The 133543-nt window shown below is 49.1% G+C and overlaps 1 protein-coding gene across 2 annotated transcripts; it reads right to left on the bottom strand.

Annotated features, from left to right (window-relative positions):
* Positions 1-49311: 49311 nt before the first annotated feature.
* Kcnj12 (potassium inwardly rectifying channel subfamily J member 12) lies at positions 49312-95918 on the bottom strand. 2 transcript variants are annotated; one of them, XM_051167377.1, is made up of 2 exons: positions 95705-95918; positions 49312-50836 (listed from the first exon to the last, which is right to left on the bottom strand). In XM_051167377.1, the coding sequence occupies exon 2, from the start codon at positions 50778-50780 to the stop codon at positions 49494-49496; it is 1287 nt and encodes a 428-aa protein (XP_051023334.1). In that variant the 5' UTR covers positions 50781-50836; positions 95705-95918; the 3' UTR covers positions 49312-49493. The 2 variants fall into 2 exon arrangements, with proteins under 2 accessions (XP_051023334.1, XP_051023335.1); XM_051167378.1 differs by lacking the exon at positions 95705-95918 and adding an exon at positions 85980-86173.
* Positions 95919-133543: the final 37625 nt, after the last annotated feature.

Raw genomic sequence — 133543 nt, 5'->3', positions numbered from 1 at the left:
CTAACACACTCTTCTCACACCTAAACCCTGCCTTCCCACCCGGCCTCTGGGACAAGGTCCGGAGAGACACCCCTGCTGGCAATCCTCCAAACGCCCTACCTCACCCCTGCTCCACACATGGCTGCTGCTCTGAGGAGAGGAAGCGCTACCCGCCGCCCCCCCCCCCTCCTCCCAGGAGAGGAGAGGCCAAGGCGGTGCTCCACAGGCTCTCTAAGCCTCAGCCTTGCTTCCCATGAAAATCAGGGGCATTGGATGCTGTGGTCTGACGGGACCGCCCCTCCCTCCTGGGTGTTTCACTCTGATGCTGCTGTTCTGCACCTGGGGTGACCACCAGCCAAGGGCAATGTCACCTGGTGTCCTCTTTTCCACCACCCTTCCTCTCGAAAGGGGTTTGGGTTTCACATACAGCAGCTAGGGCCCAAAAATAGTGTGTGGCCACTTGCTGGTACCAAAAAGGAAGTGAGAGAGATGTGCTTCCTCCCCTCCGGTGGAAAAGGCCTCTTTTGCAGTGACTTCTGCTTGTTCCCCACAGCCTTGCTGACCTGTGGGAGACAAAGGCTTCCCTCATCAGGGAGGCAGGTGCACAGCAGGATTCTCTCTATACCGCATTATTTCTGAGAGCCGCCACAGGGGACATGCTATGTAAGGACAGTCCCCTCAAACCTGACAAATCCATACCAATCTACTTTATCTGCCTTGCTTGAAACACTATATTGCTGCGGGGGTGGGGGGGCAGACTTGAATCAAATGCAAGGACTGTTAAGTAGGTAGATTGTTACCGTGTCTTACATTACTGAGGAGTTCTAAGTCCCCCCCACGGACCCTAATGTCCGGGATAAGAGTCTCAGAAACTGATATCATTTAGTTGATTTTATGGGTCCTTTAAAATCTCATGTGGTTTAATAAAAGTTGAAGACCATCCAGCTCCCCCGCGGGAGCCCGAGGTCAGGTCACTCGTCTCCTGGGGCTACGACAGAAATAGCCGCTGCTTTTATTGAGATGCTCAGCCTGAAGGAAAAGGGACAAGGATCTGTTCTAGCCCCACATATATTCGGGACATCACAGGATGAAGCTGGAAAAGTCAGGGTGGCATGTTTCGGTTTCACTGTGAATTCCAGGAACAGCAAAGCCCTGGGAGCCATACACCCGTAAGATGAAGGCAGTTATCCACTGTGGTGAGGCTGCTGCCTGGGGCAGAAGTCATCTCAGAGGAGCAAGCTAGCTAGCTCAAGTGACAGAGATTACAACAGCTTCCGAACTACCCTGTAGGACAAAGACTGAGCCCATTATCACCAAAGCCATACCTCAACCAAGACTATTTAATTATGCATAACTTTTTAATGTATACGACTATTTTCCTGCATGTATGTATGTGTGCACTTGTGTGCTCAGTGCCCGTAGAGGCCAGAAGACAGCATCAGATCCCTTGGAACCAAAGCTACCGAGAATTATGAGCTGCCATATGGGTGCTGTAATCGAATCCAAGTCCTCTGGAAGAGCAGCAAGCGCTCTTTTTACTGAGCCATCGCTCCAGTCTCTAATTATACATAATTGATTATTCATAATAATCCTATCCCAGCTCCTCCTTGGTTTCAGCCTAAAGCTCATGTCAGTACTTGGAAGACAAATTTGGGGTGACTGGGCCCATTTATCTGCTCCCCCTTCCCACAGTGTTGACTGAGTCCTTTTCTGCTTTACACTGTTGCTCAGCTCTTTAGTTGGTGTACTGAGATGGGCGGCTAAGCTGAGCCAGTTGCAGCTGCTAAAATATGTTTTTGCCCCCAACCTCCAGGTGCCCTAGAAGAAGCACTTCGGGAAGCAATGCCAGCCACAGGCAGCATTACAGATGGTCTAACTAGTTTAGACCTGATCAAAACATTTTCTTCCTAACGCCTCAGGGAGGAAACACTTAGTGAACACAGAAAATCAGAACCAAAGTGTTCCAGCTGCTTCAGCCATGTCTTATTATGAAGAGTATCTTCTACTGGTGGAAAAAAAATTAAGTATCTATTTGCATGTACTGGCAGAATCACTATTAAGAATGTACCGACGGAGCTGGAGAGATGCCTCAATGGTTAAGAGCCCTGGCTGCTCTTCCAGAGGCCCTGAGTTCAATTCCCAGTAGCCACGTGGTGGCTCACAACCATCTATAGTGGGATCTGGATCTGGTGGCCCCATCTGGTGTGGCAGGCAGAACACTGTATCTGTAATAAATAAATAAATATTGAAGAAGAAGAAGAAGAAGAAGGAGAAGGAGAAGGAGAAGGAGAAGGAGAAGAAGAAGAAGAAGAAGGAGAAGAAGAAGGTACCACATGGAAGAGATTCGGGGGACCCGGTGATTAAGCTGGGGCATTCCTTTTGAGTGAGCCAGGTTTACAAATGAGTCAGTGTCTCTATGAACTGTACACATGGGACACATGAATACTGAGTATTGGGTTGACTCTAAAACAGAGCATTTTCATAGGAGATGGTACCTCTCAGTGCCGTCTTCAGCCATTGCTCTATCTGGCCTCTGAGGACTGGATTGCATGCCATGGAATCGGAGACAAGTGCGTTTGAACCAAAGCAGAGATGTACCAGTGTAGGCAGAAGGCTTACTAGCCCTGCTGACGATGCCTGTCGCTTCACTGCTTATTCTTACCTCTGGTAAATGCACTGTCTGCCCACACATCACTGGCCTAAACGCCATGGCACTATATGGGCCTGCTCAGGGGGAGGAGGGGGATTAAAGGAGCATTAAATGGGTGAAAATATTCTACAACATTCCCTGGCCAGCTTGGCTTGGTTTGGTCTTTAAGTCAGGGTCTTATGGAACCCAGGCAGGCCCAAGTAGCCAAGTAGCCAAGTAGCCAAGGCTGACTTTGAACTGCTGATGTCTCCTGCCTTTGCTTTCCAAGTATTAGGATTGCAACTGTGTGCCTTCATGCCTGGGAACATTGATTTTTTTGTTGTTGTTGTTGTTTTTGTTTTTTTCATCAATCGCTCTGTCTTTTTTTAAAAAAGATTTATTTATTTATTTACTATCTATACTGTGCTCTGCCTGCATGTACACCTGCAGGCCAGAAGAGGGCATCAGATCATATTATAGGATGGTTGTGAGCCACCATGTGGTTCTGGGAATTGAACTCAGGACCTCTGAAAGAGCAGCCAGTGCTCTTAACCTCTGAGCCATCTCTCCAGCCCTCTTCAATCTCTTTTCTAGAGACTAACTCCACAAATGCTGTCTGCATTTTGTAAAAGCCACCCGCTCTCCTCAACCACCATGGTTACTCTTTGGCTACGGTTTCTGTAGGTGACGCACGCCTTTAATCCCAGCACTCAGGAGGCAGAGGCAAGTGGATCGCTGTGAGTTCAAGGCCACCTTGGTCTACAAAGTAAGTCCAGGACAGCCAAGGCTATACAGAGAAACCCTTTCTTGAAAAAAACAAAACAAAACAAAAACAAAACAACAACAATAACAACAACAAAAAGGTCAAAAGTTAAAGTAGAAATTAACCGGCCATCACAATCAGACTGTTCAGATTCTGATCTTGCTAACTTGTAACATATTTCTTGGTACTGTTGCTTTAGTTTGTTATTGTTTGAGAATTTTATACATGCATGCAACGTGTTCTAGTCAAGCCCATGTCCTCTGCTTTAATCCTCTCCCTGACTTTCCCCAGAGGACCAGCTACTCATGGCAAGCCTCTCCAGAGCCACACCCCGAAGAAAAGTCACACTCCTTCCTAGCAGTCATCAGCTGCCAGTGGCTCCTCAGACAGGGGTGAGACTTCGTGAGCCCCTCCCCACCCATGCTGGGATCTGGGCTGGCTTCATCCCATGCCGGTCTTCTGCAAGCAGTCCCAGCCCCTGCCCGTTCACGTGAGCAACTGCTCTGCCACGTTCAGAAGATACTGCAGACACCCAGTGCCTCTGGCTCTAATAATCTCTCTGCTGCAGACTCTGAGATGATCCCTTGCCCTTGCAGGTGTGCATGTATGTGTGTGCACACATGTGTGCATGAGAGAGCGAGAGAGACAGAGTCCGTTTTAGAGCTGAGCCCTCCATAATCTTTTATTCTCTGCACATTGACCAGATGTGGGTCTCTGTACCAATCACCATCTATTGTAACAAACAAACAAACAAATGCGTCTCTGATTAAAAAGTAAGACATGAACTAATCTGTGGCATAAATATAAAAATTAGGAGACAGTTTATTACTTTGTTCATTTAGCAGAATAATAGTATTAGTTTCTCCCCTGGGGACCATGACCTAACCAGCTATGTGGTTTGGATCCAGTTAACAGTACCACACGTGAGTTCTGTCTTGTGGAGTGGGCCTTAAATCCAATCAAAAAGTGGGTGGTTACTTTCATGACGTTTGTGTTATGATGGCACCAACGGGCGTTCCTTGCCAAGCCAGCCATTATTGGCGCTCACAGAGTTCACAGCGGAGTAAGATTGGTGTTTATTAGCCCAGCACATAATGACCCCTGGTATCTTGTCCCAAATAGGCAAATTCAAAGAGGTACATGATACTATAAATGTCACTGCTCAATGCCAGACATGGTGGCACACACCTTTAGTCCCAGCACTCAGGAGGCAGAGGTGGGTGGATTTCTGTGAGCTTGAGGCTAGCCTGGTCTATAGAGGGAGTTCCAGAACAGCTAAGGCTACATAGCGAAACCCTATCTGGAAAAACCAGAATAATAATAATAATAATAAAAATAATAATAGTAGTAGTAACAATATAAATGAATTCCCATCCCCTTTTAAGGAGTGATTCTTTAAGAATTTGCCCCCTATATCTGTCTTTCCTTGAAACATATTTTATTTAATGAATCTTTTTTAATATATATATCTATTCTGTTCTGTTCTGGTAAATACTTCTTCTCTCATGCCTTTAGCTTGCTGAGTTGTTCTTGGCACATCTTGATGCCCCATGGAAACCTTGACTCCCTCGGCTCTCCCTGGGGCTCACATTCCCCTCATACACTTTCTGCAGGAACTTCACCTAGCAAACCAGGAATAATAAATAGCCATGCCTGCTCCCTCAGAGAGCATCCTTCTCCGTCGTGAGGTGGCAAATGGGGACCTCGGCACAGTCAAGTACGTGTCCCTTTCCCATGTCTGACCTGCCTCAACTACAACCCAAAGTAGAGTAGTTTGGTCAGTATTTTCCACCTTCATTAAGGATGTCAACAAACAAACAAACAAACAAACAAACAAACAAACCCACTGCGGCTTTTGGCCTAACATGGAAAATAACTATATCATGCGAACCACCTGCTGCACACACAAGAAATCTGGTCCTTAGCACACAGCTGGGCCGATGAAACCCAGACTCGTAGCCGGCTTCACACCAAGACTGTCTGATTGTCCATTCCAGGCAATGACAGACGGCTGTAGCCAAGCCCATTAACTATGATTGATTATGGGAGCTAACACAGGAGCCCCTGAGAACCCTGCCCTCTTGTGTTACAGTAGCTGAAAGCATGCGCAAGTATCTCAAGTAGACCCAGGGAGTGTCGGGAAGGCTGAACCACGCTAACTGTATTACACAATTGCCCTCTCAGTGCTGACACTACGCAAAAACTTTGAAACTAGACCAAGGTCCCCAGAATCCTTCGCCAACTTTATGGCGCACAGCCTTCAAGGTCTTCAGAAAATAAGAGCCGCAAGTGTGAGACTGGAACAAAGCTCCGTACTTGATTCTAACGAGTGCCTGCCCAGTCCCTGACTAGCTCAGGAAATCCTCGAGTGCCCTCTAGTGGCGATCTGGTTAAGTGTAAGCGTACAAGAGTATTCAACCGAGGCTGTCGCAGCAAAGGGTGACCACTAACGCGGCCCTGTACAAAAATCCTAAATTTACATGAAATATTAGGAGATTGAAATTTGGGTATTTTTGAAGGGGGTATTGTAGCACAACTGCATAGTTGGCAGGTATGAACTTTGTAGATGACAACATCTTGTTATGACGTCAAAAGGTTAGACAAGCTTGGAAGAAACACACCCAGCCTCAGGTTGAAGGCCTTTGCTGCTATTGCTGCTGTCAGCCAGGACTTCCCAGGCGGGAGTGCTCAAAGCCAGCAGGCTACAACACTAACCTGGGGCAAATTTCTAATCATCAAAATGAGCCCCCAGTAGGGGGCGAAATGCCCTTCTCTTGTTCCTGAAGGAAGGTCAGCCTTTTGCCCAGGACCTCACTGTTAGGATAAACCTTGAACAAACTGCCAGACCCTGACCAAGCCCCTATGTTGAAACTCCAGCCCTTTCCCTCTGTGAAAGTGAAGCCTGGATTGCGCTGGCGACCCCAAGATGTTGGAGATGTCAAAGCTGTGGGCTGTCTGTTCAGGAAAAACAGGAACGTTGGGTAGAGAGCCCCAGAGAGAGAAGTATGTTTCAGGCAGGAAAGTGGGGTGGGCAGAGCCATCCAAGGCCTTTACATTGACCATGGACCTGTAGGATTTGTTGTTTGCTGTGCTGGGTTGTCCAGCTTTAGTCCAGTAGGACACTATGTCCCCATTTCTCCCTTTTAAAATGTCAATGGGTACTTGTGCAATTGTAGGTTGGAAGTATGTAATTTGCTTTTTGACTTGACTGAGGGTTACAAATAAAAGATTGCCTGGAGTCTCAGATAAGTTTTGGATTTTTATTTTATTTTTCATTTCATTTATTTTGGTTTTTTGGGGGGTTGGGTATTTTGTTTTGTTTTGTTTGTTTGTTTTTGAGACAGGGTTTCTCTATGTTATCTTGGCTGTCCTGGACTCACTTTGTAGACCAGGCTGGCCTTGAACTCACAGTGATCTGCCTGCCTCTGCCTCCCAAGTTCTGGGATTAAAAGTGTGCGCCACTATGCCTGGCTTAATTATCATTTTAAAAAAATGCCCCACAGATATTGCCATGGCCAATATGATCTAGTAAATTCCTCAGTTGAGGTGCCTACTCCCCAGGTGTCTCTATGTGTCCAGGTAACAGCTGAGGCCACGGCAGTGGGTTGACCAAAACTAAGGACGCATGCAAATATTTTATGAGAACTCACCGGTTAGAAGCTCATTTCAATATATAACTTTGAAAAAAGTTTGAGGAGAATTACCCTTCAAGGCAGACAGTGCTGCTCCCAGAAGACATGATTTACTAAACAAAGATCACAGTACCAGGCGTGGGATCCCTAGAGGGCCCCAGAGTTCTCTGCAATTACACGCTGTCCTTAGCTTCCACCACGACTGCATCCGAAGCCTTTTGCTCTTTGGCCGTGGGATATAAAGAAAGTAATCTCAAACTACCCAGGAGATTGCCTCACTCTTGGCAGTTTTTATGGTACTGGAAGTTACTTTGGAGACTACTGAGGGGAAAAGACATCACTGGTCTTACCCAGCACTGGGCAATGATGCTCTAACCCTGACCTGCTAGGCAAGATTTCTACACTTGTGCAATAGTGGCATAGCTGTGGCGGCATAACTGACAACATCCTGATTGGACTTGAGGCCTGCTCCACAGGAGGGGCCCTCGCACCCGGTACAGAGTAAGCCTGATCAAAAGTCTATGTCTGGGGAGGTCACGGGCCCTAGTGTGTAACCCACTGTTGTTGTTTTTGTTTTGTTAAGTGATTATGTTGTCAAATTGTCTTCTAAATTATTTCTGTTTATACCTCATATACCTGGGATTTGGTTTTTGTTGTTGTTGTTTGTTTGTTTGTTTGTTTGTTTTGTTTTTTGTTTTTTTGTTTTGGGCTTTTCAAGACAGGGTTTCTCTGTGTAGCCTTGGCTGTTCTGGACTCACTTTGTAGACCAGGCTGGCCTCGAACTCCCAGGGATCCACCTGCCTCTGCTTCCTGAGTGCTGGGATTAAAGGCGTGTGCCACCATGCCCGGCTTCTGGGATGTTTTTAACTTTGGTAAGAGAAGTTTCTTTTCATAGTGGGCTGCACTCAGTACAAAGAATTAGGACAAAATGTTAAGTGACTTTGAGTACCTCACTCTAAATTGAATACCTGTAACACACACACATTCACACATGCACACACACATTCACACACACGCACGCACACACTCACACGCGCGCGCATACACACACACACTCACACACCTGCCAAGGTTCAGGGGTCATCAAAAAAAGGAGGAAAGCATGTCTAAGTGAGGATGGTAGAAGGGATGCTGTGAGACGCTGTCTCCTGGACATGACTCGGCTGTTGCACTCATGAACTCACACAGCTGTACAAGACCTGCACAAGATCAAGCCAGCTAAAATGCTAGCACGAATCGGGGAGGGGCTCTCAACGTCTTACACCTTACTGAAGAGCTACCTGCAGCTGATAGCCACTAGGGGAAACAATCTCTGTCCCTCACTCTCCCTTTCCCTCTCTCCCTCCCTCTCCCTCCCTCCCTCTCCCTCCCTCTCCCACTCCCTCCCTCTCCCTCTCCCGCTCCCTCTCAGATCTTACTGAGTATATTCCTGACTGGTTTGTAATTCACTTTGAGGATCAGATTGGACTTGAACTCACAAAGGTCTGCCTGCCTCTACCTCCCAAGTGCTAGGATTAAAGGTGTCTGTCACCACACCTGGTAGGAGAATCATTCTTTTTTTTTTTTTTTTAAGGGAGAGATTTTTTAAGAAGATTTATTTATTTATTATGTATACAATGTTCTGCCTGCATATAACACCTACTGTTATATTTATATTTATAATTATAGCAGTAAGATAAGGTAGAAGGTATCAGATGCCAGATATTGTTATACAGAATTTAGTAAGTGAGTATGGGGGGAGAAGAAAAGAGAGAAAGGGTACCCCAGAGAAAGACAGGGGACAGGAAGAAGAAGAAGAAGAAGAAGAGAGAGAAAAGAATGGTAAGAGGGAGGTGGTGGAGAGAAAATAAGAGGGTAGAGCAGGTAGAGGGAGGAGAGACCATGAGGAGGGTCTGTCTTTTATATTGCCCTGGGCAGGGCCACGCCCCTGTGGCAGGTAAGCAATGACATCACAAGCGGGGGGACTGATGCAGAATGCTAACACCTACAACCCAGAAGAGGGCACCAGATCTCATTCTAGATGCTTGTGAGCCAGCATGCAGTTGCTGGGACTTGAACTCAGGACCTTTAGAGGAAGAGCAGCCAGTGCTGTCACCCTCTTCAAATTGGCTCCAGGCCTTTGAGCTGACCGTGGGTCACTCTAACACCTCTCCTGCAGCATCTGTCTGGCTTTGGGGTATACCTTACTCACAATCCTTCAGTTCAGCTGTATGAATGTTGTTTACTAAAAATATAGTTAAAAGGATATAGAGAATACGGATTTACTTTATCTGTCAAAAACGGCTTCATATCATGCGCACTTCCTGCTTTATGTTTATATGACAGTGAGCTCCAACCGAAGACCCCTATAGACAGCTGTGCATCTGAGGAAATCTGGGTCTGCCAGCCTTTCTACCCTCCAGAGAGAGCCTGCACCAGAAAACCAACCCTTCCAGAGCTGTATGGACTACATTTCTGCTGACTATAAATTACCCATTCCCAAAGACGCTGGCTGTTATAGTGGTACAGATATGGCTAAGGCAAGCCTTCATCTTCTGTTCACTGTGGCTGGGATTTCGGGCCGTTAGGGTGCCATCCGTGTTTCATGCAGAATGCTTCGGGAGTGGAAATGCTGACTTGGGTACAGTGAAGGGCGCGCTGTGCACCAAGGTCTAGCTAGAGTCGATAGGTGGAAGGTGAGAGGTCACAGCAACCATCACCTGCGCCTGCAGCAGAAGAAACTGTGGCCACTCCACACGACCTCGAACACTCCTTCAAGTCGCTGTGTTTGTTTCAGGTAAGGTTTGCCAGAAGAAAACTAGAAGGAGCTGGCTTAAACCAGGCAAAATAAGACTTACTCTTCTAGGCGCCCTAAGAGTGAAATTTGTCCATTATAATCTCATTATAAAGCTGAGAGCTCCTTCCAAGTTTGTCTCCTCTGCTAGTGTACACTACAGTGTCTGCAGAAGTGTGCTCTACCCCAGTGTAAGCCCCAGTCACGCAGGATCATCTCCATAGCCCTGGACTCCGGTGATGGCCCCTTTGCGGATTACCCCAGTGCTCTCCATACTTGCTGGAGGTTTTAAACTTTTTTTTTTTTTAAGTATTCACTTCACATCCTAGGTACAGCCTCCTTCTTCCTCTCCTCCTGGTCCCACCCTTCCTCTCTGCTTTCCCTTTTCCCTCCTCCCCTACTCCTCAGGGGAGGGGAGGGGAGGGGAGCCCCCACCAACCCACACACTCCAGCATAGCAAGTCGCATCAGGACTGAGCACATCCTCTTTCCCTGTGGCCTAGTGAGGTAGCCCTGTCAGGGAGATGTGATCAAAAAGCAGGCAGCAGAGTCCAGAGTCCATGTCCGAGTCAGGCCCGACCCCCCCCCGACCCCCGTTCCCCTCACTAGGGGACCTGTATGAGGACCAAGCTGCCCATCAGTTCTGTACCTTAATCTTAATACGTTGTCTGGGGACACCATCACCGGGCAGTGTATGCTCCACACTAATGGATGAGACAAACCTGGGCGGGAAACCCAGATTTATAATGAGATTATAGTGGACAAATTTTACTCTAGGACACCAACAAGAGTGACTCAGGACTGGCTGCCATGATGAACTACAGCCTGTCAGGATGGCGGGCAAAATGGGGCAGCTGGCACGGCCAGCTCATGGCTGGCCCCATCTGGCTTTGACTGTGGAAGAGGCTTGTTTTTATCCTCTGGTGTTTTAGCTGCTGATGTATGGGGGTTGTGTGTGCATGTTCAGTGAGAGAACTGCGGCGTCCTGAAGTCGCCTGGCCACCTCCTGGGCGACTCGGGCACTTTCTGCCTTTTCAGAGGCTTAATGGAGGGGTCACATCTCACACGCTGAGCGCTTGTTATGCTTGGACTCAGCTTGGGGATCTGAAAGAGACTGGGAAGGGAAATCGGCCAGGAAACAATGGGGCTACAATGTGACTGACCAAAGAGGTGGGAAGATTGGCGGCAGCACCTGGGATTCAAGCAAAGAAAATCCAGCGCCCATCAGTCTTGGAACGAGGCCAGGCTCCAAGGCCAGTTCCCTCTATTCTGCTATAGTCTAAGCGTGATCTGCTCTTGCAATGGCCAGTCTCTTCTCTCACCCTTCCCTTCCTCATCCTCTGACAACTGCTCTCTGCCACATCCTTGGCCAGTCCCTAAAACTTCCAAGCCGTCGGCTCAGGGCTCAGGTGGAAAGCGTAGATCCATCCTTACCGTCAAATGCCATTAAGGAGAAGGTAAAGAGCTGAGTGGGGCTCCCCTGGGTCCAGAGCCACAGTGCCTATCACGGGGGCCATTGGGAAGAGGCCAAACAATAAATGAAGCTGATGTAAAGTTGGTATTTCCACCTCCAGAAGCATTCTGCACGGAACATTCATGGCACCCCAGGGTACATGAAATCACAGCAGCAGTACGCTAACAACAAATGCTTGTCTTGGTCCATTTGTGCTGCCACAACAAAATCTATGCAACTGAGTCATTTATTTACAGCAGAAATGTAATCCTCACAGCTCTTAAGTGTGGACTGTCCAAGATCAAGGCTCCGCAGGTTTTGTTTTCTGGTGTGGGCTGCTTTCTCTAGTGGGGAGAAATGCTGTGTCTCCACATGGTTAAGGAAGGCTAGGAGAGTTGCACCCCAACATTCAAGCCCTTCACTAAGGTCACAGGAGGAGACCTTATGACCTAATCGCCACTCACAATGCAATCTGTGAAATCCTGTCTCATCCACAACCCCTGAACCCAACCCATGACAGTCTGCTCAGCCCAGCTGTGGGATAGTACACACAAGCTTTGCTGGTTAGGTTTTGTTTGTTTGTTTGTTTATTTTGGGAAGAGGAAATCTCAACTGAGAAAATGCCTCCCGCTATACTGGCACGTGTATACTGGCACGTTTTCTTTATTCCTGATGGATGTGGGAGGGACCAGGCCTTTGTGAGTTGTATCATTCCTGGGCTCGTGGTCCTAGGCATGTAAGAAATCAGGCAGAGCAAGCTACTAGGCAGGATTCCCCTGTGGCCTCTGCTCTAGTGTCTGTCTCCAGGTTACCGCCTGGAGTTCTTGCCTGCCTTCTCTTGATGGTGTAGGACGATACAAGCCAAATAAACCCTTTCTTGCCTAAGTCACCTTTGGTCATGGTGTTTTGTCACAGCAATAGAAAATGAAAGTAAGACACACACTCACATGGCTCATGCAGTGGCCAGCATGTGCATGTGGGTACATGAGGCTAACAACCCACCGCCAGGCTGGTCACATTCTATTGGCCTCCTGTGCAGAAGAAATGCCTCAGAGCCTGCAGTATGTCATCACAGGGGAGTTTTGTGCTCGCCTTTATAGCCTCCTAGGCGCTGTGCTACCCTGGGAAGACACAGCTTCTTCCTGATCCCCAGACTTTCATCTCTAGCTCCTCAGTTAGTGAGAAAAATCACCAGGGAAGAAGGTTAGCCACTAGGCAGGTGTTTTTAAGGACAAGCTTCTATGCATTCGGAGACGGCGTTGCTGCCCTTTTTTGTTTCAAATATCTTCTATTTGTTCTTTAATCAGTCATGGCTAGAAACGTGTCTGAAGCCCATCCATCCCAAATTCTCCTCATTGTCCCCAACACCTCCCAACAGGTCCCCTCCCCACCTTCATGATCCCCCCTTCTTTTTGTCGAACCCCACAATGCCTGCTTGGGATTTTGACTAATCTTGCTAGCTTGATCTCAACCAGGTCTCAAGTAGCTACCCATGAGTTCATGAGCACAAAGACCATGTCCTGGCCAGAGACAGAATTCTCCAGCACCCTTCCTCATCCCCCCAGCTCTTACAGTCTTTCTGCTCCTTCTCCTGCAATATGTGGACGCTGATGCAGTTGTGCCACTTAAAGCTGAGCACTCACAGTCACATGTCCTCAGCCCTCTGACAGCCACACGTCTCTCCGCATTGACTGCTGCCCACGGCAGAAGGAGGCTTCTCTGGCCAAAGCTGAGAGCATCCCTAATCTATGAGTGCAAACATAAATATTTAGAAGGCAAATGGACACATCTACTTAGCAGAATCACACTGAAAGGCTCTACCCTACGGCCTATAACCTCCCAAATGGTAGAGCTTCGCCAGGTTTACAATACCAGGCAGGAAGTCCTTCCTGTGAAGCGGGCCTCAAAGACAATAGTGCAGTGGTTGGTGGCCCCCATAACTGTCAGGCTATCATTGCATCACCGGGCACATTTTGCCAGACAGGTCAGTACTGTAGCATTCAAGGTTCACTATTGGTCGGTGTCGCTGCTGCTTTTTCTCCACCAGAAGCCTACATAGCTTCTCCTAGCCATATGAAAACTACACAGCAAGGAAAAAAGTTTGATATCTGTATGATCTGCAACTAGAGTGTGTTGTGTCTTCAGCAATAAAGGTCCTACCACCCACCTATTTTGGGAAGCCAACAACACTGGCAGTAGCTTGTATTGTTTTGGGGGCCTCTGCGGCCTCTCCATACCTGGCATGACATTTTTCAGTTAATAACCCATATTTTCTCCGAGAAGCACTGCCCACCCATGCAGGCTACCTTTGGCCAAGCTCCTACTAGAAAGTTTCTATTATGCAATACCATAAAGGGTTTTATACATTCCTGGTTTTGCTTAAACCACTGCTCTACCCCATCATGGCCCTTATCTGTCTGTCCAAATCCCCATTTAAGATTTAAACCCCTATAATGCCACACCCCCAATTTCACAGCATATGCGTTCTATACCCTCACCTCAAAGGCCTCTTTTTCCATCTCTCTTATGGCTCCTTTCTAATTTTTTTTTTTAAGATTTGTTTCTTTATTATGTATACCGTGCACATCAGATCATATTACAGACGCTTGTGAGCCACCATGTGGTTGCTGGGAATTGAACTCAGGACCTCTGGAAGAGTAGTCAGTGCTCTTAACCACTGAGCCATCTCTCCAGCCCCTTCTAATTTCTAATCTCTACAGATACTCTAAGTTAAAAGGGCGGGGGTTGGGGGGGGGGAAACCAAAACCTTGAAGCTAGGATTTACATATGCGAGGGAACCCGAGGCACTTGCTCTTCTGGGACTGGCTTACCTCACTTTTCAGTCTCATTCATTTTTCCTGCAAATTATTCAATTTCACTTTTCTTTACAGCTGAATAAAATTCTATCGTACATATGTGCCACAATTCTCATTATCCATTCATCTGTTGGTAGATGTCTGGGCTGATTCCCTTCCCTTGTTATTCTGAGTAGAGCAGCCATGAGTACGGATTTGCCAGCGTCACTGTGGGAAGATGTGAAGTCTTCTCTGAGTGTATGCCCAGCATGGGTGTAGCTGAGGTGTGTAATAGTTCTATTTTTAGCTTTCTGAGAAGCTTTCACTCTGATTTCCATGGGAGCTGCATCAACTTACCCTGCCACCAAGACAAACACACCCCCCACTCCTTGGCCCCCCCCCCCAATTCTCCTACACCCTCACTAGCATGTGTTATTATTCGTCTTGTGGTGCCTGGGGTGAGACAGAATCTCAAAGTAGTTTCAATTTGCATTTCCCTGATGGCTAATGATGTTGAACACATTTTAAAAACATTAGCCATTTGCATTTCTTCTTTTGAGAATTCTCTATTCAGTTTCATGGTCTATTTTTTTTTAAAAACTGGGCTGTATTCTTGATGTTTAATTTCTTGAGTTGTTTGTATATTCTAGATATTAATCCTCTGGGGGATGTATAGATAGCAAAGATTTTTTTTTTCTCGCATTCTGTTGGTTGCTTCTTTATTCCACTGAGTTTTCTTGTCATGGGGTCCAATTTGTTGGTTATTGGCTTATTTCCTGAACCATCAGAATCTATTCACGAAGTCCATACCTGTGGCTGGATCCTGCAGTGCTCTCCCTATACTACCTCTAACAGTTTCAGAGTTCTAGATCTTACATTTGGTCCATTTATTGTTTATTTTTATGAAGGGTGAGAGCTACGTGTTTAGTTCCATTGCTCTAATTGTACCTATCTAGTTTTTCCAACACCGTTTAGTGAAGATGCTATCTTCACTCTACTGTGTATTTTCAGCATCTTCATACAAAATAATGTGGCTACAGTTGTGTGGCCACGTATTTGGGTCTGCTATTCTATCCTACCGACCTTTGAGTTTGGTTTTGTACCAAATACCTTGCCATTTGTATAACTGCACCTCTGCAGAGTAATGGGAAATCAGATATATTGATACCTCCAGCGACATTTGTTCTGCTCAGGATCCTCATTATCTTGTCCTTCCATATGAATTTTAAGACCGTTTTTTAATTTCTGTGAGGAATATCACTGGTATTTTGATTGGGATTGCATTTAGTGAAGTAGCCACTTTCAAACTATTGATTTTTTTAACCCATGACCATGGAAAACCTTCTTACTTTTGGTGTACCCCTCAGTTGCTTTCCTCAGTGTTTTACGGTTTTCATTGTAGAGGTCTTTCACGCCCTTGTTTAGGCTAGTTCAATGTCTTATTGACATTATTGTGAATGGGAGGCTTCCTCGGTCTTCTTTCCAGTTTATTTATAATTGATATGTTTGATTTTTGTGTTAACTTTGTGTCCTGACACTTTGATGAAAATGTTTATCAGCTCCAAGAGTTTTCTTCTAGAGTCTTCAGGGTCTTTTCTTTCGCCCGCAAACAGAGTTAGCTTGACTCCCTCTTTTCCTATTCTTCTCTTGTCTTACTGCTCGAGCTAAGACCAGAACTTTAAGTTCTGGATTGATTAAAAGTAGAGATAATGGACACACCCATGTCTTGCTCCTGATTTTAGTGGAAGTGATTTGATGGGGTTTTTTTTTCCATTTAATATAATGCAGGCTGTGCACTTATCTTAGATAGCTTTTATTATGGTGAAATATATTACTCCTAGCCTGTGTTTCTTCAGGCCTTTTATCATGAAGGGATGTTGCATTTTGTAAATAGGCCTTTCTGCATCTATTGGGATGACCCTGTGATATGATGTGATTTATGTCCCTGAGTTCATTTGTGCACTGTATAACATTCGCTCATTTACAATGTGCTACTGAATTCAGTTTATAAACATTTTGTTCAGAATATTTTAGTCTAATTCATCAGGGAAACTGGTCTGTACTTTTCTTTTGTTGCTTCATCTTTATTTGACTTTAGTATCAGTGTACACTAGCTTCATGAAGAATTTGGTAATTTTTCTATTTTATGGAATCGTTTGAAAAGCATAGGCTTAATTCTTCTTTGAATTTCTAGTAAAAATCGCCAGTGAATCCCTCAGGACCTGGAATTTTTTAGCTAGGAGATTTTTGGTTTTGGTTTTGTTTTTTGAGACAGTGTTTCTCTGTGTAGCCTTGGCTGTCCTGGCCTCACTTTGTAGACCAGGCTGGCCTCAAACTCACAGCGATCCACCTGCCTCTGCCTCCCAAGTGCTGGGATTAAAGCTGTGTGCCACCACCACCTGGCTTTTCTCTGACTTCTTAATGTAAGCACTTGGAGCTATAAACTTACCTTCTGGGACTGCTTTCATTGTATCCCACAGGTTTGAGTATATTCATTTTCATTTGTTCTTATTAATTTTTTTCATTACATTCTTCATGTCTTCAAGGTGCCATTCATTATTCAGTATTGTGTTCTTTAATCTCCATGTGTGCTGTAGGGTTCCTTTGCTCCTGAATTATAGTCTTACTCCATTTAACATGGGCTACAAGGAATCATGATCCATTGTATCAGGTGGGTTACAAGGAACTGTGATCCATTGTATCAGGTGGGCTACAAGGAATTACGCCAAATTTACATTAATGTCCAAACTTGCTTTGTATTCTAATATATGATCTATTTTGGAGAAAGCTCTATGGGTTGCTTAAAAAAAAAAGTATATTCTGCAGGTATTGGATAAAATGTTCTGTTGATGGCTGTTAAGCCCACTTCATCTACGATGTCATTTAATATTCTAATATTTCCCTTGTTTTGTTTTTTTGGCTGTTGTTTTCGGGTTTGTTTTGTTTTGTTTTGTTTTTTGAGACAAGGTCTCTTTGTGTGTAGCCTTGGCTGTCCTGGACTCGCTTTGTAGACCAGGCTGGCCTCGAACTCACATCGACCCTGCCTGCCTCTGCCTCCCGAGTGCTGGGATTAAAGGTGTGCGCCACCACGCCCGGCTTGATGTATTGTTTTCTTAATCAATACTTAATCAACATTTAATCAAATCTTTTGGTTTGAAGTTGGCAGTTGCTGTCTTTCAAAACTTGAAATTCTTATCGTCAGGTCTCCTGGCTGTTAAAGTTTCAGTTGACTGGTCCGCTGTTGCTCTGATGGACCCACCATGGCATGCCTTGGTGTTTCGGCCATGCTACTGGCAATGCACTTTCTTTGTTGTGTACACTTAGGGTTTTAACAGTAATAGGATCAAGGAAGTTCTTTACTGGACTGTCTGCTTGGTCTTAAAATGCCTTCTTCTCTGGATCGGCATCTCTAGTCCTAATTCTGGAGATTTCTCTGTTATTGATTCTGCTTTTAAATGTCTCTATTCCTTTAAAACTATATTGTCTTCTTTTTCTGTGCCTGGAACCCACAGGTCTTTTCAGCACCCTAGAATCCCCACTAATCTACTCATGTTTGTTAATTCTGCATCCTTGTTTCATTGCCTAGTTCCCCCACCTTGTTTTCAATCCCAGACTTTCTGTCCTTGCCTCAGTCAATCTATGCTGAGACTTTCACAGTTTTGTATTTGCCTATGTTTTTCATTTCTTGCAGTTTCAGATTATTTTTCTTCAATATTTTGATCCTTGTTTAATTCCTCTTTCAAATCTTGCATTATGCTCCTTCATTCACTGTTCCCTGCATGGGCTCTCAGTCAGGAGCTTGTTTTCGCTTTTTCATTTTTTTAAAATATATTTGCAATCATTCTTTTGAGTTTTTTATCTCCGATTTCATCTAACTCACTTTCACTAGAAGCCATTGCTATAGAATTACTAGATTTTGGAGGCATTATATTACCTTGTTTATTGTTGCTGTTTCTTATATTGTTGCATTAGAGTTTAAGAATCATGTGTTATTTCTTTGCTTGGATCATTTTTGATTAGCTCTATTCTTTTCTTTGAAGTATTTGCAGGGTTAGTGTGGGGCTTGCATGTGCAGTTCAGCGACTGTTTCCTCAGTCCAGGAACACAGAGTGCCTGTGCAGAGTCTGTATCGCTCCCTGAGTCGGATCGTGACTATGAGATCAACCACAGCTGCTTGACACAGCTATGCAGGTGTCACACGAGCCATTTCATAGCAATGGACTCTTTGATTTCAATAACTTTTGAAGGACAAACAATCTAGGACAGTGTGGAGTGTCCTCAGATTTTAGTTAATAAGATTAGAAATAGGAGGGAAGTGTGGTGGATGAAGATAAGGATTAAATATTAGATTGAGTTGAGGAAAAAAACCTGGTAGGCGGATAAAATAGCTTGGAGAGGAAACCTGGGATACGGTTAGGGTTCACGGAGTTTAGGAATTGTTATTTAAAAAGTAAAATAAAGAGGGAATAAGTATAAGAGAGATAAGAAAAGACACAGGCATAAGAGGGGAGCACATGAACAAGCTGTGGCTGGGGAACAGTAAAGAATTCTGGTGTGTGGTGATTTGGGTTTTGTTTTGATTTGATTTTACTTAATTTCAAGTTTTAATAACAGTATTTATAAAATGAAAAAAAAAGAGAGAATGTCTCATGGAAAACTGGGTGAAGAAACATAAGCCACGATCCTAAAACTTGCTGAGCAGTGTACAATGAAAGTAAAACCATCAAAGCTGGGTGGTGGTGGCGCACACCTTTAATTCCAGCACTTGGGAAGCAGAGGCAGGTTGGATCTCTGTGTGTCTACAGGGTGAGCTCCAGGATAGCCAGGACTACACAGAGAAGCCCTGTCTTGAGGGAGAGGGAGAGAGAGAGAGAGAAAGAGAGGGGAGGAGGGGGAAGAGTGGAGGCTAATTAACAGGAAATAAGAAATAAAAAGAATTATAAAGAAAATTGCTGGCACTGCTCTGCAAAGTTGGAAGGTGAAGTTCTGGATCCCTCTGGCTCTCTCTGGCAGCCTCGGTGTTCTTGGGGCTCTGGTGTGGGAAAGGGAGGCTCCAGAGCATTTCCTGGTAGTTCTCTGAGACCCTGGCAGTCTCTCACAGTCTCTTCAGGTACTGCAGGCTTGGGCAGCACTTCCTTTTTTGCTGCTGTCCTTTTCCACATAATTGTCACTGTACATCATAGCCAAAACCACAGTTCATATCTTAAATGGAATAAGTTTATTCTGGAGCCATTTTGAGCTAGTGGTCCACGTGACTGTGTGAGTGTCACCAGTAAAACCCCTACCTTCTTTTGGAGGAGGGGGTTTGGAGACAGGGTTTCACTGTGTAATGTAGACCAGGCTGGCCTCAAACTCACAGAGATCCGTCTGCCTCTGCCTTGGCCTGGTTGTAGGAAATAGTCGGTCCTTGGGAAAGGCTTGAAATGACTCCTCTAATGAGTCCTAGAATGCATCGCTGTTACTAGGGACTAGGATCTAGCCTGGGTGCTTCCTGATTTTTGGCCTCTTATGCAAAGAATTGAAAATAAGTGCTCATGCGGATCTGCAACAGTAGCAAGATGACTCTGCTCTGAGCAAACTGATAATACAGATTAGAGAAGAGTACACCATGGAGACTGCCAGCAAGCCACGGCAGTGAGGGCACTCAAGGGCCCCGTTATTGTTTGAGATGTTCTCTTATGGAGTTCAAGAAAGTGGGGAGTTTGTTGCCAGAGGTGTCATGAGGGTTGATCTCTATGTTGACTACTACAGGGTTGGATTATATGAATTCTTGGTCACTGCACATGTCCCTTCCCATAAAGCATCTGCTTTTAATCACTCCTACTCCTCCTGCACTTTCTCTTCCTCCTTCTTGTGCTCCTCCTTGTGCTCCTCCTCCTCCTGCTCCTTCTTCTGTCCCTTCTCCTGCTCCTCCTCCTTGTGCTCCTCCTCCTCCTGCTCCTTCTTCTGTCCCTTCTCCTGCTCCTCCTCCTTGTGCTCCTCCTCCTCCTGCTCCTTCTTCTGTCCCTTCTCCTGCTCCTCCTCCTTGTGCTCCTCCTCCTCCTGCTCCTTCTTCCTCCTCCTGCTCCTCCTTCTCCTCCTGTACCCTGTTAGACATGGGCATAAGATGGTAAATAGGAATTCCTCCTCAAAGTTTGCACTGACCACACAATTTTGTCTCCTGCACACACACCAAAACCAATTCGGGCTGGATCTACCTTTCTGTAATTTGCACCATAATACGTTAAGAATATATGAATAGATTGCTGGATATAGTAACACAGGTCTTTAATCCCAGCACTTGGGATGCAGAGGTGGATCTCTGTGAGTTCAAGGCCAGCCTGGCCTACATAGTGAGTTCTAGGACAGCCAAGGCTGCATAGTGAGACTCTGAGAAAAAACAAAGGCGAAGAGGAGCAGGAGGAAGAGCAGGAGGAAGAGCAAGAGGAGGAGCAGTGAGAGGAGGAGCAGCAGGAGGAGGAGGAGCACAAGGAGGAGGAGAAAGAGGAGCAGGAAGAGGAAGAGAAGAAAAAGGTTGTCCCCAAGGGAAGGAGAGACTCGCCTTGCTGCTCAGAGATGGTATGTGAGACGCTCAGGGCATGTGGGGGCCCAAGGCTGAAAAGTTCAGAGAGGGGCATGTGTGCATTGTGCACATAAATAAAGGAGTAGGTTGCCGAGCATATTATTAGAGGAACTAGAATATGTACATAGCCCAAACCATGCAGAGTCCCAGGTTGCTAAACTTGGCTGTTCTTGCTTGCTTCATCACTATTAAATTAGAAATCTCTTATCTTAGTGTCAAAATCTTTTCTAGATATCAATTCCAGTTAATTTTATCTGTAACCTGGGAAGTGAAAAATATTTTAAGTAATTTAAAATTATATAAATGTATTTATAGTTTATATAATAATATATGGACTCTCATGTTGCAGTATGCGAAAGAATAAAGTCATGTATACTTTAAACTTTAGCTCCTCCTCCTCCAGGGTCTAGCCAGGTCAGTCTGCCAGGCCCTCCCCTCTGCTCACCTTCCCTGAGCTAGTATGCCAACCCCTGCCTGCCTGGCAACAAACCTCTAGGTGTCCACCAGGACTCATCCTGCCTGCCTCTGAATGCTAGGCCCTTCCCACACCATATCCAACCTCTCCACGCACCCAGATCTACCCTCACACTCCTGCCTTAGACCAGGACGCACAGCCTGCACACCAGAACTGTCCTTTCTGCCCTCCTGACTCACTCCACTTGAGCCATTTCCAACTGATAGGCCCAACCCACCATCACTCTCTGTCTTCTGTCCCAACCTTCTCTGCCCATATGGGACACAGAACTAACAAAAAGAGGCCCACATGCTCAGATCACATTGCAAAAATACAAACAATATGAAAGTTCAAGCCAGTGTGTCTCCCTTCCAAAATCTACCAGTCTTGTAGAAATGTTTGCAATGAGAAGTACCAAGATGGACCCAGGACAGAGGATTCAAAAAAGATAACCATGACCTTCACCAAGGAAGTAAAAGGGTTTTTAAATCACACACACACACACACACACACACACACACACACACACACACACACACCAGCTCAATGAATAGTAGAGAAAGAACCCAAGAAGATCAAACACCTGAGCAATGCCCAAGAAGACACAGGCGCAAGTCTGATGGAAATCAGAAAGACAATGCAAGATGGAAGGGCAGAACTCAATAAAGAGACAGAAACACTGAAGAAGAATGCCATTTACCTGAAGATGGAATTGGAAAGCCTGGTGGTTCAACCAGAAAACTCAAAGGAAAGCCTTACAAGTAGAATGCAACAGCAAAAGATAGAAGATTAGGACTCAAAGGTAAAGCAGAGGATCTAGACCAAATAATCAAGGAATATGAAAGAAAAAAAAACATTAGAGCACAGTAAAAGTATACACAGGAACTGTGGGATACCATGAAGACTAAACCTTCTACTATGGGCAGAGGTGAGGAAGAAGAACTCCAAGTCAGACCAGATCTTCAACAAGATCATAGAAGAAGTGTTTTAGTTTGAATGATAATGGCCCCCATAGGCATGAATTCTTGATATCCGGTTGGTAGGACCGTTTTGGAAAGGATTAGGAGGCATGTATGGCCTTGTTGGAGGAGATGTACACTAGTTATGGACTTTCAAGAAATCCATGCTGGGACTGGTGAGGTGGCTCAGTGGTTAAGAGCATTGGCTGTTCTTCCAGAAGAACTCAGCTTCATTTTCAGCATCCGTTTGGCAGTTTATAACCGTCTATAAGCCCAGTCACGTTGAATCCAGTCCCCCTCTCTTCTGGCCTCCACGGGCTCCAGGAATGCTTGTGGCTTACAGCCAGCCATCCAAAGTACCCATCCACACTAGATAAATGTATTAAAAAGCCTGTACCATTCTCTCTCATGGACCAGAATTAAGCTCTCAGCTACTCCTCCAGCACCATGCCTACCTGCTGCCACTCCCCTCGCCATGATGGGCATGTACTCTAACCTTCTGGAACCCTCAAATTAAATGCTTTTTTTTTTTTTCTATAAGTTGCCTTGGTGGTGGTGTCTTATCAGAGCAATTAAAATAGGCAACTAAGTCACTGTCTGGGAAAGATACACCCACACAGATACAAGAAGCATACAGAATATTAAATAGACAAGACCAGAAAGGAAAATCCCTATGGCACATCACAGTTAAAATACTAAGTACGCCGGGCGGTGGTGGCACACGCCTTTAATCCCAGCACTCGGGAGGCAGAGGCAGGTGGATCGCTGTGAGTTCGAGGCCAGCCTGGTCTACAGAGTGAGTCCAGGACAGTCAAGGATACACAGAGAAACCTTGTCTCGAGAAAACAACAAGAAATTAAGTATATGGAAAAAAGGAAAGTGTATTCACAGCTGCAAGAGGGGGAAACATAGGTGACATATAAAGAGAGCTCATCAGAATGACAGCTGATTTCTCAATAGAAACTTTGAAATCCAGGGGAACCTGGAGCAATGCAGTACCAGTCCTAAAAGACTATGACAGCAAAGCTAGACTAATATACCCAGCAAAAATATCCACTACAATTGAAGCAGAAATAAAAACTTTTCACAATATAAACCGCCTTAAATTTTTTTTCATATCTAAGCTAGACAGTGGTGGCGCATGCCTTTGATCCCGGCACTTGGTAGGCAGAGGCAGGAGGATCTCTGAGTCTGAGGCTAGCCTGGTCTACAAAGCAAGTTCCAAGACAGCCAGGGGCTACATATAGAAACCCTGTCTTGAAACGAACAAAATAAACAATTTATATCCAACAAACTAAACCTAAAGAAAATACAGGAAGCAATATTTCAAGCTGAGGAGTGGAGTGAGCATAGCCAAGAGACTATTTAAAAAGAAATACAAAGTCATAATTACTTAAACACAGAAGTGCCATGGAGAACGCAAACATCACAGTGACTACAATTAATTAACACACACATCCCAGTAACAGCTTTATATACTAATGGCTTACATTAGTAGATTCCATTCCATTGATTTTCCATTCAAAAGACACAGGCTGACTGAGTGGATTAAGAAACAAAATCCACACCCCTCACCGAGGAAGCTTCTCTTTGAAAAGACTAAGCCCATTACAGAAGCCTACAACCAATCAAACTGCACAGTTGTAGAACCCAGTCCTAATGGACAGATCTACAAAGCATTCAGGCACCTAAGGCTCAGGGAATGTTGGAAAGAGGGGGCGAAAAGATAGGAAGAGCCAGAGGATCACAGTTTGCCACGGGATTGAGTCTTCTAGCAATGTAAAAGCTACATCCAGAAAAATCTCACCAACAGCACTGCCCAAACAGGAGCCAAGCAAGGACAACACTAGATGTGCTAATGAGGACCCAGAAATGTCCAGACAGCTTCAACCCTACCCAAAGAACCGCAGGCAACCGAGGAACGCTGAGAGCTGAGGAAACAGTCTTCCTCAGGGAAGAGCACACCAATTGGTCATCTAATACCAAATGGTCAGCCCTGAAGACATATACACACAAATAACATCACAGGTTATATTCAGAAATATGCCTACATATACATATATGCATATTACAACAATTGATGAAAAAAAGCCATGAATTTGAAAGAGAGCAAAGAAGGGGTGTATGGGAAGGCTTAGAGGAAGGAAAAGAAAGAGAGAAATGATTTAACTATGTTATACACTCAAAAAATAAAAGAAATATTTCCCAAAAACAATTAAATAAAACTTTAGCTCAAGACAAAGATATTAAAAAAAAAAAAAAGACAAAGATATTATTCAGATATTACAGAAAGACAACTGTGCAGATAACAATTCTTTAAAAAGTTAAAAGGAAGGCCTGGAGAGATGGCTCAGAGGTGAAGAACACTGCCTGCTCTTCCAGAGGTCCTGAGTTCAATTCCCAGCAACCACATGGTGGTTCACAACCATCTATACTGAGGTCTAGTGCCCTCTTCTGGCCTGCAGGTGTACATGCAGGCAGAGCACTGTATACATAATAAATAAATAAATCTTTAAAAAAAAAAAAAAAGACAAAAATTAGGCTTATAAATGCTAAAGATTAGTCATAGACAGATAACAAATAAGACAAGGTCAAAGACACTTTGCAGTAGGGTATTGTATGAATGGCTGATACTTCAAGTGATGATGCAAACTCACATTGAGAATTTCTTCACAAGAAAAACTGCAACCCTAGGAATGAACCAAGCACCTCAGCACTGAGCACGCACAGCTCTTCTCATCTCAGCCTGGGCTAACAGACTCATCTCTTCAAAACGCACTAGCAAATAATAATAATCGGATTATGTATAAATGGCAAGATACTAAAATACAACTTGAAGTAACTTTTTTTGTGTAATTTTCTAAAATTCCCCATTAACCAGACAGTGGTAACACTTTAAAAACCAGTATCTCATTTCAATTTATATAAGCATTACAGAAAACTTAGAAGGCTGGAGAGATGGCTCAGAGGTTAAGAACACTGTTCTTCCAATTCCCAGCAACCACCATCTATAGTGAGATCTGGCGCCCTCTTCTGGTGTGCAGGCAAAACACTGTATATGTAATGAGTAAATAAATCTTTAAAAAAAAGAAAGAAAAGAGAAGAAGAGAAGAAACTTAGAAAGTGCTCCATTAGCATATTTTTGTTGTTGTTTTGGTTTGGTTTGGTTTGGTGTTGAGACAGGGTTTTTCTGTGTGTGCCTGCCTGTCCTAGAACTCACTCTCTGTAGATGAGGCTGGCCTTGAACTCACAGGGATCAGCCTGCCTCTGCTTCCTGAATACTGGGACTAAAGGTGTGCGTCACCACCACCCAGCTTTCGTTAGCATGTTTTAAAATTGTGTATTTCTGTGTAGGTGTGTGCCTGCTTGTACGTGCAGCATGGGCACGCGTGCACTCTTGGAGGAGATCATCAGATCTCCTGAAGCTAAAGTTACAGAATTGTAGTGAGCCATCGTGTGGGTGCTGGCAACAGAGCCTGGGGCTTCTCCAAGAGCGGCCAGTACTGAGCCTACTTTTCAGGCCCATGAACGTTATTTAGACATAGAAGTTTACACGGGCTAACATGTTAGTAATAATATAATACCCTTCTACAGAAATTTCTACTTAAGATGTTAAAAAGCAATTCATAATTTTATCTTAGCAAAACAGAACTTGTATATTATTTATTTATTTATTTATTTATTGTGTGTATAATGTTGCATCTGCATGTACACCTGCGCACCAGAAGAGGGCACCAGACCTCATTCTAGATGGTTGTGAGCCACCATGTGGTTGCTGGGAATTGAACTCAGGACCTCTGGAAGTGCAGCCAGTGCTCTTAACCTCTGAGCCATCTCTCCAGCCCCTGAACTTGTATATCTTAATAACTGTTTCATAAGCTTAGTGTTAATGAAATAAGCACAGATGATACAACTAAATCTGTGAGGTTTTAATTTATAGTTTTCATATATACACAGTTCAACACTAATGGCTTCCTAAATTACCGTTATGATTCTGTTGTTTAGTGTTATACTTTCTTAAATAATTTTAGATTTATTTTATGTTATGTGTATATGTTTTGGGTGCTTCTATATCTGTGTACCACCTTTGTGCCCAGCATCTATGGAGGAAGAGGACCTCCCGAATGCCCTGGAATTGGAGTTTCAGGAGGCCGTGAGCCGCCATGTGAACACGGAGATTTAAACCCAAGTCCTCTAGAAGAGCAACAGGTGCTCTGAACCACCACGCCAGCTGCTCAGCCCCACACTTCTGGTTTAATATTGCATGATTTTTAGCCCCTGTCAGTTCTGCCAAAACCATCTCCTTGCTGTTCGGAATTTCAGGCATGAGGTGGTCAGCCTCTCACTGAGTCTTCCGTTCTGACGTGGGAGCATTCTCCAGGCAGGTGCTGCTGGAGGATGTGCAACGTGATTTCTACCTCAGTTCTATTTTATTTAAAATGACTTAGTTAAAAGACTCTTTACAAAAAGTTTTGTTGTTGTTCTTGTTTTGTTTTTGATGCTGGGTGTGGTGGTGCACACCATTGATCCCAGCACTGGGGAGGGAGAGACAGGTGGATCGCTGTGAGTGTGAGGCTAACACAGTCTACCTATCCGTTCCAGACCAGCCAGAGACCCTGTCTAAAAATAAATAAACCAAACAAAATGGGATCTCACTATGTTGCCCAGGCTGGTCTCAAATTCTTGGCTCAATTCACCTTCTTACCTTGTTCTTTTCGGGGGGAAAAAAGAAGTTTTCAAAAGAGAACATCTCTAACCTACAAGTATTCCTTTAAATACAGAAGAATGGGTGTAGACTCAACACAGTCGCCTCTTCCGACACAAGGATATTACTCAGAGCTGGTCTGGAAACTTCATCCCAAGGGAAATCCAGCTACGCCGCCACAGCTGCATGTGAGCTATGGCACTAGGAAAGAATTTCACGAATGGGTCTGAGATTGAGACCTGGACCCACTGAAACTACACAGCAGGACCCCGGTAGAGCCCGGCCTATCACGGCTTTCATGGCCTGACCAGGCAGATAGCTCTTTCACATTTCGAATTGTAGGCTCCTTCAGCCCACAGTAGCTCTACCCAGACTCCTAGGGAGAGAAAGAGAGCTGATCACATGAAATAACTTACTCATGAATAAAATCACTGGAGGAAAAAAAAAAAAAGGATTTAAAGTTATTTTCTAACCCCTCTTCCAAATCAAGTCTTTCAAAGAAAAAAATGAATGCTGCCAGCAGGTGGCAAGATGCACAAAGCAGTGTTGATTTCACACAGCCAGAAGGAAGGAATCTGAATTGTATTTTAACTGCAGAAGGAAATACTAATTTAAGTTAAATATCAACCTTCAATCACTTTGTTTAGAGAATACTAAAATCTCTTGCTTATCAATAGTTTTGGTTGTATTCCTCTCACCAGAACACATCCTGACTCCTGGGCAACTTCACATCTACCAACTTGAATATAAGATGGGTAGTCTGGTCAATTTATTTATTTAGCTATATAAAAAACAACCCAAGGTATCTTCTTTTGTCTTGCTGTACCTCTTAATGCCCCTCATCTACTCTAAGTGTGTTGGTACCCTGCACTGGGGCATGCTGGGACAGAGTGCTAGCATCTGTGATTGGTGCTCTGCAGTGGGGCATACTGGGACAGAATGCTAGCATCTGAGGTTGGTGCCCTGCAATGGGGGATAGAGGGACAGAGTTCTAGCGTCCGTGAAGACTCACATTCCAGGATTTATATTAAGACTCCTTAAGCTGATGCAGTTTTGTTTTTGTGTTGTAAACGGTGTCACTGAGTCATGCAGAATATGTTAGCTTGTCACAAATGAACACTCGGGGCATTGTCTGCCATGCTGCAGTCTCTCCACAAGTCCTAAGACATACCCAGTTTGAACTCACACAGTATGAAAAGTCTGTGAATGTTGTTACACTGGAAATCAAGTTCCCAGCATATCCAAACCACAGCCAATGGCACCAAATATAAAAGAGACAGAGGCTGGCAAAAGCCGCATGCACAGCAGGGGAGCCTGGAGCAGGACCTTCACTCAAGGTGTAGCTCAGAAGCCATAGTCTATATCCCTCCCCAGGACACCCTGAAGGGCTCCTTTTCTTGATGCAGAAAGTTGAAACTGGCAATCTCACCTCTGCCTTGCTAGTAGAAGGAACAGGAACACAGATGGTTACTGGGATGTCCAGCCCAGGCCTAACTGGTCTGCAGTATCAGGCCCAGCCAGGGCTACTTGTATTGATCTAGACACACAAGAAAAATCATAATTTCCCCCCAGGTCATATGACTCTCCAGGAGGAAAAAAAATGACAAATGGAACATCATCTTATGCAAAGGTTATGTGACAACGCACTCTTGTTCCAGAGTGGAGGACAAAGAGATTAAGCCATCCCTAAGTTTGTGGTGATTTGCATCTGATTTTTGCTGATGACTTTGTTAGTAAGAAAAAAATGATCTGTCCTCTCACCAGCTTTCTGGGGAGAAGTGTGCTGTGCTGAGCAGTTGACTTTCCAGTTAGCAGATGGCCACATTCACCAACTCACTGACTTTTCAAACCCTTACTTTTCTGAGTCATTAATGAGTTGTAAAGCATTTCCTGTATGGCTGGCATGGTTTCTAAAGCCACTAGTGATCACAGGATTAACTGACTCATCTTGCTTAATTAAGGACTCCTTAGAAGATTGTCACTTGTTGCATCCTAATAAATGGGATATTTACCTATGAATCTTCCCACGTCACCTGCATCCCATGTGAATGGCGCGCTGGATATCAGAATGAGAGTGAGAGCCATACAGGGACCATGAACAAAAGTACCAAGCACAGACGAGCCAGACAGACAGGATTACAAGGTGCCTTGCCATCTGGCAGCCTAGAAGATGATGGCAAGAGCTAGCTAAAGGGATTGTGCGAGATTAAAAAGCTACAAAAAGGCCGGGCGGTGGTGGCGCACGCCTTTAATCCCAGCACTTGGGAGGCAGAAGCAGGCAGATCGCTGTGAGTTCGAGGCCAGCCTGGTCTACAAAGCGAGTCCAGGGCAGCCAAGGCTACACAGAGAAACCCTGTCTCAAAAAACAAAAACAAAAACAAACAAACAAACAAAAGCTACAAAAGAAGCTATCGACAGAATGAAGAGATCCCACAGAAGAACAGAAGATCTCTGTGTGTGTGTGTGTGTGTGTGTGTGTGTGTGTGTGTGTGTGTGGTCAATGGTACATCTGACAGAAGTTTAATATCTAGAATTTATAAAGAACTAAAAAAAATTAAAACACACACCAAAAAAACCCCATATATCACCTAATCAATAAATGGTTAATTAATTGGACAGCTCCCAGAAGTACTACAAATAGCCAGTGGATGTACAAAGAGACGCTCCTTGCATTCCCATATCCATTAGGAAAATGCAAATCAAAGCTACACTGAGGCCTTGCAGCAGGCCAGTCAGAACAGCTATCATCAGGAAAACAAACAGCGAACCCTAATGAGGACGTAGCAGGGAGGGATTCTTACACACTGCTGGGAGGAACTGAGCACAGCGGCTCAGCCACTGTGGGAGAAGCTCAACACAGAACTGCCAGAGCAGTGCTGTCCCTGGATGCACACCTGAAGACAGCTCTCCCCCATGTCCTTTAAGGGACTTCATATTGAATGTCGATGTTTCGGAGGAACAAGTTAGCCGTAGCAATATCTGCCTCTCTTGCTAGAGACCTGAGTGGCTTGCCATGCCAAGGATACTCTGGCAACCCCAAGTCCCTCCTAGGAAACTCTCCTGCCTTACTGGGGACACAGAGTGGCCTCTGGAGTTAGGCTGGCTTCGCAGGACTCAGGTGTCTACACTCATGGCTTGGGAAGGCTGTGATCAGAGTCCATGTAATCTAGAGATGTATGTGCCTTCCTCAAGAGTGCTCTGAGAATTTGTTAACTGGCCTACTGGTATCGGCTGTGTAGTCCAACAATGGCTGGCTGTATCCTGGAGAAGCTGAGAGCCCCATAGATGCTCAGTCATGAGGCCTGCAATAGAGGCCTAGAGGAGTCCAGAGAGCCACTGCTCTTCAGTCTACATTGGAAGACCAAGAAGCTGAGCATTTGATGGTGGCATCAGTAATGGGCTAGATGCTGTCACTTGCAAGGAACAAAGGCGAAGCTTGCAAGCAGCATTGCTTTCCCCGACCTCTTCATATCTGGGCCACTGCTAGAAGAGGCTGCCCACTCTACAGACGGATCTCCCGCCTCCTCAAAGTAATCTTTCCTGAAAACCCAGAGTAGTCAAGTCTCTCAGTTGATTCCAGACGGCAATAAAAATAAATTATCACACAGAGCCTGGTGCCACAGGGGTTTTGTTGTTTTGTTTTGTTCTGTTTTATTGAGATAAGGTCTCACTGTTTAGCCCTGGCTGGCCTAGAACTTGCTATGTAGACCAAACTGGCTTCAAACTTACAGATCCACCAGCCTCTGTTTCCTAGTGCTGGGATTAAAAAAGTACCCCCACCACATCTGGTGTGGCACAGATTTTTAATCCCAGCTACTTAGGAAGCTGAGGCAAGAGGCTATGGATCTGAGGCCAACCTGAATTGTGGAGAACTCAAGGCTAGCCTGGGCTACTTACTGAGACCCTATCTCAAATTAAAAGGTGGAAAGAAACTGAGAAAGAATATTTATAATATGGAAGTAGAGGCTAACCCATGTGATATTTTAAAAGCTCCTAAAACAGAGAGAAAATACAGAAAAGTGAGCACAGTGGTCATCGGTATATTCTTGAGTAGTCACAACTCAGGTGCAGGGTGGTCAGGAGAGCAATGACACTGGGAATCCTGGTGGAGTCTAAGTTAACGAGCTACAGGGAAAGGGACTCTTGCCAGTCTTCCCGATCGCCAAGGTATCAAACCAACTGATGTCCCTGTCAACAGGCAAGTGGGTACAAGAAAATGGAGTATGCATTTTGTTGGGGTTTGTTTCCATGGAGGCAAGGGAACATTCAGGAAAAGAGAATCAGACTGGACAATATCACTGTGAGTAAAACAGAGAAACCCTGTCTGAAAAAGCCAAAAATCAAAACAAGAAAAACACTTTTGACTGTAGTTAGATGAACCAGGAACTCTTAGTCACACACCCATCCTGGCCCCCATCTGAAAACCAGTAGCATCAGGTCTCCAAAGTCCTTTTTCCATAACAGGACACTCACAGAGAGGAGGGTGTGTATTTTAGGGGCAGTTTTGCAGCTGACCACGACATATCTTCTCTGATCTGACTTGATTATATTGACAAGGCCTATTTGCATATCGCATGTGTGTTAATATTCAAGTGTCAACACGGTGTTCCTGAGAAAGTCACAATCAAAAGATGGCAGCCCACCACGTGGATGGTGCGCTCCTTTAATCCCAACACTCGGGAGGCAGAGGCAGGCGAATTGCTGTGAGTTCAAGGCCAGCCTGGTCTACAAAGTGAGTCTAGGACAGCCAAGATAACATAGAGAAACCCTGTCTAGAAAACAAAAGAAAAGAAATGGCAGCTGTGCAGAGGAAACTCACTGCCTCCTTCTCTCAGGTCAGCCTCTTTTGGAACACTGAACAGGAAGGACCAGCACGGTTCATCTGTGCAGCTCCTTATCAGACAGCAGCTGGGGATGCTCTGAGGTTCATCTATGGGTCATAGCTCGTCACTCAGGAGGTCATGAACCTGGAAGACTGCCTACATCCTGCATCTCTGCTGGGCCAGCCCAGGAGAAGCTGGATAGAAAATGCTTCGTTCTATAAGGTGAAAATTTGAATGAAGAGAGAACAGGAAACAGTTCCAGGAGTCAGGCTCAGGTGCGGCCATGCGCTCCACATGTTCTGGGAAATGACAGTCTGGCACCCAACTCTGTGACTTCAACCTCTGTCCTCCAAATGGCCTCACACACTCTCCTGTCTGTTAGCACCTCTGGCCTCCACATCTTTGGCTCCTGGGTAGAAGCTGCCTTCATTAGAACCCTGGCCCATCCTTCTTCCACCGGCCTCCGATTTCTGTCTGATGAGCCCGTTTCCTAGCAGGAGGATGGGACTTGTTGGATAAACTCCAGCAAGAATGGAGACTGCTGCCAGATTCACAGTCTACAGTCCCTGTCAGTCTCAACACCACATGCCACTCATTCATCCACACGCTCATCGGCCTATGCATCTACCCACCCACCCACACATCCATCTACCCACCCACCCACACATCCATCTACCCACCCACCCACACATCCATCTACCCACCCACCCACACATCCATCTACCCACCCACCCACACATCCATCTACCCACCCACCCACACATCCATCTACCCACCCACCCACACATCCATCTACCCCATCCATCCATCCACACATTCATCTACCCCATCCATCCATCCATCCATTTAGCCATGGATGACCACTCATTAATTACATATAAGTTTACTAAGTGCCTTCCACATTAGTCAGAATGCATCAGTGTACAAAATAGACGGAGCCGGCTGCTTCTCGGAGCTTACATCAAAGGCTATGTAAATGTTTTCTATAAACAGTGAGATATTAAATATTTTAGGGTTTGCAGCCCATATGGTCTCTCACAAATACTGAATTCTGCCATAGCTGTACAAAGGCAGCCCTCTATCCATGGATGAATAAGTGTCTTTCTAAAGGACACTAGCATTGAGACTTTGTATTATTTTCATGTGCTATGATTGTGATTGTGTTTTATTAAAACAGCTGGGGAAAAAAAGAGACTGCCTTGCCCCCCAAGGAGCCATGTTATCATTACATTACAAATGCTTTGATTCCATCTGCGTGGCCCTGAGCTCTTTGTCTTCAGTAGCACTTTAGCACACAAAATAAAGGCATTGCCTCTTCTCTCATCTCAGTATAAATGTGCTTAGTGTTTTCCCTTGTTTAGAAAAAAAATATGGTAGCTCTCACTCCTCTGCTATTAGTTTATTCCTATTTAATTTGGATCCTTTTCTTTTCTTTTTCTTTCTTTGTTTTTGTTTTTGTTTTGGTTTTGGTTTTTGGGACAGGGTTTCTCTGTGTAGCTTTGGCTGTCCTGGAACTTGCCCTATAGGCCAGGCTGGCCTCAAACTCAGAGATCCTCCCAAGTGCTGGGATTGAAGATGGGTGCCACCACCACTACCACCAGCTACAGGCACCACCTGGCTAATTTGGATTCTTAAAAACTAAAGCAGTAAGCCAAGGATCCCAGGCAGAGGCAGGTGGATCTTTATGAGTCCAAGGCCAGCCTGATCTACAAAGTGAGTTCCAGGACAGCCATGGCTACACAGAGAAACCCTGTCTCAAAAAAACCAAACCAAACCAAACCAAACCAAACCAAACAAACAAAAACAACCAACCCTAAAGCTGTTTTTATATACGTATACACACATAATTGTCCATATGTGTGTGTGTACAATTTATATGCATATAAACAGTTTGAAGTGACAGCTTCAGTTTTCCACATTAAATACTAATGAGCTGACATCAGCAGCTGAAGAAGCCCTGTTGCGTTGCCAATGGTTGTTGGCTAGTTGAGACATCGCCATCACTTACATTCCAGCAGGCCCTAACTCTTAGATCAGTAAGTCTATTTTTGTGGAGGAAAAGGCAAACTTAAAATTGACAATCCTGATAGAAAATTCCATTTTTATTGGGTCCTTCTACAGAAAGAATTCAAAGTTAGCTTGTGTATTTTTCCACTGTAATTTGAGTACTGTGTCCTAAAAAGTACAGACATATGACCATCCAGAGAAACAAACACACAAATGCACAAGAGAAGAAGCAAAGGCCTCCTTGCAAACATGCACACATGTGCACACGTGTGCACACACACAAAGGAGGGGGAGACAGACAGACAGACATGACACTGCATAGCTTCAGGACCAGTTGCCCTGTACTATTCTAGAGCTGATGTCATCTGTCCCCCTTGAATGATAAAATGCCATTGGTTGGCAGCCTTGACTTTTCCAGCCCTTTGTGCTAAGACATCACTACCCTGAGTAAGTCCCACTTAGTATGAGCGTGCCATAGACAGGTGTACAAGTGAAGCCTCCTCCAGCCAGGCCCACACATGCTACCAGCCACCTGCACTGTATGACTTCCCCAGGTGCACTGTGTGACCTCCCCAAGGGACTGATCCAAGCACATGGGGGGGTGGGGTGGTCGCGGTTGTTAAGCTCTAAGAGTTTCTTTTCTAAGTGTTTTGTTTTGTTTTGTTTTGTTTTGTCTTATGTCAATTTTCATTATTTAAAAATATAAAAGACATATTTTACATCTTTGTAATCCATATATAATTAATCACATTCTTTTCTTAGCCAATATTGTCACATTTCTGGGTTTTGCTTAAGATATTTTTCATATATTTTATTAATTTATTCATATTACATCTCCATTGCTATCCCATCCCTTGTATCCTCCCATTCTTCCCTCCCTCCCGCTTTCCCTCTACTCCCCTCCCTTATGACTGTGACTGAGGGGGACCTCCTCCCCTGTATATGCTCATAGGGTATCAAGTCTCTTCTTGGTAGCCTGCTATCCTTCCTCTGAGTGCCACCAGGCCTCCCTATCCAGGGGACGTGGTCAAATATGGGGCATCAGAGTTCATGTGAAAGTCAGTCCCCACTCTCCACTCAACTGTGGAGAATGTCCTGTCCATTGGCTAGATATGGGTAGGGGTTCGAAGTTTACTGCATGTATTGTCCTTGGCTGGTGCCATAGTTTGAGCAGGACCCCTGGGCCCAGATCTGCCCATCATAATGTTCCTCTTGTAGGTTTCTAGGACCCTCTGGGTCCTTCTATTTCCCCATTCTCCCATGCTTCTCTCACCTGGAGTCCCAGTAAGATGTCCTCCCCTCTCTCCCACTTTCCTGGTAAGCGAAGACTTTCATGGGACATGCCCCTTGGGCTAGTGTGCATATATAAGTGAGTATATACCATTTGACTCTTTCTACTTCTGGGTTAACTCACTCATTATAATCATTTCTAGTTCAATCCATTTGTCCACAAATTTTGGGAATTCCTTGTTTTTAATAGCTGAGTAGTATTCCATAGTGTAAATGTACCAGTTTCTTTATCCATTCTTCTACTGAAGGACACTTAGGCTGTTTCAAATTGGTTAGAAGAAAAAGTGGGGAAGATCCTGGAACACATTGGCACAGGAGACAACTTCCTGAACAGAGCACCAACAGCCCAGGCTCTAAGGTCAACAATTAATAAATGGGACCTCATGAGGCTGAGAAGCTTCTGTAAGGCAGAAGACACTGTCAAGAGAACAAAGCGACAGCCTACAGACTGGGAAAAGATCTTCACCAACCCTACATGTGACAAAGGTCTAATATCCAAAATATATAAAGAACTCAAGAAATTAAACACCACCAAACCCAATAACCCAATTGAGAAATGGGGTTCAGAACTAAACAGAGAATTCTCAACAGGGGAATATCGAATGGCTGAGAAACACTTAAAGAAATGTTCAACCTCCTTAGTCATCAGGGAAATGCAAATCAAAACAACTCTGAGATTCCATCTTACACCCATCAGAATGGCTAAGATAAAAAATTCAAGCGACACCACATGCTAGCAAGGATGTGGAGAGGAACACTCCTTCATTGCTGGTTGGAATGCAAACTAGTACAGCCACTTTGGAAATCTATTTGGTGCTATCTCAGAAAACTGGGAATAGGGCTTCCTCAAGACCCAGCTATTCCACTCCTTGGAATATACCCAGAAGATGCTCCAGCACACAACGAAGACATATGTTCAACCATGTTCATAGCGGCCTTATTCTAAGTGTTTTCTTATAAATGGCAGTGCCCAGCCTCTCACTGGTGAATCTCCTTACACAGTAGCATAACGTAGAGCCCTCCATCTGTCTGTCCATCTGTCCATGTCATTTCAGCTAAGGGCTTTTCCACAGCTGCTGGGGTAAGGGCATCAGCCCTTCACATGACAAAGAAATCAACAGCATCTTTAAGAAAAGAGTTATTGTTGGGGGGAGGGGGATAATCTTCTTTGTCTTCACGGGGATACACAAAGCACCATTGCGGAGTTCAGAGCCTTTGCAGGTTCTCCCCGTGAGAAGCATGACATTGCCACCCCAACACTCACTCCAGACAGTACAGACAAGTGTCAGACACTGCTGATTAGGTCTGCACACACACCACCTGAGGGGGTGTGGCCTCTAACTCTGGAGGGTCCAGAGGATACCTGCCCACTGCTCTCCTGGGTCCACTCTGGAACAGGTACCAGTGAGGGGAATGGTACAGACAGGTGTTCACTACAGGGAGCCCTGTGAGGACCACACTGCAGCGCTGAAGACGGCATCAGTCTGTATCAGGCAACACAAATCCAAAGATGCCAGGGGAAAACAGCAGAAGATGGTTTCTACTCTCTCAAAGACGCCCGCCTGCCTGTCCTTTCGGTCTCTCTCTTTGTCTGTCTCAGTCTAACCAGTAACCACCCCTACAACCATTACTCTGACCCACTCAGCCTCCAGGCACTGTAAGGGCCGTGTTCCTCACACTTCTAGTAGATGCACCTAAAGGTGGGGATGGGGTGAGGGCACCAGACAGGTAGCTGCCATGACCCAAAACTATCTCCCCAAAATGCTCCCGTGCCCCCCCCCCTGCTACTAAGCAACAGACTCAACACACCCTGCTCACTACCTCTTCATCAACTTCCCTACTAAACCCCATTGTGCATTTTTCTTTTTCTTTTTTCTTTTAGACAAGACCTCATTGTGTGGCCCAGATGGTCTGAAACTCACAGCAATATCCTCCTGCCTTAGCCTTCTAAGTGCTGCTATCGCAGGCTTCAGCCACCATACTCGGCATCCTAATGAGGTCTTTAATATCACACACACACACACACACACACACACACACACACACGCACGCACGCACGCATACACGCACGCACACACCATTCAGTCCGCCCACACTTTTGTCTCACTCATCTCCACATTCACACCTGCCCTACTGTCTGAAATCCATACACCGGAGCCTCTATGTACAAGTTGTGTTGGTTACTTTTAGATACAATTTGTATACACTCAGTCTCGTGAGCTTGAAGCTCACCCACCTCCACATTTCCCCCTGCACACACACACACACACACACACACACACAGACACACACACACACAGACACACACACTAGCCCAATCCCTGTATGGGTGCTCTGAGCCTAGGGCTGTGTATTCCTCGGAATGTCACTTGATGGTCATACACTGGAGCACAGCAGGACGCACACTGGGTCTGGCTTCTTTCATTCCACTTCCTTGCTGCACGAGCATCCCCCTCCCCCCTCCCCGTACCCATCCCTTCTTGTTCTATAAGATTCTGTCATGGGATGGGGCTGGGGAGGAGTTAAGGATATGCCAATGTAAACATGTGCACAGCAACCTGACATGCTGATTCTCCAAGCTGAAAACATTGAAAAGCTGTAATTGTGGAAGGCGACCCTATGCCTTGCCTGTCCCTATGCTCACAGGCCACCGAGCCTTTAATGGTGCCTTCCTCATACCATGGGTGAGAAGCCTCATGAGCTCCAGAGTGTGGGTCCCCGGGGCTGTGACAGACCTGTAGAAATACCCTCTGCCTCCACAACCCCACAGGCCTCCACCAAATGGCTGTCCTGGAATTCATTTAGGTGCACCTGCAGTGGGACTTCCGTCATTTTAGATAATTCATCATTATCCATCTTAAAAGGAAGCATCAGTCAGCCTGGGCTTCATCTCTAACCCTACAAAATGATTCAGATGAATTTAAAACTCTCATAAACCTGTATTTTGTATTTTGAGTTTCTAGAGCCAGAGATGCCACTTTAGGTCAAGGATGGTTGAGAATCACTATTCATTGGCCCCATGCTCACTCATTAGGCGAGGGCCTCACCTTGCCTCCTAGCTTTGTCTAGTCAGAATAATGCTGCCGTAAACGCCGGCTCAAGCTTGTGCGTGAGCATGCATCGTGCCATCTCTCTTAGGAAGCCGCTGCTGGCAGAAAGGCTGAGTTGATCTGAGAAGTCAGCCTATGTCTGAGTTTATTAAGAAACTGCCAGATCTTGGACATTTTTTGCCATATTCATTCTCTGCTGAGCAAGCAGGAGGCTCTGTCGTGGCTGCTGTTGTTCTACGGTGCTGAGAGAGCTGCAGGGAGGATGCTGGATGTCCCTGAAGCTGGAAATGGGGTCAGTATCATTTGAGGACACAGCTGTGGACTTCACCTGTCAAGTCCTGTGTAGGTCCTGGATGCTGCGCAGAGGAACCCCTGGAGGGATGTGATGCCGGATGGAGAACTATGGCATTCTGATGCTCTTGGAGCACTGCATTACCAGACCTGAGGTGGTCCTCAGGTAGGAGCATGGGTCTGAGCTATGGTGTCGTGTGTGTGTGTGTGTGTGTGTGTGTGTGTGTGTGTGTGTGTGTGTGTGCTCGCGCGTGCGCGCAAAGCGTTCTACTTGCAGCGTGCCCTATGTGACATCTGAATCCATGTCAGTGCAAAACCGTTTGAATGAAGACAGCCATCTCTTAGCTGAGCTCCAAACAGCATCAAAAAAACCCAATAAAGGTCATCAGGCCAAGGAGTGCACTGTAGTAAAGCACACTGCTGTAGTTCTCCTGACCCGGTGCCAGGATCCACTAAGAAACCCCACAGACCCGCATTAGCAGGCATCAAATAACTTACGACAGTGAGAGCTCACCTGAAATTTAAAAATAAATTGGGCTCAGGATGTGGCTCAGTGGCTGCGTGCTTTCAATACTTGTGTCGTGTGTCTACATTTATAAATTCTTCATGTTCTCTTTATCTTGAGGAAATCTACCCAGGGATGATTGTAAATATAACCAGCCATGGAGAGATTGCAGCCAATTTAGAATTCTCCTTGGGCAAGGGCATTTGTTCGATCGTGATGAGTAAAAAAAAAAAAAAAAATCTTTCCTAAGAGACACGGTGTGGCTGGGTACCATACAGTCTTTTTGAACTCACACTGTTGCCCCGCTGGTGTTGTTCCCTGTCCCAGTTCATCCTCCTGGATGATGTCACCACATCCAGCCTTAAATTTAACTCATGATGATTTTCATTATAACCCTGAAATTGATGTTTTTTAAACATGGTTTTGTTTTTTTTTTTTTTTTTGAGAAAAAGTTCATATATGTAAGTTTGATGTTAATTTTAAAATGGAATTTTTATTGGAAATTAGTCAACTATTAGTAAATAAAGAAACATAATTATATAGAAAGAACCAGAAGGAAGGAAGGAAGGAAGGAAGGAAGGAAGGAAGGAAGGAAGGAAGGAAGGGTAGGTCAAGACAAATGTGGCTGTGGCTTGGTGGTAGGGCATATGTTTAATATGTACAGGCCTTGGGTTCCACCTCAGAAGGGTAAGAGAAGGAAGGATTTTTAAAAAGGGGGGAAGAGAAGAGGAAAGGGGGGAGGAAGGGACTGTCAAGCTGACTTCCAAGGCAGCTATGCCATTGTTGGATGTCTTAAGCTGTCCAGATGCCCATCCTCATCGGCCCACCTCTCACGTCATTAAGCAGACAGCATGAATGCCTCAAGGCCCTTCAGGACCCATGGCCGCACTACTTAAAACCCCAGCCCCGGCCTTTGTCTGGACCTTGTCCCTGGCTCCGAGTGAGTACTTGTGCCTTCAGTCTGTTCCTCTAACTCACTGAGCACCAGCCAAAGGCCACCCTGCCAGGGACACTGGAACCTGTGCCTAATGACATCCTGTGGGAGCCGGGCACTGTTACCGGCAGTGTCTCTGGGTCAGGGCAGGTCACTCACATGCTGTGTTCTGATCATCAACTCCATTTCACAGAGAAGAAGACTGAGGCAGAGAGAAGCTCTCTCCCTGGGTTGGGGTGCCAGACACAGGCACTGATGGAGGTGGTGCCTACAAATCTGTCACCCACAGAACAGAAAGCGCACTGGTGCCCTGGGCCTCTTTGGGACGTTTCAGAAGAGAGGCTGTGTTTGCCACTGAGGAAGACAAAGGCCAGTATGGCAGGCCCTGCTGACCAGCTGTTAGCGAAGAAGCACAGCTCACCACAAACGCATTCACCAGATGCTGAAATCATGTTCCGGTACCGTGGGTTTCCCTTGGAAGCCTGGGTACTCTTTTTGACGTAATGTCCTTCAAAGAGTTATTCTTAAAAAGAAAAAAAAAGAAAAAAAAAAGACACGGGGCACAGGACATTTTTAAAGCACTCAGCAGTGAGTTCTTGAACTGGGTCTAGCATTTAAGGCGTAGCTGTACCTCCCTCCAGGGCCAACCTCCCCAAAGCCTCTTGGCTCTCCAAGGGTCTCACGCTCCCTGCCCCCATCACAGGTGCTCACCTCCCATCCAGCTAGGACCAACAGCCCACCTCCTGCCTCCTGTGGCTCTTTTGTATCTCTTGTTGGGCATCTTCTAGGTGAAAAGCATATTCTTCTGAGTGCTGAGACACAGCAGGCGAACAGGGAGAACAGAAATTCCTGCTCAAGGACGATGACATTCTAATGAGGGCAAAGCAACCATGGTGGTGTGTAGAGGGCTGAGGGGAGACTGACGGGTGGGAATGAATCCTAGGCCCAGCATGGTCCCCATGACATCCTGTGTCCTGCATAGTATTGATGAAGGCTCATGTAGTGCCCTCAGGAACCTGAGTGGTATGTATAGGGAGGGGGTGCCCGTGGGACACCATGGAGCCTTGTGTGGTCACTATGGGGTCCTTTGGGGTCCCTCTGGGCTCTTTGTGACCTGCCTGAACCCAGCCCTAAAATCCTGTTTCCTTTTTTTTGTTTTTTGTTTTTTGTTTTTTGAGACAGGGTTTCTCTGTGTAGCCTTGGCTGTCCTGGACTCGCTTTGTAGACCAGGCTGGCCTCGAACTCACAGTGATCCGCCCGCCTCTGCCTCCCGAGTGCTGGGATTAAAGTTGTGTGCTACCATGCCAGGCACAATGCTGTTTCCTTTTATTCTCTCTTCTAGGCTTCGTTTGTGCTGAACTCCGCTTAGAAACCGCCTCCCCATGCACCTTGGAAACATCAGCTCGGCCCTCAGACCTCAGAGGAACTGCACACCCCTGCAGAGGCCTACCTTGGTTCCTCTCGCTGTCTAGGCTTTGCAGTTCACACCCCAATACTGTAACTTCGGATCACACTGTACTGCACTGCGCTGGACCTTGCTCTGCCCACATCCCCCTTCTTGAAGGAGCACCTGCTCCCAGCTGCCTCAGTTTCTCAGGAAACTCGCTCTAAGTGGGCAGAAATGACCACGCTCAGAAACAGAACTATTGGGGTAGACACAGCCAAAGGCTGGCCCTGAGGATTGCAAACCCCAGTGCCCTTGAACGTGGGACAGCTCCCAGTGGTCTTTATCCTCTAGGGAAGAGCTGTCAAACTGGACTGCTGCTGGCTGCTGCTAGCCACCACTACTCTCCTAGTGCCTTCTTGCCAATACTGCATCCCTCCTGTCCTTCCTTGGACACTACCCTCTTAATCAGAATCCTTCCTTCTAGGACACTAGGGTCCAGGATCCTAACTCAGCATCTATATCCTTGATCCCATGAGTGGAAAGCTCTGGACACAAGAGCTGGGCCTGGCTGGTTTCCTGACCAAGAGTGACAGTTCACAAATACTTGCAGAAAGAATGCTGAGGGCTCTTCACTTCTTGTGTGGAGCGAGGAGCAGACTCCGGGCGTGGCGGGTAAGTAAGACTACAGGACAGAGCCAGACCCTGGGCTTCAGAGTCCTCGCCGGCCTAGAACGAGCCCCTTCCGGATTTCCCAAGGAGGAGAGTAGGTAGAGAGCTCAGGGGCTTTCTAAACCAGAATTCCACCGAGCACAAAGCCCACCCATTCCGTGCCAAGTCCACACTCTCTTGCCCCACCTCCAGATTTCGGTCATTGGCCCCAGGCAAGGCCATTTCCTTCTCTGGGTGACTGATGGCCAGGCTTTGTCTAGGCTGGATCACAAGAGGCTGCAGAGCTTCTCAGTAGAAGAGAGTCTGCAGGCTTCATGCGTCATCCATCCACATACACACACAGAGAGGTGAGCTACGCCCACCTCTCACACACACAGAGAGGTGAGCTACGCCCACCTCTCACACACACAGAGAGGTGAGCTACGCCCACATCTCACACACACAGAGAGGTGAGCCACGCCCACATCTGGCCCTCGAGACTCCAGAAGACCAAGAGACAAAGACCCTCACCCACCTCCCATCAACTTAATAGCCCCAGGACAGACAGAGAAAAAGCCCAGGTATCAGGGGGATTAAAAGCCTCCAAGGCCACTGAGGACGAATCCTCCTCGTGACTGACTACTTTAGGACCTATGTCTGTTTCCCTGGTGACTTCAGAAAGGAATATGCCAGCTTTGCCACCTTTTAGGATTTGAGTTACCATATGAAAAGGTGGACATGTTTGGATTTGGTTGAGGCCCTTTAAGGCAAAACTGCCTCCTCCTGATTAAAATACTAGAAGCCAAGTTCTGCCCAGTGTGGAGACCTGGCCACAAACAGTATACACGTCTCCCTTAGGAGGCAGTCCAGCCGAGCTTGTCAATCACCTGGGCAGGAGTTCACCCCGCCCCACCCCAGGGAAATCTGTTCACCTTGAAGATATGTAAGGAAAGAGAAGGACTGGTTATCCCCTTAATGAGAGCGTGTAGTCACCCCTCCCCGAAACCCCTCTCTTCGCAGAACTTCCACCCTGTAGCACTATGGAGCAGGGCCACTTTTTGGAGCTATTTGGGAAAAGTGTAACTTTTACTTTTCCTTATTTCCTATGTCTTTCAGATAATGGCCAAACCCTAGATGTGCTTTTCCTGGGCTTTCTCACTCATTCTGGGAAGCTCTTCCCCCACCTCTGTCCCACCAGGCATCTGTTTGTCTACCGCAGGGCCCACTGCTGCTTGCTGACCTCAGCCGCTCAACAGGCTACCCTCGCCCTAACTCACACACAGCGCTGCCTTTTCTCCTCCTCTCCTCCTCTCCTCTACCTCCCCTCTCCTGGAAGCTCCTGGGATTTACACCTTGCCACCCTGCTGTTATTCTCTCAAACGCTAGTAAAAACCACCCTCAAGCTTCTTTTCAAGTCGGTTTCTAGACTAAGAACCCAAAGGAGGGAACTACAGCCTCCCCAAGTAACACCAGGAAAGATGTCTGAAAGAAGTTGCTAGAAAGGGAGACCCCACGGTCTATCACCAGTTCTGGAAAGGGGGTCGGAACTTCCTGTCAAATTTCAAACCCAGGACCAGCAGCCGCAGCTCTTGTTTAACATATGAAAAGCAGACCTGGCCTCCAGGTTCTCCCAGCATCCCTCAGTCCCTACCTGTTACAGGGTGTGGCTGGCATACCAGACTCCACCCTCTACCTTGACTTTCCAGCCCAGGGGCTGGGCTGCCCTTCCCCCAGGCTCTTCCCCATCTAATCCAAACATTTTAGTCCCCCGACCCCATACCCACTTCTTTCCTTTTGCACGTTGGGCCTTCTGGCTGCTGTACTTGGCTCTCCTCTCCCCCTAGCCCTTCCGCTTTCGCCACTTGGTTCAGGTGGAGTCATGGCCTCTCTGGACTCTGTCAGATGCGGCTGCCTCTGGCTATGCTCTCCTACATAGCTATAATAAACTTTCTCCTCCACCATGCCTAGGAGCAGCCACGCCTTTTCTCTCTTTCTTTCTTTCTTTTTTTTTTTCATCCACTTCATTCATTGGCCAAGATGAGAGAAGGGGGCCAGCCAGGCACTGACCACCAACCCTGACACCCGGAACTGACCTGATGGAAGGAGAGAACTGACTCTCAGGTTGTCCTTTTTTTTTTTTTTTTTTTTTTTTTTTTTTTTGGTTTTTCGAGACAGGGTTTCTCTGTGTAGCCTTGGCCATCCTGGACTCACTTTGTAGACCAGGCTGGCCTCGAACTCACAGCGATCCGCCTGCCTCTGCCTCCCGAGTGCTGGGATTAAAGGCATGCGCCACCAAGCCCGGCCCTCTCAGGTTGTCTTTTGACCTTCCTACTGTGTAGGTGATGGCGATGGCTTACCTGCTGCCGCCAGATGCCGCCAGGTGTGGGCTGCCCGATAAAAAGACACCACTACCCCACTCCCGAAACCTACCACCACCACCACCCCAGCTCTCTCTCTCTCTCTGTTCCAGCTTCTTCTTCTCCTCCTCCTCCTCCTCCTCCTTCTTCTTCTTCTTCTTTCCGAGACAGGGTCTCTCTGTGTAGCCTTGGCTGTCCTGGACTAAGTTTGTAGACCAGGCTGGCCTCGAACTCACAGCGCTCCCCTGCCTCTGCCTCCCGAGTGCTGGAGTTAAAGGCGTGCGCCACCACGCCCGGCTATTACAGCTTCTTTATGTTCCCTCTGTTACTGTATTTTCTCTCTCTTTCTCTGTCCTCAGCACCCCCTTCTCTCCCTCTATGTCCCCCATCTCTGCCCTCATGGCTCACTCACTACCTCCACCCTTTATCCCTCCTCTCCCCTCCCCCATAAACCTCCTTATACCAGATGTTGTGTGGCATAATTCCTCAGCACATACCTTGGCATGGTACCTACATATCATTATATTTCATAACAGACCTACACACATACAAGTGCACGCACACACACACACACACACACACACACACCATAGATAAATAATAAATAGATAAATGTAATTTTAAAATGCTTTTAAAAAGAAATCTGGAAAGAAAGCTGTTCATGCAAAGGTCTAAAGAACTAAAAAGAAGTGGGAAGCCTGGGCCAGATGATCAGGAGAAGAGGAGGGAGCTGAACTAGGACAGGAAGCAGGGGCCACACAGGACAGCGCAGCCAGGGACCAACTGAAACTCTGCATTCAGCGTGGCAGGAAGCCAGCAGGAGGCCATGTTGGGACTGGGTGGAGGGATTATTACACTGGGATGAGATGTGACCTCGGAGGCCTGTTGTTGCTAAGAAACCAATGAGAGGCTCTAGTGTATCCCCTCATGCTAAGGAAACGCCCGTGTACAGTCCCCTCAAGCCCCAGGGCCAGCCACCACACTAGACAGAATGACCCTAGGGCAGACCACTCACCAGGCTGTACATTGACTGACAGACTTTAACTGCGGGCTGCCCTTGCCACCAGCAGCCCAAGTGTAAAGTGTCTGGGTTGATTGACCCAACTTGGAGACGGCTTGGACCCGAGGCTTAGCTGGATCCCACCTCAAGGAACTGCCCTCCAACGGGTCTTGTTCAAGTCTTAATTCTCTTGAGACACTTCCTCCAACACAGAGAAAGGATGCCTCTTGACTGGCCTGCCAGGGGCATGGCTAATATCGACAGAGACATCCAGCCATTACACCTCAATTTAAGTAGGTACCCTGTCCCCACTCATGACCAAGTGCCAGCTACTGCAGTTCAGCCTGCCTGAATGACAGTCCCAAGGGGATGCACCTCATCTCTGGGAGAGCAGGAGAGTGCCTTGTCCCTTGGCCACACTACTCAGGTACAGCTGTTGTCCCTGCCCTCAAGTACACTGAGCACAGGGCCCAGAGCGCCAGCGTAAATCAAAGCACTTAAGGCTAAGCAATGCTTCTTTCTACTTCTGCCCCTTCAATACCTCTGCAAGCTGGCCATCAGCAGTTCCTTTTTACTGATGGTAACACTATAGGTAGAGGAGTCGTCCTCTCCCCCACCCCGACCCCCCGCCACCCCCTCCCTGCAGTCAAGTGGCCTGAAATTCGACCTAAGGCCCTTTAGGGTAGCATTATAACCAGGAGAAGGGATGCCAAGAAACCACAAGCTCAAAGGGGACCCAAAAATGCAAGCAGTGTGCAAGCAGCCAGGACCAACTGTGAAGCAGACCCACAGGCAGGGCCTAGATCCTCTCTCTGGTCAGTACTACAGGGAAAGCTCGTGTGCAAAGGAATGAGGTCACAACACTCTGGCCCCAACTGCCTTAGATCCCGGTGGTAGAATCCCAGCAGACCTCCAGGCCTATGGGCCTTAACCAGACCAAGCCAGCAGCTCCAGAGCCCTGCCCCCTCACCCCGCCCCACCCACCCACCTGCTGCAGACCTGGCTATAGGGAAGCACTGCTGGAATTCTCCTAGATGATGATGCTAAGGGCCAGGCCACACAGCACTCCTTCTTTGCTCTCTGGAATCTTCCATATCTGCAGAATGTGGGGCCCTTGGGGTCTTGTGCTGGGACAGAGGGTTAGAGATTTATCAACTCATGGAAGCAGTTTGAATAAAGGAAGGCGCGCCCTCTGCCCAGGCTTTGGCCATGGAGATCCGAGAGTCTGAGCCCTTGGCACAATGAAAGCAATTTCCGGAAGACAAACTGACACGTTTGTCTGCACTCTATTCTCACTCTGGCCTCATGGTGTCACCAGTTTGACTTGTGTTGGGGGAGGGGTTCATTTAACCCCCCAGTCCTCCTCTCGGTTCTTGTAGAGGAAGCAGGGTTGCCCATCTGGGAGGTTGGGGGGGCAGGTGTCCTCTCTCTGAAGGATCTCTGGGAGTGTGCTGGGCACGCCTGCAGGAAAGGATGATACTCAGTGCCCCTGTGTGGAAGGAAGGAGGGCAGGGCAGTAAGAGCCAAACAATGAGACAGAGGCAGTGTGGGGAAGGGTGGGGAGTGCCCGTGGGAAAGGCTGAAAAGCCTAGCCTGGGGTCTGAGAGGAGGCTGTGCTCTGGCTCCTCTCAGCAATGTTGCTGCCATGTCCTTCTCTGTCCCTGAAGACAAGCCCTCAGAGAGCCCTACGGTCCAGTCTGCAAGGGTCCCGAGGAAGTGCAGATGCTCGGCATGAGGCAGAGGCCAATGAGACACACATCTCAACACAGTAGCATTCAAAGAGATCAAAATGCATTTAATGTGGTCTAGTCTCATCGCCTACATCTTTAGATACCGCTATGTATTGAAAATAACATGAAAATTCTCCAGTTTCACCATTTAAAATAGATTTAACATTCTATGACCTCACACAGAGCAGACACCCATCCAGAGGCCTCCCTATGGTGTGTTCCTCTGCCCCCAGGCCCTCAGCTGGACAAGGGCCAGGTGGCCCAGCACCAGCTTGGGCTCAGGGAAGCCGTTTCATTCCGTGCAGCTCTCACATGCTGCACACCGCACCCACCCCCCACTGACATTCACGTATACACACCCCGGGACCTCCACACACTCACACATGTTCACACGCACAGATGCCCCCATGGCCTCCAACAGGATCTGGTGCAGAGGCTTACCGTCAGACTCCTCAAACTGCCGCACACTGCGTATAGCCTGCATAACCAGGGCAGGGCAGGGAGTCAAGTCACACTGTGATTATGTCTGTAGCTTCCAGCCTGGCCAGTTCAGGTTGGCGAGCACTAACTCCACCTCACCCCAATTAAAAAAATAAAAATAAAAAAACAAGCACACACATACCTGTGGGAAGACATAGACTACCTGTACACAAACACCTGTGTATACCATATACCTGCATACCAAGTGTCACACACAGGGAGATGATCATGTGAGCACATCTGTACATGCATGCACACATACACCCTGGCTTCCCTTCTCATGCCCTCCCAGGGCCCAAGCTTTCCTGCTTGGCACAGGCACATGGCTCCCCTCTCAGTGGCCTCCCCCATTAAGTGCACTAAAGAGGGGTGGCTAGTTTGGTCTTTAGCACAAGCAATAAATAAATACAGGGAAAGAGACAAAAATAAAGAGGGCAGGATTGAAACGACAGCATCTGCCTGCCTTTGGCAGAGATGAAAGGCAGTTTGAGCTGCTCTCCAGCAGGGCCCAGGGACTGGACCATTCTGGCAGGCCTGGGCCTGGGAGGAGGATGGGCCACAGCATTGAATGCTTCCAGCATTGAGATGAACTGGCAGCAGGCCTTGGGAGACCTGGAGCCCCTAGACCCTGCTCTGGATTCAGGCTCACCTATTCCAGACCACCAGGTGCCCAGGCTCCCACAGTGGTACCCAGTGGCCAGGACCCTCCCTCCTTTTCCCCCCTTCCTCAACACTCACGCTGACAACCTGATAGAGGTGAGTGAGAACCAAGTACTCTCACCTGAATGCACCTTTAGGCCCCAAGGCCGAGGCTAGAAAAGTCAGTGAGATTTGGGGCCAGGGATGGGGCCAAGAACACAAGGGAGCTGAGGCCTCTGCAGCAGGTCCTAGGCTAGAAATTAGCATGGACTCTTAAACTAGATGCCTGGGAGCAAGCCCACCCCAAGGCTCCCTTGACTGGGCACTGTGAAGAAGACTCCACGGCTTGGGGCCTCAGAGGAAAAGCTCCACCACAGGTCCCTAAAGGCTAAACAGAAATTCTTTGTTTTATGACATTTCTCTGATCATCTCTATGGTGGCAGGGGTCTATTGGGGGGTGGGGGGTGGAGAGTGGGGGTGGGGGTGGCTGTTCCTCTCCTTTTCTAGACTCTGCCTTCCAGCAGCAGATCCCTGGCTGGGGCCAGCGGAGCTATCTCATCTTGCCCCAGGAGTGTGGGAGAAAGGCAGGCAGAGACACAGCTGTGGGACCAAGTGGAGTGCAGCCTCCTCACCCTCAGAGGGGGGCTTATGGGAGCTTCAGGAGTGGAGCAGAGAAAGATTAAACAAATCTGATAAAACCAAAAGTGACCGAAGCCAGACAACCGGTAGAGTCTCTAAGGCACAACTCAAGCTGTAAGTCCCGAGCGGGTGGGGCTGACCCACTTTCTGGAAGTGTGGGACCCAAACCCCATGCTAATTTCCTGAGTGTCCTTTCTTGAGGACCACCCACCCAGATGTTTCCTACCGGCCCTCACTGCAAACAGGAAAAGGAATCACAGCAGGAACCCGGAAGGAGCTCCTAAACCCAGCCCTGACGCAGCTGAGGTACACCGTCAAACGCAAAAGATCGAGCCAGATTCATCCTAGTGGGCCCCCACCCCCAGAGACATCCAAACACTTTATTAGGATCAGAAACAACAGTCACAAGCAGCCCGATTCATCCTTATTCACGACAACTCGCAGGGCCCTGGCACACGTGAGGAAGAAAACAGACCTCCTCCAAGAACCTTCCAGGGCACTCCATCCAGCCGCTTGCCTGGCAGCACTGAGCAAGGAGTCTAACTGTCCCCACACCATGAATTTTAAAAATCAAACCACATGTTAGTGTTTTCTTGTGTTTTGTGGTTTTTTGTTTGTTTGTTTGTTTGTAAACAGTCTTATCCAAGTTTTTTTTTTTTTTTTTAAAACCCAATGAAGAGTGCATACATAGCCTTCTCCCACCAGGGCTGGGACCTGCACCCAGGGCCTCCAGCAGAGTCCCTGACTCCAGTGGTTTACCCTACCCCAAGAGGTCACCTCCTTGCCCACGTGTATTGATCAGCCTTGGAGGCCACGGGCAGTTGTTCACCCTGGCCACCCGAGTGGCCCACCAACTTTCCCAAGCTATTGCGAAAGAACATGAAAAGACTAAAAAACGCTACTGAGTCTGTGACCTGAGGCATTTGGCCTGCTCTGCTGAAACCCAGGTCCCCCGGGGTGACATGGGACCTATCGTGGTCAGGGTAGTACTGCACCTAAGCCAAGGGCACTCAAATCTCTGACTCCCGTCTGTAGGGCCGCTGCTCCAGGGCACCACTGCTAGCCTGTAGTCTATCAAAGTCAGGTTCAGGTTGCGGGCTGCGGCCATCTCTGTCTGTAGCCACCTCGTCCTCCTCATCTCGGCTCAGGAAGGCCAGCTCGTTCTCATAGCAGAAAGAGTTGGCGCTGGGCAGGAGGAACTTGTTTTCCACTAGGTCCTTGGCGCTGCAGCGGGGCGTGGAGGGCACCTCATAGGTCTTGTGGAAGTGGGAGTAGTCAATCTTGTATTGGTTTTTTTCCTCAAAGAGAACCGGCTCAAAGCGGTGGCCCCACAGGATCTCATTAGCCAGGTAGGAACTGCGAGCCTGGGTGGTCATGGCGGTGGCCTCTACCATGCCTTCTAGGATGACCACAATCTCAAAGTCATCTGTCTCGAGGTCCTGACGGCTAATGCCAAACAGTGGGCTGGCCTCATCGATCTCGTGCAAGATCGTGATGGGCGACACCAGGAAGATCCGGTCCAAGCCCTTATCAAAGCCCACGTCAATGTCAATCTGGTCCAGTGGGATGTACTCACCCTCTTCTGTGACCCTGGGCTTGATGAGCTGGGCCCGCACGTGGGCCTCTACGATGTGGCTCTTGCGCAGGTTGCCCACGCGCCACATGAGGCAGAGCTTGCCATCGCGCAAAGCCACCACTGCGTTATGGCTGAAAAGCAGAGTCTGCGCTCGCTTCTTAGGCCGTGCCATCTTGGCCATGATGGCACCGATCATGAAGGAGTCGATGATGCAGCCCACGATGGATTGTGCCACCACCATAAAGACAGCCACCGGGCACTCCTCGGTCACGCAGCGTAACCCGTAGCCAATGGTGGTCTGCGTCTCGATGGAAAAGAGAAAGGCTGCCATGAAGCCGTGGACCTGCAGCACACAGGGGGTACGGCCGCGGCCCTCGGCTGGCTCCAGGTCTCCATGGGCGACGGCAATGACCCAGAAGATGATGCCGAACAGCAACCAGGAGGCGAGGAAGGCCAGGGAGAAGATGAGGAGCATGTAGCGCCAGCGGATATCCACACACGTGGTAAACATATCAGCCAGGTAGCGCTGCGACTTCTCATCCATGTTGGCGAACTCAATGTTGCACTGGCCGTTCTTCTTGACGAAGCGGTTGCGGCACCGGCGCCGTGTGTGCACCTTGCCGTTGCCAAAGCCGTTGGCGCCTGACATGGTAACCAGGCGTAGGCCGTCCTCTTCTGATGACACAATGCTGTAGGGGTTGGCCCGGCTGGCTGTGGTCATCCCGGGGTCTGGTGGACCCTGGACTGCCCCCAGGCTAACTCCAGGTGGGGCCGCTTCTGCAAAAGAGAGGACAGGAGGTCTGTCTGGGCAGGCAGCCAAGGCCCATGGCAGTAACTGGCAGACCCAGCCCCTATTTAGTCACTACAGATCCCCTGTCTTCCCCTCCCACTTGAAGCCTGCTCCTCAATCCACCTTCTCAGCTTGGCAAACAGTCTCCCCCCCCCCCCCCCCCCCCCCCCACCCCCCCGGGGCTCCCAGCAGATCCAGCCAGAAACACTGGCTCCTCTCGTCTCTTACTCCTATACCAAGGGCTCTGGCTTTCGATACATATTTATATTTTTCTCGCCCTCATAGCCCAAGCCCTGGTCACCTCCTACCTGGACCACTAGCCTCACTTCATCTGCCTTGTGTCCCCATGGCAGGCACCAGGAGCCAAGTCGAATTTCATCCTTCCTCTGCCCTGAGAGCTGCAAGGCCTGTACAGGTAGTCCCGCAGCCTTGTTTTCCTGGCTGGACACAAACGCTCCCCCCACCGCACACATACATGCCCTCTCTCTCTCTCTCTCTCTTTCTCTCTCTCTCTCTCTCTCACTCACTCACTCACACACACAAACACTCACACACAGGTCTCCTCAAACTCCCATGCCCCACGCATGCTTCCCCCACTCACACACTCACACATACACCCACTCCCCCCATGCTCCCCCTCCCACAGCAGAGCTGCTGTACATAAGACTGTGCACCCATGATGTTATGACAGGCCTCCTCGTGCCGTAGAAGTAACGTACACAAGGTCCTGACCCACTCACTGCACACTCCAGCTCTCGTGTGGAATATCAGCAGCAGCAATCATAATAGCTGTGACACTGGCCAGCTTTCCTACTAAGATTACCAGCTCCTTCACATCAGGCATTCATGTCACTCACTGCCACATCCCAGGTCTAGAATGCGTCTGCCAAGCCCCGGGCCTCACTCTGCCTGACATTCCATGTTCACTCTGCCCATCCTCTTGATTCCCAGAGGACCCACCAAGCACCCATAGGCTACACCCATACTTTTTCTATCATGGGAGTCATGTGACATAAGAGGTAAGCCCTAGAGTAGACACCCAGATTGGGTCTCTTAAGGTTGCCCTAACTTCAGAACAGGCACCTTCCCTCATCTCTGCTGAGGACCTCAGGAGCACAGACCTCACAAGTGTCACCTGCTTCCAATAGCACCTTTGGTCTCCTATAGGGAACACCACATTGCCAGACCAGTCTAGCACACAGTCCTACCAGAGAAGGCCTGAAGAATGGCACAGTGGCCACAACAAACCCATTTCTCAGGCCTAGGCTTTGCACACTCCACAAGAGCTGATGCTAGGCTAAGCCAGGGACCACAGCATGCCTGACCCTGTAGACTCTAGGCTGCCTCAGCTGGGCTGAGCTGAAAGTGGGTATCTGCTGGTGTAGCAGAACACTGATGAACTGGGCATGCTGTGTCTCCCCATCACGAGGATGCTATGCACCCCAAGACCTACCCAATCACACCAGAATTTAAAGCCCAACAAAGCCTTGGAGCCCTCAATCCCCTGACATCACTAGGAAGGCAAAGAGATTCTAGAAGAAGATCCCAGGGTAGCTGGGTACCTAGGGCAGGCTGGATGTTATCAGAGATTCCAGTCCTTCGACCCTCGAGGGTGGGTCTGCCCCATTTTTCAGACAAAGAGGCTCAGAACAAGAAGACACTTGCCCAGTGCCAGTAAGCAGAGATGGCAATGCTTGAATTCAACCCCTTCTGAACAGCACAACTCCTGGCCACATCTACACTTAGAGGGACATGTCCTACAGGCGTGATTGGAGACCAGTTATCCAGCCAGCTCAGGAAGCACTCCCAGGGTCATTGCCATGAACCACAAAGCTGCTCAGTCGTGCAGCCTGGCAGACACAAGGCATGGCCATGAGCCTGAAAACCACAGAAAGGGGCCTGTCAGACATGAGGCAAAACGCATTCATGGCCCTCAAGTCATCCTTTAAGAGCCAAAGAGGCTTTCCAAGAGGTAAAGGAACTCCCAACCAAGACATATGGCCATCAAGCAGGAGAGCTGAGATCCAAACTTCATGTCCAATGCTAGGTCTCCTACCGCGTGACTTCAGGCCTTCCAGGGCCACCTGTCCTCACTCTGACATCCTCCCCTACAGCTGCTTCAGTTGACCACCTCACCATGGGTCTTTGTAGCTGAGGCTCGGGGCTGTAATGGTGGATGCTGTTTCTGTCTGGGCCAGAAGGCAGAGGGTTGGTGGGGCTGGGGAACTCGGGAACCATTCTGGGAAGGCATCTCAGTCCCAGGTTCCTGAGCCTTCCAGGGGAAGGTGGCCAAGGTTGGGGTACTCAGACGCCGAGGGGAGGCTGCCAGATTCCAGGAGCCAGGCTTGTGTGGCCTAGAGGCCTTGAGGGACGTCCAACGGGTCATGATGGCTCTGGCTCACGCTATGAGCAGCAGCTGGCCTGCAGGGAACAGAACCACAGGAATCAAAGACTGGGGAGCCCAGTCCAGAACCCCACTCCAGGAAGGCAGCCTTACACACTCGGCCAGCCCTCACGTAGCTGAGAGGGCTGCAGCCACTCCTGGAAGCACCCAGGCGGTGTCACAGGCCTGGAATTCCCACTTCTATTGGTATTCCACCCAAACCAAAGAAGATTAACCTCTCGTCAAGTTTACGCCTGTTCCGTACCCGAGCCAGAAATGGATCCTGAGTGAAGCCGCTTGTCCAAAACACCCAGAGAGCGTACATAAGCACAGAAGCAGACAGAGCCCTAGAGTATGGAAGCCTCTCACCTAGAGCTCAGTGAAGACAGAGCCCAAAGGAAGACCCAGAAGCAGAGACTAGCATCATAGACAAGCCAGAGTGTCTCAAGGAGACCCTCACACACAAAGGTTCGTGAGAGAAAGTACTAAAGATCTCTAAGAACCGTGGGGCGGAACCTCAGCTGGGGGCATGCAGGCTGGCAGGCTGTTACTTGGTGGGGGCATGACAAGACTAGGAAAGAAAAAGGAATGAGAATTTGTTTCACTTGAAGAAGTCTAAGCAAGAGAAGAGGCCAGCACCCCTTTCCACAGGTGGGGAAACTGAGGCCAAAGGAGAAAACAATGCTTAAGCTAACAGTGAGGACCATGGTAGCAAGGCCCAGGCTAGCCAGTTCTGGGCGTTGCCAGGAGGGAACAGGGAGACTCAGGGGAGTACAGTACCTGAACTAGGCAAGGAGAGTTGGAACCGGACAGCACTCAAAATGAGACCAGACACAGTGGGTAGTCGATGGCACGGAGCCCGCAGGAGGAAATGACCTGCCCTGGGCCTCCAGGCTTAAGACCGGCTTCTTGTTGTGGAATCCGCAGGCACAGCCTCTCAGCATCCAGTAAGCCTGGAGCACTGGCCAGGGCCAGGACTGGAGTTTTGAGCGAAAAGAGCTGCCACCTAACCTAGGGTGGGGCCTGGGAGTCACTGGGAGGTACCTCCGGAGAGAGCAGGACACCCCATGCCTGTCTCCAAGACTCTGAGCACCTCAGGTTTCACTAGCATCCGGGAGGAACTGGGGCAAGGCTTGGGTCCATATTCCCAGATGTCAGCAAGATCTTGACAGCAAGGCACGGGCCCTGGGAGTGGAGCATCAGGTGAGCCCCGTCCCTTGGGCTCCTCCAGAATGAGGGGGGAAAAGGGGTCAGAAATTGTCAAGTGCTGCTACCTGACGAGTGCTCTTTGGAAAATCTACCATGCCCATCTTTTTAATTCCCGTAATGACCATGACGATTAACCCCTTCTCCAGGGAGGAAACTCAAGCCCAGAGAGTTTGAGTCACTTGTCAAAGGCCACACAGCTACCAGGGAGTGGAGTTTCTGCTCTGGAGAGCTAAGATGAAAGCAACATCTATTACCTCAGGTCCTGAGGGCAGACTGGGTGGCATCATATTCCAGTAGCAGTTCTCCAGTCCCCACAATCCCACCTGGTAATAAAATAGACAATACATATCGCCCCCTGAGTTGGCAGTCAACAGCCAACTTCTCAGGGACAGGGTACTCTCAACCAAGCTCCCACACCACAAGACTCCTTAGAGGTCACGTGTGCAGGGAAGGCAAGCATGTAGCCAGCCAGGGCCTTTCCCTGTGTGCCGATGGCTGTTTTCAATAGCCAACCGCCGAGCTATCGCCCCCTGCATCCAGGAGTAGTTAATGCAGTTGCTACTCCACCAGTCTTAGCCTGAGAGGCTCCAAGAGGGCTCCGTGCCTCAGTCACAAAGGAAATGTGAGACCAGGCAGACAGGAGGCACAGAGTTCTCCCCTGTGCCAGGCCCTGCCCAGAGTGTAAACCTGTGGTTTATAGGCAACAGGAAAGGGTGCTTGTAGAGGTCCTCTGGCCAGAGCTAGGAGCACAAAGACTCTTAAGGAGGCTGGTCTGGGGGCTGGAGAGATGGCTCAATGGTTAAGAGCACTGCTTGCTCTTCCGGAGGTCCTGAGTTCAATTCCCAGCAACCACGTGGTGGCTCACAACCATCTATAATGTGATCTAATGCCCTCTTCTGGCCTGCAGAGTGCTGTATGCATAATAATAAATAAATAAAATTTAAAAAAAAAGGAGTCTGGTCTGGTTGGTAAGAGCTCAGAATGGGTGTGTTCAGGGATAGGAAGTTGGGAGAGTTGACGGTTCCTTTTCCAAATCTGGGAAGGTGACTCCCTAGCCATTTTTCCAAGCCAGACTTCCTGGTCAAATCCTCAGATAACCTTTGTGCCCATGCCCTGCAGACATCCAGGGTCAGCGTATATGCTGGACTTCTGCTTCAAGCCTGTGCTAGGCTTGAGGGAAGTAGAGGTCGCTCCCTGCTGGGGGTGGGGGGAGGTCACTGCCACTCTCCCATCCCCCAGCCCTCACGTCTTCAGAGTCCTTGCCCTGATACTAGCAGCCATGTTGTCATCAATGTCTCTTTGCATAAAAGCTCTCTGGTCAATAGACTTCCCTCTCTGACCATGCACAGAGCAGGCTGGGGACGCAAACCGCCCAGAGCAGGCAGGTAAACAGCTCCTCTGCCTGCCCCTGGCATGAGATGGCTCTGCAGTGCATGCTCCACATGTCACCTTGGCTGGAGTCTCAGCTGGCAATCCCCAACCAGCTACACTCGGGCACCAACCCTATCAACAACATGTCCTTTACCCCCCTCTATCTATCTGTTCCTCCTCTGCCTTGCCTCAGTGCTCACTCCCCTCTGGGACTCCCATGAAGCTAGCTAGCTACCTGCATTGAGTGCTTGGAGTCTCCTCACAGGGCCTCTGGTGTCTCCCTTCTGCAAAGACTCTGTGAGCCCCAATGTCTATCCCCTCCAGGAGGCTCACACCAGCAAGAAGACAGTACAGTACCCCAAGGTGTGCGCCACCCTCTCTCCTCCCCCACCTCACTCTATGGAGACCTCTAGGTTCCCTGACCCGTAAGACCAGAAGCTGCCTGTTCACTGCTGAAGTTGCTTTCGTCCCAGCGCCATCCCCCATCATCCCTCCAACACCCGGACACCAAGAACCTGAGAAACACTCCTGCTCAGACAACTAGGCAAAGGCCAGAGCGAGGACTCGAAGGATGGGCGAGGAGGGGAAGAGAGCCATGAATGTCGAAGACAGATATATGCGCAGGTGGGTGGTCCAGCAGATGGATGGATAAACTGGGCTGACAGATGTGTGGGTGTCTGGAGAGGAGTGACCAGATAATGGGTGGCTTGGTGGGTGGATGGATGGATGGATGGGCGGATGAATAGGTAAAGGAAATGAGTAATGAATAGATGGGATGGGCAGCTAACAAATTAGAGTGGGTAACTGTGACTAGATAGGCGGGCGTTTTGGTGGTCAGATGAATGGACGAATGGGTGTGTGGGTGGGGTGGGGTAGGGTGGGGTGGAGTAGGGAGGGGAGGGTCGATGGGGTGAGGGATAGGAATCAGGTGCTCATGGGAAGTGGGGACAAGAGGATGCACATCAGAGAGACAAAGGTGTCTGGGGCTACTGGATGGATAACAACAGCTGACTAAGCAGGGAGAAGACACTGCTGAGGAGTGAGAGGAAGGAGGCACCAGCAAGCACCTGTTGGTGGATGGTAAGCTGTACAGGTGCACATCAGGACCTCAGCCACACCTGGAGCTGCCTCTAGCCTCTAAGCCCAAAGCCAAGCAGCAGCCACTGTCTTGTGAAAGAACCAAGCAGCTGTTGCCGTCACTCAACACCAGCTGAGAGGGGTGGGGCCTCCAGCAACTCCTGGACCCCACAGTGAGCAGAGCAGAGTTGTGCAGGGGCTGTAGAGGCCATCTCCTCAGATGGCCCAGAAGCCAAAACTCTCACCCCATACGCCTTCACTGCACCGCTCCTCAAACCGGGACACCACTCACTCGGGCTGGACCAGGGCAAAAACAAGAAAGCCTGCTCTGATGATGGTGAGGGCCTTGGGGCACACCGGACACGAGGTAGGCACCTCACACAACTAGCATCGTCCTCATAGGGGCACAGGACTGGAATCACTGCCCTTCCCTCTTCAGAGAGGCAGCCATGTCTCTAGGGTCATGACGAAGCTTGGGGTGCTATCCCTGTGTTCGAGCTACTCCTGCCAGGCTTCCCCAATGCACCCCCAGTCAGCTGTGGATAGCGTGCTAGATGGATGGTGTGTGGGCGAGTGAATGAATGAATGGGGGGGGGGGAGTAGTGTTGGGTGAGTGGCATAGATGAACAGATAGATAGGAAAGTGACTTGGAGCACAGTAACCATTTCAAGGGGGCAGACAGGAACGTGGCTGAGTGCGCACACGTCAGAGTCAGCTTTCCATCTGGCAAAGGGGCCCCTGCCTCCCCACTCATCTGCCAAGTGGACCTGGAGACAAAATGACGGGAAGGGCTCCTAGAGCTACTGAGGCCAGGACCTTGCGATGTTGTTGCCTTCCCCACCTCCCGGGCAGATTTCATGGGGACGCCCAGGTCTGTTTTGTCACACTGGCTTTTCTGGCTGGGATTAAAGAAATGGTTGGTGAGTCACCCCACCGCACATTCTAAGCCTCTGGGGGCAAGCGACAATGGTAGGCTTGAAGATGCAGAGTTATATTCAAATTGGGGCTCTTCCACTGACAAGCTGTGTGGCCCTGGGGGAGTCACTTCTCCTTTCTGTCAGGCCTCTCCATTCCTCATGGTCGCCTTCAGTGCTGCCTTGCACCCACTGTCTGCCTCTCAGCCCAAGACTCGGGAGGCCAGATGAGTATCACACAACTAGGAATGGCCATGGTAGGGACATCCTGCCTGCGAACTGCGAACGAGTCCATACTGCATTTGGACCTATGTACTCCACTCATTACAGCCCAGCCTTGAGGGATGGTTCCTCTGCACGCCACTGACTGAATGGTGGTTCCTCCCTCTGCACATATTGGGGAACCGAGACTAAGAGCTCAGGCCATATCGCAGTTATCCACATCAGGGCTCCATGCAGAGGAGGTGACAATCCCAGGCAAGGAGGAGCTGAAGAAGGTTCAGGAGGGGGCTGGAGAGATGGCTCAGAGGTTAAGAGCACTGTCTGTTCTTCCAAAGGCCCTCAGTTCAATTCCCAGCAACCACATGGTGGCTCACAACCATCTAGAGTGAGATCTGGTGCCCTCTTCTGGTGTGCAGGCACACATGGGGGCAGAAACTGTATAAATAGTAAATAAATAAAATCTTTGAAGGAGGAGGAGGAGGAGGAGGAGGAGGCTCAGGAGGAGAGTGAGAAGTGAGAGCTGTGAATAATTTGTTGTCCCTAATTCCTGTTGCTCACCTGGCTGGTCCCTGGTGGGTGCTCTCAACCTGACACCCTACTGGGGTTTGCCCCAGACCCACCACTCCAGCCCTGAAGCTCTTACAATTGTTCCTCTCCATATAAGGAAATTGAGGCTTATTACGGAGAAGTGACTTCCCCAAGGTCACCGAGCCAGGGAGTGGTGGCCTCGAACTTATGGATCCATTGGCCTGGGCTCTTACCTTACCCTACCTTGCAACAGCCAAAGCAGCATACCAATAAACTGACGCCTCGGCTCACCAGGAGCGTGTTCCCAGAAGCAGTCACCATCCCGGATGAGAAAGCTGGGAGTACAGGGCAAGGCTCCCTAGATTTGAGGGTTGGGCCCAAAACAATTGCCAGCCAGTGAGGGCAAGGCTCAGTTGGCCCAGGTCTCTCATGCTAAGCCTGGGAGCCAAGGCTCTGGAGCAAGCAGGCACTTCCTGAGGCTCAGGTGACACTACTAATCTCCAGCCGATAGTCCCATGAAACTGAGCATGGAGCCAGGAAGTGTGGGCCAGGCACTGGGTGGAGGAAACAGGGGCCTGGCCCAGTAGGGAGCAAAAGGCAGCATTGACCAGCAAACGGTGCTGATATCTGGAGGGGCCCTTCTGGGACCTCAGACTCCAGGCGTCACGGGGTGAGCAGAACCCTAGCTCTCACTCCTGGTATACAGCTGCGACACAGCAAGTAAGGGGTCTTCGCTGTCGTTCAAGAGGGTTGGTTCACATCCTGGTCCACCCCACCTGGTCAGCTGAGAGCAGAGAGGAGGTTCCAGATACATTGTCTGGACACTTCTTGGAAGACGCCCAGCGTCTCCCCACGGTAGACTCAGCTCCCTTGCTCCTCACTGCCAGGACATCTGAGCCCCAGGTAGTGACACGCAAGCTCTGACTAAAGGGGCTTGGAGAGGAGTGAGACACACTAACCCCAGCGACTGGATGTGCTGGAGATGGCCAGGAGGAGCAGTCGGCACCCCGTGAGCCTGAAGTCAAAGCCAGGACCAGAGTTCTGCTGCAGCCCTACCAGGGTAGACAAGGGGCACCAGATGCCAGGGGATGTTTCTGTGATATTTTTATCTTGAGAACATCCTTTGGGGGCTGGGGGACAGAGTGTCCTTGGCTCCAGGCCCCTGAGAGCAGCAAAGAAGAAAGGGCAGGGGCCTCTGAGTACCCTCTGCCAGGACAGCAACAGTCACAAGGCCCCATCTTAAGGTAAGGCACACCTGGCCAATATTTGGATTTCGTGGGTCTCTGGGTTCTGTTCCAGCTTGCTGTGTGTCCCAGGGATGCAGGTCTCTGCTCGTCTCTCGTGGTCCTGCCAGCGTTCCACCTTTCCTAGACCTGTCCAATGTCAGCTCAGAACTGGTCACTTGAGAAGAAAGAGTGGACCTCTGATTTCACTGGCTGCCTTACCAGCAAGAAAGGAGGCAAGGCAGCTAGACCAGAGCCACACCAGAGCCCTGGAAACCTAGGGAGGGTCTGGCCCATGGCGGAGGGCTCAGGAGCTTCCCAAATGAATGTCATTAAGCCTAGGAGACTGGCACAGGCACAGGGGCAGTCTAGACTGAGACAGTGAAAACAATGGCAAGGGTGTGAGGGTGCCACGGATGCCTGTGAGCCTCAGAGACCCCAAGATCTGGAAGCAGAATTCAACTCTGCTGCTCACTCTGGCCCTTGGCAAGCTTTTCTACCTCTGAACTTCCCCGCTCCTGCCAGCAATCCCAGGGGCTCTCCGACCCAGCAGCCTAGCATGCTTCAGAACCTGGGGCTGATCTCTGAGTTTGAGGTCAGTCTGATCTACAGAGTGAATTCCAGGACAGCCAGGGCTACACAGAGCACACTGTTGTCACCCTAATTGCAGGGAAGGTGACTATGTATTGAGAGTTCCATAGGAAATGGGCCCTGCTCCAAGGTTACACTAATAGATGAAAGAGATGGACGCCAGAGAAGCCTGCATGCAGTACTGAGATGCTTGACCCAATCCCAGGAGATATGCAGATCTCAAGAGCCACGTGAGGACCTGAAAGTTTTGACAGTTTCAGCATATAGACTGGATTCCAGCCCCTTCCTGTGTAGCCTCGGGCAAGGCACAACACTTCTCTGAACTCAGTTCTCATATCTCCGGAACAAGACTAATAATAGCACCTGTCTCATGGGGCCGGGCTGGGCTCTCAGTGAGTCAGCCCCTGGGGATTGCCTACAGGAAAACCTCCTGCCCAGTCACTCTGCCCATCACAGCCCAGGAAGCTCACAGGCCTCAGTAGGGCATGGGCCAACCCCTATCACAGGAAGGAGGCTCAAATGGCCGGATGGGTATGAACCCCAAGAGAGGAGCCCAGGGGACAAAGACCTGCCAAGTTCTAGTTTCCTCGGTGTCTCTTTTCAAACTTTAACTAATCTAAGTCGCAGGCATTTCCTGAGCACCTGGTAGGGGCACAGAGGAGCAAGGACTTTAGAGAGAGAAACAGCAGCCAACCAGACCAAGAAGCCTGAAAAACTGACCAACATAAAAAAGTTTATCGGCTGGGTGATGGTGGTACCCGCCTTTAGTCCCAGCACTCAGAAGGCAGAGGCTGGCAGATCTCTGAGTTTGAGGCCAGTCTGGTCTACAGAGTGAATTCCAGGACAGCCAGGGCTACACAGAGAAACCCTATCTCAACAACCCCCCTTCTCCCTGCCCCCCCAAAAAATGTTTATTAGAGCTGGAGAGATGGCTCAGCAGTTAAGAGTTCTGGCTGTTCATAGCCGGGCATGGTAGCACACGCCTTTAATCCCAGCACTCGGGAGGCAGAGGCAGGCGGATTGCTGTGAGTTGAAGGCCGGCCTGGTCTACAAATCGAGTAGGACAGCCAAGGCTACACAGAGAAACCTTGTCTTGAAACAACAACAACAACAAAAAAGAGTTCTGGCTATATTCAAGTTCAATTTCCAGTACCCATGTTGAATGGCTTGCAACTGCCTATATCTCCTGCTCTATCGGGATCCAACACTCTTTTCTGACTTTTTGGGTACCAATACACATAGCACACACACACGCTAAAATAATTATAAATACATCTTCAAAAACCTTTTATGGTATTGCTTATCAACTCTATCATAGTAAGGCAGAAAGCAAATGACAGATATCCATTAACTTATGAATGGAATATTACTCAGCTGTACAGAAAACTAAGGGACTTATGGGAAGCTGCACGTGTGGCATTCTTTTCCAAGAGATGGTGCAGGCCCAGGAGGCGACCAGATCTGACTGAGGATAGGGTCCACAGATACACGGGGGTCCATGGCTCAGTGAGAGCTGCAGACCCAGTCAGGAGGCGTGAGCTGACACAGGACAAGACCTGACCCTCAGTGGGGGACTAGTGACAGGATCTCTGGCCCTAAACACTAGACGCACAGAGAAAATAACACCTCAATCCTACTATGACTTTGTCCTCTCCTGAACATTGCAGATGCCACCGCTGATGGGAAAAGGGAGACTTGAATTTATACAAAATACAAAAGAAAAAAAGAACACAACCACAAAACTAGAAGGGCAAGTCCCAGTCCAGAACTCAAATAGTACTAGAAAACAGAGATATCTTTCTCAAAGATCACTAAACCACAGGAATGGCTCCTAATAAGAACAATTTGGAAGAACTTCCAGACAAAGGTTCTTTTTTTAAAAAAATAATTATAATTATATTCAAACAACCTAAAGATGGCATGAATGTATTTCAAAAGAAGAAATACAAAGAGCTGAATGAAATAAGAAGTCAACCCAAGATGGCAAAATCAAGTCCAATAGAGAGATAGAGAGGGAAAAAACAAAACAAAACAAAACAAACAAAAAACCCCACCAAACTGAAGTTATGTTGGAAACAAAAACTCAACAAGCCAAATGAAAAGTGCAGGGGAAATGCTCAGCAACAGAATGGACCATGGGAAACAGCACTGAGGCTGGACACAAAGGGGAAGGGAGGGCCGAGCCATGCAGTGTGGGTCAGTGATAACAGAGAACAGCACAGACAGAACAGGAGAGCCCTCTGGGACACCCTGGAAAGACAAATCTTCAAATTATGGCCATAGAGGAAGGAGAATACTGCACTCAAGGCATAGGAAATATTTTCAATAAAGCCAAAGAAGAAAGTTTCCCAAATATAGAGAAAGAGATGCCAGCCAGGCCCCAAGAAGCCTACAGAAGAAGGAAGAGGTCGGGTGAGAAAAGAGACTCCCCTCAACATAGTACAACTAACAGACCAAAATAAATAAACAAATAAACAAATAAATAAAGGCAAATGAAAGGTGCCAAAGCTGCAAGAGAGAAGGGTCACTTCTGAAGGCAAGCCCAGGAGAACAAGCCTGTGGAAACAGTAAAACCAGAAGAGCCTTGAAGGTGTGTTAGACGCTTCCAAAGACTACAACTGCCAATCCACACTATTAATTACAGCCAGAAAATTTACCTGTTAAAATTTTACAAAAGTAAAGCTTTCCATGATAAAAACAAATTAAAGGAATTTATTCTTTTTCTAAGTCATCACTGCCAAGGCCACTGGAAGGCAGGCTTTAGTCTGAAGAGAAGGGTAAACACACCCGAGAGGGGCACAGAGAGTAAATAAACAGGACATTTAATCGAAAGTCTAAGAACATACCACAAAATGACAGGAATTAATTCTTTCAATAATAACTCTTAGTAGCAATGGACTCAATTTCCCCAGTAAAAAGGCACAGCTGGCCAGGCAGTGGTGGCGCACGCCTTTAATCCCAGCATTTGGGAGGCAGAGGCAGAAGAATCTCTGAGTTCAACGCCAGCCAGATCGAGTTCCAGGGCAACCAGGGCTACTCAGAGAAACCCCATCTCGAAACAACCCTGCTCCCTGAAAAAGGAACAGATTAGCACATTGGATTCGAAAATGTGACCCACCTTTTTGCTGCCTCCAAGAAACATACCTCAACACCAAAGACAGACAGAACCTTAGAGGAAAAGTAATTCCAAACAAATGAAACTAGAAATGAGAAGACACAGCCACCCTAGTAGCTGACAAAACAGACTTCAAACCAACACAGTCAGAGGATAAGGAGGAACCCATCACATTCACCAGGAAATGACCCATTGAGAAGACATTACAGTTCTAAACACACACACCCCAAATAGAGGCGCACCCAGTTTCATAAAACAAATATAAAGCCACAAATTAACCCCAACACTGTGACTGATGGTGACTTCATTATTTTTGTTTTGTTTTGTTTTTTGTTTGTTTTGAGACAGGGTCTCTCTGTGTATCCCTGTCTGTCCTGGACTCACTTTGTAGACCAGGTTGGCCTCGAACTCACAGCGATCCGCCTGCCTCTGCCTCCCGAGTGCTGGGATTAAAGGCGTGCGCCACCACCACCACCGGGCTTTGATGGTGACTTTAATACTCCAGTTTCATCAACTGTCAGGTCATCCAGACAAAAACTAAGCAGAGAAACACTGGCATCAAATGACATCAGAAATCAAGTGGACCTAACAGATATTGGCACAGCATTCCAGCCGAACAATAAAAAGTCCACATTCTCCTCAACAGTCCACGGGACCATCTCTAGAACTACACAAAACGAGTCCCCAATCCAGGATAACCGAAATGACATCCTGTATGCTACACCTGACGGCAATGGCTTAAGCTGAGCATCAGCAGCAATGGTAACTACAGAAAGCACACAGACTTGTGGAAACTGAGCAACACACCAGTAAGTGATGTAAGGACCATTGGAGAAATCAGGAAGGAAACCAAAGCTTCCCAGAATGGAACGAAAATGAAAACACAGCATATCAAAATCACTGGAACTCGGTAAGGGCAGTTTTAGGAGGGAGGTTTATAGCTGTATGCGCCTGCATTAAACATTTGAAAGACCTCAAATAAATAAACTAATGCTGCATCTTAAGGCCTAGGAAAAACAAGAGTAACCCAAAACCCAAGCAACAGGTGAGGAGAAATTAGCAATGTTAGAGCAGAAATTCATAAATTAGAAACAAAAGCAATACAAAGTATTAGGCAATTGAAGGCTAAAGAAACGGCTTGTGGTTTAGGGTCCTCAGAAGACGGAGGTTCAGATCCCAGCATCTACATCAGACAGCTGTCCACCGGCTGTGTTTCCATCATAGGAAGATCTGAGCCTCTCTACTGGGACCTCCCCGGGTACCCACACAGACTTGCACAGGCAGGCACCCAGGCACGTACACGTAAATAAATAATAAGAATAAAGTTTTTTTAAAAAGTTAATGAAACAACCGTTGGCTCTTTGAGAAAATAAACAAGACCGACAAATCGTTGGCCAGGTTAACCAGCAGGAGTAAAAGACCCAAATTAATAAGATTAAAGATGAAAAGGGAGCTGCCACAACAGACATCAGTGAAATTCAGAGGAGCGTGAGAGTGTACTTAAAAATGTGTGCCCTGCCAAATTAGAAAACTCTTAAAAATGGGCTCGTTTCTAGATGCATCTGACATACCAAAATTAAACCAAGACGAAATAAATAATCCAAACAGATCTATAACCAGCAACGAGATGGAAGCAGCAATAAAAGACTCCCCCAACTAAAAGAAGACAGAGGCAGATGGAGCCACCGCAGAGCGCTACCAGAACTCCAAATCAGATCTAATACCAACACTGCTCAAATTATCTCATAACATAGAAAAGGGAAGAAAGCTTCCAAACTCTTTTTATGAAGCCAGTATCACTCTGATGCCAAAACCAGATAAAGACAAAATGAAACTTAGAGGAAAATCTCCCTGCTGAACATAGATGTAAAAATCCTAAATAAAATACTCATAAACCAAATTCAATATCACATTAAAAAAAAAAAAAACCATTCATGGGGCTGCAGAGATGGCTTTCCAGCTAAGAGCACTGGCTGCTCTTCTAGAGGTCTCGGGTTTAATTGCCAGGACCCATGGCAACTCATGTGGGTAATTCCAGTTCCAGGGGATCCAATGCCCTCTTTAGGACTCTGTGGACACTGGGCACAAATATACATGCAGGCAAAGCATCCATACACATAAAATAATTGTTTTTTGTTTTTTGTTTTTTTTTTTTTTTTGGTTTTTCAAGACAGGGTCTCTCTGTGAAGCCTTGGCTGTCCTGGACTCACTTTGTAGACCAGGCTGGCCTCGAACTCACAATGATCCGCCTGCCTCTGCCTCCCGAGTGCTGGGATTAAAGGCGTGCGCCACCACGCCCAGCTAAAATAATTGTTTTTAATTTTAAAAACAGCAGCACAACCAAGTTGGGTTTACCTCAGGCATGCAAGAATGATTCAAAGTACAAAAATCAATAAATGTGATTCATCACATAATAAATGGATTAAATGACAGGAATCACATGATCATCTTAATAGACATTTAAAAAAAAAACACCTTGGTAAAATCCAACATCCCTTTATGATAAAAGCCATCGAGAGGCTAGAGGTGGAAGAAACACACTTCGGTATGATGAAGGACGCACGATAAACATATGCTGACATCACAGTCAATGGAGACAAATGTGAAGATCCCCCACTAAGATCAGGAGCAAGGCAAGATCCCCACTGCTGTTCAGTATGATGCTTGAAGTCTCAGCAAGAGGAGGAAACACAAGAGACATAAACAGGAAAGAAGTAAAAATGCCCCCGTTTGCAGATGTTTTACATACAGAAGAGTCCCTGAAGAGTCCATGAAAAAACTCTGAGAACTAATAAGTATGTTCAGCAAAGTAGCAGGATACAAAAATCAGCGCAGGAAGATGCTACCTGCCAGTGTCAGATTGAAACAGAAACCAGAGAAAAACCCCACACTCAACAGCCACGAAGACAAACAGATAAATAAACTTCCTGAGCATAGACCTCACCAAGGACAGGAGAGACCTACAATGAAAATACTGAAGGAAGAAATTCAGGAGCTGGGCGTGGTGGCGCACGCCTTTAATCCTAGCACTCGGGAGGCAGAGGCAGGCGGATCGCTGTGAGTTCGAGGCCAGCCTGGTCTACAAAGTGAGTCCAGGACAGCCAAGGCTACATAGAGAGACTCTGTCTCGAAAAACCAAAAAAAAAAAAAAAAAAAGAAAGAAAGAAAGAAAGAAATTCAGGACGACACTAGAACATGGCCCTTCCATGTTTATGGGTTGGAAGAAATACGTGACAATGACCACCCTACCAAAAGCAATCTACAGATTCAATGTGACCCAGGTAAAAAAAAACTTCATGCCATTCTCCACAAACATAAAAAAAAAAAAAACAATTCAAAAGTCTGCATAGAAGCACAAAATCCCAAGGCTAGTCAAAGTAAAGCAAAGACTTCTGTGGGAAGTGTCACAGTATCTGACCGAATTACACGACAGCGCCATGGTAATAACAACAGCACAGTACTAACACAAAATCACACAGATCAATGGACTAGAATTAAGGACCAGATATAAGCCCACACAACTACAGCCACCTCGTTTTTGGCAAAGATACCAAAAATCCACATTGGAAAAACGACATCATCAACAAATGGCGCTGAGAGAGCTGGGTTTGGACATGTAAAAAAAAAAAACAAAAAAAAAAAACAAAACGTGAACTTCATCCTTGTCTTTCACCCTGAACAAAACTCAGCTTCAAATGGATCAAAGCCCTCAGGGTAAGACCTGAGAGACTGACACTCCCAGAGGGCACAACCAGGGGATGCACTTTGTACACAGATGCTGAGACCAGCAATCAGCAAACGGGATCTCCTGAGGCTAAAAATTGCCAGCGGAGTAAAGAGGCAGCCGGCAGGATGGTAGAAGATGTTTTGTTTTGTTTTTGAGACAGGGTCAATCTATGTAGCCCTGGCTAGCCTAGAACTCCCTATGTAGATCAGGGTGGCCTCAAACTCATAGAGACCTCCCTGTCTCTCCAGGAGCAAAGGGTCTAGAATAGACAAAGAACTCAAAAAATTAAACATTAAGAAAAGAAACAACCCAATGGAAAAATAGGCTAGCCAGGTGTCGTGATCTGTGTTTTTAATACCAGCAGTAGGAGGCAGAGGCAGGAGGATCTCTGTGAGTTTCTGAACTACACAGAGAGAGTTTTTAAAAAAATGGAGGGGGGGGTTCATGACAGTGTTTTTCTGTGTAGCCTTGGCTGACCTGGAACTCTCTTTGTAGACCAGGCTAGCCTTGAACTCACAGAGATCTACCTGCCACTGCCTCTAGAGTGCTGGGATCAAAGGCATGCACCACCATGCCCTTTCTTATAACAACAACCAAAAAGAGAGGGGGCGAGGAACCGAACAAAATTTTTTCAAACGACTAAGAAAACCACATGGCTAGGAAGAAAATTAAAAAGTACTCAGCATCCTTGGTTAGCCAGCAGAAAAATGCAAATTAAAATTACTTTAAGATTCCATCTCATCCCAGCCAGAATGGCGTCCTCAGAAATACAAATAGCAACAAGGCTGACACGGAGGCAGTAAAGGGAGAACTCCACTTCCACCACTGACGTCCACTAACCATCCAACTAGTAGAAACTGGTACAAACACTTTGGGAATTATTCTGGAGGTTTCTCAGGAAACAGGAAATTAAAGTTGTCATATGAGCCAGCTATATCTTCCTAGGCATATTCCTAAAGGACTCTCTATCCTACCGCAGAGATGCCTGCACAGCCATGTTCATTGTTGCTGTGCTCACAACAGCTAGGAAATGGAATCAGCCTAGGTGTCCACCAATAGGTACATGGATAAAATAAAACATGTTACATGTACACAATGGAATATTACCTGGCTGTTAAAAAAGATGAAACCATGACATTTTCAGGTACGTAGATAAAACTGTAAAAAAAGAAAAACACGCACGCACACACACACATGCACACGCACACACACATACTCTCTTTCTGGTTCAGAAAAAGAAACATGTATCTTTTCTCTCCTAAGTGGACCTTAAATAGTTTGTTCTGTGTTTAACTTGAAGCACAAGTAGAATTCAGGGAAGTGGGAAGGAGCCCTTGTGGGGAGCACATGAAGGAAGAGGGATGGTGGAAAACAGGAAGAGGAAAACAGGAAGAGGCTGAGTGGGGAGGGATACGGGAGTATGGAGGAAATCAGGGATGGAGGTGATTATCAGCCAAAGGAAAGACGCAAGAATACCCGCACGGAAGCCTACCATCTCACAGCCCAACCAAAAAAACGTAACAGAGGGATAGAGGGAAACATGTGGAATGAAGGAAGGGATTGCTGGAGGGTGGAGGACTAAACCAGGAGAGGAGTGAGAAACGAGAGGAAGGGGGGCGTTAACCCTAACTAAGGATGTATTAAATAGCCTCTTGAAAACCTGCTGCCTAGTAAGCTAATTCCAAAACACAACTTAAACAAGAGATAGAGTGAGTCCACGTAGAATTACCCTGTGTGGGTGGAAATGTACAAGGCACAGGATCCCTCTCTAAGAGTTACTGGTCAGGGAGGCCCCGCCGGCACTCAAAACAACACACGCTAGCTGGGCACCATGGTGCATACCTTTAATCTCAGCAAAGGCAGGCATAGCTCTGTGAGTTTGAAGCCAGCCTGGTCTAGACAGTGAGCTGCAGACTAGCAAAGGACCCTATCTCAAAACTAACAAAGAAGCCCCCAGGCTACAGCCATGGCTCTTGGTTACCTTCCATAACTACATGGTAAGACCCTATTGCTAAAGAAACCACACAATTTGGCTGCAGGGAATAAAGAAAGCAGTTTTAAACTGACCAGAAAGCTTCCTCCTCCCTGCTGGCTGGCTTTCATGGTGCTATGAGATGCCATGCAGGTACGGGAGGGGAAAGATATCAGTGGCCTTACCCAGCACTCGACCCTGTGCGACGCAATACCAACCTTCCCAGAAAGGTATGCCTACTGGTGCAGTAGTGGCACAACTGTTACGGGGTAACTAACCACTTTCTGATGCAATCTGAGGCCTGCTCCACAGGAGCGGGATTTCATGCCTAGACCTGAAACCCTGATCCAGAGTCCATGGCTCAGAAGGTCATAACTCACTATTATTATTTTGCTAAATGGTCAGGCTGTCTGATTACTTTCTATTGATGTTTCTACATATAAACCTAGGCGGCTCTCAGTCTTGGTCAGAGAAACTTCTTTAGGCAGTGGACAACAGTCACTGCAGAGATAAAAAACTGGTCACCGTGTCAAGAGTAAAAGACAGTGTTCAGCCATAACCAGGACATCTATATCATCCCCACACACCAAGGCTCAGGGATCATCATGGGAGAAGAGGACAAAAAAAAAAGAAAAGAAAAGGGAAAAGGAAAAGCTGAAGGATGGGAAGGAGTGCTGAAATTCTGTCTTATAGACACGGCATGGCGGTCATGGACTCACAGCAGCTATGGTACCCTGCCAAAATCAAGCCAAAATTCTAGCACAGATGGAAGAAATGCCCTCCAGACCTCATCCTAGACTGAGGAGATATTGGCAGCACGTAATAGCTGAAATGGAGAAAATCACTCGCTTTTAAGGATGCGGCTACTAGCTGGCCTCCCATACACTTTATAGCTATGCATATGAACAATTCTAATGGACGTGTGTGTGTGTGTGTGTGTGTGTGTGTGTAGAGAGAGAGAGATGAAGTTGAGAGGGGGTTGTTGAGAGAGATAGGGAGGGAGTTGGGGCAATAGAGTGAATATGATCATATTTCATTGTATACATGTATGAAATTCTCAGGAGTAAAGAAAAAAAATAATGACCCCACAAGGAGACCATCAAGGCATCAAGGCTGGTGGATCTGGACCCGGGGGGTGGGGGGGCGCTGCACAAACTGTTGCACCAACCAAGGACAATGTATAAAGTAAACCTTGACCCCCTGTTCAGATACAGCCAATGGACATAGCTCATTCTCCACGGTTGTGGAGAGAGGGGGGACTGCCTCTGACATGAACTCTGGTGCCCCCGATTTGATCACTTACCCCTTGGCGGGGAGGCCTGAGGCACACAGAGGAAAGGGACACAGGATGAGACCTGGATGAGACCTGACAGGCTGTGGTCATATGGTAGGGGAGGAGGTCCCTTTTTGTCGGAGGTCTAGGGGAGGGGGATAGGGCAGAAGAGGAGGGAGGGTGGGAATGGGAAGATAAGAGCAAGGGGATAACAATGGGGATGGAACGTGAATAAATTATAATAAATAAAAAACTAAAAATAACGAAGATTTCAGGCAAATTAATGGAACTTGAAAAATTATCCTACTGAGTTCATTCAGGCCTAGAGAGACAATACCACAAGCTCACTCTCTAATGTTGAGCCTGCTTTCAACCCTTTTTGTTTTGTATGTCTCAACTGAAGTTTATACAAAAGGAAAAACAGAAACAGAAACAAGCCTTGTAGGGGTGGGCAACACATTAAGGGGTGGGGGGAGGATAGTAAAATATAGGCAAAAAGAAAGACCAGAGTGGGGGTCCTAGGGTAGAAAGGTCCAGACATGGAGAAGGTAATAAGGAAGTGAGGGAAGGCTAAGCCACATGAAAGCCATATGGAAAAGCCATCTGGAAACATGATCTTGCAACTCAAGTAAAACCAATAACAGTAACTATCTGGTGATGTACCAATGGGTGCTTAGTGACTCAGCACTCGGGGATTGCCCAGAGAAAAACCCTCTGACAGTCCAACACACCTACCTGAGGGGATAAAACATAGGTGACAAGAAATCAGAGGGGAGGGTACTCCAGGCTAAAGGTTTAAGTGGGGTTGGTAGACAGTAGGGGACAGAGAGTGGGTTAGTCAAAACTAAAGACACAGCCTTATAGAAACCCATGGGTTTATAAGCTAATTAAAATAAATAATATTTTTAAAAGAGTTTAAGCAGGGCTACACAGTAGAAGTAGACAAGTCTGCTGCCCCCAGAAGACATGAGTTATTAAATAGTCTGGTATTTCCTCACTATGCCCCTACCTCTCCCTCTTGGAAATGTAATGTATATTCTGTGCCATTGTGTGCTGCAAGTATGTAATTTGCTTTTCTATTTTATAGGACTTAAACCTAAGAGATTGCCTTGAGTCTCAGAAGAGACTTTGGACTTTGTGCTTTTAACACTGTCTTGAGACTGACTGTGAAAGACTATGGGGACTTTTGAAGTTGGACTAAATGCATGTTGCATTATGACATATCTAAAGCCTATGGGTGGTAAGGGGTACACTGTTATGGCCTGAATGAGAAAGGCCTCTAGAGGCTCAAAAGATTCAATATTTGGTTTCCAATTGGTGGAACTCTTTGGTAAGGACTAGGAGGTGTGGCCTTATTGGAGGAGGTGTGCCACTGGGAACAGGCTTTGTGGTTTTAATGATCCTATCAGCTCTCTCAATCTCCCTCCCTCCCTCCCTCCCTCCCCCCTCCTTCTCTCCCCAACCCCAGGTTGTAGCTCAAGATATAAGCGCTCAGCTACTGTCCACTTCATGCCAGCCTGCCTGATGCCATGCTCCCTGCCACGATGGTCACAGGCTCTAGCCCTCTGAAACTAATAAACTATTTCTTCTCGAAGTTGCCTTGGTCATGATGTCTTGTCATGGCAATTGAAAAGCAACTAAAACCTTAAGTAACTATGAGTGCTCAGCTATGAATGGGACGTGTGTATTAGCCTCCCCCATTCAGGAAACCTTGTTAGAGAGTAGGCAGACAGTATGTAAGAGCCGAAAGATGAAGAGGAAGACTGTAGAATGTTGTCTTTGAGACATCGCATGGCTGTTGCACACAGCTGCTGAGGGAGGGACAGTCACTTTTTGAAGATAAAGAATAGAAGAAAAGAAGCTGGGAGAGAGGTGGTGGTGATGTGAATACATTCAAAACACATCACACACATGTACAAATTTTTCAAAGAATGGACGCTAAATGTTATTTAGCACAGAGTTGGAGCCCAGATACCAGGGAGGCTCACATGACTTGCAGTGTCTCAAGCCCACATGACACAGTCTCCGAGAGGCCTTTCCCAGCACAATGCCCTTCTCTGCTGCTCAGAGCTCAGTGAACCCTTCAAGCTCAGAGATGTCTCCTCCTTGCAGTCTCTCAGGCTTCCCAACTCACTCGCTCCCCTTCCAAAGCACCCCGCATGTCTCTCAGGCCTTGCTTCTGCCAGTACATCAGAAAGTCCCTGAGCAGTGGCCAAATAGCGTTGAAAAAGGAAACAAGGCGCAGAGTCCTGCAGAAGTGGGCACACCAGCAGAGGCCCTGAGGCTGGGCAGTGCCGTGGTATGCCCCAGGACTCTAGAGAGTAGTATGCTAAAGCTGAGCGTGCTGGAGAGAGGGGAGAGAGGCTGAGAGCACGGAAGGCTAACAGGATGAGAAGTCGGTGCCTCAGGTAGGGGCAGTCTTACCCAATGGCGCTGACTTCCCCTTCTTCAAGTACCAAGACAATTAACAATCCTGGCCCCAACGTGACACTGCTGCAGATAGCTGCTTCCTAACCTCCCCTGCTGTGTGCTAACTTCTCTATGCAAAGCCCTTTCTATTCTCTCTTTAACTCCTTCAAGTCCTTTACTACCCACTTTCAATTCCCCACGGCCTGTACTTCCCTCTGTCACTAGGACCAGGCTAGCCTAGCTGTCTGAGGCTACCCTACTGGGCCAGAGCCTCCCCTGAGGATAAGACCTGAGTCTGACTCCCCTGAGGAGCCCTAACATAGGGCCTGGGAGGCCAAAGGTAGCCAGCATTGGGAAGGTGGATTCTGTCCTGGGCCGATATTGCCCTCAAGGGTTGCATTTAAGGCAGCAGCAGGATTCCTTCCATGCCACACTCTTCCCATGACCACTGTCCAGCCTTGGGGCATCTGTCTGGCTGCCCATTTTCACAGATACTCTCTTCTTCAGCTCTCCAATCAAATATCTTCCAGAGATGTCTGCCTGGTCCCTAGGAAGCCCCCACCCATGTCTGGAATTGCTTGGATCCTTCTTCCCTGCCGTTAGCTGGCCTTCCCGGAAGCCAAGAGGAACGAGACATTCCCCCAAAAGGCCAATTTAAGCATGCCTGAAACCAAAGTTTCCCCCACTCAAGTCCTTCCACGCAAAAAGGCTACCTGGCGTGGTGGCTAATCTTGTCAACTTTGCTGGTTTTAGAATCACCATGGAAACATACCTCTGGGCGTGTCTGTGAGGATGTTTCTAGAAATATTTAACTGAAGAGGGAAGACCCACACTGAACACAGGCAGCACCAGGCCGCCAGCTGGAGTCCAGATTAGGTAAAAGGAGACGAGACGGTAAATTGAGGATGAGCATGCATCTCTGTTTCCTGACTGAGCATTCGATGTGACCGATGGTCTCACACTCCTGCCATCATTCCTTCCCAGCATAATGAACTGTATTTTCCAACTGTGAGCCAGGATGAACCCTTCCTCCTTTAAGTTGCCTTTGATTGCTAGTTTGTCACAGCATTGAGAAAAGTAACTAATTCACCTGACCACAGCCAGTCAGGATCTCTCTACTGCTCTGCGTCCAAGCGTGAAGGAGAGCAAAGTGTGTGGCCCTGGCTGGGGTGGATGGGGTGGACCTTCCCACAACTCCTCCCCTGCCCCACACTGCCCTACCAGGCAGCACCAGGATCCTATCCACACCAGCAGATACCATCTCAGTAAGGAGCTCAGTGCTCCCAGTGGCCTTTGTAGGGAAAGTACCCTGCAGAATGAGTGGTTGGCAAATGCGCACAGCTAGCTAGCATACTGCTAGATGCACAGGGCAGCCTGGACCCACATCTGTGCCCTGTCAACTCATCCCTTCACCTGTTGACCCTGCAGACATGTTTTTGAGCACTTGACCTATGCATGGTATAGCATGAATAGAGTAAAAGCCTCTGTCCTCTTGATGAAAGAGAGACAGAAAGGGAGAGAGGGAGAGAGGGAAAGAGAGAGAGAGAGAGATTGATTTTCCAGAATAAAGCCGCTAAAGCCACCAGTGCACAAGACTAGGCTGCAGAAGATGCTTTATGGCCACCCATGGTGAGGAGAGCCAGGATTCTGAGAGGGCAAGAAGTGGGGCTCCAGGCAGATGCCTTTGTTCCAAGGCTCTGAGGCCAGAGTGGGCTGCACAGTGCACAGTATGGAAATGAGTGAATGAGTGAGGGCTGGGCAGGAAGTTAAGGGCCCATTGGGAGGTCAACTGGGTGCCCTGCCTTTGGACACATGAGCCATCCTCAGTCTCCCTGATGAAATCCACAGTTGGGGTTCAGCTTGCTCACCTTCACCTCAAAGTCCTCCCCAGGCTGGGAGCCCAGAAAAGAATGTGAACCTGATGAGAGGTTTGCAGAAGACAAGGAAAGGGATCAGCAATGCTGGCCCTTCGGGCATTGCTTTGTCTAGTCCTAGTACGGTACTGCTCTTGGTGACCCCAATTAAAGACGAGGCTTGGGAACCCCACCCTTCAAAGGTGAAAAGTGAATCCTCTCAGGCTGTTCTGACTCCGTACCCACGTGTCACCACCATCTTAACACTAAGCTTTCTGCTTAGTGTTTCTAGCATCATAGTTGCCTGCATGCATTGCCTGCTGTGGGGTGAGGGCACCGGCTCAGGCAGCTTACAGTAGTTGGTATTAGGCCAGGTCATAGTCCCTGACATCTATGGCACCCTGGAGGTCTTCCGAGGGTCTTCCTGGGCCTAGACTCTGGTGCCCCCTTGGGGCCACCGATTATGCTGCCATCCTTTCAGAGTGTACCAGAGTGTGGTGTATGCCACCGCCCTTTTACAGAGGTGAGAACCGAGGGCTCAGGAAGACAAGCACCATGCTCATAGCCAGCCAGCTCTTGGCGTAGCAAGGGTAGGGATTCAGGGCTTGAGAGCCACAAGTGCAGAGAGCCAGTAACGCTTGCCACAGGCTTGATTTAGCAGCACTTCCTACAGGAAGCCTTCTCAGATTGTGTGCCTCCCAGCAAGGGCTTAGGTAGCTAACTGATCCCATGAGGAGGCAGGGGCTGCCAAATGCCTGAGTTGGTACCTCAGGACCTGGTGTCTGCCTCCTGCTGCCCATAAGCCTAGAGTTCAAGAAAGTGGTCAATCTGTGGGGAGCGAGAGTTTCCCCAGCAGGTCTGTCCTCAAAGCCTCAGGAAAAGCAAGCCGGGCATGGTGGCGCACGCCTTTAATCCCAGCTCTCGGGAGGCAGAGGCAGGTGGATCGCTGTGAGTTCGAGGCCAGCCTGGTCTACAAAGTGAGTCCAGGATGGCCAAGGCTACACAGAGAAACCCTGTCTCAAAAAACAAAACAAAACAAAACAAAACAAAAAAAAACACAAAGCCTCAGGAAAAGCCTGCTCCCGCTTGGCTCGGGAGAATGAGAGCTTCACTCTGTACCTACCGCCTGTGCCTCTCAGCAGCCTTGAGAGCTACTCCTGGGAAACTTGCCACTCCAAAGAAGAAACCTCCATTCAGAGAGAGGCGCCAGAGCAAAGAGCGGGCCGGTCAGTTCATATCTGGGCTGGGCATCTGGGCGAAGACACTGGGACACACTGCTGGCACAGCAGGCAAGGCTTACAAGTGAGTAAGGGGGCTCCTGTCTGCCTCCCTGCCAGCTCTACCTTTAGCGGAAGTGCTGGGCCAGTGAGGTGTCGGGTGGTAGGGGTTGCAGCCTTCTCTAGCCTGCTCACTTTCACCTCAAAGGCACAGTATATGTGAATAGCCTTTGCCTCAGTGTTCACATCTTTAAAATGGGCCTAAGCATATCACCTCCCTACCACAGCCATTGAAAAATTAATGACTTTGCTCTATGCTCGGTGTCTGGGGCAGATTCGAGTGCACAGCAGGCAGCATACACAACCACTGATATATGTGGCATCTTTACGGACACATAGCGTGATGCAGGGTGCATGCTCTTCTAGAACATTCCCCAAGATCTGGACAAGGGCTTGGGAGCAGGAAGCTTATTCAGGAGGTGGTTGGAAAGCATATATAGGGACTCTGAGCCAGGAAAGGATGGCAGCATTGCCATTGGCCCCAAGGGGGCACCAGATGCCAGGCCCAGAAAGACCCTTGGAGTATCTCCAGGGTGCCATAAGTGTCAAGAGCTGTGATCTGGCCTCATACCAAGCACTGTGAGCTGCCACAAGCTGGTGCCCTCACCCCACAGTTGTGCATACAGGCAGCTATGGTGCTAGAAGGGGTGCAGGGTGGGGCCTGGGAAACCCTTGGCCCAGTTGGCCAACAGCTCTTGCCTCATACAGAGATCAACATGTCTGTGTGCAGTTGTCACCACGCATACAATCTGTTTGCTTTTGCATGTGTGTGTGCCTTCCCAGAGAGCAGATCTGTGCACTGATGGTGCTGTGTACACCGGGACTCTGTGTCTGCTCTTGTGTGTACACAGGCATGGACACAAACACCTTGTTCAGGGCTATGCAGTAGGGAGGATGTGCACACCCAACCCAAGCAATGCTGCAGGGTGGGAGAGATGGTCTGGTCACCTTGGCAACGGACAGTATCTAGCTAGTCTGGGACAGCTTTGGATCAAAAGAAAAAAGAAAGAAAGAAAGAAAAAAGACCAAGCACTGAACACAAAAGGAGGTTACATGATGAAAAGGAGTGGGGGGGTGGGGGGAGTGGGGGAGGAAATTCATCTCAGCAGCCCCAGGCCAAGTGGGCCTAGCTGAGTGCCTAGGTTCAGAGGCTTGGAAAGACCACTCAGGGGACAGCCAACAGGGCATAATGCCACTGGAGGGGGGCGACAGACACGCTCCCAGGGTTACTGAGCCCCAGAAGGCATTTGGCACTCTGCAACACAGGCATGCTGGGCCACGCCTGCACAAAAGTCACCAGTCCTGACAATTAGCGCGCTAATTGCACATGCTGTCCGCAGCCAATGCATTAGCCCAGATCATGCGGTGATTTATTCTCGAGCTCCCATCTCCTGTCTGTCCCCAGCTCCCAGCCTCAGCTGCCTCTCTGCTGGGGCGAGGAGGCTGGGAGGGAGGCAGACACTTCCCTACCCTAGCTTTAAACCCCTGCATGCTGCTGATATTTCATCAAATAAGAAGAGTGCTCAGGATGCGGCCGCTGGCGAGCCACTCCCTGCAGACAGTGGCAGCTGTAACCTCAGGTCTGGCAGTGACAGCTGGGAAAATGCCTCCTCTGGGGTCTGAGGAACTGGGCTTTCTGAGGTGACCACTGCTCAAGAGCCTGTGGCTGGAATCTTCGGCACAGCAATAGAAATTGCCCAGGTTGCTACCCTCTGCGGAAAGTGGCGTGCAGGGGCAATTCTGCAGCTACCCTCCCTTGATAGAAGAGGAAACTGCTGCTCAGAGATGCCAAAGGACCCACTCAGGGCTAGACAGAGCATGTGGCTTGAGAACCGATGTCCTTAGGGTCCCGCCCGTCATGCAGCCTCTCTACCTGAGTTCTGAGTGGTCCTGTGTGGTTGGCACCACTGCAACACTTTAAAGGCTCAGGGAACCAGAGATTTTGCTTGGGATCACACGGGTAGGAAAAGAAGTAGACATGTGACTTAGATGACCAATGTGCTCCCCATTCAGGCCTTGGGTAACCCCAGGAACTGTGACCCCAGAGCTAAAGTCTCCAAAACACCTGACGGCAGAAGCTAGGGAGCTGTGCCAGAGGAAGTGAGGATAGTTCAGGGTAGTCAGTCGCCAATGCTGCCTGAGCCACAAACTAGGAAGGGTGTCCTCGTCCCCTGTGAAGCTATCTGCCTCTGTATACAGCCCATCCACCAGGCCTGGAGGCCAGCTCGGCTAACTGTGACTACCAGCCCAGCTAATAGGACAGGACAAGTTTGAAGGACCCATGAATCAGAGCAGCAGGCTCAGACGGTAATCACAGTGACCATTCTCAAGAAAGAGGCAACCCCCCTCACCTAGGCCAACACAGGCTCTGCGCATCAACATTAGCTTGGGGGGAGGGTTCTGGCGGCCCCTGTATGCTCCCTAGAACATCCTGATGGCCTCTCTGGAGACCCACGGGAATGCCAAGCCACTCTCACAGGGCAACAGTCACCTCGTCTGTGAAGAACTTAACTGTGTCTTTAAGGGCTGAGGTAGGCATGAGAACTAACCATTGTGTGCAGTGTTCAGAGACAGAGCGTGTAGCACGCTTTGAAGATCAACCCTGGAACTCCCTGGCTGTGTTATCTTAGGGCTCTTAGGTACCCCTCTTTGAGCCTGTCTCCCTGGTATCTGCTGAAGATATCTCCTGAGCTCTGACCGACAAGCAGTCTGAATTTTGCAGCCCACATTGGGGCAGTGGGCACCTCTGAGTAACATCCCCTGCCTACCTCACCCAGGGTTCTACAAGCTAGGCCTGGCAGAGACCCAGGCACAACAGTTGGCATCTGGGGCTGGCTACTTAGGCCCACTGCCTCACTGTTCCTGTGCCACACAGCAAGAGAGGACAGCGCACACTCTGGAGATGGCCCTTATCCACCCCATGGAGAGGGTCCAACCACTCCCCAGCCTACACCAAACCCCAAATGCTCTCTCTCTCTGGGCCGGTTCACAACCTCTACTCCAAACTCTACTGCTTGGTCATGGTAAGATCTCAGGCAGGTCACTGTACTTCTCCTAACTCCCCTTCCCCACACGAAACAAGCCAGAACTGGGCATGGCTGTGGTGAGGACCACTAGGTCCATATGGAGTTTAGTGCTGAGCCTGGCCTAGAGACGTATCTTAATCTTTATCCCAATCACCATTATTCCTGCCTACACACCAGGGACACATACTGCTGCAGGCCTAAAGGGATGAAAAAAAGTTTCCCCAAAAAAAAAAAAAAAAAAAAAACCAGATGGACATTTTCTGGCAACTCCCCCTTGACAACACAAGCTCCTGTAGCAGACACCTCCTGCTCTTGCAGGGCCATCCCTCCCAGAATACCCACAGCCTGCCCAAGGTCTTCACCTTCCCACCCCTACCTTCCAGCTGGGCTGCTGGTGTTGACTCCTCTGCGGACTTCTTAGTCACCAACAAAGTGAGGGCACAGCAGGGCTCCCTGAAGGTTTGCAAAGCAATAATCCAGAGCCTTGTCCCCAGATTTCCACCCCACCCCCCAACTCATTGAAGCCTTATAAAAAGCAGTATGAATGAGCTGGGCAGTGGTGGCGCACGCCTTTAATCCCAGCACTTGGGAGGCAGAGGCAAGAAGATCTCTGTGAGTTCGAGGTCAGCCCAGTCTACAGAGTGAGTTCCAGGACAGCCAAGGCTGTTACACACTAAGAAACATGGTCTCAAAAAACCAAAAGAAATAAAAAAGGAAGGAAGGAACGAAAGAAAGGAAGGAAGAAAAAAGAAAGAGAAGAAAGAAAAAGAGCAGTGTGAGGCAGACATTGTACTTTTACAGACCAGAGAACCAGCTTGCAGATATTGGAGATCCGGGGTAAACTACATCATAGACCTCAGTCCTTTCTCTACACAACACAGTAAGCAGGGCAGCAAACACCATCACTAGTCACTAGCAGTGCCAACACTGAGAATAGCCACTCTTGCCTCTGAGCTTGAAGAAACCACATTGGAGGGACCATAGGCTTAAATGAAGCTCTAGAACATTCCCGAAGGCCACATTGCTCAAAACGGGAATGTAGACAGACCCAGAAACTAAACTGTACCTCTGCTACTGTGGCCTCATCTGAAGTGAGCGCTGAAGGACTCGGCGCTTCAGGCCCAGTGCCTTGAGCAGTGCAATACTCAGGAGTCAATTGTCCACCAGATCCCACCACACCTCACAGGGCACTATAGGACTTGAGCTAGGCTAATGGCCAGCAGCCAGTGCTGGATCCATATGAAAAACATGGGAGCAAAGGGAAGAACTCAAACAAAGAAGGAGCCACTGAGGCTATGAAAGTGGGAAGGGTCCATGGAAAAAGAAGTCCCATTCAGGAGGAGAGGCATAGGAAAGAAAAGGCCATCTTCAAGACAGGCCACTTTCAGGGAGATGCCAAGGGCGGACAGATCTAAGCAAGGCCAGTCCTGAGGTGTAGTAAACCATGGGGACAATTTGTGGGCCCTGAGCCTGGGCTCTGAGGTCTGAGTCCTCCAATCTTGGCTCAAGAGCACATCAGAGGCCTTGGGGAAAAAAAAACCTTAAGCCTCTGTGAGCCTGTGGCCTCATAGGCATTAGAACAGAGACCTAGTGTCTTGCAGGGTTGGCTCACACAAACTTGTAGAGTAGTGGTCCCCAACCTTCCTAATGCTATGGCCATTTAATACAGTTCCTCAGGTGGTAGGGACTCCTGGACATAACTATTTTCATTGCTACCTCATAACTGTATCTGGCTACTGCAATGAATTGTAATGTAAATATTGTGTTTTCTGATGGTCTTTTGGGGCGGGGTGTCTTTCTTTGGTTGTTTTGAGACAGGGCTTCTCTGTGTAGCTTTGGCTGTCCTAGAACTTGCTCTGTAGAGCATTCTATTCCGGAATTCATACAGATCCACCTATTTCTGCCTCCCAAGTGCTGGAATTAAAGGTGTGGGTCCACCATCCTGTTCTGTCTTTGGATGGTCTTAGGCTCTTTGTGAAAGGGTCATTAGACACCAACCCACCTCCCGAAAGGTTGAGAATTGATGTTCTAGACAGTGCAAGCTTCCACTCTGTAGGCTTTCTGAGCCCAGAAGACCAGGTATAGCTGGTACTAAGGTGAGCCGGAAAACCTGGCCACTAGGGACAGGAGGTGCAGACTTGCAGAGAAGATTCAAGAGACTCTAGAGACATGTGGTCTTGGGGTGATGGCCTGGTCTCAGAGGAACAGTTCTGTCCAAGTAGTGGGCCACCCTGGTGGGGCAGAGGTTAGATAGGGTCAAAAAGTGAGGGGGGGTGGTGTCCCACTGACCCTTGTGCCTTAGAGTCATCCACAGGGTCCACATTGCCTTCTCTCCCTACAGCTGTCTGTGCAGGCAGGGCCCCACCCTCCTACCCTACTGCATTCAGATGCACCAAAGTGTGTCACAGCACTCACCCTACCAAAGCCCACATCACCATCAGGCCCTCTACCTCTGTCCATTTATATCTACGCACATTGTACAGTGTCCATCGTGTAGGGGCCTGGCTCTATCTACACAGCCTAGCGAAGCTCCCCCCTCCTCCAAGCTCGCTGACCTAGGATCCCCTGTTTGAGGCTGCTGGGTTGTAAAGAAGGCATGGCTCTGTGGCTATTCTTCCACCCCACATTTGCACCCCCCGGGGCTGAGGAGAGACAGGTGGCTTGGAGTCCCTCCAGATCCAGCCTCTCGCAGTGCCCTGGGGGGAGGAGGCTCCTGCCAGTCTTCATACCTAACCGGATGGAAGAGGGTAAGGACCGGCCATGCTATACTACCCCCCAAAACAGCTGCAGCTGAAGGTGGAGCCCAGAGAGAAAAGCCCTGTGGGGCATCTGTCCATCTGTCATTTCCTTGGCATCCCATTACAGCAGCCAGACCAGCCTTCCCTGCGGAGCCCAGGCCATTGGAGCTGGCACTGCCCAGTGCACACATGCAAAGATGATGACCCAGTCTACAGACCCATCAGAGAATGGCCCTCCTGCTCTGTCCCTGCTTTGCCCTTACAGGTCCAGCACCAACCACTTCTGTCCCCCGCCCTGCTCTCTTCTCTCAGGCATCCTTTGGCTCATTCCCAGATTTAATGGTCTCTGCTCATGTGGAGTCTGTGGCCATTAGCCCCTTGACACACAAGTTCCATGGAACAGGACTGTGTGCCATCCAGTGGCCTGGGGTCATAGGCTCTCAATAGTCATCCCTGAAAAGACATGTTCCTAACAAGTCTAGAGAGAGTCCAGTAGCAAAAGAGAACCCTGGATATAGCAATAAATTTAGATAGCCAGAGGGGGCACGGCCCTGAGGACAAGAGAGTGATAATCCATCTAAAGGAAAAGGTTAAGAACAGAAAATGGGCAGCTGTCGCATATGCCAGTGAGTTCTTTGTATTTTTCTCAGAAAATCAAACCATCCACAAAGTCTAATGCTTTATTGGGGAGTCTTGGGCCCAGGACCTAGAGGGTGGGGGACAGGTACCAGGGACTAGATTAGAAATGAGTGACACGGCCAGGCGGTGGTGGCTCACACCTTTAATCCCAGCGCTTGAGAGGCAGAGACAGGCAGATCGCTTTGAGTTCGAGGCCAGCCTGGTTGACAAAAGCAAGTCCAGGACAGCCAAGGCTACACAGAGAAACCCTGTCTCGAAAAAGCCAAACAAAAACAGAAACAAAAAAGAAAGAAAGAAAGAAAGGAGTGACAGGTTCAGTTGGGGAGATGAGGCCTCAGGCTGGGTCATGGCATGTGCAGAAGTTTGTATGGCTGGCCACTTGCCCCTGCCCCTTAGCACACTACAACTGCTTAGGGGCTTTGGTTTTGTTGTTGTTTTGTTTGTTTGTTTTCTGAGACAGGGTTTCTCTGTGTCACCTTGGCTATCCTGGATTTGCTTTGTAGACCAGGCTGGCCTCGAACTCATAGAGATCCTCTTGCCTCTGCCTCCAGAGAGCTGGGATTAAAGGTGTGCGCCACCACGTCCAGCCATGTATCCTTTACCTCTTACTCTGCACAAGTCTCAGGGGACTTGGGTAGCAGTCAGTAAGAATTTCTTTGCCTAGAGCCCAGGGATAGTTCTCAAAGGCACTCTAAGGGCCTTCTGGGCTAGACTCTTCTTCCCTTGGAATACAGGTGCCACCATAGTTTTTGAGAAGCCAGGACCCAGAGATGCTCACCTGGGAGCCTTTTGGGTTCAGTACTACACTCTCAAAGACTTCACTGGGTCATAGGAGTCTGTGGATACAGCTGGGTCTCCAGAGGACCCAGGAGGATCCCTAAAGCCAAACAGAGGGATGGATGGATAGGTGGTTGGAAGAATAGATGAGGGTAGGGGGTGAAGATGGGAGGATGGATGGGTGAGGGATAGATGGAGGTAGGGGGTGAGTGTGGATGGGTAGGGGTAAGGGGTAAAGGCGGGTGGATGGGAGTAGGAGATGAATGTGGATGGACAGGTGGATGGATAGAGGGGTGACTGGATGAGAGGATGGATGGATGGATGGATGGAGGCAACAACTCAGTTATCTCCTAAGTGCCATATTCTTAAACTGTAGATTGTGACTCCATATGGTAACTCAATGTAAGGTCACAAAAATAAAAATAAAAAATAAAAAATGGCAACAGGAATTTTTTTTTTAACATTCAATGATCAAAACTCAATTCAAAGTCAGTGTGTCATGACCCAGGTGTTCTGGGCAGTGCTTTCCCATATTGCACTGCACAATTTCACTGCAGCCTTGGTTCTGAACACCTCATGCCCACTCGGCACTGAGCCATGCAGCACCAACAAACACTACCCCGAAACACCTTGGCTCAGATGTATGTTATGAACCGCAGTGTTTTTAATGCATACACGGTGTTCTTCTCCTACAGAAACACAATGGTAAGCAAAGACTTTTAATATTTTCTTACTATATTTCTCAGCATATAATTAGCATATCTTTGGATTATATGGTGGTTTGAATGATAAATGTCCCCCGTAGGTTCATGTTTGAACACTTAGTCTCAGTTTGGAGAGGCTGTGGAACCTTTAGTTGGTGGAGTCTTGCTGGAGGACGTACTCTATTGGGGATGGGCTTGTGAGGCTTACTTCCTGTTCAGTCTACTTCCTGTTCACGCTCTCAGCTTCCTGCTCTACTGCCGAGATGTGCCTTCCTCACCGTTGTGGACTCTATCCCTCTAAAAATGGAAGCTAAAACAAACTCTTTCTTCCTTAAGCTGCTTTTGGTCACAGCATTTTACCACAGCAACAAGGAGCTAACTAATATAGATTGTACTGTGTTAGAATGTTTGATTTTAAAAGTCACCACCAGGCAGGGCTCTGGAGATGGTTCAGCAGCGAAGGAGCGCTTGCTACTTTTATAGAGAACCTGAGTTCAGTTCCCAGCTTCCAAATGGTGGCTTACGACTGTCTGTAACTTCAGTTCCCAGGGATTTGATGCCCTTTTCCGACCTCCAAGGATACCAAGTGTACATGTATGTGGTGCAAATACATACATGCAGACAAAACATTTACACACGTGATATGAAATAAAAATAAGTAAATCTTTTTTTAAAAAACGTTGTTGCCAGGCATGCTGATGCACACCTTTAATCTCTGTGCTCAGGGGGTAGAGCCAGACGGATCTCTGTGAGTTGAAAGCTGGCCTGGTCTATTGTGAGTTCCAGGCCAGTCGGGGCTACACAATGAGACCCTGTTTCAAATAAAAGGCTGTTTGAATTTTATTTTTTAAAAAGTCAAATGAATTTTGGCTTGAGATCACAGCAGAATTTTCAGCCGTGCCTGGAATGACCCTAAACATAGTCATGCCATTTTGCACCATGTATTTATGCAAAAAGGCGTTCTCGCCGTTGGCAGTTATAAAATCAAAACACCCATCAACTGAAAAACGCTGAAGAGATTCTATGGCCTAGAGTATCCAATAACCAGCTAGAGTTTAATTATTTATGTAAAAACAACTATGCCCATCTCATCAGTATGCAAATTTGTTTTAATCTTTACTGAATGATGAAGCTACACATAAAGAGTTGCTTTAAAATAAATTGCTTTATGATTTACTACAGTAAATGTTTAATTAACCTATCTTATATACCTCTATACCCAGGGTCACATAAAAATTCTTGGAGCCGGGCTGTGGTGGCACATGCCTTTAATCCCAGCACTCCGGGAGGCAGAGGCAGGAGGATCGCTGTGAGTTCGAGGCCAGCCTGGTCTACAGAGTGAGTCCAAGACAGCCAAGGCTACACAGAGAAACCCTGTCTTGAAAAACAAACAAACAAACAAAAATTTCTTGGGTAAAAGTGATCACAAGCGAGAAGGTTTAAAGAAACCCTGCCTTATAAGCAATGACACTTCCACCATGACACACCATGGCATCCCAGGGCACCATATCATTATCTGTAAACAAATTCTTGAAAAGTCTGCTGTGCCCACCTTCCACACCCACTGAGTCTGGAGCACAGCAGCGAAGGCCAAGTGGCTCCCGGGACATGGCGCATTTGGAGACGTCAGTGTCAGCACTTTGAGAACTTGCATGCAGCCTTGACCTCAACCATGGCCCTGGCCCCAGGATTCCAGCCCAAAAGGGCTCAAGAAATGGTCTGTCTGTCCTCCAACCTGGTCCAGAGCAAGGACGAAGCTGACTGGACCAGCCCACATCCAGAAATTTAACCCACAGGTGGACGGGAAGCCTCAGATCCCTCAGTCTGAGTATGACCCCTGACGGCATCTCCTCTCCTTGAGGCCTCAGTGTCCCTACCTGGGAAGTGGTCCTCCACCGTCTAGAATCCTAAAACAGCTTTGAGGTGTGGCCAGGCAGGCACTCCTCTGGAACAATCAGTGTGAAAGGGAGACTTTGCCCTATTTTTCAGAGTACAGAAGTGAGAGTTAGAAAGACGACACCGCTAGCTTCGAGTCACACAGGCCCCCACTTAAATCTGGGCCAATCCAGCTTATGGTGCTTATGGCCGGCACTACTACTCACAGTCAAGCGTGATTCTCAGACACCCTGGGAGAAGATCTTAGGCCGGGCACCTCCCACCAGCCCACAGCATCCTTCAGGCTTCTCTTCAGACACTGAGGCTTCTCCTTCATGGTTTAGGGGTGTTGGTTGACATCTGGATTGGCCACCTGCCTCCCCAGCCTCATCCGTGCCTGTCCAGGACACTGAGAATTAAATGAGATAATGTCTGGAAGGCACTGCACCAGCAGATCTGGTAACAGTCATTTCATTATTATCTTTAGAAGCCAAATCTCAGGGAGGTGTCATCCCACTTCTCAGGAAACACTGGCACCGTGTGTCAGGCCAACGCCCCCCAGATATCCTGATACTAGCCTGGATCATGGAGAAGGACCAAAGACACCAGCATCATCGGTTCAGTACATCTGTGCATGGTCATGCCTGGTGGCAGACAAGGGAAAGGCTTGGGCCATGGGTCCAGTGACAATGAGTTTTTGGGGAAAGCCAGATGCTATGGATACCACACTTGAGTTCTGGGCACACAGACTAGAGGAGACAGGCTGGTCACCACACAACCTCACTGCACCTTGATTTTGGAACCTGCAAAGGAATGAGATAGAAGGAAGATCTGGAAGACACCCTCCCCAAAGGAGCTGAGGTCTGGACACGAGCTACAGGAAGATGCCAGCCTGGACCATGTCCCACGTCTAAAGCAAGGAAAAAGAAAGTCCTTGCTGTCAAAAGCTGTGTTGTCAAATAGGGCATCTGGTGGCTTGGCATGCACAAGCTCCGCTGAGGTGTCCCTAAGCTAGTGTGATACCATGGAGGTGGCCCTAAGCTAGTGTGATGCTCTGCTGAGGTGGCCCTAAGCTAGTGTGATACCATGGAGGTGGCCCTAAGCTAGTGTGATGCTCTGCTGAGGTGACCCTTAGCTAGTGTGATGCTCTGCTGAGGTGACCCTTAGCTAGTGTGATGCTCTGCTGAGGTGGCCCTTAGCTAGTGTGATGCTCTGCTGAGGTGGCCCTTAGCTAGTGTGATGCTCTGCTGAGGTGGCCCTTAGCTAGTGTGATGCTATGTAGGGCCTTCAAAGTTACAGAGACCTACTCCCTTCAAGCTAGCTGAGCCATTCCCAGAACCTGAAATAGCAGGGACAGTTAGGGTTGGACAGAAGATCTAGGAGTTAACACATCAGAAGGAGCAAGTTAGCCAAGCATAAACTCAGCCTCTGGCCTGAAATACCAGGCAAACCTCAAAACCATCTTGACATAGAAAGTAACATCTCCTACACCCTTCCATGTGCCCAAGCTATGTGTGAACTCAGATTGCTCAAAAACAGCCCAGAAGGAGAGGGCCACTACTGTCTCCATGCCTCAGATTGAAGACTGGACACAGGAGCAGGGCCATGTGTCTTATGGACTGATCTATCATGTTGGCCAGGATTTTTTTCTGTTTTAAGATTTTACTTTTCTGGTGCCGGAGGTACAGATCAGTGACAAGAAGATTTGTCTACCATGCATGATGCTTTAGATTCCATCCTCAGGTGAGCAGGGGTGGGGGGAGAATTCAAATGACAAAGAATATTCAATATCACAAAAACTTAGGTTGCACAAAATTATTAACGATAATGAATTCGTATCCAGACCCTGTATATAAGTTACCGATGAAACAAACACACATGGATTTCATGTGTAGACTTGAGACCCCTCCCCCCAAGATATCCCATCACATATATTCCAAAATTTGAAAAACAATTCTGAAATTCAATGTGGGTTGAATCCCAGCATTCTGGATAAGAGGCTCAGCCTCTTACCTGTTTCAACCCCCAACACAGCAGCACCCCAACCAATAGGGGGTCTTATGCTCCCTACTGTTTTTGTTACCACTTCTGACTTCTCCTGGGCCTCACAGACTGTGTCCACACACCCTGCCCCAGACAGAAGAGTGGGTATGTGGCCACGGCTGCCTTCTTTGTTCTAGTGTTCCCATTTTATAGAGGCAGACTCTGGGACACAGGTTCATGCAAAGACTTCTAGAACTCCTGGTCGCCATCACCCCCATCCTCCAAATCTATTGCCTATTTAAGGAGTTTGTGCCCAGCTGCAGCCGGGCCAAAGGCTAGCAAGAGGCATCTGGGTCAGAAGAGGACAGAGCCTGGTACTGTGGGTCTGGGCATTTGCTACAAGGTTAAGCCCAGGATCCTAACTGCTTAAGCCTGTCCTGGCTGGGCCCAGTTCAGCTCACATCAAGCAAAGCAAAGAGAAGAGATAGCAGGTACCTTCTGTCACACAGACCTGAGGGTCAGGGCCACTGTAGGACTACCACAGGGGCTCCTGGTGACAATCCTAGTGGGTCCTCGCAGTTCCTAGGGCCCAGAGAAAGGCCTGGCTGCTTTTACCAAACAGGTGTTGCTGACAGCTTGAGAGCCAGCAGGTGAGGAGTTGGCATGGCCAAACCTCCGGCTGCACAATGGAAGGGGTAAGAGAGGAGAGGAAGCCGCCCTGCCCTGCCCTGACCACAGAGCCAAGTACAAAGGGCAGGGAAGGATGATGTCTTGAGAGAAGGGAAGCACGGGTGCCCATTTCACAAAAGGGAAAACTGAGGCTTGAAGCAGAAGCACATTCTCGCTCACTATCGCTTCTCCTGGAACCAGGGCACCCTCCAATTTCTAAACAGGGTCTCCCTTCCCTTCAAAGCAGGATTCAGGAATGGCAGAGGACCAGCGAGCTGTGGTCACCCACCCAGAGGCAGCGTTCATAGTAGCTGCCCCAGGCAGAAGACTAAGCCTGTCTGAAGACCATGATGGACCCAGTGGCTCATCCCCTGGTCAACAAAAGGGCAGACAGTGAAGCAGGGACACCCACACACAAAACCACCTCAGGAAAAGCAGTGGACACTTCTCCCTTTAGGTCCAAACAAGGCACTCTAAATCCCACAGCACTGGCAGATTAAATCTCACACAGGCTAGGGGGCTGGATGGCTAGAAGACAGCTGAAGTATCGGGGGGGGGGAGGGGAGATGAAAACACAGCCCCCAGGCACCCCACTCCCTCCCCAAAACACACACACATGCTCCTTGAGCCTGAATTCTGAGAATCTAGAAGGCCTAAACTCCCTGGGATCCCAGAAAGAGGTCTCCAGCAAGGACCTAGAACCTCTCTTGGAGCTAAGCTGCTCCAATTCTGCAATTCCAGGTTCCCTGCCTCAGACCGGTAAAACTTCACAAAGAACCCATGATGTGTGAACTCAATGGCTCTGCAAGTTCAAAGGCTCCACAACCAGAACCCACAGACTCCGGTGACTCAGCCCTCATCTTGGAGACAGGAATGGAGCCCTGGGCCCAGTGAGCACTGGGCACCACATGGCCAGGATCCTGAATCGGGGGACGATGGGAAGCACAGGTGGGGGGCAGGGAGGGAGGAGGCAGGGAGAGAACAGCTACATTTACATAGGCGCAGAGGAAGACAGCCATCCAGAGAGCATGAAGTGCTTGGTGGGGAGAGAGGGCAGGACTGAGAAGAGAGTCATTTTCTACTCTTACTATTTAATTGTACCGTGCAACATTCCCATAATTAAAGACTGTAATAATTAACAAAGGAATATGACCAAGTCCATGGCTCCTCCTTTGCTTGTCTATTTTATCTTCCCCAAGCCCGGGGAGATATCAGCCCCGTGGGGGCCTCCTGCAAAGGGAGGGCCTGTGAGCATTTATGGCCCCAGCCTCCCAGCACAGGGCATAGCACGTGCGTGTGCCCAAAGCTATTTGTTGAAAGTATAAACGATGCTAAAATTTGACATCCTCAGGGCCTGCGTCATAGCACTTGACAAGTCAAGACCTCTAGGATTCTCTGAGAAGGGAAAGATTGGAAGAAGGAAAAGAAATGCCCAGCGCTGGGCCAGAGAGTAGCAAATATGAAAGGGGGGCGGGGGTCACCTCCATGACCTGCAGGTGATCAAGTCACCCTGAGTTTGCTCCAGCCCGCCTAAATTAATCTCTACCAAGTTGAAATGGAACCTCCCCCTCCTGCTGGAGACTCTAGAGCCTCAGGGCCACTCCCTCCCCCCCCCCCCCACAATGTCTCTGCCTTCCACGTGACCTCACCAGGCCATGCCAAGCCCCCACAGGCTTCCACATCCTCTCACAGGCTTGAGTGGAAGGCTGGCCTTGGCCTGGAACCAGGAGCCCAGAGGCAGAGGTCGGGGCAAGTGGCGGCGGGGGGGGCAGGGGGGATGCGGCTGCTGCCACCCAGAACGCCAGCTGCTGGCAGCGATTTATTTTTGCTTTAAGTGCTGAAGAATTGCAGGGCTGGAGCAGCCAGCTTAGGGGGGCCTAAGCTGCAGCTGGAAGGAGGAGGAGGTAGGCAGGGGTGAGGGCATGCCTCTGGCCTGGAGCCCATAGCGTCTCTAGACCTCTTGACTGTCCTCTCAGACTCACCAGCCCACACAGCACCCCAGCTTCCATCCACCCCATGCCCCCACCCCATCACCAAGTCTCCACACAGCTAAAAAGGGGCTATAGAGGGCAGAGATACTAAACTCACCTTTAAAGGGCTATGAGACCCTTGGGAGACCCACTCCCACAGTAGGGGTGCCATGTCACCCCTATCAGCATGCTACCAAACCCCAGGGTGAAACCAAAGAGAACTACCCAAGACACCAATTCAACCTTGACTTGGTCTCTCCTTTGTCTCCGGGTGAGCTGATAGGACCCCAAGCCCCATCTACTCAGTCACCAAAAAAAAAGGTGCAAGCTTGGCCTTTTCAGGAGCCAGAGGGATATCCAGGACAGAAGGGAAAGGCCACACACTGACCACAAGAAAACATCATGCTCTCTTCACAGCAGAAGCCACTCCTAAGCTGATGACTGCACATCTGAAAGACTAGAAGATATATAAAACAGGGAGGTCAAGTTCAAGAGACTGGAATGGAAAAGTAAGATACAGGGGCCCAAAACCAGTGGCCAGTGGGAGTCAGCTTGCGTCATGCCACCTCTCAAGGCCAGGCTGGATAAGAAGGCAGGGAGCAAGACCCACCACCACCCAGGAGAATGGCGAGGAGCCAAAAGTCACCTCCATGCTGGCCTCAGTGCGCTCACACAATAAGACTCACTAACTACCCCCATGCCGCTGGGAGTAGGGGTATCCTGAGCTGGGGGCAGCCAGGTTGGGACAGGAGACAGTGCAAACAGAAAGGCTCCAGCCAGACCGGGTCCAGACTCTCTACTCTTTCCTACTCAGCCACAAGACATCAAGGCAAAGGCTCAGAGCATAGCTCTGCCTCTCAGCTCAGCCTCAACAAGCTCCACGGCTTGGGAATTATGCTGGCACCACCCAAGGCTCTGTATCCTCACCTGCAGATGGACCACAGTTGCCACTACAAGATAAGCGCAGCATGGCAAGCGGTGCACAGCTGAGACCACACACCCACCCGCTGTATGTACTGAGCGCCTGCTGTCCACTGGCTATTGCCGCAGGCCCCAGGGGCACAGCTGTGGGACAGCAGGACCAAACCCTTGAACTCAAAGTTATAGGCCAAGACAATAAAGGATAAAGGAAATAGAAAAATAAAACCCTGGGGCTGGGGGGGGGGGTGCAGGGTAGGGGGGGGGGGAGCAGGTGGTACTGAGTTCTACAGAGAGGAAGCAGTAGTGTGGAGGGAGGAGCCTGGCTTTGCAGCTATGAGGAATGGGGGCGGTGCTAAAGGGAAGAAGATGGCATTTGGGCAGAACATGAAGGTGGAAAGGAAGGGGTCATGTACCCTGTCTGGGAAGGAGTGGTCCAGCTAGGGGGGGATGATACCTGTATAAGCCCCCATGTAGGACAGGAGTGGTGTATTGAAAACATGGCAAGCGGAGAAGCAAAAGTAAAAAATTGGAACTACCAAAGTGCTGCCACCCAGAGCAGGTCACAATAGCCAAGCAACAATAGCCTGCCACTCCACATCTTTTACTGTTTAACCTCTAGCCATCTCCAAGTGTGAGTTCTTCCAAAAGACCAGGCCACAGATGAAAAGTAGACAGGAACCTTTCAGCTGCCCAAAGCCCGAAGGGGATACTACAGGGCTTCCAAGCCAGACTCACAAGGCTGCACCCACCATCAGGAAGCAGCTGGTAGCCAGCAAGAGCAAAGCTGCTCTTGGGGGCAGCTGAGAAAAGCATTCTTATGCCTGCTGGCCAGGCTCACGGAGCCATGTCTGCTACTATAGGCCCAAAGAGTGCAGGGCCAGGGCCTCCAAGGTCCCTACGGCCTCGGCCTCGCACTGCGTCTGTAGTTGTCACCTCAGCAGTAAAGCAGGGAAATTCACTGTGGGTGAGCACGGGCACAGAGAAGAGCCCAGAGTTGGAGGCCAGCATCTGAGGCCGCTTCCATGGAAACCCACTTCCCTCTAACCAGTTTCCCTTGTGGCCAGAGGAAGGCTAGGCTACCATGATACTCCCAAGGCCTGGGCACCAAACGCTCACAGCTCTCCTGCATGGGGTCCCCTCTGAACACCCCCAGTTTCGCTGAACCTGCAATACTCTTAAAGGCATGTTCAAAGGCTGTCTTCCCCCTTGTCCATCCTGCGTATCCCAGGACTTTCTAGGCCTCAGCCCCAGAAACGAGGCCAGGAGAAGCATCTGGGTGTCCACCAACCTCCCTAGCACTCCATGTGCCCTCAAACCAACTCTTCCCCATGTAATGAAACCTACCTATTAAGCAGTCACTTACTGTTTGTTTCTGTATGCTGGACACTGCAGACCCCACGCCCACTACACCCATCCTACACCACAAGACGGCTGCTACTGAGGCCTCAGGGAACATCTCTGGAACACTAATTACATGCCAAGGCCTCCATCGGGTCCCCAAAAAAGCAGCTTCCTGGCACCTAGGAAGGCAGGCCCTAGGGCTTAGTGGAAACTGCCTGGGGGGTGGAGGGCGGCCCAGAACACAAATGCCCTCAACAAACGTGTCAACCTGTCCCTGAGAGAGCCCTAGGCTCAGGGTCAGAAACACACAGTCTACACAGAAGCGCCAACACCTCCTGGCCTCCAGTCCCAGCCATATAATCGAGCCAATATGGCCTTCTGTACTGGCGGGCCATTAACAAATTAAATTAGCTGGCCCAACTCGGGGCCCTCAGCTCCTCCTGGGGTCAGGTCCTCTGGAAAAGCCCCTTCATCACCACAGCTCCTCTGAAGCAGTGGGTGGTCCTGCCTGAAGCCCAGTCCCAGACAGCCGCCTCCTTTCTTGCTTTATCTACTGTCTTCACCCGCTGCCCGCCCACCTCACCCGCTGCTCCCCAGCAACCCTCCCAAGAAGTAGGCTCAGCTTCTCCTTCCTGCTGTCCACGAGCAGGGCAGAGCCCCTTGTCTGCCTCTCCTCCGTGTCAGTCCCTGGCAAGGCTCCAGTGACAGGCCACAGGAGAGGGGCAAATGTGTCCATGTGTCCATGTTTCACTCACAGCAAAACCCTGGCCAAGGCCGAGGGCCCACAGGGACCATCTGCATCTGTTGCAGGAAGAGTCTTGCCCAGAGCAGGAGTTAGGGGCCGTGAATTAAGAATGGCTACTGAGCAAGGCCCGCAGTGCACAAGCAGACCCTGACTCGGGGCTGGCAAGGACCACAGTGGGAGTGATGACGCAGTCACTTCCACCCTAGCTGTGTGCCAAGGCCTTTGGGTGCCGTGACTGGTTGTGCCAACTATGTCCCCAGGCACTGGAGGCCTGGCTGAGCCAAAGGGAACTGTCTGCCGGCTGTACTGGCCCCAGTGTCACAGAGCCTAGAGGTGCCACCATGACCAGGGTTGTTACTGTCATTGCTATCGTTGTTTGTTCACTGCTAGAGGGCCATCCAGTGCTACCTGGTCCTGCCTTGAGCAGAGGGGAGAGAGACAGAGTAGTTGTGGTAGGAAAGCCTTCTGTTTTGACCTAACATGTTGCATGGCTCTAGAGCACCTGCTGCAAACGCCGCCCACCCCCTCGCCAGCATAGCACAGCCTCTTAAAACTTCCTCCACTAGGCACACACCTACAGGAGGCTCTGCCTAGGGAGCCCTCATTGTGACCACCCAACCCAAGACCAAAGAGAACAATTGGGGGCTTGAAGTTCACACATGCCAGGCCTGCGCTAACACTGAGTCTACACGGGGCTTCCTGTATGTCTACAGCAGTGTCCCAAGGGAGAAGATGGTCCTGCTACGTTGTCTAGCACATCACAACTACCTACCTTGTCCCCAAGGATGTCTGAGCCTCTCCCCATTCCCACTATACTGAGGCTTGTCCCGTGGGCCGTATGCTTATAGCTAGTACATTTATCCTCTCAAGTGTTTCAGCATCTCCAGAGTCCCCTGCCATGATAGAGAGCCTGCTTGACCAATTGGAGGGACCTCTTGAGCACAGAGGATGATTTTGCTGAGAAGTCTCTCAGGAGTTCCCCCACAGGCCCTGAAGGGGGCTCTCCTGGAAATACAGAGAAAGGGGTCTTCAAAGAGGAGCCTGGTACTCAGATTTGCCTTCCCTCCCTGACTGTCTCTGGTCACATGGGCAGATTTTGATGAGGGGGGGGTCTCAAATCAGCTACCTGGGGGTAGTGCCAGGCTGGAGTCTAGTCAGGTGGGACAGCAGCCAGGGCAGATTTTTGCTCATCTCTCAGAGAGGGTATAAAGGCCAGGAGGCTAAGCCTTCTGGGTTCCCACCTCAGAGGAGGCGGCAGCTGATTTCAGTGGCATGTGGGCGCCTAGGCAATCCGGAGAGCCAAAGCCTTCTAGCCAGTGCTCAGGAGGCGGATATGAGGGCCAGAAAGTCCCCAAATCTTTACTGCCGGCTTCGGGCTTGGGTACAGGTAGTAAGGAAGAGACTAGAAAGAGCCAAGGACAATACTACACGCTGGGGATAGCCAGAAGGGCAGCCCCAATCCCACCAGGGCCATGCTGTAGGGAGGCATAACCTCCCAGAACGGAAGGCCTTCACCGAAGTGACAGTCTCCAGTGAGCTCCTTTCCCAGCACCGGTTCTAAGGTATTTGCACGACGTGTGCACAAACTGAGGCAGGACACTCTCAAGGGCCTCAGCAATCCAGCTCTCCTCCGAAGCTCCTTAGGAGCTCTCCACTCCAGCTGCCTCTTCCAAAGCATCCGGTTCCCTACAGGACACCAGGAGAGACCTGTGCGCCCAGGAGAGACCTCTGTGGGTTTCTCAAGACCGACTTTAAAGAAGTAAAAATGTGCTCTGGACTTGCAGGCTAGCTGGATCATGAAGAACCACCTCCAGAATATTTTTATTCCATTACACAGGCGGCGAGAAAGAAATGACTCCAAAGAATCCAGGTCTTAGCGGGGTGGGGTGGGGGGGAGCATTATCGGGTCGCTGGTCGGGCCTGTGCACTACCTCCGTACCCCATCCTGATCACAGGTCTCTCGGATAAGGTCACGCCTAGGACCGATGCTGCGCGCAAAAGTGGCTCCGCCCGCCGCCTTGCGAGCCCCCTCAATCCAGGCGGCCGAGGGGAAATCAAGAGCTCTTCAAAGTTTCTGAGAGTCTCCCCTCACAACAGACACACACCCCGGGACAGAGGTTAGCCTGGAGCAAAGATCCCGAAACATGGCAGGGGAAGAAAAGCTCGCTGTCAGCATTTCATCCGGTGGTTGACCACGAGAAAGGAGAAAAAAGGAACCGAAGGAGCCCTTCTGCCTCACCTTCCCTGTTGCTGCACAACCCGGGGCAGGCAGTTGCCTGTGGGCACCTGGGGCCGAGAGGGTGGGCCATGCGCCCGCTCTTACCTCAGTCAGTGGCCGGGGCGCGGCGCGTCCCGCGTCCTCCAAGCTCCGCGCGGCCGTTCCCGGTCCCGGCCACCGCTGCGCTGGCTGCATTGCCACCGTTGCTGCCGCCGCCTCAGCGCAGCCCCTGGGAGCGCTCCACGCCGAGGGGCGCGTCGCTCCCGGGTGCCGGGTGCCACCAGCCAGCCATGGGTCGGGAGCGCACGCCCAGACGGCGCCCCCCCCCCCCCAGCCGCTCGGCGCTCGCTCCGGGCTCGCTTCTGGCTTCTGTCGTTCAGTCCCGCGACTAGCGCCGCCGACCCACCCCCTCCCCCGCCGCAGTTATCTGATCCGGGGCAGGGCCGGGCGCGCTCCCCTCAGCCGGGTGTGGGTGTCCTGCACCTCCCAGCGGGCTTCGACCACACAGGGCACCCTCCCCCGGCGACTGTTCCCAGGGAGGCGGTGGCAGCGCAGTCGCGGCGTGGCCAGGGGAAGACGAGGAACAAGGAATGGAGGGCGAGGAGGCGGCGGGAGGCAGAAGCTCTGCGCGCACCCAGCTCCGCGCCCCGCTGCCACAGTAGCCTAGCTTGGCAACTCCTCCAACTCTCCACCAAAAGCACGCCCGCCCTGCGCAAAGACGCCGCTGATCCCGCCCACCACCGCCCTGGCCTGGCCCAGTGGCCCCTCCTGGCCCCAGCTGCCCCCAACACGCACCAGCCACTTGCGCACTGGAGCGCGCGCGCGAACACATACGCGCGCACGCGCGTGGCACACACACCCACACACACACACACACACACACACACACACACACACACACACACACACACACACATCTTCCCAGGGACACGCGCGAGCACACACAGGTGCATGGTGAGCATAGACTACACACAGGCGAGAGAATCTGGACAAGCCGCACACAGCAGGATGCCAAAGCTCAGGCGTCACCTGCGCAAGATGCATGTGATGAGGAGCTCAGTGGCTAGGGCGCACAGGTGCAGTCCTAGTCACAAATGCCCATGTGGAATGGGATCCGTCATCACATCCACACAGGCTGGCTTCTGAGCTCATGCATTCCCGTTGCACACCAAGCACGGGGTCATAGGCACACCCCATCCTCTGTAATACCACATCTCTTCTGCCCATCTTGTGTTGTAGTTAGCTTTCTTCTCTCGCTTTCTCTGTGCTCCTCCTCCTCCTGGCCTCTCTGCTGATTCGATTCCGTGTGCCTCCCCTCCCCTTGCCCACTCTTGTCTGGAAGGCGCCCCTGCTACTCTGCTCTCCCAGTCTCCTGGAGCTTATTGTCTGAGCCTCCCATCTCTGCCTCCTGCAGGGCCTGGACCTTTCAGTCTGGCAGACAGATCAACCTAGCTGGCCTCAGGGAAATCCCATTTTATCCTGGGGCTGACCCCCCAGCTCAACCCTAAGGCTGAAGAAACAGGTCAAGAAGGCAGGTCTATAGGCAGAACGTAAGCTTCACAAAGCTCCCCAGCCCCTTCGTCTCCAGCTCCCCCATAATGTGAAATATAATTATGCGTTTGAATAGCAGAGACACTAGATGCAGGCTCCTAGCCAAGAAGCACGGCTTTCTGGCCACCCAGATGCCCAGGCTCTGGCAGCTTCTCCAGAACTCTGCAGAACCCACCAGCCCAACTCCAGGGAGCCAACTCCTCATCCAGGACCTCAGAGGCCCCAGAAAACTCTCCCACCCCAAGCTGTGCTTATCCAACCTCTTTGAGCAACCCTGCAAGCAAGGCACCTCAATACTTAGTGCCTGGATTCCCTGTGGTCACATGGACATTATGGGGATCACTAGAACTGTGATGAAGGTTAAAGGAAATGCGTATACATACATACATACATACATACATACATACATACATACATACATACAGCTGTTAACTGGGCAAAGGGGCTACATAAAACAGCTGGTGGGTCTTGGCTGCTCAATCTGTGCTGGCCTCTGTGCTAAGGACCTAGCTTGCCTTGTTCTGCCATCATTATGACCCTCTGGAAGGTACACCCGCATGGACCCACTTTACAGATAAAGAAACTGAGGCACAGAGGGGGGTAGTTGCTTATCTAGTCACAGAGATATTGAGTGGTAGAGGGGAATCTCAGGATCAAATGTGTCCTTAAGATGGCCATGCCTCCCTGTGTAGCTACTGCACAGGACTATAATAGGGAGGAAAATGGGTATCCCGAGGGACTCCATTCCCTGCCCACAAGCTTCTCTCTACCCTCTCAAGGAGAGCAGATCTGAGTCACACTCAGGGTGGGGCTCCACCACAGGCACCCCTAAAGAGCTCATAGCATGCTGGGTCAACAAGAAAAATGGGCAGAACAGTATGGGGTTCCATTGGATGTAGGATCTTGAACAGCTCCTATAATGAGCTCAAGGGGCCCCCTAGAGTGCAGCACACATGCACATATACAGCCCATTCGGCTGCTTATCTGGGCAAGGGCCTCAGAGGCCTGCGTAAAGCCAGGGGTAGGTGGTCTATCCCCCAAGCCTTGTTATCAGTCACATTTCATAGGTAGTCCATAGGTGACAGATAGGACAAGTGTCTTGTCCAAGGTCATCCAGCAAAAAGACCCACTGGAGAAATGGCCCTGACTCCCACAACTACTGCAATCTACATGTCACATCCCACTCTGAGCAGGGAGCAACTTCATTTCTTAATCAAAATTGCATCTCTTTCTAACATACGACGAGTCTTCTACCAGGCTCATATTCACGGCCTCCCTATGGAGAGCACACCCATGCTTAAGATACGGTGACAGAGACAGAGGGCAGCCACACGGGAGGGCTCTCTTTAGCCAGGGCCCCAGATGTGGACAGAGTGGGTCATGTTATGCCTAGGTCCAGGAAATGCATCCTGCCTCCCTCCAGAGTTGGGAGATGCTTTTACGATGTGCCCAGCCTCTGCACAACTGCTCCCCAGCACTGGATCCATGGGCATATTTCTCATTGAAGTCCCATTTCCTTCTCTGTAAAGCATGAATAGCCATATGCACAGAAAAACAGTCCCTGCTTTGCATGGCGTGGAGATGACTTGTCCTGTCACATGCATACATTCCCGGGGGCCTGTCTGGCTGTCCCTTAATCTGAGAGAATCCTCCCAGACAAGGCTATAGCTGGGGCCCTGTCCATTCTCTCAGCCCCAAGCCTGTGTGCCCTTAGAGCCTCAGGCTGGGGCAGCCAGAGGAAGCTATCAGCTCATTTGGAAACTCTTCCTTGTCATGAGGACAGCAAGAGCATCAAAGCCATGCAGAGAAACACCCGGAAGGCTTGGGTATGCTGTCTCCATAGGTAACAGTCTCAAGCGTTGGCCTCTCTGCTCAGCAGCTGCCAGCAGTTCTGCCAACCAAGTCCAACTGGAACAGTCCCTCCTCGGTGTCTTTGCTGGCTTGGCAGCACTTGGGGATCCACAGGAACACCTTCTCCAGGGAGCCCACTTAGAATTTCTTCCACCCATCCTAGATGTTGGTGTAGCCTCTGACCTCCCGCCCTCCATCCGTTCCATTCTCCCTTCCAGACATACTGGCCAACCCACTAGCCCAAGCCTGTCCTAGCCGCCTGTTCGCTTTCCCAACAGAGCTGTTGTTTCTCCCATTGCTTTTTCCTTCAGAGCATCACAGGACACCCCTGTGGTAGACCACCACTAGAACATTCCTGCTCCCCTTGTTTTTCTTTGCCTCTTCCCCAGGTGTCTGGCTTCTTGTTCACCTCCCTGACTGTCACACCAGTTCCTGTCAGGGACAGGTTCCTGTGTGCAGACTGGGGCAGGCACCATGGGCATTGCCTTCAGAAAAGGAATGGTGAAAACAGTGGAGAATCCCACTCAGGAACAGTTCTGCTCAACCCAGTGCTCACAGACACATTCAGATTACCTGCATGGTCATAGGACAGGGTGTGTGTGTGTGTGTGTGTGTGTGTGTGTGTGTGTGTGTGTGTGTGTGTGTGTGTGTGTGTGTGTGTGTGTGTGTGTGTGTGTGTGTCTGTGTGTGTCTCTCTGTGTGTGTGTCGCCATCTGGGGAACAAGCCTGGCCTCCTACTCCAATGCGCATCCTGCCTCTTATCAATACCCTGTCTAAAGAGTCAGAAAGAACTGTGCCCATGGGCATCGGGAGAAGCATTTGTGGTAGGAACCATGGGCAGGAAGTCAAGAGGCACAAGGGGGCATTCTGCCTGCGCCCTGTCCACAGTTTAGGCAATCCGTCAAGTGGAAAGAGGCCTATCACTCAGGCTATGAGCCACAGAGCAGAGCCCAGGTCCTTAAACTGGCCTCTCTCTTCAGTACCATCTGTCCCAAGATATACACTGCTGACAACTATAATAGTGATGGTTGTAATGTCCAGTGCCAGCTGTGTGTCTGCCAGGCATCACACGGTAGAATTAAACACCCGCCAATCTGCACTGACAGTAATAGGCAGGTACATCCCACCCCAGTTAGACGGTAGAAGTCTAGCAAGGATGGGCACCTTGTCTCCAGGAGAGCTGTGGGGGAAGCCTGGAACCTCACATGCCATCATGTACACACATGCCCTTCCCCTACACAGGCTGCTGTGGACTTCTGGCTGAGTCAAAAGCATTGATTTGAGGCACAAACTTCAGGAACCATTACCACACTGAGAATAGGACAGTGAGTTCACGGCCCCGCCCACCTGTCCGGAAGTAAACATTGATCAGTTGGCAGAGCTGGCAGCTGCTGCTTCCCTGTGCAGGGCTAGGCCCTACTCCTGCCCATTCTAGCCAGGGGCTAGGCTGAAGGCCAGGACTCTGTACCATGCTCTAGCCAGACTCACAGGCATCCAGAGGCAGGGGTTTCAAGGCTCTTTGTCCAGGCTGTGAAACTTCTAAGACTCGCCAGCCACCGTCTAAGTGCAGCCTTGGCGTAGGCCCCTCTTCTGAGAGCCTTCATGGCGTCCTCTAGCCCCATCTCATACCCCCTCCACCTGTTTCCTGTGAGCCTCGGCCACCAAGGGTCAGGGGCCAGCAGGGAGCACTACAGTGACTGGCTGAGAAACAGTCATGTGATCAAAGCCAACAAAAGAGAACCTATCCCAGGACTTTTGCCATATCGGTAGAGAAGATGAGGGTGTGTGCGTGCATGCGTGTGTGTGCATGCGTGCCTGTGTATTTCCCAGGTCTGTTCACTGGTAACAGGGAGCTGCTGTGGACACTTGCCCCACCTGAAGTGACATGCACTTTGAAGCAAGCAGAGTTGACATACCTAGAGGAACCTAATTCCAGACGGGTCTTTTGAGCCCCACAGATCTACCCTTGGGCTTTTGATTGTGAGCCAAAAGCCTGCTTTAATTTAAGAAGTGTTTCGGTATTCTCAAGAGACTGTGGAAGCCATGGATTTGAAAAGAGCATAGAGGCTTCCAAGGGGCCCCTCCCACTCTCCTTCCTTTCCCTCCTTGGCCTCGCGTGAGGAGTGAGCGTGAAGTCACATGGGGTACAGTGGGGATCCGACTCTTCTCTCCCTTTTCCTCTCTACCTCTATAGGGACAAGCTTCCAGGCCTTCAGGCCCCCGGAGGACAGAAATAAAGGGCAAAAAAGGGAGGGAGGGAGGGAAGTGGCTTCAGTCTCTCAGAGTTAAAAATAGCTTCCCGAGGAGGCCTCCTGCGGGTTAATCTGACCAATTATCCAGCCCCTCTCCACCCCATGGGCACTGCCTCCCCCTTGCTATCCTCCAGGTGGTCCCCACATGGGGCCATCACTCCAAGGACATAGGCCTCTGCCCCATGTGCCCCTAGCACCCCCCCCCAGCCCCTGCAGCTGGACCCTGGCCCTCCTTCCTCAGCAGGAGTTCAAGAAAGCTAGAAGTCCCTCTGAAGAGTCTCCACAGGCCTGACCGACAGGAGTCTATGTTCATCCTGACATGAAGAGAGGACTGTGCAAACACCCCGCCTCCCTGAGAAAGGACGAAGGGCCGATTTGGGGCTGCTCTGGGTCCTGCTTGTGGTTAAGAAAAGCTACAAATGCATCTGCAGGAGCAAACTGAAAATGGAGGGATTCATAGACACAAGTGTTCACGGTTACGGCCTGGGAGGGGACCCTGCCTTTCTTCACTTCTGCCTCCCAAGGACTAGACTTAGTCCCATTTGGTGGGGACCTATTGTACTGGTAGGGTTGCCGGGTGAAGTCTCCTTCCGTGGGCTTCGTTCAGTTAGGGGGACATAAGGCACATTGACACGTCCTATACTTCCATGAATATCTCCAGAGCTGTTTGGTTTGACTTTGATATGGAAAGCATTGATTGCTTCAGCAAGTTTTATCGTTCAAGTGACTCTACGAGTGGATGATACAGTGATGAGGACAACTCTTGGCGGAGGGGGGGAGGGGGAGGGAGGAAGGGCAGAAAGACCGAAAGTAGTCTTGTGTCCTTGCCCTGCTGCCCAGGATCAGCGTTAGGTTGCTATTTGGTCATATTGAAACATTCCCTTTGGGAGGAAGGAGAAAGGCTCCTAAGACTAGCCAGGCTGAAGGAGTTTCTGGGGCTCTTAGAAAGCCACGAATTTCACAAGGGCCCTCCGTAAGTGGGGACCAACTGCTGGAGAATGGAGATTTCTCTAAATGAAGCTGCCTGGAGAGGGATGTAGCTTTCATGCATCTAGCATCCATGCTGTGGGGTAGGGGTGGGGTGGGATGGGGGGGGGACGGCTTTTAATGATACAGCCACCTTTGACTCATCTGTGCTCCTGGAGGTGACTCCCGATAACTGATCACTCAGATGAACTTGGCAGGATTGATCTTACGTCTTCTGCTTAGGAGTCCTAGCCATTGCGGGCAGGGTTCTTCATCTCTCTCCAGGGAACATCACACAGTGGATCTGGAGTAGGCACTCGGGACTGCTGGCTTAGCTGAGCATCTTGGAGTGGCTGGCTAGCTTTCTCATGGCCTTAGAAGTGTTGGCAAGGGGGAGCAGGGGCTAGCTTTAACTGGCTGCTGCGCCCACTTCTGCAGGGACCCTCTCTCTGAAGGTGATTCTCTCTGTGTGGGAGACAGACTCGGGCTTCAGGGACTAGAGCCAGCTCAGAGCCTCTGTGTTCTGAACCTCAGTGTGCCATGGGCTGTCCATCCGAGGGGCCACTACTCTGTGATGGTCCTAGGGAATGGAGATCAACTGAGCTGTCTTGAGCCCAGGAGGCATGGAGCTGCAAAGCTGCTGGGTCAGAACTGACCTTACAGGACCCTATCCCTTAGGTGTCAGTTGGCCACCAGAGGCCTAGTTCCAGAAGCCAATTGGGGATCCTATTTATAGGACCATCCTTGGCCTGCTCTACAGAGCAGACTAGGAAAGAAGGAGGTGGGATTTCAGAGCCTAAACCTTTACCGTCTTTTTTTTTTCTTCTTCTTCTTCTTCTTCTTCTTCTTCTTCTTCTTCTTCTTCTTCTTCTTCTTCTTCTTCTTCTTCTTCTTCTTCTTCAAAACATCAGTTTCTTCTGCCATAGAATAGATGTGGGGCTCCCTGGGGTCCCTGCATCACTCCAGTGTGCTGCCTGATGGTCCAGCATCTAGTCAGTTCTCTGACCACTCACTGAGTAAGTAAATAAATAGACATCGCCAGGAGCCCAAGAGCCATCACGCCATCACACAGAAAGCCCCGGCTAATCAAGTGGCACATAGCAACAGCAGGGCTGGTGAAGAGCCTCATCTGCTGCTCTCTAGTGACCCCACATGCCCTCGGGCCACAGCATGTCCCTCTGCAGGAGCTCACCATCACAGAACTCTGAGAAGCATCCCTCAACAATTCTACTTGTCTCCTGGGTCTTCCCTGCCTAGTTAAGTCCCTCCTCTGGCAAACTCTTGTCCTGCCCTATAAACTGGTTGCTTCCCACTCCCCCAAGTCCTGGGGCAGCTAGCTGTGCGGCCCCATCCTGTCTGTGGTGATTAATAAATACAACAATGGCCTGGATCTTACAGGAATTCCAGGGAGCCTGGGTCCACTCTCAAAGATGCCTTTGTCACACAACCTCTAGCCCAGGAGGCTTGCTGACCTTGGGGACACTCTTGAGGTCCCACCGCCCTTTTGCCCAGACTGCAACTGCTCTTCCTTTTGCTTGAGTCTTGAGTTTCTCCCCCACCCCCAAAGGACCATTGATGACCCCTGAAATGGAGGAAGTTAGCCCTCAAGTTAGCCCAGCCACAGTGTGAGGGGGCCTGCAACCCACTAACCTGACTAGATATAAAGATGTAAATATAGAGGCATGGGACCTAGAGATGACATGTCCCTCAGTGACCATGAAGGATTCAGCAGAGACCCTGTTAATGGGTCAACTATGGGTCTTTTGTTGTTGTTGTTGTTTTGTGATGGGCGGGGAAGGATGGCCTCAAGGAGCCCAGGCTAGCTTCAAATTTGCTGTGTAGATACACACAACTTCAAACTCATGATCTTTGTGCCTCCATCTCCCAATTAAACATGCGTGAGCCATCAGCCATCCATTCCACTAGGAAGGTGTAGGCTCAGTCTCTGGAATCCTGAAGACTAGGGTTCAAATCCAAGCCCTGTCTTTTCACAGGCTGTGTGACCTAAGACAACTCACTAAGCCTCTCTCTCTGTCCCACTGCACCAGTGCCTGCCTCGCGGAGCTATAGCGAGGGCTGCATGAAGGGGAAGCAGTTGGTCTGAGAGCTGGCACAGAGCAAGCCTCTGTAAACTCTGTCATTTGCTACATGTTAGGTTGCTGGCCGTTTCTTCCAGAAAGCTCTAGAGAGGGATGCAGGGCGGAACTCGGGTGCTTGCATTAGAATGGGGGTGCACCATTACGTCTACTAACCTTCGGTGGAAGTCCAGCCACGAACCAAAGCAGCCAGCCCCAGGAGCCACCTAGGAAGGTCATGGCCCTCCCAGGGCTGGCAGATTCCAAATGTCCTTCACATTCATTTCCAGTTCAGTGGCCAAACTTCAAGCACGCTCAGATGAAGGTACCCTTCTCTGTGTCTGTCTTTCTTTCATGTGTGTGTGTGTGTGTGCGCGCGTGTGCGTGTGTGTGTGTGTGTGTGTGTGTGTGTGCGCGTGTGCGTGTGTGTGTGTGCGTGTGTGTGTGTGTGCACTCGTGTGTGTGCGTGCGTGTGTGTGCATGCGTGTATGTGCATGCGTTTGTGTCTCTGTGTGTGTGTGTGTGTTAGTTACTACAGACGGAGTCCAGAGTCTTCTACGTGTTAGGCAAGTACCCACCACTGAGCTACTCATTATTTTTCAGACAAACTCTCACAAAGTTGCCTAAGCCAGCCTGGACCTTCAGATCCTTTGTCTTGGCCTCTGGGGCAGCTGGGATCATAGACCAGTTCCACCAGACCAGCTGCAGAAACATTTCTAAACACTAAGGATAGTTAGCTGGCTTCCTGGAGAGTCCCAAGTATTGTTGGATAAGTTAGGATTCGGAGGCAAAGTCAACAGCACAGAGAAAGGACAGAATGCCTTGAATGATGGCATCAGGGTGCTGGGACCCACTGACCATGATGCCCTCAAGCCAGGCTGCACTGGTCTGGTCCTTGCCTTGTCACTATGAGCTTCAAGATCCAAGCCAGCTCATCTTCTTGTTCATCTTGAGGTCCACTCGCATCAGCCCTCAAACCATGGGGGAACTCAGGCAGAGGGTGTATCTAAGCCCTGAGACAAGGCAGGCATGCTGTGGCCAGGCAGCTTCTGTCTACCTTGTGCCCGGGGAAGCTGCAGACCCTTGATCCCAGAATGTCAGTGTCTCACCTGCCTGCAGGGCCCATTCCCCCTCCTCCAGCATCCTGGCCAGGTTTTTACGCCTCTGGCCACTCCAGAGTCCCCTCCAAGCAGCTGGTACGGAGGAAGCAGCTGCCACCCACATCAGAACTGGCAGCTGGATGGAACCTGGCCCCTCACTCCTCCTTATGTGACCTCCGAACTCTCATGGAGTTCCGATCACCCTGTTGCTCACATGCGACATCCAAAGTAGAAGCTCAGAAAGCCTTCTGCCATATGATGCCCTAAGCCCAGAGGGGATCTGTTCAAGGACTCCCAAGCCCTCAGGTGGCAGCTGCCTGAGAGAAGAGGGGGCAGGATTTGCACAAAATCTGTGCTCACCCATGCATGTACTTGGTCATCAGTAGGAACACAACACTGAATATGGCTTGAATGCTGTGGGAGTTGTTGCCATACTGGACTGTCTGGGGAACAAGAAATAAGCTTGTGTGTGTTCAAAGGGATTCTATGGTCCTTATCACTGCCATTGTGTGAGAATGGAACCGAAGGTCTGGCACATGCTAAGCAAGTGCTGCACCACTAAACTGAACCCCAGCCCTTCTTAATTAAAAAACAAACAATTATTTTGAGGCATTGTCTCACACAGTCTCCCTATGGGCATGGAAATTCAGAGCCAACCACCGCCTCCTTGGAGCTAGGGAGCGCTGCTTTAAAGGAGGATGCCAATAGCCCAGGACTGTCTGGGGTGGGGTGGCCTCGGGGTCTGAGTGGGGGCCTCCAGGCAGCTTGTCGGGGAATGTGGGGTGAGCTGACGGTGAGATCAGGCAGGCTGGGTAGGGCCATGAGGTCAGAGACCAACTGAGCCCCATTGTCCCAGGCTTCCTCCTGGGCCTTTGGCCACACCAGGGCTTAGGCACAAAATGAGTGCAGTGAGCTAAGCCAGATGAGGAATTCAAGGCTGTGTCAGCACATAGCCCCGCTGTGCGGGCTGCCCCTCTGGCCTCTCCAATGCCCCTCAGCTCCTGTCTCCGTCCTCGGAATGGAGAGCAGGCAGGCGGCTGAGGGAGGTATTTTGTCAACTTGCTTTTGAATGATTTCAGTTTATGCCTGTGCTGTGCTGTACTGGTCCTTGGGGGTTCCCGTTGTGGAAAACACTGACCACAGACTTTACCGATGGAAAAGCGGGTTTCCGAAGGCAGCAGGGACCCTGCTCACTCTACAGTGTAGCCTTTACGCCCATCTTGCAATCGCTTTTCATTTTAGAGCTGGGATCCCACTTTGGTACCCAAGCCCATCTAAGCCCGGGCAGGGCACTTGTCTGGGCCTGGTGAGACCACAGCCATGAAGGGGTGAGAATGGTGGGGGAGGGGGGATGTGATGGGGGAGGATGAACCCAAGAATGGTGAAAAGGGGCTGCTCCAAGGGCCAGGAAAAACAGCAGACTAGGGGAGCCTTTTAAAACCCCCTGTTCCAGCTATGGCTGGATATAAGACTCAGACCTAGCTAACCTTGGGGTCATCCTCAGCACAAATAAATAAATAAATAATAAATAATCTTCAGCTCAAACCCCAGCTTAGCTACAGCCTCTCTCATTTCTTCTCAGCGCTTATCTCCCTTTCCCCTCCTTATCTCCTCTCCTAGTTATTTCTGAACACAGGGCCTTACCCCAGTTCACTGCAAACCACACACACACACACACACACACACACACACACACACACACACACACACACACACACACACACACACACACACACACACACACACACACACCCCACTGCAGGCTTCTGAACCACTTGCTTTGGGGTCACTGCTCACACATCTCCCAAGGGATGGGCTCTTCCAGGTACTTTGTTTAAAGCCTTACCATTATTGCTCTGTGTCCCTCCCAAGGTTTTGTTTTTCTCTAGCTCACTATTCTGAACTATTAGACACCTGACATGGTGTCTAATTTACTCATTTGTTGTGTTTGTTGCCAGTTTTCTTCAGGAAGTCAGGAATATTTGTTTTATCGACTGCTGTGTCCCCGGTACCTAAAACAGTATCAGGATAACTGGTAACAGAACAGAGTCATCATAAGGAAGCCTCAACGAAGGACTTGCTTCCCTCACTTTATTATTATTTTTATTATTGTTGTTATTTTTAACAGGGTCTCGCTTTGTAGCCCTGGCTGATCTGGAACTCACATGTAGATCAGGCTGGCTTCTGCTGTCAGACAGCTGGGATTAACTGTGTCTGTCAACACACCTGACTACTCTGCCTTATTATTGGTCAGGTGGTTGGTTTTTATCATTTATTTTTATTTTTTTTAATGTGCATTGGTGTTTTGCCTGCATGTGTGCTATGTGAAGGTTTTAGATCTTGGAGTTAAAAACAGCTGTGAACTGGGATTTGAACCTGGGTCCTCTGGAAGAGCAGTCAGTTCTCTTAACCACTGAGCCATCTTGCTAGCCCTGGTTGGTTGATTTCTGAGATAAGATCTCACTGTGTACCTATTGATTCTCCTGGAACTCACTATACAGACAAGGCTGACCTTCAATTCACAGTGGTCCACCTGCCTCTATTTCCCCAGTGCCAGGATCAAAGGTGCCCTAACCTACCATGTCCCCCCTTGTTCACCCATTTTTAAAGGAAGTAATACAACCAGCATCCCAACCTGATTTGCTCCAATGCCTGGGCCCTTCCTGTGGGGCCCACAGGACTAGTGCGCACAGGAGGAAGGCCAGGGTCCCCGCTTCCGTTTCCCAGTCACATAGTTCACCACGAGGAGCCATCTCTCTAGCCTGTCTCTTTCCCTTCCAGACTGACTGGACATAAGGCACAGTCCTAAGCCTGTGGTCACCTTGGATGACCGGCCGGATCTCTCAGGACAGACCGCCCTCATCGGGTCTATCTGAGTTCAAAGCTTGTCTCAAACCGTGATGCCTTAAGAACAGATCATTTTGTTCCTCCAAGTCTCTATTTCCCCGTCCGCAGATGATACAGAAATGGCCTCTAAGGCTGTAGTAACTTTAGATACGTTATTTACAGAAAGCACAGACAAACATATTACCCTGCTCACTACCTGTTTACCCATCCATCCTCCCACCCACCCACCTAGCTATCTACTATCCATCTATCCATCCATCCATCCATCCATCCATCCATCCCCATCCAGCCACTCATCACCTGCAGAAGCTGTTCCCATGTCCTTTCCCAGTGCTGGAGCCTCACCCACATGCCTGTCTACCCTCCCTTATCACTTACAGCATCAGCTTTCTCACCCTTCCAATCTCTTACTTCCCAGGGACTTTTCTAGCGTCTCACCCCGACTGTCTCTATAAATCCCCCTCAGCCTCCTGCTGCTGGCAGAGCAAACCCAAGCTTCCCACTTAAACTGGGTCTTCATCTTCTACCCTGGCCCCATCAGAGACCTCCGGTTCACAAAGTAGAAAACAAGAGCAGAGGGATGGGAAATACCACTCACCCTTTGGCCTCCACATTCCTTGCCAGCTGAGCCCGGGGCTGGAAACTGGGAGTAAGAAAGATGTGCTGCAAGGAACCAGTCACTGGTCTACAGAAAGCAATGGTTGCTAGGCAGTAGCACAGTGGTTCTCAACCTGTGGGTCGAGACCCCCTTTGGGTCTCACATGCCAGATATCCTGCATGTCAGAGATTTATATTATGATTCATAGCAGGATCAAAATTAAATCTAGAAAGTAGCAACTAAATAAATTTATGCTTAGGGGGTCACCACAGCATGAGGAGCTGCATTAAAGGGTCACAGCATTAGGAGGGCTGAGAACCAGTGCCCTAGCAGAACAGACAGAGCCCCTGCCCTGTGCAACTTCAGTCTTAGTGCTGGTGACAAATAAAGGAGTAAGAGATTATACTTAAACTGTCAGATGTCATGCAAATGGGATGAGGAAAGGGGTGTCCCCCTAGCCCCCAACCATAACAGGGGCTTACCATATAACCCTGGCTACATGGCTTCAAACTCACAGAGATCCTGTCTCCACCTCTGCCTCCTGAGTACTGGGATTAAAGGTCTGGACTACCACTCATTGGAAGGCTTTAAGTATAAAAGTGGCATGGGCTAAGACGTTCAAGTGGGAGGCAAGAAGTGTCCCTGGCCCAGTGCATGCTCCTGTGTCCCACCCTTACAGCAGTGGCGGCTGGAGGTGCTGTAGGCACTTGAGGCATCTGAGTCCCAGGGTCACTTGCTGATGACTTCCAGGTTCTTGTGTCTCAAGGCAAAGAACTAGACGAGTCACAGAGAAAACTTATTCAGACAAGAGAAACATTGTGAGATGGGAATGCGCTGAAAAAGCGCTGGGCCACAGGCTGGCGACCCTTTATAGGACATTTATATAATACCTGGTCTCTCCCACATCGGTACGATGCAAGGTTTTCTTGCCCTGGTTGCTGCTGTATGCAGCCCAAGGAGGGAAGGGTTTCCAGCCTTCCCTTGCTGTCTGTTTTCTTTCCTACATTAATCTTGATGTCTCCTCCTACGGAAGTGCTAAGGGCAGAACCTGTGGTGAGGACATTTTTGCTGAGAAAGGAGAAAGAAGGAATTGAAGAGGGGGAGGGGGCAGCTGTAGAAACTAAAGAATAAGTGGCCCAGGCAAGGGAGACTGGAGGAAGAGCCGGCGAGACTCCAGGCTTGGCCTTAGTATCTGCTCCACCTGTGAAATGGGGTTCCTGTGGGAAGGACTTAAGAGGCCTCTAGTGGCAACTCACGGCTTTTCTGCCTCTGGGTACAGCCAGGATTCCTGCTCACTCCAAAAGCATCCTGTCTTGGATTAGAGTCTTTCTTGAGCTTCAGTGGTTTAGGCAGAGGAAAGACATGGGGAGGGCTCCAAGGACACACACACACACACACACACACACACACACACACACACACATACACACACACATACACACACACACACACACTCCTCCTAGGTGCTAGGCTATTCCTGTCTCTCATCCTGTCCCTCCAGCCATTAGTGCCTCTCTCAGCATCAATGGAGGCTCTAACGTAAGCTCAGCGCTCCTTGGAGGCCTCCCCTCCCCAGGACCTCAGGAGATTAGTAACTCAACCTAATGAAGGAGAAAGTGGAACCCCCTTACTGCTCCAGAAACCCACCCCCACCCCCGGCGTCTGTTCTCCACCGCGTTCCCCTTTCCCAGCTGCTGTTCAAGCACCAGATGTAGCCATGCAGCCAAATTAGTTTAAAATTCCAAATGTTTCTGTGAAACATGGAAATAGCAATGTAACCTGTCTTGGTTGGAATGAAGATATTCTAAAGGGAAATATTTGTCCCCCCTCCTTTCAGCCATCAAACTGTTGGGACGTTGGAGCCCCCCCTCCCAGACTGAAATTTCTCTAGGAATGTCTTGTCGGGAGAAGGAAAAGGCTGAAGCCTGGGGCAACCAGAATGGGATGGTCTTGTAGAAAGAGATTTCACACAACTTCTCAGCCTTACAGAGATTTGAGCCTAGGTAGTAATGGGTTAATGTGGGTGGGACTACATCTTAGTAGTGCATACATCTTGCCCTCCATTTAAACCTAAATTTTATGTCATGATCCATAGACTCAGTAGCTGCTGAGCCTCTTGTTTCCCCCAAGGTAGCCACATTGAATGAATCTTTTTTTTTTTTTTTTTCCAGTTTACACTTGTCTGTTTAACTGATCTGTTGAGGACAGCTGGCTGAGCCATCTTGTTAGATCTGCTGAGTCCCCCCAAAAACTCTGCTACAGCAATAGCATTTTTCAGCTTTTGGTTCTTTGGGGGTGCAGAGCTCTACCTGGACCACTCCAGACTTCCACAGGCTTAGTCTGTCCCACCCCACCCCGTCTCTTGGTTAGATGCAGACAAGTGGGGATCTCCTACTGGCTGGTGGGGCAAGCTAGAGAGCTTTATGAGATCTCAAAACTCAGAACTTGGCCACCAGGGAAGGAAGGTCCCCCCATGTGAAGAAAAGCCTTGGTGGGAGTCCTGGCATCAGATTCAGCCTGCTGAGACCCAGAGTGACCCAGAGGAGGGGCAGGGAAGGGCATGAAGTGGGGTTGACAGGGTGGATTACGGGAGACCACTGCAGCCAGCGGGTAGTGGGGATCTACAGGAAGAGCTCAGCTTGGTGATGCCCAGTACACAAGCACATGTGGGCTTTCCCCAAGGTGCTCTCAATCCCTGCCCCTGAAGCCAGCTTTCCCACCCACTACAAGCGAAGAGGCTCTCCTAAGTTCAAGGATCTTCAGGCAAGTGTCCTTTCCTGCCCACAGGCCTGAGATCCATCCATCAGTGACTCATAAAGGAAGTGATTAAAAGCGCAAGAGGACCTCCCTGTTCCGACCAGTGATTGATTCTTCCTTACAACCAAGAAAAAGGACTTCCATCGATTCTGCAGTCCCTCCATCAGCAACACACACGCACACACACACACACACACACAGAGAGAGAGAGAGAGAGAGAGAGAGAGAGAGAGAGAGAGAGAGAGAGAGAGAGAGAGAGAGAAACAGTGCATACAAAGACACACACATTAGAACATACAGACATAACACAGACACAGACAGAAACACAGCAATGATACACACAGAGATAAGACATATCCTGATAAATACAGACACACACACACACACACAGTAACATGTAGACACAAATAAAAACACATACAAATACACACAGAGACATACACACATAGAAGGACACACAAAATATAGAGATAAACACAGGCACAAACACATACACTTGCCCCGTCTGGTCCAGAGATTGAACCTCAATAGTCCTGCTTCCGGTTTCAAATGAGTGCGGTTAGCAAGCGAAAGACTAAACAGTGAGTAGCAGAAAGAGAAAAGCAGCTGACACTTAGTATAACGTTGGTGACTGGAGTAGCCCAATTGAGAGAAGTAACACCAACAGATGGACAGGGGAAGCCAGCTGGAGATCTCAATGGAGCTTCCAGTCAGCCTGCGTCCCCAACTGAGAAAGTCCTTAGAGGAGAGTCCTCACTGTCCTTGCCACCCTCACTATAGGCATTGTCATATCCTGGGACTAAGAAGCGTGGGAGAGACAGGTGCTAGGTCCACGACCTGTAAAAGGTCATGAGCCTAGTGGCTCAGGGCTTTTTCAGCGCATGTCCTTCCCTCAGCTCACTAACCTACTCCCATTCTCAAAATGTTTTTCCTTTCTTAATAAGCTTTCTGTACGTCTAACCATGCGTCCTTCATCCAATTCTATGCCTTGGCACACAAAAGCCTTAAAAACTCCAGAGAGTGTACCTGTGACCCAGCTCTAGGCCAGTAACAGCGAGGCACCCCACAGAGGGGCCTCTGGGTGGGCGAGTGGGAGACGTGGGAGACAAGAGAGACAGCTCACTGTCTCAGGCATTGGCCTAGGAAGAGGCCAGGCCCTGCCAAGCTGCCAGCCAGCCTCCACCCTAGAATTCTGGGAGGCATCTAATTCAATTCCCATTCTAATTAGGATAATCTAATTCCAAGAATCATGAGGACTGGATTTCCTGATGACTCGAGTGGATTCAAGTCCACCCTCTCCTTCTCGATACCGCCAGACTAGAGTCCCAGCACCGGCCACACTCCACAACCAGGCCCGGGCAAGGATCCCGGAAAGCCTGCACCAGCTTCTGATCCTGGGGCTCCACACCTTTAAGGCTGTCCTCGGCTTAACAGTAAGAAGCTGTCTTCCTCCCCCAACCCAGTGTCTCTCACTGCGCATTCCAGGGGAGGGCATACAATGTGCACTCAGTGAATAAATGGCAGTGGGTGAATCCTGCCATTATGACAGTCTAAGATAGTCACCCTCCTGCCTGAAGCTCAAAGAATATTCTTTGATTGGCCCATGAAGTGAAACAGCCCCTCTGTGTTAAGAAGCACGTCACAAACGCCAAAGGTGGACTGCTAAGAGGCCAGCCTATGGCATCTCTATGACAAAGCTAGAGGGACTGGTTGACCAGATGGCCCCAAGGCCTGCCTGCCCCTTCCAGCCTTTCCATCTCTTACAGTTTCTAGAATTATTGCGGGGCCCACCCTAAGGTTTAGCAGCTTGTTGCTACCAGTCAGGCTGTCCCCCACCGTAGCTTGACACCTTTTCTCAACAGTTCTAACAAGGTCTGCCTCAGCTCTACACAGGCGATCCCTCAAAGATCTGAGGACCTCTGAGGCCTGAAGGATTGGGGTCAGGGAGTGGGCACACTGCCAGGAAATAGAGGGTAGGAACAAAGGCCCAGTGGGGGTTGGGGCTAATGCACTGTTAATGGCCTTGCAGCTGGGCCCTGGTGGCCCCTGGCTCCCTAGGCTCAGTTAACTCTGCTAATGAATGTGCCCCTCCCATAGTAGGCTCTTCTCTGGGGCCCCAAGGTCATCAGAGCCTAGTGGGTAAGTGGTGGAAGGCCCAGCCCCTCCTCCACTCTATAGTCCCTACTTCCCTCCCTTTTACTGAAGGGCACTCAAGGAGCCAGACAGACATTCGGCTGACAGTGACCAACAGAACAGTCCCACTACATCCCTCATTACATGTGGTAAAACCCAGTCTTAATACATAAATCTGGTCTCACACACACCTTCCCTACCCATGTGATGCTTATGGCTTCCTTCTCTTTGGCCTTAGGCTCCCAGTCACAGACCCCTGCTTCCATCCCCCGCCAGAGAAAGCAAGCTGTGGCAGTTATCCCTCTGACACAGCAAACCTAGCATCCAGCCACACATCCACTCAGAGACACAGCAATGGCAGCGAAAGGAGAGACGAGACGGCACGGCATAGCCTTGTAAGCCCAGCTAAGTGTGAAGCTTGCGTTTGGAGTTCTCGGGCAATCGGAAACTAAGAATGGGCTTCTTATGTGATAAGAAGGATGATGCCAGGTACTAGAAAGGTCTGACTGTAGGAAAGAAACGCAGAGCCAGAGATGGTGGCTAGATCGATAGATGGCGGAAGGTGGGAAAGTGGGGAAATGGTGTGTTGGTAAGAGGGTGGTGGGGTGACAGTATGTAGCTAGATAGTGGGTAGATGGGTGAGTGGGTAGGCAGGTCAGTAAATAGATGGGTGAATGCATGAACTGGTAGGCAGAAAAATACATGGGTGATCAGCCTGGACTCGAGGGATAGCTGGACGAATAGGTGGATGGTGTGTGAGCAGACAGCCAACGGATTCTGCTGGTTTCCTTGTTAGATGATTGTTAGGATTTTTCCATGCAAGGACAGATTTGAGAAGATGGTGCCCTTCCAGAAGATTCGGGGGGGGGGGGTCACAACGTATCTATGAGGTGCCTGACAACCCCTCCTGACCTTCCAGGATCCTGTGTTTTGTTTGTCTGTGTTTTGTTTTGATCTCAATCCTTCCTACCAGAGCTAGCCTTTCAAGGTCTCAGTTTCTCCACACAGACTTTGTTCGGGCTGTTTCCTCTGCTTGGATGCTCTCTTGAGCCTATGGTACTCCTCTCTTCCTCCTACAGGGCCCTCTAGATGGGGCTCAGGGCTGTGTAGACTCATGCAAGCCCTTGGTCTGCACCCAGTGAATCCGAGGCCCATGATCTGTCCACAAGGACAAAAAGTCCCGGAACAAGAAACAGCAGCCCGTTATTCTGATGTTCCCAGACCTTGACCACATGCCAGGCCTTCACTCAGCCCCCCGACACCCAGTTTTTGAGTGGGACTGAGGGACAACTGGTAACCACCTCTAGCTCTCTTAATGGATCCAAAATCCCCTAGACTTTTATCCAAAAGCTTTGGTTGTTTCATTTCGGTTTAGGTTTGGGGTTCTTTTGTTTGGGTGTTTGGGGGTTGTTTTAGTTTTGGATTTGAGATAGGGGGTAACTGCATTACCCAAGCTAGCCTCAGGCAAAGTAATCCTCCTGTCTCTGCTTCTCATGTGCTGAAATGATAAGCTAGTGTCATGCCACCCCGGTTATCTCTAAGATCCTTTAGGTAGGCGTTCTGAGGGCAAAGGCTCCTGAGGACAGAGCCAGGGACTCCGGCCACTATAGCAACTCCATCATAACAAGCATGCAACTCTGTCCCTTCTCTGCTCCGTCTGACCTTGGGTAGCTTCCTGAAGGTTCCACCATCTTCCAATAATGCCACAGAGGCAGGAGAAGAAGCCCAAGGCAGCAGCTGAGGGTCACAATCAAGGGCTTTGCAGCAGGAAACAGGCCAGGCAAGTCCCATGGCCCTGGGTTTGGAGGAGAATTAAGCAGCAGCTACTCTGGGAGAGGGCTCAGCACTGGCAAAGGTGGTGCCTAGAACCTACAGCTCCCAGACGGAAGTGGGAGCGATACGGGCTTCAGGGGAGAGTGTGGCTTTGCCAGACTGTGGGCCCTGCTGGATTTTGTGTAGTGTCATGGGGAGTGGCTGGAAGATTTGAATCAGGGATAGGATCATCTCCCCGGTTTGCTTAAATCGAGGTACTTTCTATATGGCATTAAAAATTTTGTTTGTTAATAGATCCAGCACTGGTGGTATATGTCTGTAATGCAACACACAAGAGGCTGAGGCAGGAGGATCACCATGAGTTTGAAGCCAGACTGGGCTACACAGTAAGACCCTGTCTTTTAAAAATCCAGGAAAAAAAAGTAAAATACAACATAGTGGTGCATGTATAGAGCTCTAGGCTGCCTAGTTCCAAAATGCTTAGTTCACCCCAAAGGAAAGCTTACACCTGTACACCTTACTCCCCCTGCCCTAGAGAGGCAGCCTCTAGCCTGTTTTCTGCCCTCGTGGTCCTTGTGGACATTTCATGACAGTGGAGCCACCTACAGATGGCCTGGTGTGCCTACCTTCCCTTGGCACCCTTTCTTCGCAGTCTGTCATGTAGGAGCATGGACTGGACCTTGTATCCTGTGCAGGTTTGTGGCTTGACCGAGTCTTGTTTATGTATTTGTGTGCTGATGGACATTACAGCTTAGGATAAAAGAGTACTATAGAAGTGTGGGAGTGGCTGGACTTGTTGGGAGGATTTGCTATTTTCTAAGATGATGATGATGACGATGACGATGACGACAATGACGATGATGGTGATGATGACGATGATGACGACGATGATGATGACAACGACAATGGTGATGATGATGATGATGACAACGACGATGGTGATGATGATGATGATGGCGACGACGACGATGATAATGATGATGATGACGACAACGACGATGGTGATGATGATGATAATGATGATGATGACGACAACGACAATGGTGATGATGATGGTGATGACGACAACGACAACGACAATGATGATGATGATGACGACAACGACGATGGTGATGATGACGATGATGACGACGATGATGATGACAACGACGATGGTGATGATGATGATGATGGCGACGACGACGATGATGATGATGATGATGACGACAACGACGATGGTGATGATGACGATGATAATGATGATGATGATGACGACGACGACGATGGTGATGATGATGATAAGGATGATGATGACGACAACGACGATGGTGATGATGATGATGACAACGACAATGACGATGGTGATGATGATGATGACAACGACAACGACAATGGTGATGATGATAGGAATGGCCCAACTCAGGACCTTTTTCATTAACTGTTCCCTATGACTTGAATGCTGTCCCTCAAATCTTGACTATCACCTTAATCTTTGCCCAGAGGTCCTCCTGCTCAAGGAAGGGCTCCCTGGCAGCATGAGCCTTCCCCTGAATTATGTCTTCAAGGTGCCAGTTGCTGCTTGCTATTTACCAGTCTCCTTAGCTTGAATATCAGCTCCACAACACTCTATCTCCTTGCAAAGGGTTGGCATACACTCCTGATTAGTGTCATGGAAGAAAGAGGACTCACAGGCACCAAGCACCGGGCAAAGGCCATCGTGTCCCTGGGGAGCCCATGGTTTTCACCTCATCCTTTCCCTCACCACCGTAGCTGAACACATGCTGAATAGGACTATTCAGACATTGTATGGGCCCTGGGTGGGTAAGTCAACAGCCACACATTAGTGGGGACAGGTGACTGATGCATCTGTACATCCACAGGAAACCAGAGGACTCAAGCTAGACCCTAGTCAGGCCAGGGCAGAAGTACATCAGGACATGGCCCAGGTGACAGTGGATCAGGCACACTCTTTCAGCCCAGCCTTGAGCCTGAGCTTCTTTCACAGGCAGGCTCTGGGGAAGTGTCAAGCAGAGGCCAACTGTTCCTGTTGCCCGCCCCCCCTCTTCATCCTGTCCCTAGTCCCTCCCTCTGTACATCGCAGTCCAGCTATAGGACCACATTTCACTTCCTCGGTCAGTACCTCCTAGGCAACAGCTTGGATCTACTTACCTGTGTGCAGGGCACACTGAAGGGAGGGCATTATCACGTCTCCAAGGTCCCTGCTAAGGCTCTTCCAACCCCCAGATGCCCAGTTAGTGGGTGGCAAGGTGGTTGTTTACAGCAGAGAGGGTCCAAGGAGGAAGCAAGGCTCAGGGAGAGCCTGGATTGGGAGCCCTTGCCCATGGGCCTTGAGCTGCATGGGAGGACACGAACTCTGACCCTCTGGGACTGTGGGAGCCTGGCTGTGTCATCCCACCTCTCTGAGCCTGTTTACCCAGCCCTCAGTGGAAACACACCTTTGTGCTCTTTCACCAACCCATAATGAGTGCCCCCCTACCCTAGACAGGGAGAGGCCTTGATGGTGGGGGAGGTGAGGCCAAACCCAACCCGAAATAGCCTGGGATGGCAGGATGATGAAGGCCGTGCCCAGCTGGATGGCAGGAGCCTGTAATTGATTACTCTGCACCAGCCATGAATAAAATATCGGCCTCCGCTCTATCCTGGGTTCGTTATTTGCTAAGGGGGACAGGGCTCATTTGTAAGGTCACCTCGACTCACTCCGCCTCAAGGCAGAGAAGACCCTGCCCCTTTTTCCTCTCCTGCTCCCCATACTAACTTGGCTCCTTTGGTGCCTACCGGACACTTTGAAACTCTGGGTGACATGGCTGTTCTCTTCCCCTCCTCTCAAGCCCACAGCCCTGCTCTGCTCCCTGCAAACGATCACATGCCCACGCTTTGCCTGTATGCTGGCTGTACCTTTTGCTTTCTCATCCTGATATAATACCCGCCACTGACACCAGGCTTAGGAAAGGAGGCCATTCAGGAAGCTTTGGCTGCCCATAAACAAGAACTTAAAATGTAAGGTTCATGCCCGCCTGAGCACTGTAGTGCCGGTCCACCCCAGAGGCCCCGCTGCCCGGCCTCAGGGCCTTCCTCCTCTCCCAGAATCCTGGGCTCAGCTCCAGTACAAACCTGATTCCATCCTCCTAGATCCAATGATCTCATTATGAAGGACCTCATGTCCCAAGGGTGAGTGGATACACATGGGTGAGGGTCACACAGGCCTGGCTGGCCACCCTGGGGGTCAAGATTGTCCTAAATGACAGGCCCACAAGCCCAGTAATGACAAAGTCCTGACAGCCAAGCAAAAAAGCTAACAGGAGCATGATTGCACAAACAGGCTGTCTCTTCTGCTCAGACCAAGGGCCACAGAAAAGACCTACAACCAGTTACATATATTCTAGGAGGGTTGGGTTGTTTGTTTTTTTGTTTTTCTATTACTGTGATGACCATCCATGCCAGCCACAATGTGGGGAAGAAAGGGTTTATTTCACATACATGTTCACATCTTAGTCCATCACTCAGGGAACTCAGAGCAGGAGCCTGGTGGCAGGAGCTAGTGCAGAGTCCATAGTGGACTACTTGTTCCTCATGGTTTTCTCGGCCTGGATTTATATATATATATATATATATATATATATATATATATATATACAGAAAGGCACTGTGGGATAGAGAGGTGCTGGGAAGAGCTGGGGAAACTGGGAGATGGAGGTAGACAACGGGGGCTGCACAGAAAAGTGCCAGGTCAGTACCCAGGGGTTAGCAGAGCACAGAATGGGGCTGAGGATGCCAGTCTCTTCCTCCTGCTGCCCTGGTATGTTTGACAATGTGCATTGCTTGTAGAGTAAAGGCCCTTACCCTCAGGCTTGCTGCCTGGCTCAGGCCAGATTGGGACCCTGTGGTACATACCTGCACACTGTCACAGACTGGACAGCACGGATATGTAGTGATCAGTTTGTGTGTATGTGCACATGCAAGTGCATGCATGCACATGTGAGTGTGTGTGTGCACATGTGACTGCATGTGTGCACAGGCGAGTACATGTGTGCACATGCAAGTGCATGTGTGCATGCATGTGTTATGTGAGTGAGTGTGTGTGTGTGTGTGTGTGTGTGTGCCTGTTCATATACACTTGTATCTATGCAGTATAACCAATCCTCCAAAGTCATGGATCCTACAAACACAAATTAAAAATAGGAAAGCTGGAGAAATGGCTCAGCGGTTAAGAGCATTTGCTGCTCTTACAAAGGACCCAGAATCCATTCTCTGATCCTACATGGCATCTAACAGCTATCTGTAACTCCAGAGGATCCAACACCCTCTTCTTGCCACTGAGAGCAATGCATGCCCACAGTTCGCAAACATACATGCAGGCAAGATACCTACACACATTAATTACATAAATTTATTTTTAAATAAATAGAAAGTCAAATGTGGTGGCTGATACCTGTAAATCTTGCCACAGGGAAGCTAACAAACCAAACAAAAGACAAATGAACAAACACCAGCAGAAATAAAGCCGTAGTGAATCCACATACATAACAATACATGGATACAGCCTGTGCCAGCTCCCAACACCCTAAAAGCTCTCCTCCTGTCTTCTCCAGCACACCGCAGGTGAGCATTGCCAGCCCTGAGTATGCTGTGTAGCCAGCCTGTGCTGCTTTTTCCATACTGAACACACAGCATTTTCTCCTCTTTATTCCTTAAACAACGCTACAGACTATTCATATGAGATTTGCATTGGAGCAGCTATTAAGTAGCCAAAAGGTAGCATAAGAGACTGCAGGAGGCTGCAGGCTGGATACAAACACATCATTTACACAAAGGACTTGAACAACCATGGCTTTGGGTACCTGGGTACATTAGAGCCAGTTTCCCCTAGATACGGAAAGATGACCCTATATGTCTCAAAATGTTCTTCCGCCTGTATGTCTGTGTGTGTCTGTGCAAGTGTCTCTGTGTTGAAAGGAAGTGTTGATTGTGTTGAAAGGACTGTGTTCCTGGGAGTCTTTGCAACCACATAGCTCTCCTTGTGTATCTGTTTGCTTGCTGTGTGTGCATTCCCTGTTGGATCCCCACACGCCAAGGCCATGTCTCACGGTGGCTGTGCCCCCACTCCTCCACCCCGACAGTCTTGGTCCCAGGAAGATCGCCAGTCAGCCCAGCTTAGACACTGCTTTCCCTAGAACAGCCCTTTGATTCACATTAGGTGCCCCCCTCCCTGGGCTCAGACACAGGGAACCCTTTCTCCCATCCCCCACTGCATTACTTTCATACCACATGGGGAGATGACTGCACGCATGCGCACATGCGCACGCACGCACGCACGCACACACACACACACACACACACACACACACACACGCACGCTCCTCCTTCCACAGGCAGGCTGCTCACAGCACCCTGAAAACTAACACACACAGGTAGACAGTGCCAGAGGAGGGTCCCAGCTCAGTGGCCACCACATAACCCTGGAAAAGTCTTGCTGTCCCTGTGGGCAAAAAGGGCACATTCGTTTTGAGCAGCCTCTCAATTCCAAGCTTCTGGGAAAATAGGGGTAGACAGAGGAACAAGGGTGTGGCAGGGGCCTGAGACAAGGAGAAGAGGCAAACACGTGGCTCTGCCTTTACAACAGGCAGGACCTAGAGCTCACAAACGGAGCCCTTCCAGGACTCTTCGAACCATTGGGGGGGGGGGGGGGGGGGGAGTTGGGAAATAGAAAGAAGCAAGGCGGGAGTCCTCCACAGCCCTGGGATACAAAGTCAAAACCATAAAAGAAGCCTTCTCAACCAGGCACGGTGGCGCACGCCTTTAATCCCAGCACTTGGGAGGCAGAGGCAGGCGGATCGCTGTGAGTTCGAGGCCAGCCTGGTCTACAAAGAGTCCAGGACAGCTAAGGCTACACAGAGAGACCCTGTCTCAAAAAACAAAACAAAACAAAGAAGAAGCTTTCTCATCTCCCAAACAGCATTCCCTCAAAAGGGATAGACTTACGGACTTAGGGAGTATGTAGGCAGAAAAAGCCAGGAGCGCTCTCAAGCTTTGAAAACACCAAATAGAGTCCCAGCCAGGCGTGGCACACATACCTGCAGTCCCCACACTCCAAAACAGAAGCTGGAGAATGGCAAGTTTGAGGCCAGCCTGAGCTACATAGCGATTCTGTCCTTGAAAACAGGGAAAGACAAAAAACAAACAAAAAAAAAAACAGTCCTGCTCTGATCACTCAGAAAATAAGAGCAGTAATTGACAAATGGGATCCTGTCAAATTAAAAAGCGCCTGTCTGTCAGCAATGGACGCTGTCCATCACATAAAGAGGCAGCCTACAGAATGGCAGAAAATCTTTACCATTATACATCCAACAGAATCGGTATCCAGAATATACTAAGGACTCAGGAGACTAAGTGTCAATAAAATAAACAGCCCAGTCAACACATGGGCTATGGAACTGAACAGAGTTCTCCAAAGAAGAAATATAAATGGGATACATATATATACACACGTGTGTGTGTGTGTGTGTGTGTGTGTGTGTGTGTGTGTGTATGTGTGTGTGTCTTACTCAGAGGTATATTGCTGCGAAGAGACACCATGACCATGGCAACTCTTATAAAAGAAAGTACTTAACTGGCGCTTGTTCACAGTTTCAGAGGTTTAATTTGTTATCATCATGACAGGAAGCGTGACAGCACACAGGCAGACATGGGAGCTGAGAGTTCTACATTGGGATCCACAGGCAGCAAGAAGAAAAAGACAGTGGGCCTGGCTTGGGCCCCTGAAACCCCAAAGCCCACCCCCAGTGACATAGTTCCTCCAACAAGGCCACACCTACCTCAACAAGGCCACGCCTCCTAGCAGTTTCAAATAGTGCCACTCCCTGGTGACTCTATAAGCCTATGGGAGCCATTTTTATTTAAACCAACACAACGTATGTATATGTTTTTTAAGACAGGCTCTCACTATGTAGCTCTGGCTGTCCTGGAACTCACTCTATAGACCAGGCTAGCCTAGAACTCATATAGATCCACCTGCCTCTGCTTCCCAGTGCTGGGATTAAAGACATGTACCTCCACACCTGACATTACATTTTAAGGTGTATCCAACATTACTAGTCATAAGGAAAATGCAACTTAAAACTACTTTGAGGGCTGGAGAGATGGCTCAGCGGTTAAGAGAACTGTCTGCTCTTCTAGAGGTCCTGAGTTCAATTCCCAGCAACCACATGGAGGCTCACAACCACCTATACTGGGATCTGATGCCCTCTTCTGGCCTGCAGGGGTACATGCAGATATATATACATATATACACATATATGCATGATGTATGTAAAATAAATAAATATTTTTTTAAAACTACTTTGAGAGTCCATTTCACTCCACTCAGAATGGCCACCATCAAGAAAAGAAATGGCAACAGATGCTAGTGAGGATGTGGGGAAAGGAAAGCCTTATCTACTGTTAATAAAAATAAAAATTGAACCAGGTGGTGGTGGCGCACACCTTTAACTCGACAAGCACTTGGGAGGCAGACCTCCGTGAGTTCCAGGGTAGCCTGATCTACAGAGCTAGTTCCAGGGCATCCAAGGCTACACAAAGAGACTCTGTCTCAAAAACCAAAATTAATAACTAATAAAAATAAATAAAAGTTGGTATAGTCACTAAAGACATCCATGTGAGCTTTTAAAAAAAACTTGAAATAGAGCTATCATATGATCCAGCTATACCACTCCTGGGCATACGCATAGAGGGACACAGCCTACAACAGAGATGCCTGCAGCCCACGTACATTGCCACTCTACCCATAATAGTTAAGAAATTGAATCAGCCTAGATGCCCAATAACAGGTGAATGGATAATCAAAATATGGTACATAAGCAAAATGTCATTTCATTCAGCTATAAAAAAACAAAAGTATGAAATTTATAGGAAAAATAGATAGAACTGGAAAAACATGTTACTAAATGGAATTAACCAGAAAGATAAATGCCAGGAGGCATGAAAGATCCTGGTGAAAATGGCTGTTTTGTAAGCTGATTTTTTTTTTAAGTCATTTGAATGGAAGTGCATGGACAATGCTTGCCTCAGAAGAAAGTCCCAATGTCAGTTGGGGGACACCTCCCAAGGAGTTATTGGTCAAGGAGGCACCAGAGACTCCCAACACACCCCGGCTTATTGCCACTGCTCTAGGTTTTCCAGCATAACTAGGTGGTAAGATCTTATTGCTGAACACACACACACACACACACACACACACACACACACACTTTGGTTGCAGAACATAGAGAAACTATTCTCAAATTCACTAAGGCACTCTCTCCCTGACAGCTCGTCTTCATAGTTCATATGTAGGCCTCTGGGGGAGAAAATTTATCAATGGATTTGTCCAATGGTGGAATCTGTATGCTACAGTACCAACCCACCAGACGTGTCCCACAGATACAACAGTGGCATGGCAGTTATGGGGGTAACCAATTACTTTCTAATTGGATTGGAAGCCTGCTGCACAGGAAGGAATTCGTGTCTGGTGCTGTAAACCTGGACAAAGCTCATAGTTGAAGATGCCATAGGCCCTAGAAGGGAAGCTACTCTTGTTGTTTTGCTAAACTGTCTTATAACTCTGCTAAGTCTCCTAAATCAGTGCTATTATCAACCTCGGGCATAAAAGCTTCATTTTGCAGTGGGTAGCAGTCAAGGCGGACTTATAACTGCTCAAGATGCTAAGAAGACGTCACCACTCAGCTTGAAATGAAGTATCTATATCACCTCGCCACCAAGGCTCAGGAGCATCATGGAAGAAGAGGAGGAAGAAAGAATGTAGAAACCAAAAGACGCAATAGGTTATTGTAAAATGCTGCCTTCTAAGTATGACATGGACACTTTGCTCATGAACTCAAAGCAGCTATGGTGTCTTCTTGTTTTTCTGACCAAAGCAATTAAGGGAGAAAGCACTTATTTTTTTTTTTTAATATTTGTTTAGTTATTAAATATACAGTGTTTTGCCTGCATGTACATCTGTATACCAGAAGAGGGCACTAGATCTCATTATAGATGGTTGTGAGCTACCATAAGGTTGCTGGGAATTGAACTCAGGACCTTTGGAATAGTAGGCAGTGCTCTTAACCTCTGAGCCATTTCTCCAGCCTGAAAGCACCTATTTTTGCTTAGAGTTCCATCATGACAGATAAGGCATGGCTGCAGGAACGCAAAGTCAGTCCCTCACATCGCATCAGCAGAGAGAGAGCCCAAAGTAAAGCAAGGTTCTGAAACCTCAAAGTCCATCCCCAGTGAGGTACTTCCTCTGGCAAAGTCCTACCTCCTACAGGTCTCAGAATCTACCCTGTGAAGAGCACCACCGTCTGGGGACCAAGTGTTCAAACACATGAGCCAGCAGAGGACATTTCACATTCAAACGACAACACTCTGTCCCTGGCCCCACGGGCACATGGTCCTCTCACAATGCGAGTCCCCAGTCTATAACAGTCCCAACACTGCCCAAAAGACCAAAGTCTCTTCTGAGACTCAAGACAATCTCTTAACCATGATCCCCTATACAATCACAAACAAATTACACACTTCCATCACACAAGGATACAAAGTGCATCTTACCTTCCCAAATGGGAAGAGGAGAGACATGGCAAAAGAAGATTAGACCATATTAAGTCTGAAACCTAGCATGGTTTGGTGGCTTGGATGTCAATGGCCCTCATAGGCTCACAAGTTTGAGTTCTCGGCCACTCAGAGTAGCATTATTTGAAAGGGCTAGAAAATATGGCCTTGATGGAGGAAGTGTGACACTGAAGGTGGCTTTGAGGTTTCAAAAGCGTATGCCAAGGCCAGTCTCTCTCTTTCTCTCTGGGCCAGCAGATGAAGACGTATCTCTCAGCTACGTATCCAGCACCATGTCTGCCAGTGTGCCTTCCTGTTCCCCACCATGATCGTGGACTAAACCTCTGCAGCTGTAGACAAGCCCTCAATTAAATGCTTTATCTTATAAGAGTCACCTTGGTCATGGTGTCTGTTCACAGAAGCAGAACACACGCAAACACCAAATTTGCAGCACATGCAAACCCTCTGAATTGGGCTGTTTCCAAACCCAGGCCTTCTAGGCAGACATGCCACAACCCTGGCATTTCCAACCCCTTGGGATCTCCATTAGAACCAAAACCTTACCTTTACAGCTTCCTGGAATGGCCTCCCAGACCCTCCTCACGCGGACTCCAGCCCTGCCACACGTTGTCCAGCCACAGTGGCTCTCTCACACAGCAGAGGAAGAATCCATTGGGCCTGCAATCTTGCATCTTTTATGCCTCCAAAATCAGTATCACACTGATAAAACTGTCAACTTCTACCGCCAGCCTGGGATAGAAGCTGCTCCTTGGACCACAATTGGAGCAGCCTCTGTTTGCTAACGCTGGTGAAGACAATCCGTGACACCTGCTCTTTCAGAGTGGGAACCTCGGGCTCTCCTTGTTCATGGGTGGAAGGCTTAACTGGGTATGGCCTTGCCTCTTGGGGGGCACTTTTCCTCTTATTCCAATGCAGAAGAGGGGGTTCTTTCGAATGGGATTGGTCTCTTGCTACAGTCTCTTTTCCATCACTTGCCTCCGACACAGTCTTAAAAGTCTTAGTGTGCTTTCCCTCTCCCAACTGTATATTCTTTCTGCCCCACTTGTTCCTCTCTTTCATTTTTAGACCTGTAAAAGAGGAATTAGCAGTAACCACAGACTCAATATACTATACTTTTTTTAAATCCCCTCTATCAAAGAAAGTACTCCATCACTTTTAGATTCAGCCTCCCCAGATTCCCAGAACAAGGATAAAGGGCAGCTGGAGTTGTTGCCAGAGTAAAACCTGAATGATTGGCCTCTAAGCCAGTCCCCATAAACCCTTTGTTCCCCCTCTGAAACTTCATGTCCTAGTTAGGGTTACTGTTGCTATGATAAAACACTTGGCCAAAAGCAAGTTGGAAAGGAAAGGGCTTGTTTAGCTCACACTTCCGCATCAAAGTCCATCACTGAAGGAAGTCAGGACAGGAACTCAAACAGGGCAGGAACCTGGAGGCAGGAGCTGATGCAGAGGCCATGGAGAAGTGTTGGTTACTGGATTGCTCATCACGGCTGGCTCAGTCTGCTTTCTTATAGTTTTTGTTTGTGATGCTAGCTTTTAATGGTTTAGTCTTCTCTCTAACCTCAGCCTGCTTTCTTCTTCTTCTTCTTCTTCTTCTTCTTCTTCTTCTTCTTCTTCTTCTTCTTCTTCTTCTTCTTCTTTCTTCTCCTTCTTTTCTGAGACAGGGTTTCTCTGTGTAGCCTTGGCTATCCTGGACTTGATTTGTAGACCAGGCTGGCCTCAAACTCACAGAGGCCTGACTCTGCCTCCAAAGTGCTGGGATTAATGTATGCCACCAAGCCCAGCTCAGCCTGCCCTGCTTTCTTATAGAACCCAGGACCACCATCCCAGGGATAGAAGCACTCACAATGGGTTGGGCCTTCCTCCATCAATCACTAATTAAGAAAATACCATACAGCCAGCTCTTATGGAGGCATTTTCTCAACTGAAGTTCCCTTCTTTCATATGACTCTCTGCCTCGTGTCATGTTGACATAAAACTAGCCAGCACACCTCATAAGCCAAGCCCACATTTTGCTTGGCGTTCTGGTCTCCCAAAATCCCATCAGAACAATTCACTAAGCTCTGCTCACAGCATCCAAAGGCTTTCTACCCTGAACTTCCAAACGCTTCCAGTTCTTCCCACAAACCAATTTTGAAACAAGGGCAGACTTATCACAGAAACATGCCCACTTCTCAGTACTGACTTCTGCCCTTGTTACTTTTCTGCCGCTATGATCAAATACCCTGATGAAAGCAACTTAAGAGAAAGGGTTTGCTTTGACTCACAGGGGATACAGGCCACTGTGCTGGAGAAAGCACTGTGGTGGGTACAAGAAACCTGCCCTTTATATTACACTGACAATACGGAAGCAGAAAAAAAAAAAAAAAACAGGAAATGGCCCGCCCCCAGTGGCCTACTTCCTGTTATAATCTTCCCAAATAGTGCCACCATCTGTGACAAACTATTCAAGCACATGAGCCTATGGGTGACATTTCACATACAAAATATGGGTTGTAGTTTATACGCGTGAGATCAAGCCAGTCCATGTTCCAGCATGGGTGGGAGACGGGCTCATGAGGCTCCACCGCAAGCTGAGGAGATATTAGGAATGGAAGAGGAGATGGTATTTCTTCAGGAGTGTGTCCACTGATAGGTGGATGGCCCCACACCCATGTGCGTGCCAGCAGTGGAAACTGGATCCAGTGAGTTAGAAAAATGAAGAGAGCGTGAGAGCAGGAAGGAGCACGATGATGGAGGGGTCCAGATCAGAGAGAAGGGTTGGAGATGGTACACTCAAGATACGCATATGAAATCATCAAAGAATATTCTGGATCTGGAGGCCAAGTCTTTTCCTTCATGTTCCCGAGAGGGCAGAAATAAGAAATGAAGGACCATATGGCTGTCCAGCAGCTACAGAGGAGATGACAATGTTTATTTTCACCACCCCAGGTCTCAATCCCTTCCAGAGCCTAAAATCGGGGAGCTCGGTCCTCATGGGCAGATGCCATGTATACTGAGAAGTCACCAGAGAGCCTGGAGTTGGACCAGCTCAAAGGGATATTCAAGACCGAGACTGGCCCTTCATGACGCCCGGGATTTCCAATCAACCCTATCTGTGCCTGATGGAGTGACGTGGCGCAACATGATCAGGTGTGTCATCGCCAAAGAGATCCTAGAATATCCCGCCCTCGGGTTGGTGTCTCCTATGTGGGGCCTGGAACATCCATGTGTTTTTCCCCAAAGCATTTCTCTCCACAAAGAGGCACTGACCTCCAGTAGGCAAAACATTAGGGTAAGCCAGCCTTGGCCCTGTCCTTTCTGGCCGTCAGATGATCTCTGGTCTGACAGGAAAAAAAAAAAAAAATCCAGCTCTCCCATACCTAGAAGCATGACCAAATACGCTGGGAGCTACACGTGATGTCAGGGTCATATGGTAGCCTGGCGCCATGGCACTTTTCCTCTTCCCTACTTACTGTCTCACACTTAAGAGACTAGGGTGTTTTGCCTGAGAGATGGAGTTCATTGGAGGAACCAATTCCTAGTGCCTGGCAGATTTCGCTCGGCCCCTCATCACTTGCCTGCCATAATAAACTGGACCCCTGGCTCAGGAGGCATTTAGGCATCTGTGCAACTGAAGTCCATGACAGGTGTTCTTGTGGATTGCTCAGACCTAAGGACCCGTGGTACACCAAAGCTTCAGGAAAGGTTGAAACCAGAGAAGAGGAGGAGGGATGCTGGGTAATCAGAAAGGATGAGAATGGAAGAGATAAATCAAAGTCACTGAGACCATAGCACTGAAGGGCAGGGGGTCTGGGGTTTACCTAGGGGACTGGTTAAGCCCTGTTTTTTAAATCTCTACTGTCCATTAGGTCCCCGCAAGGATGAACCATAGGCAGGGTTCTGGCAGGAATAAAGCACCCACTGATGGATGCCTCACTGTGCTCACGCTTGGGCCTCCATGCAAATACTCAGTCCTTCTGTTTAACTCCCCAGCATCCCTTGCCCTCAGGTCTAGAGCTGGAAGCATAGGAAGAACCCCTGTCTCCATTGTGGACAGTCCACAGTTGTCAGAGCTGGAATTTTTCCCTCATAAAGACATTTTACTTGGATTTTACATAAACCAAAGCAGAGATGATGCCACAGCGTAGCCACTCGAGCCAGGCCACTAAGTGTCAGCCACAGGTACAAAGTTGTGGTTCTGGCACTTGGGCCACCTTCCAGGGCCGTTCAGCTGGCACAGCAGCCTGTGGGGGGGGCGGGCGGCTTTGGGCTTCCGTGGCTCTCTACTGGTCCAGAAGTGGTCATAGACCCTGAGAGGAGAGGGCCAGCTCTTCTCTGAGGAAAACTGGACAAATAGCAATTGATAGCCAGCCTCAAGGAAACTGGGATAGCAGCCAGGGCAAACCTGTGAGAGTCAGGCTGCCTTCTGAGATGGCTCAGGTCCCATCCTGATGAGGTAAAGTCCTGACATCTGTTTCAGAGGGGGGGACATGATTTCAGAACCCCCATTGCACAAGAACCTTTTGCAGCTCCAAGTCAGCTATTTCCAGATAACATTCTTTTCCTTGTTCACACCCATGCTGGCCACAAGGGGCTGGATTTGTTGCGTATGGAGACTGCGTTCACAACAATGCTGCACGGCGCCCTGTCCCTCTGGGGGAAGCTATTCTCTCCAGAGCTCCAGAGGCAGGGATGCAGTGTGAAGAGGCATATGCCCCCATCTTGTAGATGTTCAGCTAGATATGCTGTATCTTAGTGGGCGTCTGAACGGCTAGACAAGAGCAGGAGTGGTTGCTGGGTAACTTGAGGAGAACCTTGAAGCAGCTGTCCTCTGTGGCAGTTGTTGGGGGCCCAGGGATACACACGTCACATCTGCCTCAAAGCCCACAACCCACACCTCCTGCAGTCTCCTGGGCTCTAGCGGCAGTGCCTGTGTGAACTAGGCACCAGTGGCCAGACCACAACAGTAGAAACAAGAGCATCAGGCTGCTTGGTAGCCCCAAAAGGCTCCTCATACTTGGGTGTCATCAAAACCCTCAAAAACACTGTCTACTAGCTGCAAAGGTAAGGCTGTCTTGGTAGCTAGGTCACCAGAGGAAAACTGACTGGACCAAGTCTAACAATTCCTTCAAAGCAGCTGGGCATTGCTGATCTCGTCTGGGGAAATTACTCTCCCAGAATCCCATTTGCTTACTTTCTTCAAACTGGTCTTCTTTGAGGCCATCCTGAATCCTTCTGCTTATTCTACTTTGTACTTTTTTTTAATCACTTACTTCTTCCTGCTCGCCATTTTAGTATGCTCTGTCCTTCTACCGAAGACATCAGCCCACCACGAGGCGTCTTGGGCTATCTGGAGTACACATGATGGTTGACATTTGTTGACTAGGTCATTCAGTTCCTCAGGATCCTAAGATATGTCCTCCTTGGGGATATCAATAATCTAGCACTAGGGTATGCAATGGTATTGGACCCAGGACCCGCTTCAGGGATGCAGTCTGAAATCTGACAGAAGGAGCCAGGTGGGCTGGCCAACTCACCCCTACCACACCAACCATGTGGAGAGCTCTGGAAACCATTGCTCCACCAAGGACTCGATTTTCTCACCTGTGCAATGACTGGCTGCAAACACCATCATGTGAGTATTGAGAGGACAGAGACCCTGTTCCATACTGCCAAACTCAGCAGCCCAAGGCATTCCACTCATCTCTTAGAGACCAAATCACGATTCACGGCTTTGCTACCAAGAAGAATTTTAAAACTAGCCAGTATGATGAAGCAGAACTGGAGACTGTATTAAAGATAACTTAATATACGCATGTCTTCACTACTTTTCTATTACTATGATAAAACACCATGACCAAAACAGCTTACAGAAGCATGAGTTTATTTGGGGCTTATAGTGTCAGAGATTTAGAGTCCATGACCATCATGGTGGGGAACATTGGCAGAGGGCTCCAGTCCAGTCATGGACTGGAGCAGTAGTAGCTCAGAACTTACATTTTGAGACACAACCATGGGACAGAGAGAGCTAGCCAGGGACGGCATGAGCTTTTAAAACCTCAAAGCCCACCCCCAGTGGCACACCTCCTGCAACAAAGCCACACCTCCTAATCCTTCCCAAACGGTTCCACCAACTACAAACCATGAATTCACACATATGAGCCCATACGGTCCATCCTTATCGAACCACCGCTTTCCGCTCCTTGGTTCCCATAGGTCTGTGACCATATCATAGTGCAAAATTTACTTAGCACAACTTCAAAGGTCCTCATAGTCTTTTATAGTCTTAACATTCTTTAATTAAAAAGCTCAAGGCCTCTTCTGAGGCTCCAGATAGTCTCTTTTTTTTAAGATTTATTTATTTTATTTATTGCATATGAGTGCTTTATCTACAGAAGAGGTTATCAGATCACATTATAGATGTTTGTGAGCCACCACGTGGTTGCTGGGAATTGAACTCAGGACCTCTGGAAGAGCAGGCAGTGCTCTTAACCACTGAGCCATCTCTCCAGCCCTCCAGGTAGTCTCTTAACTGTAAATTCATACAAAATCTAAATTTAAAAAAACAAATCACACACTTCCAACATAAAGTGGCACAGAGTATGCACTGCCATTACAAAAGGGAAGAACTGGAATATAGTGCGAAAATACTGGACTAAAGCAAGACCACAGCTCAGCAGGGAAAACTCCAAATCCTCCATGTGTGATGCAAGAGGGTTTGTATGGCTCCATGCTCTCCAGCACTGTTGATTGCAACACACACACTTCTCTCTCTCTCTCTCTCTCTCTCTCTCTCTCTCTCTCTCTCTCTCTCTCTCTCTCTCTCTCTCTCTCTCTCTCGGGCTGACCCTACTCCCTGTCTGCAGCTGCCTCCTTTTTTTCATTATTAGAAAGATTGCTCATAACCACAAGACAGGGTCAACATTATCCTGTCTTGAGATCTCCTCTGCCAGTGAAAGCAATCCAATATTTTTCAATTTAACCTCAAGCAGATTCTTAAGAAATGGGCAAAACGCAGCCATGGTAATCACCAAAATATTGCAAAATATCTCTAGACCAGTTGCTAATATTGTTATAAACTGGACTTCCATAGCCCACATTACTCTCAGAACTACTGTCTTCCAAGTCCCTACTGGGATGGCCTGCCAAACCCTGCTGGCAGAGCTCAACAGTTTTCCTAGTCCAAAGTCCTGAACACTTCCCCATTCATCCAAAAAACAACAACAAACAAACAAACAAACAAACCAATATGCTCAGGACTGTCACAGCAATAACCATTCCCCAGTACTAACTTCTGCCTTAGTTACTTTTCTATTGTTGTAACATGGCACCATGACTAAGGCATCTTAGAGAAGAAAGAGTTTATTTGGGGCTCACAGTTTCAGAGGGCTAGAGCCCGTGACCATCGTGGCAGGGAGCATGGCAGCAGGCGGGTAGGCATGAAGTAGAGCAGTAGCTGAGAGATCACACCTTGAGACACATGCACAGTGCAGAGAGAGCTAACTGGGAATGGCAAGGACTTTTTTGAAACCTCAAACCCTGTCCCTCTGGCACACCTCCTCAAACAAGGCCACATCCCTTAACCCTACCCAAACCGTGCCACCCCTGGGACTAAACATTCACATTTATGAGCCTATGGAGTGAGTCTCAATTAGCCCACACAAGGCATATACATGAAGGTTGGGAGAAAGCAAGGTACTGAAGGACACAGCCGGGTGTAGGGATGTCTCCTCGTGGGACAGTAAGAGAAAGCAACACAGACTGGAATGTAGGCTTGGCTCCTCCAGGAACACTCTCAGAAAGGAAGGCTCTTACAGGTTGGGGTACAGGTTCCTGAAGGGAGTTACAATAACCTACTGTAGCATTGTCTGTATACACTCTTTTGGTGGCTCTCAATTTACATCTCAAAAGGTTCCATGATACCTTTCTTCTTCTTCCTTTTCTCACTTTGTGTAAATGGGATGACAGGGTAGGACTGAAAGATGCCTTGGATCAGTGGTCCTCAACCTTCCTCATGCTGGGACACTTTATTACAGGTCTTCATGTTGTGCTGAGGCCCAGCCATAAAATTATTTCACTGCTACTTTATAACTGTAATTTTGCTACTGTTATGAATCATAGTGTAAACATCTGATCTGCAGGATAGCTGATATGTGATACCCCCCCCCCCCCAAAGAGGTCATGGCCCACAGCTTGAGAACCACTGCCCTGGAGGGGAATATACATAACCTGAGAAGATTAAAACTGGAAGCTACTAAGGTCACACAAGGGGTTTACTTAATATCCTTTCCTATAAATGGGTTTTCTATAAGATTCATAGGGGGTGTGTCCTGTTTTATGGGTTGGAAGGAAGGAAGAACTTAAGCACTTGTTATGTGATAGAACGCTTGCTTCCTACTACTGGGAGGTTTTGACTGGATTCCAGGGTGAGAAGCTCCTCTTTCTGTCTCATG

Source organism: Acomys russatus, chromosome 25 (genome assembly GCF_903995435.1).
Source record: "Acomys russatus chromosome 25, mAcoRus1.1, whole genome shotgun sequence".
Taxonomy (NCBI): Eukaryota; Metazoa; Chordata; class Mammalia; order Rodentia; family Muridae; genus Acomys; species Acomys russatus.
The sequence above is the reverse complement of the archived record's forward strand: the minus strand, read 5'-3'. Positions and strand labels throughout refer to the sequence as shown.

What these genes read in the sequence shown, in the direction of transcription:
- Kcnj12 (XM_051167377.1), bottom strand. Translation starts at nt 50,780, where the DNA reads ATGACCACAGCCAGCCGGGCCAACCCCTACAGCATTGTGTCATCAGAA.